At 31.8% G+C, this 120438-nt stretch overlaps 13 protein-coding genes and 1 non-coding gene across 20 annotated transcripts; 5 read left to right on the forward strand and 9 right to left on the reverse strand.

Annotated features, from left to right (window-relative positions):
- Positions 1-5077: 5077 nt before the first annotated feature.
- LOC111307448 (DNA mismatch repair protein) lies at positions 5078-6434 on the reverse strand. The gene is made up of 3 exons (XM_022905467.2): positions 6230-6434; positions 5977-6086; positions 5078-5503 (listed from the first exon to the last, which is right to left on the reverse strand). The coding sequence occupies exons 2-3, from the start codon at positions 6071-6073 to the stop codon at positions 5379-5381; spliced, it is 222 nt and encodes a 73-aa protein (XP_022761202.2). The 5' UTR covers positions 6074-6086; positions 6230-6434; the 3' UTR covers positions 5078-5378.
- A 1249-nt stretch (positions 6435-7683) lies between these two features.
- Positions 7684-12909, forward strand: LOC111306804 (uncharacterized). Its single transcript, XM_022904738.2, has 8 exons — positions 7684-7873; positions 9328-9738; positions 10296-10416; positions 10825-11137; positions 11445-11517; positions 12022-12112; positions 12187-12266; positions 12548-12909. The coding sequence occupies exons 1-8, from the start codon at positions 7811-7813 to the stop codon at positions 12680-12682; spliced, it is 1287 nt and encodes a 428-aa protein (XP_022760473.2). The 5' UTR covers positions 7684-7810; the 3' UTR covers positions 12683-12909.
- Positions 12910-13404: 495 nt separating this feature from the next.
- Positions 13405-19409, reverse strand: LOC111306803 (uncharacterized). Of its 2 annotated transcripts, XM_022904737.2 has the most exons (10): positions 19185-19312; positions 18930-19081; positions 18343-18741; positions 18163-18219; positions 15108-17605; positions 14753-15022; positions 14596-14676; positions 14175-14286; positions 14023-14089; positions 13405-13730 (listed from the first exon to the last, which is right to left on the reverse strand). In XM_022904737.2, exons 2-10 carry the CDS (start codon positions 19072-19074, stop codon positions 13640-13642), a joined length of 3720 nt encoding a protein of 1239 aa, XP_022760472.2. In that variant the 5' UTR covers positions 19075-19081; positions 19185-19312; the 3' UTR covers positions 13405-13639. The 2 variants fall into 2 exon arrangements, with proteins under 2 accessions (XP_022760472.2, XP_022760471.2); XM_022904736.2 differs by having other exon boundaries at positions 18930-19409.
- A 98-nt stretch (positions 19410-19507) lies between these two features.
- Positions 19508-19579, forward strand: TRNAP-AGG (transfer RNA proline (anticodon AGG)). Its single transcript has one exon. It is a non-coding gene; the product is annotated as a tRNA-Pro (tRNA).
- An 855-nt stretch (positions 19580-20434) lies between these two features.
- Positions 20435-24292, reverse strand: LOC111307449 (uncharacterized). The gene is made up of 2 exons (XM_022905468.2): positions 24070-24292; positions 20435-23777 (listed from the first exon to the last, which is right to left on the reverse strand). The coding sequence occupies exon 2, from the start codon at positions 23606-23608 to the stop codon at positions 20705-20707; it is 2904 nt and encodes a 967-aa protein (XP_022761203.2). The 5' UTR covers positions 23609-23777; positions 24070-24292; the 3' UTR covers positions 20435-20704.
- A 9466-nt stretch (positions 24293-33758) lies between these two features.
- LOC111306805 (uncharacterized) lies at positions 33759-38546 on the reverse strand. The gene is made up of 2 exons (XM_022904739.2): positions 38277-38546; positions 33759-37242 (listed from the first exon to the last, which is right to left on the reverse strand). Exon 2 carries the CDS (start codon positions 37075-37077, stop codon positions 34162-34164), a length of 2916 nt encoding a protein of 971 aa, XP_022760474.2. The 5' UTR covers positions 37078-37242; positions 38277-38546; the 3' UTR covers positions 33759-34161.
- A 9253-nt stretch (positions 38547-47799) lies between these two features.
- LOC111306806 (Tetratricopeptide repeat (TPR)-like superfamily protein) lies at positions 47800-49913 on the reverse strand. The gene has a single exon (XM_022904740.2). The coding sequence runs from the start codon at positions 49767-49769 to the stop codon at positions 47883-47885; it is 1887 nt and encodes a 628-aa protein (XP_022760475.1). The 5' UTR covers positions 49770-49913; the 3' UTR covers positions 47800-47882.
- Positions 49914-50503: 590 nt separating this feature from the next.
- Positions 50504-54215, reverse strand: LOC111307162 (bifunctional 3-dehydroquinate dehydratase/shikimate dehydrogenase, chloroplastic-like). Its single transcript, XM_022905177.2, has 11 exons — positions 54005-54215; positions 53669-53913; positions 53265-53370; positions 52893-53111; positions 52264-52610; positions 51948-52011; positions 51726-51834; positions 51502-51645; positions 51235-51383; positions 50859-51021; positions 50504-50766 (listed from the first exon to the last, which is right to left on the reverse strand). The coding sequence occupies exons 2-11, from the start codon at positions 53866-53868 to the stop codon at positions 50726-50728; spliced, it is 1542 nt and encodes a 513-aa protein (XP_022760912.2). The 5' UTR covers positions 53869-53913; positions 54005-54215; the 3' UTR covers positions 50504-50725.
- A 461-nt stretch (positions 54216-54676) lies between these two features.
- On the reverse strand, positions 54677-74333 carry LOC111306807 (uncharacterized). Of its 4 annotated transcripts, none has more exons than XM_089751549.1 (34): positions 74200-74333; positions 73606-73726; positions 73434-73495; positions 72332-72447; positions 71421-72212; positions 70659-70894; positions 70275-70441; positions 70076-70140; positions 69407-69994; positions 68990-69165; positions 67941-68038; positions 67603-67788; positions 67320-67500; positions 67053-67235; positions 66893-66936; positions 66690-66746; positions 66477-66573; positions 66213-66385; positions 65909-66122; positions 65597-65722; positions 65417-65506; positions 65084-65200; positions 64894-64974; positions 64468-64575; positions 63841-64010; positions 63167-63245; positions 63011-63085; positions 62439-62536; positions 62224-62331; positions 61541-61598; positions 61162-61392; positions 59766-61047; positions 59464-59661; positions 54677-59379 (listed from the first exon to the last, which is right to left on the reverse strand). In XM_089751549.1, the coding sequence occupies exons 2-34, from the start codon at positions 73711-73713 to the stop codon at positions 55052-55054; spliced, it is 10692 nt and encodes a 3563-aa protein (XP_089607675.1). In that variant the 5' UTR covers positions 73714-73726; positions 74200-74333; the 3' UTR covers positions 54677-55051. The 4 variants fall into 4 exon arrangements, with proteins under 4 accessions (XP_089607675.1, XP_022760478.2, XP_022760477.2 ...); XM_022904743.2 differs by having other exon boundaries at positions 69407-70006; XM_022904742.2 differs by having other exon boundaries at positions 54677-59661.
- Positions 74334-76915: 2582 nt separating this feature from the next.
- On the forward strand, positions 76916-84784 carry LOC111306808 (kinase family with ARM repeat domain-containing protein). Of its 2 annotated transcripts, XM_089752038.1 has the most exons (11): positions 78440-78599; positions 78699-78788; positions 79010-79062; positions 79149-79224; positions 79412-79473; positions 79581-79659; positions 79753-79812; positions 79966-81624; positions 81951-82820; positions 83387-84512; positions 84586-84784. In XM_089752038.1, the coding sequence occupies exons 1-10, from the start codon at positions 78552-78554 to the stop codon at positions 84500-84502; spliced, it is 4113 nt and encodes a 1370-aa protein (XP_089608164.1). In that variant the 5' UTR covers positions 78440-78551; the 3' UTR covers positions 84503-84512; positions 84586-84784. The 2 variants fall into 2 exon arrangements, with proteins under 2 accessions (XP_089608165.1, XP_089608164.1); XM_089752039.1 differs by lacking the exons at positions 78440-78599; positions 78699-78788 and adding an exon at positions 76916-77337.
- A 1309-nt stretch (positions 84785-86093) lies between these two features.
- Positions 86094-86842, forward strand: LOC111307450 (classical arabinogalactan protein 25-like). The gene has a single exon (XM_022905469.2). The coding sequence runs from the start codon at positions 86218-86220 to the stop codon at positions 86644-86646; it is 429 nt and encodes a 142-aa protein (XP_022761204.1). The 5' UTR covers positions 86094-86217; the 3' UTR covers positions 86647-86842.
- A 2380-nt stretch (positions 86843-89222) lies between these two features.
- On the reverse strand, positions 89223-91541 carry LOC111307451 (acyl carrier protein 1, chloroplastic-like). The gene is made up of 4 exons (XM_022905470.2): positions 91282-91541; positions 90555-90638; positions 89967-90089; positions 89223-89652 (listed from the first exon to the last, which is right to left on the reverse strand). Exons 1-4 carry the CDS (start codon positions 91345-91347, stop codon positions 89524-89526), a joined length of 402 nt encoding a protein of 133 aa, XP_022761205.2. The 5' UTR covers positions 91348-91541; the 3' UTR covers positions 89223-89523.
- Positions 91542-95416: 3875 nt separating this feature from the next.
- On the forward strand, positions 95417-98303 carry LOC111307452 (vesicle-associated protein 1-3-like). Its single transcript, XM_022905472.2, has 9 exons — positions 95417-95553; positions 95667-95719; positions 95832-95902; positions 96031-96112; positions 96591-96706; positions 96775-96957; positions 97129-97380; positions 97536-97613; positions 97981-98303. The coding sequence occupies exons 2-9, from the start codon at positions 95671-95673 to the stop codon at positions 98092-98094; spliced, it is 945 nt and encodes a 314-aa protein (XP_022761207.1). The 5' UTR covers positions 95417-95553; positions 95667-95670; the 3' UTR covers positions 98095-98303.
- A 13146-nt stretch (positions 98304-111449) lies between these two features.
- LOC111306809 (sodium/hydrogen exchanger 1-like) lies at positions 111450-116426 on the reverse strand. 2 transcript variants are annotated; one of them, XM_022904749.2, is made up of 15 exons: positions 116350-116426; positions 115562-115902; positions 115352-115470; positions 114997-115094; positions 114521-114580; positions 114384-114430; positions 114104-114298; positions 113972-114018; positions 113538-113604; positions 113332-113432; positions 113098-113199; positions 112882-113020; positions 112728-112790; positions 112183-112266; positions 111450-112030 (listed from the first exon to the last, which is right to left on the reverse strand). In XM_022904749.2, the coding sequence occupies exons 2-15, from the start codon at positions 115736-115738 to the stop codon at positions 111704-111706; spliced, it is 1626 nt and encodes a 541-aa protein (XP_022760484.2). In that variant the 5' UTR covers positions 115739-115902; positions 116350-116426; the 3' UTR covers positions 111450-111703. The 2 variants fall into 2 exon arrangements, with proteins under 2 accessions (XP_022760484.2, XP_089607505.1); XM_089751379.1 differs by having other exon boundaries at positions 114384-114580.
- Between the last annotated feature and the right edge of the window lie 4012 nt (positions 116427-120438).

Here is a 120438-nt window from a genome sequence, read left to right on the forward strand (position 1 = left end):
CAATATGAACTCAACATAAAATTATGGATGAAGGTGTTAATTTGCATTTAGCAATCAAAATTCCTCATTTTTTATAAGAAAAAAAAAATTATAAATCACAACGTTCTAAGCCGATTCATGATGCATTTACATATATTCGAGATTTATTAATCGTAAAGGTTCCGTGATGATCACTTAAAACAACAAAATTTTGGTAACTAGATAATTATATTCATTTTCTAATTTGATTATAATTTTTTCCAAAAGTTGAAAATAAAATATAAACCTCAAAAAAAATATTAAATTAATTATGAATTAATAAATGGTAGGTGTTAACCACTAAAACCAATCCTTCCAACCAAAAATTTTGATTGAGTAAACGAGTATAGACTAAAACAAAAGGAGAAGAAGGACTGACATATTAGTTGCATCCACCAAGCTTTTCTATTGTCATGACAGATAAATATATAAAATGTTAATTACAAAATCTAATCTTAATTTAAACAGAATCATACGGTGTCGTAAAAATCAATTTCATCAAGCTGTCAAAATGAAACCTTCATAAAAACTAATTCGCAAATTACCTATTATTTAAATAAAAATCTATATATTTTGCATGCAACCTAAATTATATATATGTATTAAAAATAAAAGAGAAAATACATCATAGATTAAATGTTGAATTAATTTTTTATCGAAAATTAAATATCTAACTTTATTAAGTTCGAGATTCAAATTTTACGGTTTGAAAATTATTGAATATTTGTTCTTGCAAAATTCATGTGAAAAGAAAAGATATTAACCCAACCTGGTTGTTATTGGGAAGCAATTAATCTCATTATAAATTTCAATTTCATTTAAAATATAATAAGGAAGTTGTTTGCCTAATCTTACATATTGTATTTCCTCATGCAAATACACCCATTATATAATTTACAACAATATTTAATAATTACCACAGTCAATATCATCATCATCATCATTATATATGTATGATTTTTTTAACTATATCTATAGGTCTGAACTGACAAAGATAAATTAAATTTTTAAAGTCAATACTTATAAATCAGAAACAGATAAAGACAAATTATTTGTTAAATGCTCTCTTTTTAATTTTAAATGATTCTTATTAGCTATGTTACTTAACAATGGAATACACCTTATATTACTATACTAATACTTGCAACACTAGCTGCCGCTAGGTGCAACTAACCATTATTGGTTCTTGTTTAAGGTAGAAAAATTCGCTTCGTCTACTCGAAACATTTGTTTTTTTTTTTTTTTTAATTAACGTTTTTATAAGCGAATAATAGTAGACAAAATTTACGTGAAATTTTTGAAATTTTTTTTGAAAAATGATTTAATAAAAATTTTAAATTTTTATTTAAATTTTTTCAAAATTTTTACATTTAATTTATATAACGAAATCTTTTAATTTATCGATTTTGATTTTGATTTAATTATTTTTAGTAAAAATTTTTATTAAATTCACTTAAAGAAACTTCGTTTAAATCTTTTTTTAATAATAATTTGAATAGAATTTATAATTATAATCAAATAGTTAGCATTTAATTATTATTATTATTATTATTTTTAAATTACGACAATCATAATCAAAGGGATTTACGTGCATGAGGTAGAGTAGAATTTCTCCAACCTCTATGTTGGGCTGCTTTGGCGTCCAGATTTAATCCAAACATTTGTGGATCCTATAAGCGGCCCAATAAACAAGCTTTTATCAGCCAACCCCTTTATATGTCTCGAATTGGATTACTTTCCAAAACGCCTATTTAATTAGTTAATTAATTAACTAATTATCCAAATCCAATTATTTAGTATTTCACTTTATTGGATTGAATTTTTTTTATTTATAGTTAAATTTCTTCACTCACTTTACACTTTAATTATTCATAAAATTTTAGGAAGATCATATTATTTCATAGTCATCTATTTTATTTGGTAAACATTTTCTATTAATTTTATTTGTAATTAATAAAAATATCTCTTTATTTTATTTATTGCTTTTGTCTAAAAACTTTTGATTTATTTTCATAAATTTAAGATTTTTATTTTTTTTCATTTATAAAAAATATACAAAAATACTATAAAATAACTGTTAATATTCTCTAACACTTTTGCATAAAATTTAGAAAATGCTATTTTTAATTTTTTTTTATAAAACATTTTTAAAATAGCTCTACTCAAAAAGTATTTCTTACAAAAGTTTTAGCAGTACAAACAGGTCATAAGGGGTATTTCATTTACAATTTTTTTTATTATACTATTATAATTAGTCAATCACAATAAAAAATTATATAAAAATTTATCATTTGAAAGTGTGGGTTTTACATAATTTTTTTAATGGATCTTACATAATATTAAATTATAATTGATTATTGTATCACAATAATTATAGATAATATGTTCCTTGTAAAGATAATCAACAAAACATACATTTAAAACTAATCAATGTGTAATTAATTAAGTATATATATATATTATAATTTTTGTGAACAAATTTCTCACTATTAAGACTGAAGCTTTTAATACTCAAACTATACATACACAGTCTCAAAACCCTAGATTTCTTCTGGAAAAAAAACTGTGTATTCAAAATAAAGTCCAATCTTTCCTAGGATTTTTCCCAGAAAGAAAAGTGCAGCTGATATTCTTGCTTATCTCAAAATAATTAAGAAAAAGAAATGGAAAAAAATAGGCCTGATGATGGTAGGAAAGAAGAAAAATAAAAGAGAAAAAGAAATATCGATTCATGGGTATCCAACTGCCATGCAAGTCTCCCAAAACAGCCTATCTTCCATGCCATCCATTACTTCTCTGCATAAATTGACACTGAACCTTGGGTCCTGATCTTCTGCCTCCTCATCAGCTGATATATACCCCAAAGCTTCATCTATAGACCACATGTTGCCACTGCTCCAGCCTGCTACAAGCTCATTACAATCAATGAAATCTTGGTCTTCATCAAGTTGAAGAATTACTTCATAAAAATCATCAAGTCTCTCAGTTCTGATTGTGTCACAGCTACATGACTCTGCATCATCTTCATGATCAGCAGCAGATATTTCTATGCTTTGACACTGCTTGATTGGTTCACAATCCAGCTCAGAGTCCCCGCTATCTTCGACAAGGAGGAAGCAAGAAACATCCACCATTCCATTCTTGTTGTCCATGTATGTTTCAAGCTATGTGGTACCTACTGTTCTATTAAGACTTCTTTTCTTTGGGTAAGTTCTGATGTTTCTGTCCAATGTTGATTCATATTTATATCATTTATTGTGAATATGTTCTTGTCACTACACCCATTCATTCTCGCTTGAAAAACCATTTTTATTGGTGGTTTCATGTCATCCATCCATTTCGCTTTTTCAAGTCATGGTCTTGTTCCTTTTCACACGAAACCAGCCTGTTGATTGTTGAAGACTCGAAGTATTTGGTCCGTGGAAGACAGCAACATGTCACACGACAGGGTTTCTGTTCTAGAATTTGATTCCAGGAACCAGTTCAAAAATTGGCCTAAACAGAGCCTTCTAGGTAAGTCACAAAACGCAATTATTAAAGCTAAGGATATTGGATTGACTATGTCCACAAACAAGATTAAATCACCAATCACAATCACATTGTCATGTGTCGATTTCGACCCCATGAATCGTAGGAAGGTGAAACCCTGGTTCGGTTCTAATTAATCTTCCAATTAATCTAGAAGTAGTACTGGTTTAACTTGTACTAGCAGGCGATAATATGATGGTAGGATGACTTAGGGTGGTACTGCCTTAATTCCCATCACATCGATCCTAATTTAGCGACCTGTTCAAGGCACCAAGGTTACCAACCATTAAGAGTAGTCAGTTTCTGGCTTGTGGTAAAATGTTCATTGTTCACCTATTCCAGGCAACAAGTTCTGGTTGAATAAAAAGTGCTTTTACAGTGATATTTTAACTTCTCATCCAGCAACGGCCAGAGAGCTCTGACCACCGACCACCATGTCAAAGGTCTTGACCACCGTGGAGTTTAGGCAATCATTCTTGAAAAATCCTTCGCGCAATTTGGAACTCCAAGTTGATCATCCTTTGCTTTTGCTAAGGGCAAAGGTGAGAACATGGAATTGGAACACTCTGACTTGTGTTCTCATCTATCAAATAATTTAAAACAATTGACACATATATTAGCTATTGGGTTCTACCGACGCACAGCTACAACAATGTTTTTTTTCCAGCGTGATGAGCACTAATTGTCTTTTCATTCGAAACATCAGCACTAAATTTCTCTTCTTGCAGAGACTAGGTCCATGTGTTGCATCCATGTCTAATGTCAAAATACTAGGAAAAAGAAAGGTATAAACTGGATTCATATTAGCTAGGAAAAAGCACATACAATTGATAAAACTGGGAAACAGATTGAAACAGTTTCTTTAAGATGAAGCTGCTTAGAAACATACCGAAAATGGAAGAGAGGTAAAAGATCATAGTCAAGTGGTTTAATTTATAGAATATATATATACATATATATATATATATATATGAATTTAAGTCTAAATATGGTTATTGGGGTCTGGTGAGCATGCAATTTAGGATGACAGATGATAGCTCAGGATGACCAAATGAAGCAAATTAGCAGTCATACATACATGAACATTTACTTGATCAATGTTCTGCTTACTCCTTGACAATCACATAATTGGATGGATATTTAGGGATAAGATAAAGGGTAAAGAGTCTCTGATCCTCTGTTATAGATTAGTTTTGCAGCATCAAGTAATAATACTTGCACAGCCATGCAATGTTTGCAAGCAAAGTTCAAGGATGAATTTCAATATTCTTTTCATTGGTTATTTGGAAGTGTAAAACTAACATTATCAGATATTTTTTGGGAAATAACCAATCAAATTGCCCTCTGCAAAATACTACCAATGAAGACACAAATCTGTTATACCTATCTCAAAGTAAATCGATGACAAAAAAGATTGTGATGTTCTTAACTACCGGAACGCTCTAAACATTATCAACCATGTTTCGTTCATATCAGACACCTTATCAGTCTAAACATTTGATTTAAACCAACAGATAAATAAGTTAAAGTATGAAAGGAAGAAACCAAAAGTAGTATTAGTAATCTTTAGGATAAATGGCACACCAATCAAGCTTCATAACTATAGTAGTTCCAAAATTTGGCCTACCAGTCAATAAAACTATTCTACAAGAGAGGCAATAAGCGAGTTTCTACTCAAACTATATTTCAGAATAGGCATCAAAGCTCAGAAGGATCGGTTCGTTCTTGACGCCAGCAAATGTATTTTGCTGCACATCAAACTTCATGCTGGGAAAATCTATTATTCAAAACAAATAAAACAGCATCAAGACCCATTTCTAGAGGTTGCTCCATTAGGGATTTTTTCGTTCTTGTGCATCAAGATTTCTCCAAGGATTAAGAGCTTCTCTCATTGCTTGAGCTTCATGGGAACTTTCCCAAGCTCGCTTCTCCGACTCCAGAACAGTCACCTTGTCATCTACAACATAAGAAAGGTAAAAACTCAATCAAGTGTGATGCACCAGAACATGGCAACGTGGCACAATGAACATACCCAATGGTATGTACAACCATTTGATAACCATACTCAGCCTATTATCTTTCCTAAAAATAGTTAGATACCTTATCCATCTTCCTTTATGTTTAACAGTAAGCAACTGAGATTTAAGGGTAGCAAATAACAGTTCAAGCCTGTTCTCTTTCAACCCATCTGTAAGCTTTTACCGAGACTAATGTTCAATGATGTTTGCTTTCGATACAGTGATAGCCTAATAGCAGCAAGACGTTAAATTATGAATGCAATGAAATTTTGAGTTTTTCCAGTCAAACCGAGCTCGAGCCTGACAGTGTCAATAACTACCCTTTTGTTCTTATGAAGAATTAAATCTTAACATGCTGAAATGAAATTAATGTAGATAATTGAAAGAGAAAAAAAAATCGGAGGGTTCTCACAGAAACCAGTCTTGATCATGAACAACTCCATTGAACCTCCAATCAGAGCTGATCCAACAGCAATCTTCAAATACCAATCAAGAAACTTTATACCCATTTTTTCTTTTTTTCTGCACAAAATTAATACTAAATTATTTAGTAATTTAAAAGAACAGAAGTTATAAATTGTGAAGACTAATATTTGATTGATGAATAAAAAATGTGAATTCAGTTATTGTTTTGGAAAATTTTCAAAGAGGAAAAATTAAGTAACCTAGAGCTGCTTGAGGAGAGGATGAAATAGCAGTAAGCTTGGAAGCAACCGTCACCGTTGTATAACTAACCGCCGTCGCCGCTGCAGGTGGGATCCTTTCGGCGGTGCAAAAAATAGATGGGTGGCTGGGTTCTTTAGATCTGAGACACTGGGTAAACAGAAAATTTGAGAAAATGCTAGGGTTTTTTCTTTGGGTTGTATTTTTCAATTTTTACATATTAGAAAAAATAAAATTTATTTACATAGTGTAATTTTTATTTTTTTTTAGCACTTTAAATTTATTAAATATAAAAATATTATTTTAATTTAAATAAGTCATAAATTTAATTTTAATAAAAATTATAATAATATAAATGAATTTTTTATTTTTTAAAAAATATAATTTTTTTAATAAAAAATATAAAATTAATTCTCATTGCTAGTTACTTGGTATTTTAAATTTCTAACTATTCCAACTATTTTTTATTACAAAAGTTTAAGTAAAAGGAAATTATTTTATTTTAGAGTTAGTGATTGAATTTATATTAGATTTATAAATTTTTTTTATTAACGAGAATTATTAATAACAGGGATCAAAATTAGTGTTTAAATTTATATTTAAGATTATTTTTCATAAATTTTTTTCTTTTTTATAGAAAATTTTAAAAATCAATTTTATAAAAATTAAAAATTTAATATTAAATACATTAAAATAAACATTTTATTTTAAACTCTTTAAAAATATAAATATAAATAATTTGAGACAAAGGAGTAAAAATAGAATAAATAATTTGGAAAAAAGTATAAAATTTAGCAAAAGAAAAAGGTAAAAAAAATTATTATCCCTGTCTTTTTTTTTTAAAATATTTGAAACTATAAAACCTATCTTTACTTCCTCACACTTTTCCCCTTCGCCATTTTTTTCTTCCAAACATAGTTAAAAAATAAAAATAAAAAATAAAATAAAATAATATGGACTTTCACTAGTTTAATTAAACAAAGGTTTGTTTGGATATGGGAATTTTCCCAACTATTTTAAGGGTAATGAATGAATGATGTTAACCATAGACCTACCCCATAACTCCCCAATTTATTCCATCCTCCCACTCGCTTCCTTCACATGCATAATTAAAATTAAAGCAATGACACGATGATTACGTGGCCACTACCCAAAGCGAGTAGCAATGCACTATAATCGCAAGTAAGTAGGAAAGCAAATAAAACGACATGACAAAGCGGCAAAGAAACGAAAAGTAAGGGTGGTGTGTCGTTGAGACAAGTGTTTCTCGTCATCTTCCAAGTGACTCCGACCAGACCACACAATCCCATTTCCTCAACTCGTCAAAATTATGGAAATCTTGGTCAATAGCATAATATATAATTATTAATTTTATATAAAATTATTATTATTATTTATATTATTACAAAGTAAAAATTTTATAGACTTGTTTTTTTCGTATATTACTATCTTTGCACCGTCTTTTGATCCTTCATTTCTCAATCTCAATCTTTGTGGGGTTTATTCTTTTTTTTCTTTTATTTATTTATTTTTTCTTATATTTAATTTCCTGGGATTCTTGCGGGCTTACCCAAGAATTAACAATGCAAGCAACTGAAACTGAAGCTGAAGCTGTCAGCAATGGAGTTGCTAATGGTTCTTCTGAGGTTCTTCTTGATCACTCTTTTTTTACCTTTCTATAGATAGATATATAAACAAAATTATGCTTTTTTTTATATATGTTTTGCTTTATTTTCCTGATATGGGTTTCTAAAAGTTCATTAATTTTAGTACTTAGAAAATGGTTGAAGGATTTATGTTTCTAATTCTATTATTTTGAAAGAAAGTTTCAATAAGACGAATAGAAAATGGTAAGAGTTTTATAATATTTCCTTTACTAGGGGCTTTCTATTGTGTTGAAAGTAGATTTTTCTTTGTTTAATTTGGTAGTTAAATTTTGTTTCTTTTAGAATGTTGTCTTATGATCTGAGATTGCTGATAATTTCAATGTTTTAGGGTGTCTTTACTAGCTTATTTTTGTGGTGTATAAAGTTTTTTTTTTTTTTTTCAATGGGGCTTTAGTGTGAGATAGAGAAATTGAATCCTAGACCTATGTCACCTCTTAAGAGCGGCTGTATGAACTGAGTTAAGCTGTGGCGTCAGTATATAAATCCCTTCTTATAAGATAAAATTCTATGCGTAGATTTCTTTTGATCTCTCAATGGTAATTGGTAAAGGTCTCTAAAGGAAATAACTAGGAATAGTTTTTTGTTTACCTTAAAAAAATTGTTGATAATAATTTCAAGTCGACGGTTTAATTGTTCGTCTCCTTAATGATTTTATATCTTTTTTTTTCTATCCAACTTAAGTGGTTTTAATATTTTATATCCTAATTATTAAGGTACGTAGGAGATGGCTAGCAATATTTATTTTTTGTTTTGGGTAATTCTTTTTGCATAGTTGGATGCACTATATTAGCAATAGCATTGGCCATGGGGGAATATCTTTTTTTTCTTTTTCATTTTCCTCCCTTTTTCGGGGTGGGAGTCGTTGGGTGATCCAATTTCATGAAGGCAATATCATGAAATGTATGCATATTGTTAGGATCATTGCTTTTGCTTTTCTTTTTTCCTCTTTTTTTATAGCATTTCCTGAAAGTAATCAAAGAAATAAAGGATTGTTCCTTCTGAATATTGGAAAAAATAGAAGCTGGGACAACAAAATTATGTAAATGCTTCATCAAGGAGACACAACACCCTAATTTTTTGAGCCAAAAGGCAATGGCCATCTCCCTTTTGTTTACCTTGTTCTTTTCTAGATCCAAATCGAGGCCTTTTCAAGGTAAGACCTCAAATTTAGGAGCTGTTAATTATTAATCATGACTAATGACCATGTCCACGACCACTTATATGAAATACCGATTCGGATCTAGCCTAGATGTTTGGCATCAATGGCATCTGATTTTCAGATTTTATCATAATTTATCCAGGAAGAAGATTCTGAGTTTGTAATTGGCATATCATCTGATCAGAGGTGTCATATGATTTCTTATACTGTTGAATGTTTTGCGGGGCTTATTAAAGAAATGATTGAAGTTGCATTAAACCTTCATAACTTGCAGGCAAATTTTCCAACTCTGGAACCCTCAGATAAAGAAGTTTCAAAACCTGGACCAAGTGGTAGGCGCTCAGATCTTTCACTTCAAGTACCCCCTAAACCACTAGGATTTGGTAGCTGTAGCGGAAAGGGTTTATTACACTCCCAGGGTTCTGGTAAAGGTAATTCATCACCAGGAGGCTTCTTACTTGGCTTAAGCTTCAAGAAAAAAGTTGTTGTAGCTGATGGTGAGAGAAGCTCCCTCCTCACTCCAGACGGCAAGACAGGTCCTGAAAGTTCTAATATGGCAAGTTTTCCATCCCCATTTTATTCGAAAAGATGTACATCTCTGCCTGTTACACCTGCGTCAAATTTGTTCCCGTCAGTTAACGTGCCTGCTTCAGAAAAAATGGCTGGTGAACAGAATAAATCAAATGTATGTATCGTTCAGTTCGTTCAGTTCTGACAAATTTTATGAACTTTGAATTATACTTTTGTCTATTGCGGCTATTGAAAATTTAATTCAAGCAACTGTCTGGAGCAAAATTTGGGTACTAGCATATATATTATGCCAAAAAATTACATCATCCAATTTGTCAAGACCTATTTTTGTCGTTTTCTAGGAAATCAACTGCATATTCACACATCCTCACCTCATTTAAGCTCTCTATTGAACTGGCATGATGAAAACTGAAAATATCCCCTGTTGTAACAATGGGAAAGTCCAAAAGTTTTCTTTTTAGCAGAAGATGACCATGTATTTTCACTTTCTAAGGCCTTCTTTAGAGGCTAACTTCCTGCCCCTTTTTCGCCCATATTTATATGGGAAAAAGCTCCAAGTCAATAACAACAACAACAAACTTAGCCTTATATCCCATAACTGTAGGGTTGGCTGTATGAAAGGCCAAAAAAAGGAATTATGTTAGGTCGTATTTGAGATGTGTAAAAATAATTTAAAAGCATTTTGAGATGGTTACAGTAATTTTTATGCAGAAAGGAACGTCGCGTGGTGTGGTTTCCAGGTCCCTGTCGGTGCCTGGACGAAATGTTGTTATAGTAAGATCTGCATCTTTTGATACCCGTAAAGAGCATGTCACTGCAGATAACAATGATGGTACAAACACTTGATGGCTATTTTTAGTTTTTTTTATTCCTATTATTTGAGTTTCCTTTAGTTTCATTGCTTCAACTCATAGCTCCACAAACTTGTCTGACATGAGTTTTCCTTTAGCACATGGAGTCAAATAGTTTGGTAGTTTAAAGTTGAATAAATCAAATGACTGTTGTATCTTTTTCCACAAGCAACATAAAGTTCTTCTACAAGATCAGTGACTGCAGTATTGGGCTTGGTTTTATACATAGTAATTGAATAATCCTATAATTTGAGCTGCTTAGTCTAGCACATTTGACTACGCAAATTGTCTGGACTTGCAACTTGGTATTTTCAACTTTTGACTTTATTTATGGTTGGTTTATCAATCTTGGTCTTTTAGGTTGTTTTCCTGTTCCTTTGGTAATGCAGATCAAATTAATGTTGTTCCTGTGGAAAGCAATGATGAGGAGATTCCTGAAGAGGAAGCTGTGTGCAGAATCTGTTTTGATGTATGTGAAGAGGGAAATACACTCAAAATGGAATGCAGCTGCAAAGGTGCCCTCCAACTTGTGCATGAGGCATGTGCCGTTAAATGGTTTAGTACAAAAGGAAACAAAAATTGTGATGTATGTGGGCAAGAAGTGCGGAACTTACCTGTAACTTTGCTGCGGGTGCCTACTAATGCTCGAAGGGGTAATAGACAGAACGTTAATTCACAGAACGAACGATCAGAAACTGTGAGGTAGTATCAGCTATTAATCTAGTTATCTTGCACCAAATTATGGTTGATCTTAAACCGTGACACTTTGATAATGAACTTGAATCTAATGGCATACTCTTCAAATGCTTGTTTTAATTTAGATCTTTGTTTCATTTCTCAAGCATTCTTCCCTTACTTTTAAAACTTTTTGCTTAGTATTACCAATACTAAGTTCACTGCTGGGCAAGTCAACAATATAACATCAATAACTATTCTACAGCGTAATAGTTTCTTGATAATTACCCTTTTTCTCTTTTTTCTAATTTAAAAACTTACCTCAAATATGCAGCGCATGGCAGGATTTTGTGGTGCTTGTGTTAATTAGCACAATTTGCTATTTCTTCTTCCTTGAGCAGCTACTGGTATGCCGCTTTGCCTTACTCAAAACTTAAAATGGAATTGATCTTTTTATTTTGCTGAATTGGATGTTATCCATGCCTAATAACTTAATGGCTCAACCTAGTTTGTAACCAGAGCATGGAAGAGCCAAAAATGTCATGAGCCAACATTTTATTAGCAATATTTATCACTGATTTGGGTCATCTAGATACAACAGTAGTTCGACTTATCCCAAAGTAAAATGAAGAACACAATCACAATTGTGGAGTACATAGCACAACATAAAAAGAGGAAACCTGGCTTTAGCTTAGCCTTTTAAGTTTCAAAACATGCATATGTTGAATTGATCCAATATTCCTAATTATACTTGCAAACTTATATTAATATCACTGTTTTATACTCCATGAATTATTTATAGTTCCTATCTTTTTCTTTTTGCTTGTTAATTTATACACAAATGGCATTCTATATTGATCATCATCCTCACTGGCTTGACAATGTTGATTTTACGCCTCCTAATTTTGTAGATTCAGAAAATGAAGACTCAAGCAATTGTGATCGCAGCACCATTTGCGTTTACCCTGGGCCTCTTAGCATCTATCTTTGCAGTCATCTTAGGTATGGCTGAGCATCAGAAATTAGATTTCTGTATGAATTGTGATTGTCTTAATGTTTGTTTGTTTGGCTTGCAGCAATCAAGGAGTATACATGGACATATGCAGCTCTTGAATTTGCACTCGTCGCATTAATTGTCCATATATTGTATAGCCTGGTGAGCAATAACTAAACCATTCTATAATATTCTGCTCAATCTACTATATTTGGTAACGTATAGGCCTATCTTGTTCTATCCTTTACTCTAGTATGTCTCTCTCTCGAAAACTAGCATCGTTTTGCACGCAATTCTCATTGATGGTATCAATAGAAATGTTTTGAATGCTTTAATACATCCAGAAACGGAAACTTGACATGTTGGTGGAGATAATCCAACTATGTGCATGAAATTACTTTTTTTCAACTAATTGTGATTGAGGCCATTAAATGTGTTTGCAGCTCCATCTGAAGGCTGTTGTTGCTATACTGCTTTCGGCATTGTTAAGTTTCGGGATAGCTATGACACTCAATTCGATGTATATCCACTGTTTTGCTTGGAGGGTTCAGGTTGCCCAAAATTCTAACCCAGTATGATTGGATATGGTGAAATGAGAGAGTCCTGCATTTTTATGCTATTTATTTACCTAGGCCCTAGTTTGTATGTATTTCTTGCTGAAGTATAATGAATTCAAGTATAAAAATCAAGTGTAGCTATCCTGCAGCATTAGGTTGAAGCTGTTTGCAGCAGCATTATGGAGTGTTGTATTATAAGTTTACTGAAGCAAAATTGGCCTCACAAGTATCATTTTTTTTTCTCCGAAGATCAAGCATTTTCACTCCTAAAGTTGACTGTGATGTTCACAAACTAACTCGCCGTTCATGGTTCAAGTGACGAGTTTGCTCTTCTCGTAATGGCTTAGGTTCGAATCTTTTCAACAATGTTGGTTCCAATGGCAAAAAAATTGCCCCTCTTAACTGCTTGTTTGAGTTCAGGTTCAAATCAAATAACAAATGTTTGTTCAAATGACAAAAAAGTTTGCTCTTCTTTTAATTGTAATTGCTTAGGTTCAAGTTGGAATTCGTCAAGAAAATAATTTTTCATAACTTTATTAAAAATAATTTTATAAATTCGTTAAATTTCGATGCAAATAAATATGCTTGACTGGTCCGGAGGGAATGCAGCATGCGTTGCAAGCCTATAAACAACAGCTAAAATGAAAGATAAAAATAGTAAATCATTTCTATTTAGATAACATTGCCAAATTCTAATATACACTTTGATGATTGCTTGATCAAGTATATGGATCAGAAAAGAATTTTCATTAAGAAAAAGTTACAGCAAATTTATACTAATATATGTTGGAAATATACATGATGTTAAATTTATGAACAAATTAAAGGAAAAAAAAATAAAACAAACATATATCTAGGCATTTACGACCTAAAAAGGAAGATGATACACCAAGGAAAGGGGAAAAAAGGAGCAGGAAGAAAGATCAGAGGAAGTTGAAAATAATAAAATAAAATAAAAAAGAAAGCAGAAAACATCATTTATGCTTTTGTCACAGGGAGGAATTTATTATCCTTCCTCAGCCATATGGTAGAGCGTGTTCTTCTAACATGATCTGCAAAGAGCCGATGCCTGCGAGTAGATACAAGTTGTTAGGAAAGCAACAAATGAAAACCATTGATCATCTCAGCCGACACAGAACAATGAAGCCCATCAGAGAACTCGTTATTTATCACTAGCACAATTTCGAGATCCATGAACAAGAAAATAACAAAACCGGTCCTACTCATGAAGGCTTTGACAACCATTTGGGCCTGCAACATGAATTTTTTTATCTGATGTGCATGATGGTTGACATCCATGCTCCCTTGCAACAAAAGTAAACAGAAATTAAGAGATTGATATTCATAATTATAGTACCAACCTCTCATAATCGAGCTTCTGAGTAACTATTCCATTCAGTAGCAGCTCTGAACTATAAACTGCTGCCCCTGAAAGCATAAAGACAGCAAAAAGTTCTAATAAAAACTGAATTTCACAAAACATGTAAGGAGATAATTCAAGAAAACATTTAACCTTTCTCAAGAAACGGGACACAAATTGCATAATCTTCTTCACATGATAGAACCAACAAATCATCTAGGACTTTGTCATCCTTCAGAGCAGATCTGCCAATTCTCTTTAGTGCCTGGAAAGCATCTCAAGCCAAATCAGCATAGAAAAGGAGTTAATATTTTAATAGGATTTACAAGCATCTAAAAGTATCAATTAAAAGCACCAAGGATGGACAGGTTGACTGTTTGACGGAGACATGTACAAAGTCATGTACAAAAGAAAAAAGGGGAGACACAGCAGCCAACCTAAAATATAATCTAAATGGTCATGACAAAACCATCCATGGCACAAGTCATAGTGACCAATAGATTATGAACAAAAAATTAATCAATCTTTTCTGTATGCTACTCTGAAGGAATTTCCTAGGGAACTACCCACATACCTGACCATGAAGTGCTGTCACCAAATGACAGATTGTTTCTTTACCCGGCTTCGTATTTGGGGTGATTAAAACTCTTCGACCCTGCATAACTTTCACTATAGTAAAAATCTAAATGGACCAAACAGCCAATGCAACAGGTAAACCTGGAAAATTTTACCTGTAATAAGGGTCGCTTGCGTGCATGTGCTAAAGTAACTGGCATGCAAAAGCCGAGCTCTTTCTCTTTTTTGATATCCCTCAATACATAAGCTTCTTCATCAATGTGAATATTAACCTGTCCAATGCTTTCAAGCCATAAATGTGTGACAACTGGTTTGCCAGAAGCAATTGCTTCCAACATATTCCTAGTGCGCACAAATTTATCAGTTATAAAGTGTGTCGCATCTAAAATAGATGATGCCTCAGAGATACCTAGGCGGGCCAAGACCTGGTAACAAAATTGAGGCATAAGATTTAGTTAGATGAGCTTTTATATCACTTAACAGCTAATGATACCATGAATCAACTAGTACCTTTTTCTGCTGTTTAATTATATTCTCATCTAGGTGGTTGCTGAACAAGACTCTAACATTAGCCAAATCCCTTCTCTTCCTCATATCTTTTAAGGGAGAAATAGGTTCTGGCTCTATGGGGTTTAAACTTCTGAGTTCTTTGATAAGTGAAGGTTTTGACAGGCTCTTGCATGATTGTTTAAAATATTCATCACCCATACAAACAGGTGATGCAGCATTGATAGGCGCTGGACAGTTAACTGGCGTAGTGCATACAGAACCAGCTGATCTCGATTTCTCTTTCGGCAATTTATCAGAAGCAACATTCACCAGAGTGCTTTCTGCAATTGGCAAAGAAACTGCATCAGGGTTTCCACCAGAGTGCTTGACTGCCTTTGCTGCCTCAGGCCCAATTATGTTTGTTGATATCATCCCCCCATTCTTCTCAGTAGAATTGCAAGTAGGTGCATCACCCACTGAACCTTGTTTATCTGAACTTTGATGAGACAAATTTCCTTCTGAATTCTGGTCTGCAAAATAAAGAACTGGACAAGTATTCACAGATGATCGTGTTATCCTCCTAGTGGTTGAAGGAATGCATGTGCTTCTATTGTTTCTTCTGGACCTTTTGGGGGCAGCAATTGATTGTCCATTGTCATCTTGCTGAACAGGTTTTTTGGACTGTGCTTCAAAGTTATCAGATTCACCAACATCAACAGACATTTTCTGGCCGGATCTTTGTTTGGGATTGCTCAATGCATGATTGCCATCACTCCTCACAATCAGCTCCAAATGCAATTGGTCATTATCACTTGATTTGACATTTGCATTTCCATATTCTCCTGATTGATTGGAATGCAACTTAGAAAGTTGCCCTTTAGCATTTGACACTTCAGATAACTTAACATCTGTACTCCCAGTTTTATTTTCTTCAAGGAAACCAACCTCTTTTTTATGTTTTCTACCTTTTCTACAGTCACTGGCCGGAGTCTCAGCCATTTGCATACTTGTGATTAAGGACTGCTTCTTTTGATGAGCAAAAATAGTATGAACCTCCTCATGATGCCGTTTCTTAATTGAGAGGCCCCTAGTTGATTTTCCAGTTTCATTAAGTTGACTCCTTTCCAAAGCTCCATCTGCCTTTCTTTGCTTGATACTCTTAGTGGGCATCTTGTCCATATCAATTCCACAAGCAATTTGGGGCTCATCAGTATTTGGTTTAGCTTTCTTCATTTTTGGAAGAAGCAGCTCTATATCACACTCCTTACTGACATTCTTGGGATGTTTCTCCCGCAAAACTGAAGACTCTTTACTTGACTTAGTTCTCTTGGATCGTCTTGTAACTGGAACAGCAACAGAACAAGAAACGCCCTTTCTCAATGTGCATTCTCTAGAAGAAACTCTCTTCCCAGATTTTCCTCTAAATGAGCCTTTAGAGGAACCCTTAGATATGGTTTGGACACCTTGATTAGCATTCTGGTCAGTAGCTGCCTCCCCATAGAATAAGGCTTCCATAGCTTCAGCAGCCATCTGAGTGTCAGAACCTACATTTAATTCTTTAGCAGCACCTGTCTTTGCAGCATTGGCTTCCAATTGTCCTCTTGAGGAATCTGAGTTAAATTGTTCATCAAACTCATTGATAAGATTCTTTCTAAAACTCATTTGACCTTTTCGTAGTGTCTTGTCATTATCTTTTGACTTGCACAACAAAAATTTTAAATCAGAATGCACTATCATTTTATCATGGGACTTTGGTTGGTCTTTATTACAAGATTCATCTAGTTTCCTTCCTTTAGGCTTCTGGGTGTGGCTAGAAGACTTTTGTGCATAGCGTCTATTACCATAAAATTCTTCCTTCCTTCTACAATAGATATCACCCCCTCCTTCATCCTCCAGCAAATCATCCCAGTCAAAAATCCCTTCTTCACCAGCTGTGCTTCTTTCAATAGTTTTCTTGGCCAAACTTTGTGGCCCTTTTGCACACGAAATAAGTTTTGATTTTCCCCCTACACTCTTTCCAAGATCAACTTCATCATCAAGTTCCATCAAATTATCATTTACAAATCTTTCCACAAAATTAAGGGCATTAGCTTGTGATAACTCCCCAGGTTCTTGAGAGTCAATATAACTTAAACCTGTTAATGGACCATCACAATCAGGAATCCGGAGCAAGTCTTCTCTTGCATCTACATCTTCACTGCTGCAAGGAAGTCCTTGATTTTCAGCAAAGGAATCCTCGGCAAAAAGTTTTCTTGCAGTTGAATAACCAACCCTGAAATTGATTCCATACCTTAAACCAATTGAGTTCTTATCATAATTCCCCTGATCATGTGCCTGACTAATCTTGACCACAACTTTAGGATTTAAACCATTACTATCGACTGTGCAGCGATCTGAAAACTGACTATTGGTCCAGATGGAACATCCACTGTTCATTCCCTGTAATGCTGCATTGCGAGTTGCAAGACCAGAGGCCCGCAAGGATGCTGCACGAACTGAAGTAAACCTTCGCACAGATCCTATGGAAAATAACAAATGTTAATAGAGAAATGAAAGGACTGTGTGTCATTCAAATTGACCAACATTATTGTCCACCATCTTTTAATGTTGGAAGGTGAGATGACAATGCTTCCAAATGCCAATTACTTTTACAAATTAAATCACTTTAAGAACTGCTTTCAAGAGAATGTCACAACTCAAGATCAGGAACTCATAATCACAGTTGATCTAGATTAAAACAGGAATAATGTGGAAACGTTGTTGAGATACAGAATTTAGCTCAGTACTTTCCTCAGGGTAATCCAAAAATTTTCTCTGCAACAAATGTGTATTGGTTCATGAAGGTGGCTCAATCTTGCATACATATTTTATGACAGCAAATGCAGCATGGGCACAAGGATAAACAAAAGTGCTATAAAAGGTTATCAGATTGCTTCATCAAATTGTTGAGTGATAAGTATCACCTAAGAGGACAAGGACTAGTGGATTTAAATTGTTTTACTGAGAAATTCTTAGAAAACCTTGACAATAGTCATGCACATGTAATGTAACCATGCAGATACCAAGGAAAACATACCACATTTCGATTCTGGCACAGATTTGACATCCGGTGTTGCTGTGGAAACATGGATTCCTGAAACACACAGCACATCTTAACTTCAATTAAGACACCAGTAACAACTCACAGGCATACAAAACATACAGGCATTTCAAGCAGATACTTCAATATTTTCCTAAAAGGTTCAGAAAAATGTACCCGAACTCCTCTGTTCATCAATAGAAGCATTACATTGCTCCAAAGATTCCTTCTTCTCCTCCTGGCCCAACGATTGACCACAATCTCCTCTTACTACCTCATTATTGGAGACCTCATCATCATCATCCAAAACCTCAGTTCCATCCGTTCCTTCACCGTCGCTATCCGGAGCAACTTCGTCATTGAATTCATCCAACAATTGCGTCTCCATATTCTCAAAGCAATCTAAATCATCCAACACCTGTGTTTCACTACCAAAGTTCAACACTTGAGTTTCACCACCAAGGTTCAAAACTTGGGTCTCCAATTCATAATCGGCGAGACCATTATTATCATCGAAAGGAACCGTACTTTGTAGATAGTTTAATTCAACACCATCCTCAATATCAGCTTTGTCACCTTTCAAAAAAAAAAAAAATCAAACACATATTTCACATAAATAATTAGTATTTCACATAAAATTAAAATACTTTGAAGCATAAATAACTAAAAGTAAAATATTTATGGCAAAAATCAAAAGAAAAAAACTATCTTGACAGTACCCTAAGATCCTTTAAAAATAAAATCAAAGAGTGAAAGAAACATACCAGAAAATGGAGGAAGGGAAAACTGAGAGTCGAAGTCAAAGGGTTGAGTCTCGGCATGTGAAAAATCGGTGCTTGGGGTCATTTCAGAGGGTTTAATTTCGCCATAGTTGTCTCCAAGAGAACCCATTTTTTCACTGCGATTCATTAAATCCCTAAAAAGCATAGACTTTTACATAAAGAAAGGGACAATTTACACAAAAAAAAAAATTTAGGCGAAAGCTTACAAACAAAATTGGAGTAGAAATAAGAACTTACTAAGGAGAGGTTAGGAAAGGAAGCAGAGAGAGAGTGAGAAAGGGATTAGGGTTTCAAAAGTGGAGGGAATAATAGAGGCAGATTGTTTTGGAGGGAAAATTGAAGCAAGATTTGGAGGGAACTTTATTGAGACAGTTGAATAAGACAAAAAAACTAGCTTTTGGGCTAGGGTTGCAGTATTGACTACTTAGAGTGAGAGAGACAAAGAATATTCTTGATTGTCCTGTTATGTTATGTCAGCTTTTTCCGGTGGAAAATGATGGTCGTGGAAGATCGCTATTTAAGTATGTTCACTTAAAACAAGCCACATGGAAGAGAAAACCGGGCATTTGGTCTAGTGGTATGATTCTCGCTTAGGGTGCGAGAGGTCCCGAGTTCAATTCTCTGAATGCCCCCAACATTATTTTTCTTCATGGCCTGGCTGATGTTAAATGGGCTCAGCCTGAATTGACGAAAAAGCCCAATTAGAACAAAGAAAAAAGCTCAAAATTCAAAGCAATTAGGATATTCGTTCGATCGAATTATATTTTTTATTTTCGTTAATCAAATTAAATTTGTTAATTTCAAAAATTAACAGATTAAATTTAATTCAATTTGTTCAATTAATTTTTTCGATTAATTGAATAATAAATACATTTAAATTAAATTACATTTTAAATTCTTAATTTTTTATATTTTAAATAAATTAAATAAAATTATCCAATAAAATATTCCAATAATAAAAGTATTATCTTAAAATTCTAACAATTTATGAAAAAAAATGATCAATTTCATATATTTTTCATTATATATTTATATTATATTATATTTTGATTAAAATTTCGGTTAATTTAATTTTCGAACTAAATTAACTGAAAATTAAAATTCTTTTAAAATTATTTTTATTAATTAATCAAAATTAATTCGATGACCGATCAATTAATTAAATTAAATCGAATGAATCAATTAATTCGGTTAAAACAAAATTATGAACACTCCTAAAAGTAGTTGCTAATTGCTACATTCATTTTAAGAAATTCTTGCTACCTTCATTTTAAGAAATTCTTTGCACTGTCATCTTAGTTGTTAATTTGGTTATTACTTTAAATGTGTTTTACCTCTAACGTTAACAGTTAGGATTATCAATGAAAAATTTTACTTGCATTCACATGTTCAAGGAATCAAAGGTATGAGCTGTGATGACATTGATGGATGTTACATTCACATCCTCAAAAAAGGTAAACTGGTTCAAGTTGTAACAAACAGATCTGCAATGAACAGACAGAATTGCGTTCACTCAAAAGATATTTCATGTTACAATTTAACATCAGAACATGATTCAATGAGATTAAGAACTAAAAGCATCCAGTTACACCTAATTAATTGAAACATTCTCCCACAATAATTGTGTTTTAGACATGATAATGCCTTGTGGGAAAGAAAAAAGACATCATTGACGGCATCTGACCGGAAGAGCATGTAATGTATATATATAAGGTGCAAAAAAAGACAGCATTAGACTTCTTATCTTGCTACTCAAATTAAGAAGAAAAATAATGTACTGGCAATGCTGCAGGATCAAGTTCCCAGCACCCTCTTAGGCTGCCATTTCTCTCTTCCCATAGCTGGAAAAATGGAATCTGATGAGAGAACCTAAGCTGATCCACCTCAGGGATTTCAACTGTAACATTAGACCCTCCTTTTGCTTGGGCCCTGAAAACGGAATTGAATCCATCCACACGCTCTAAAACTAATACCTTTATGCACCAATCAGTTTGTTCCAAAACCTGCACTATGTCATATTCCCAGTTCTCCAAGTCGGAACATTTAATTTTAGGAGTCCAGTTCCTATACAATGCCCAGATCTCACCCTTTCTAGGTATGATGGTATATTCATCCTTCCTACCAGTAGACTCTGCTGTCAACAAATGAGAAAAGGAATCAGTGGAGTAGGCCTGGGAACCCTTTCTAATCCTAAATCTACCACAACAAGTGGGCATGTTTTCATCATACCACTCAATTGTGGTTCTCGATGAACAAGGAAGAAGCCATCTCACATGTATTTTCAAAACTAGGTTGGACTCAATTTTCTTGATCCCACCATAGTACTTTGGCAAGCCATCCTCATCACAATACATAGCCCAGATCTGACCAACGCGAAACTTGTCCTGGGTTTTTTCGGCATCAAAATTGCAGAATTCTGATTCTGGAATGACAAAGGATTTCAGAGGCGAAGCTGGAGGAGCAGGTTTATCAGATCCAACCGTTGGCTTCACTGATTCTGAAGCACTTGTAGGTGGACTATTAAGATGTCTGCTATCACCTTCAACCTTCAAGTCCTTGGGAACAACAATTTCTTCAGGCAAAGAAGCTGGATCGAGTTCAAAGGAACCTTTTGGCACCCCTTTTCTCTCTTCACCAGTCAGTACAAAAGACGGAACCCTGTGTGAAAACCTGAATAGTTCATTGGGTGGAATTAGAAATGCATCAACTCCATCCTTACTCATTTGACAGAAGACACTCACAAAGCCTTTCACCTTAGTCAAGTAAGCAATTCGTATACCTACACCTTCAGCATTCTCTGATAAGATCTCAACGAATTCATATTCGAATTTCTGGTAAGTGCCAGTACCAGACTTCCATTGGATATTCCAGTTCTTAAAAAGGGCCCAAGTTTCTCCTTTTCTTGGAAATATCTTGTAGGTATCTCTACAGGTTCCTTTTTCCCAAGATAGCAAATGGGAAAACATGAGACGATGTTCAGTGTTTTCAGAGTCCCCATGTTTGAACTTACCACAAGAAACGGGTAAACCTTCACTGACCCATTGTATTTCATTCTCATCATCTGGATCCGGTTCTAGCCAGGTTATCCTCAGCTTGAAACCAGAAGAGAAGACTTTTCTGATCCGAGCATAGAATCTAGGCATGGCATCCAGCGTATCGTACAAAGCCCAAATCTGCCCTACTGAAAAACACCCTTCCTTCTTTTTGTCAAAGTCATTAAACTCTGGCTCAGGGTATGCAAAAACCAGGGGATCGTTTGTTTCTTTGAAACTCGAATCTGACACAGAATCATCAACAACGTGTTTTGAATTTCTCTTAATACCATCAGCATAAGCTTCCCTAGTCTTCTTAAGATCATCCCCTTTGGCTGTTTCCATTTCAAATCCTTTCCCAATTCCCTTCTTACCATTGGGCAAGCTTGCCTCAACATTTTTGGCTTCTTTGTGGTCCATTGCTTTCTTATTTTCTTTCACTTCACGAGCTAAACCAGATTGATTTTTGTGTGTAGACTCGTCTTCTTTCAGCATTTCTTCACTATCTTCAGTTGCACAGGATGATTCACTTCCCTTAGCCTTTTTTGGAGGACTAGCCATGTCCTCCTCATCGCTTAAATTTTCCTTATATGAAACATCTTGCTTAAGCCTACCAGATTTCCGTACATTCTGCTCCACTTGAGAATCAAACTTCTTTCCAGCCAGAACTTCACCATTGTTTTCAAACACCATATGCTCCTCAGACTCGATGCTGCTTTCACCGGATTCAATGGTTGGCTTCCATCCTCTTTTACCATTCACCTTTTCCCTTCCAGCCTCTGAAGCGCGAGCTGCGTTTGGAGAAAATGCTGTAAAAATATTCTCAGTAGTGAAATTCCTTTGAGATCCTTGACCAACTTTGCAAGCACCCTGATTCTGCACAACATCTTGTTGGGGAAATTTTGGCTGACTCATTTTACTTGCCTGTGGAACTGCACCTGAATCATAGGCAATGAAGGTCTTGTTGCAAGTTTGACAACGAAGAGATCTGTGAAGTACATCTGTATAGTACTGGTATGTAACTGTACAGTATGGACACTTGGTCCAGAAAGTGGGCCGGCCATTGGAGAACCCTGCTTGAGTGGGTTGTTGTCCGTGCGGTTGAGACTGCTGTTGAGCATTCACGCCAGGAAAGTTGGCACAGAAATTATGCTGAGCCGCAGCATGTGGGTACCAACTTGGCTTCTGTGGGGGACGATATGCTGCTGCTGGATTAGGTCTATTAACGGTCACTTTGCGTATCATGTCATATGCAGATCTTTTACCTTGATCCAAAAGAGTCCTTTGTGCATCCCCAATCAACTTAAAAGCAGCTTCCGCACCAGGAAACTTATTCTTATCAGGGTGAAGTCTAAGGGCAAATTTTCTATACTGCTTCTTGATTGTAGCTTCATCAGCTGTCGGCTCAACCTTAAGCATGGCATACCAATCCATCTCAGTACCACACAATCGTTTCTCAGCAGCACAATGCACCTCACACACCATTATCATCTGAGATATATTCTCCAGATCCTGAAAAAGTTGTTGGGCCTTGGCTGCAACTCTAAGAGCCCCTGAAAAATCCCCATTTTGCATCTTCTTCTCCGCAATGTCTTTGGCCCCGATGGCCTCCTCCTTATTGCACTCCATAAATGATAAAATCCAGACTAGAGCAGGTTGAATCAGTTTCAGACACAAAAAGAGCTAATGATTGCTACAATAGACTAATGCAATTAAATTATTACAGACATCTAGTAATTTTCCTCCAAGATCTCTTAACTACCAAACAAGAGACTCATCTCTCACCTCCTCATGGCTCCTGCAGTAGTTTTATCAAATTAGACTAATTAAGAACCTAAATTTGACTAAGCCAAAAAAAAAAAAAAAAAAAGGGAAGCAATTTAAAGAAATCAAAATCCTATATTTGTCACCTTTTCTTTTTGTAAAAATTCAAACACATATTTCACATAAATAATTAGTATGTCACATACTTTAGAGCATAAATAACTAAAAGTAAAATATTTATGGCAAAATTCAAAAGAAAAAAAAAATTATCTTGACACTGCCCTAAGATCCTTTAAAAATAAAATCAAAGAGTGAAAGAAACATACCAGGGCTGAGTCTCGGCATGTGAAAAATCGGTGCTTGGGTTCATTTAATTTCGCCATAGTTGTCTCCAAGAGAACCTATTTTTTCACTTTAATTCATTAAATCTCCAAAAAGCAGAGAGTTTCACATAAAGAAAAAAAAAAGACAATTTAAATGAAAAAAATTTTGGGGCTAATGCTTATAAACAAAATTGAAGTGGAAATAAGAACTTACTAAGAAAAGGTTAGCGAAGTAAGCAGAGAGAGAGAGGGGATGAGGGTTTAAAAATTGGAGGGAAGAAAAAGGGAGGGAGAGATAGAGGCAGACTGTTTTGGAGGGAAAATTGAAGCAAGGTTTGGGGAAAACTTTTTTACATGATTGAGACAGTTGGATAATAATAATAATAATAATAATAATAACTAGCTTTTGGGTTAATGTTGTAGCGTTATAGAGACAAAGAATATTCTTAATTGTCCTGTTATATTATATGGTCTGCCTTTTCCAGCATAAAACGGATAGGAAGGTAATTATCTAAAAATATTCGTTAGTATAAGTTTTTGAATAGACAAACAAAAGGGGCAGATTCTCGCTTAGGGTGCGAGAGGTCCCGAGTTCAATTCTCGGAATGCCCCTACTTACTATTTTCGGGTTCCTTCATTTTAAGAAATTCTTTGCAATGTTTTTTCAGTTGTTAACTAGAAATTGCCACCCCGCGGGGTGAGCTATTTTTCTATTACTATTATTATTATTATTATTATTATTATTATAAAATAAATAATAAAATAAATAAAATAGTAAAATTAATATATATATATAGTATTTCATTTATTGTGATAGAGTTTTTGTTGATTTTTTATGTTATATTTTGAACGTTATATTTTTATTAATTATTTTATTAAGTGTATGATTTTCAATCTATTGTAGTTTGTAAATTTTTTTTGTAAAATTATTTAAAGCAAAATAAAAATATAAATTAATTTTTTGTTATGTCTTTTTATATTTATCACATTTTATTTTTAATTTTTATTTTATCATAGTAATTTAATATATACTTTAATAAGGGTATTATACTAATTTTCATAAAGTAATACATGTTAAATTTTTACGAAACAATAGAAAGGATATTTTAATAATTTAATATATAATTAATTTTTTATTATGTTAAAATTTAATACGTAATTAAATAGAGATGATATAGTAAATTTTAAACAAAATGTCACATTTGCAAATTTATATTAAGTAATGGCAATAATATTTTAATAATTTAATATGTAATTAATTTTATATTATGTTAAAATTTAATATGTAATTTAATAAATATATTAGAGTAACTTTGACAATTATAGTAAGAAATGCATTTCTATAATTATGATAGAAAAAATATTATAATAATTTTAATCAATCATAACAAAAAAGTATTTTCGAAATTATTGTTAAAAATTATTATAATAATTTTGATCAATCATCGTAAAAAGGGTATTATAATAATTTTGGCTAAGAGAAGGACATTATAATTACTAGTGGGTTACCTTCACTTCATCAAGGGTACAATTTTTTTATATTTTTTAATTTATTATTTTATCTTTTTTATATTAACATGCAATGAGATAAAAAGTTTTAATATTATAATTTTTTTTTAATTTTTAAATGAAAATAAATTTTTAATTTATTGTCAAATGATAATGTATAAATTCAATTCTACAACTCATTCATCTAAAATTTTATGCTTCAAGTAAACTTAAATAAAAAAAATTAAAAACAATTACATCTGAAACATCATTTATGAAATAAAAATGTTTTAGTAGGTGAAGCCAAAAAAATTTTTTTTAAATTACAAATTATTAGTTATCGGCTTTGAAGCTTTTCGTTGATAGCCAAAATATCATAAATAGTTCTATAAAGCCACTTTCACACTTCAAATAAGTGATATATATTTAATTTTAATAAAAATAAATCAACAGATAAAACAATACAATAATTAATAAAATCTTACATAATTAGATATCTATTTACAAGAGAAGAAAACCAAAAACCCAACTGATATTCGAATTAGAAGCCAACTTTTGTTGATGCCAAAAGCCCTATCATTTTGTTAAAAGATGAGTACAGTTAGAGAATGGGCTAGTGAGCATCAATGTTCAATCTCTCAGGAAATAGTCAAGCTTTATAACCATTCACAGAAATAATTCTCAAGAGCTTTTAACGAAACGACAAGGAAAGAGGCATTAGTTTTGCAAAGTTAATTCTTATAGCGATTGTAGATATATGTTTAGGAGCCAGAAATGAGAAATTAGATCAGAGAATAAAGCAGTTTACCATAAGATTACCATAGCAGTTTACCTAGAAGATAGTCTGTCTATTTATAGGAGAAATCCAGATAAAAAAAGAATAATTTATAATTAATATGAAAGGAGACTCACGTGGAATGCATATTGCATTGGCCAGCCACCACGTACCCTAGATATATCTTTCTTTCATGGGAATATCCCTTCCAGCAGCAGCCAATATTTCATTGAAAACAATTTTTACATTTGTGTTCTTAAATAGAGAGGATATCTAAAGGTACTTAAGATATCCTTAAAACATCAGGTTCACTCAGCTCAGTTCTCCAGCTCAATAACAGCTAGGGTGGCCTCTTCATCTGACTTAAAGATGTGAATGTAAGATGAAGAATGTAAAACCATGTTGCAACAGTTCAGGACAAATTATGTGCAAAATGTATACTCTATCTTGTTATAAAGGAACACAACTTACTGCTATGCCTTCCACAATAGAGCTTGTTTATCCAAAAAGCAAGTTTATGTCCAAAGAATATCATCAATACCAATTCACCATCAGCACCATAAATTTCAACTGGGAAATTCTTCGTGAAACATGAAGAATTTGAAACTTCTAATTGAATCTTCTAAAGTCATCTAGCAAAAAATAAAAAAGGGAAATGTATTAAGGAGATGGGATTGTTTACCTATTTAATTTTATTAAATTACATGATTGTCAAGTAAGTGCCTCATCAATTGTTACCTAATGAAAATAAACACATCAAGTATTGAGGGTATAAACGCATATCTTTTCAATAGAAGAAAAAGTAAAGAAAGTACCTTATATGTTTCCATTTGAGCAAATGGTTCGTTAGCTGCTACTTTATCACCAGGTTATGCACTAAAAAATTCAGATACAAACGCAATCAAGCACTTACAAACATGAAAATGAATGTTTATTGAAGGAATGGAAATTACAGTATGGAGAACATACTTTTCAAGAATGTTTTCAAAGTGCCGTTAGTAATTGATTCATGTAGAAAAGGGACAACAGAATCAACCAGAGCAGGAGAAACGTAACGATTCGACTCAACTGGCATGGTGGTAGCAGCACTGCTAGAGATCAGTGCCGGGCCTAGATAGGGCTGTCATTGAAAGCCATGGAAACTTCAGACTTCATAAAAACCTGAGAAAAAAACAAACAATTCAATTAAAAAAACTGAACCCAAAAAATCTTACCTAAATACATGCAAAGACAGCCAAAAAATGAGAAGAAATTCCGTATGAAATTCCTCAATCAAAAATCTAAAATCAAATGAAATAAAACCTTAAAGAATTAAAAATAAAAAAGAAGACAAATAAAAGAAAAAAGAGAGGCTAAATGGCATAAAGCATAGAACGAAGAAGAGAAAGTAAAGAAAAATGAAGGCAGGACTACCGATGGTGTGATGATAATGGCGGATAGTAATGGCCAACAGACTATTGGAAAACAATTTTATGCTCATTATATGTTTTAAGCCCAATATTACCCTTCAAATTACTTTTTCTAGTTGTTTTATAACATTTCTAATGATGAAAAATTAACCTAACTAATCCAAGTATTTGTATATGAAAGCTAGTCAAAATAACACTTTCATGTAATAAGTATGCAAAGAAGAGAAAAATCTCAATCAGGATCATCAACTTCATCACTCCATTTCTCAAGAAGCTGTATTAGTGAATCAATGGTCATATACCACAAATAAACCCAAAGTTAAAGCCTTATGGAACTCTAATGCATATAAAGAGCCACAGCTCATTCTATTTAGTAATGGCCCTTTATGCTTAATCAAATCCAAAATTAAGCATTATTTCGAATTAACCATTCCTTGCAAGAAAGCTTCATAGCATTGCATTGCCTACAAAGTACCATAAATAATTAATCACACTCAGAATTAAGCATAATTGCTATAAAAAAAACTCAAATGACATTAACTGAAGCATAATCCCAAGTTTTAGAAAGAGAAAACGGGTGTTAAAAAGATTGAATTTTTATTAAAAATAAACAAAAACTAATTACAATGTGAGGGAAGGCTGTATTGGGGTTAATGTTGTTGTCAGCATCTTTGGGACAGCAAGCTTCACCTTCTTCAAGCTCAGAACTTTCATCCAGCTCCAAACCCACCCCCGAAAACCCTAACCCTCAAAACCTTAACCCCTTAACCCTCCAATTCCCCACCCTCCCGAAAATCCAACATCACCAAAATTTAAAAAAAAAAAAAAAAAAACACTAAAATATTAAAAAACCTACCAAAACCCACAAAGGAATCTCCCAAAACCAACTTGTATCCTATCAAATTTTAAAAAAAATGTAATGAATAACCTATTTTTAATCAGTCAATTTGATAAAATTTATCAATTATTATTTCAATTTTTTTAACTAACGATCAAAGATATTGATAATCAGACGATGGAGAACGAAGCTGATCAATAAATGCCGCCGACTCAGGATTGACTCGTTCCGCGTCACGGTGTCGAGTTCGTTTTTCGATCTTTCTTTTTTTTTTCCAAAATATTGTTCACACTTTCTTCTGAACTGAAAGATGAAGAAAGTTATCAGACACATAGTCTTCATGCATAAAGAGCATGAAACAGGTGCATATGGCCTTCATGCGTAAATAGATAGTATGAAATAGGTACACATGGCCTTCATGTGTAAATAAATAGTATAAAATTCATTGACATTGCTGACCACATAAGAGAAGACTGGTTTTACTGTAAGAATATCAACGTTTTCCCAAATATAACTATCCAATCAATTTTATTCACATTGCTAAACTGTTCATTAATAGACAATTGGGACTATAATTATATATAGTTATAGATTTTATACACATGTTAAAATTTTATATTTAACTATATTTAAATTTGTGTGATATACGAGATGATAATTTTAATTTATAATAATTTTTTAAAATAAAATAAAAGTAACAATATAAAAAGAGTTTGAGAAAAATTAAATTATATACATGTTGAGCAATAACTTTAAAATTTTAATAACTGAAAAAATAAATAATTTTAATGAAAGTTTACTAATTATCAATGCTATAAAACAACTAATTAAAAAATTAAAAAAATAAATTATTGAACTATTAAAATGTACCAACAATTCAATCATATACTAAAAAGTTAATACGAAATTCAACTTTTAAAAAATTCTATATAACAAAAAGAAAGAAAATAATATATTAATAAAAAATAATTATAGAAAAAATTTATATTGAATTTTATCATTAAATTGCCTTAGGAAAAAAATTAAATGTTATAAACCTTTTTATTCTTCAAAATTTATGTCCTTTTATCATTCAATAAAAAAAAATCCCATATATGTTAATAAATGCAAAACCTCATGCCTTATAAGAGGTACCTTTTACAGCTGTGCAATTGAAGTTAAAAATTGAAAATTTACAATCTAATATTATTTTCTTTTTTAGTTGAATTTTTTATTAAAATTTTGAAATTAAAAGTTGGTTAAAAGAAAATGCATAAAAAATAATGCACCCAAATAAAATAATCATCATAAAAAAACACATGTTGGGAAATAACTAAATTTATCAATACCACAAAAGACTTGAAATGAAATTTTTAAAAAAATAAGACAGAAATTATTAATACATTAAAAATTAGAATTGTTAATTGATTCTAAAATAAAGAAATTAATAAATTAGATCAAAATAAATATTTATGTACCATAATGAACAATAGCATTTCAACCGATTAATAGAATTTAATGAAAGAAAATTATGTATTTAAACAGAGTAAAAGAGTTCATTGTTTTGTATGGACTCACAATTCACAAGCATGCATTGTATAAATCAAATAGGAATAAAAGTAATAGATTAAGGGAAATGGCATCTAAGAAAATACCAATAGGAATTTGAAATTTGAAATTAAAATAAAAGAGTTGGTAGAGTTTTTGGGTGATAGGAATAGCAATACTTAGGTAGGAAGGGTTTATTCTTGATGTAAAGCTTTTGACTTTGATGCAAAGGTGAAGGTGAGTAACTGTAAAGCAAATATAACAGTATGTTGGCTAGTGTTTCTGTAGTAAGAGAAGGCCTTAAACATGTTATAGTCAACTATGTAAGAGATGAATACAAAATTCTAGTTGATTTTGTAAAGCAAGTTATTTCTAGTTGTCATCCTTTTACATTGATAATGTAAGGCAACTAAAGAATCTTATTTATCAAAATAAAGTAAAATATAGATTTCTTTTTTTTTTCTTTTCTTTTTTTGAAATAAAGTAAAATGTAAATATTAAATGCTAATGTTTAACTAACAATAACATTAGAATTAAGAGTAGTCACAATAAATATATTTCAATTAGCAGTAATGCTTGTTTAATAGATAAACAATCCTAAAATTATAAAAATAATGAAAATAGAATCAATGAAAATTTTTATTTAGGATTTGACATAATTAACTCCGCTTTATGGTAAATAGAAAATAGAATCAATTGAAAATTACTTTTAACAAAATTCATTTACGCTTTGACAATAATTAGCTTCACTTTAAGGTAAATAATGAAAATGATAATATTAAAGCAACAAACATATAAATGACTAAAACAAAAAATATATATATCCTATATTAAGTAAAATCATTAATACAAAAATTAAAAATATATATACTTAATACATATGATAGGATAGGTGATAGGCAATTTCTTTCTTTTAATCTACCACCTAGTTTGCTTTCTTATTTCATGGTCCAACAAGAGAAGAATAATGGAGATTAGTTATACAAATTAATACTATAACAAAAATTTACAAAAGAAAAAGTATAAAATAATAAATACAAATATATTTATAATTTAAACTGCAATAAAACTAATAGCAATAGCCAAAACATTAAAAAAAAAATCCAAATCATTAAATTTTAAAGAAATTTTGCTTATTTTTCTTGGAATCTAAACAAATTATTTTAAAGGGAATGCATTTTCAAAATGATTTTTTAAAAATAACTTATTATATGATTATAATGAAACACGAATTTGAAATAGTTTCACTTAAAAGGAAAAACAATAGAATAGTAACTAAAATAATACAAAATCAAATATAAAGTAATAGAAAACTTTAAGAAGTAATTGCTTATATTAAAAGAAAGAATATTAGTTATTTATTTATTTATTGAAAGCAACAATATTAGTTATTTATAAGTGAACAATTGTAATTAATTTTTTAAAAAATTATTTGTTAAATTAAAAATACATATTTATTAAATGCCATAAATGTGGGAATAGCTTAAGATTATCCACGTATCAAAAGAATAGACATTTCACATTAGACTTTTTCTTGTTTTACCGCATGTTAATATTATAAACCATCCACATTAAACATTTTCTTTTTTTGCCAAAAGCTTTTACTTTTATATATTTATATAAGTTTATATAAGATGTAATTTAAGAGTTGAATATTATAATTGAAAAAAAGAGAATATAAAATTATTCTATGATGATGACAATTAAAGTTTTTTTACCTTTAATATGAATTTAATTGAAAGTAATTTAAAATAAATAATAAAAAAAATAAATGCAAATTAATTTAATTTTTAAAAAATAATTCGAATAAAATAAAATACAAAACACATGAGGATATTCAAGATTATCTACATGTTAATAATAAAAGCAATCCACATTAAAAATTTTCTTTTTTTCCCAAAGGTTTTGACCGTTATATATTTATATAAGATTTAATAAATGTATTATAGTAAAATTCAAACAAAATATTACATATCGAATTTATGTGAAGTAATAACAAGAGTATTTTAATAATTTAATATGTAGTTAATTTTATATTATATTAACATTTAATACATATTTAATAGGAGCATTAGAGTAATTTTAGTCAGATATGGTAGGAAAGGCATTTTTGTAATTATGATAGAAAAGGTATTATAATAAGTTTGATCAAATATAGTAAGAGGGCATTTATATAATTATAGTTTGAGGGGCATTACAGTAATTTTGATCAATTATGATAGTAAGGGTATTTTTGTAATTATGATATGAAGATATTATAATAATTTTGATTGATTATAAGAGGAGGGCCACTATAGTCATTTTGGACATAGATCAATCTTAAGTCAAATAATTAGAAGGATATTATATATTATATATATTTATCACAATATATTTTTTAATTTTTATTTTATTATAATAATTTAATATGTAGTTAAGTGTTATACAATTAAGTTAACATATAATGTAATAGGGGTATTATAGTAATTTGAAAAAAACACATGTTAAAATTTCATGAAGAAATAACAAGAGTATTTTAATGATTTAATATATAATTAATTTAATATTATATTAAAATTTAATATGTAATTTAATAAGATTATTATAACAAATTTGACTAATTATGATAAGTGAAAATTTTCATAATTATAATATAAGAGTTATTATAATAATTTTGATCAATCATGATAGAAAGGATATTATAATAACTTTGATTAATTATAGTGTTATGAGCATTTTAGTAATTATGATAAATGAGATATTATAATAATTTTGGGCGATTATAAAAGGAAGAGCATTACAATAAATTTAAACATGTGTCAAGCAATTATCAAATAATTAGAAGGTCATTATCATCATTTCCATAATAAGTTATTTTTATATAAGGTTACATAGATTTGGTTATTACTTTAAATGTGTTTTCAAGCTCTTGATGATTTCCTTATAAAATCTCTCAATAGGACAAGTTCAATAATTTCTCTAAATTATTAATTATACGAGTAAATTTCTTTCAAAATTGACTCAAATGATAAATTTTCTCAAATCAATGTTGAAAAAAAAAAATCCTTAATAATCCCAAAGGTAAATAAAAGCAATAAAGATTCTCAAGCAACTAGGATTATGAATGAAAAAATTTTACTATAAACACTTGCATTCACATGTTCAAGGAATCAATGGTAAGACATTGATTAGGAGTGCAAACAAACAAAATTTTCGATGATTTGTTTGTAAATATGTTCGATTTTTATTTGTTTATATTTATTTATTAAACTTAACAAATGATATTAAATAATATTTTTATAATCGTTTATTAAATAAATCAAATACGAATAAATACCTATTTGATTCAATTATGTTCATAAACAAATTCGTTCGATTATTGTTCGTTTATAATAATAAATTTATATATTTATCTTTTATCATAATCTTATTCTAAGGTTAGTTAATGTTCATTTATATTCATCTAAGATTTGTAATTTATTTGTTTAAATTTATTTAATTATATTTATTGATTATTTATAAATATGTTTATTTATATATATTCATTAACATATTCGTTTAATATTCACAAATAAACTCATTTAACTCAATCAAATCAAACACGAATATCCTATTATTTAATCGAACTAATTGTAAACAAACAAAATAATTTTCTTAATCTGAACACCTCTAAAAATAAACTAACAAACCACCAAAATATATTCCTTCATGATTCGTTTACATTCACAGCCCTAATATTAACATTTTATGGATGTTACGTTCACATCCTACAAAAGACAAACTGGTTCAAGTTGTAACACACTGATCTGCAATGACCAGACAGAATTGCATTCACTCCGCAAAAGATATTTGATGTTACAATTTAACATCAAAACATGATTCAATGAGATTAACTAAAAGCATCCAGTTACACCTAATTAATTGAAACATTCTCCCACGGTACTTGTGCTTTAGACATGATAAGCCTTGTGGGAAAGAAAAAAGACATCATTAGACAGCATCTGACCGGAAGAGCATGTAATGTATACATATAAGGTGCAAAAAAGGACAGCATTTGACTTCTTATCTTGCTACTCAAATTAAGAAGAAAAATAATGTACTGGAAATGCTGCAGGATCAAGTTCCCAGCACCCTCTTAGGCTGCCATATCTCTCTTCCCTTAGATGGAAAAACGGAATCTGATGAGAGAACCTAAGCAGATCCACCTGAGGGATTTCAACTGTAACTATAGACCCTCCTTTTACTTGGGCCTTGAAAACGGAATTGAAGCCATCCACACGCTCTAAAACTAAAACCTTTATGCACCTATCAGTTTGCTCCAAAACCTGCACTATGTCATATTCCCAGTTCTCCAAGTCAGAACATTTAATTTTAGGAGTCCAGTTCCTATACAATGCCCAGATCTCACCTTTTCTAGGTATGATGGCATATTCATCCTTCCTACCAGTAGGCTCTGCTTTTAACAAATGAGAAAAGGAATCAGTGGAGGAGTAGGCCTGGGAACCCTTTCTAATCCTAAATCTCCCACAACAAGTGGGCATGTTTTTATCATACCACTCAATTGTGGTTCTCGATGGGCAAGGATAAAGCCATCTCACATGTATTTTCAAAACTGGGTTGGACTCAATTCTCTTAATCTCACCATAGTACTTTGGCAAGCCATCCTCATCACCATACAGTGCCCAGATCTGACCAACACGAAACTTTTCCTGGGTTTTGTCAGCATCAAAATTGTAGAACTCTGATTCTGGAATAACAAAGGATTTTGGAGTCGAAGCTGGAGGAGCAGATTTATCAGGTCCCACTGTTGGCTTCACTGATTCTGAAGCACTTGTAGATGAACTATTAAGATGTCTGCTATCACCTTCAACCTTCAAGTCCTTGGGAACAACAATTTCTTCAGGCAAAGAAGCTGGATCGAGTTCAAAGGAACCTTTTGGCACCCCTTTTCTCTCTTCACCAGTCAGTACAAAGGACGGAACCTTGTGTGAAAACCTGAATAGTTCATTAGGTGGAATTAGAAATGTATCAACTCCATCCTTACTCATTTGACAGAAGACACTCACAAAGCCTTTCACCTTAGTCAAGTAAGCAACCCGTATACCTACACCTTCAGCATCCTCTGATAAGATCTCAACGAATTCATATTCGAATTTCTGTTCAGTGCCAGTACCAGACTTCCATTGAATATTCCAGTTCTTAAAAAGGGCCCAAGTTTCTCCTTTTCTTGGAAATATCTTGTAGGTATCTCTACAGGTTCCTTTTTCCCAATATAGCAAATGGGAAAACATAAGTCGATCTTCAGTGTTTTCAGAGACCCCATGCTTGAACTTACCACAAGAAACAGGTAAACCTTCACTGACCCATTGTATTTCATTCTCATCATCTGGATCTGGTTCTAGCCAGGTTATCCTCAGCTTGAACCCAGAATAAAAGACTTTTCTGATCCGAGCATAGAATCTAGGCATGGCATCCAGCGTATCGTACAAAGCCCAAATCTGCCCTGCTGAAAAACACCCCTCCTTCTTCTTTTTGTCAAAGTCATTAAACTCTGATTCAGGGTATGCAAAAACCAGGGGCTCTTTTGTTTCTTTGAAGCTCGAATCTGAGACAGAATCATCAATAATGGGGTTTGAATTTTTCTTAATACCATCAGCATAAGCTTCCCTAGTTTGCTTAAGATCATCCCTTTTGGCTGGTGCTTTTTCAAATCCTTTCCCAATTCCCTTCTTACCGTTGGGCAAGCTCGCCTCAACATTTTCACCTTCTCTGTGGTCCATCACTTTCTTATCTTCTTTCACTTCACGAGCTAAACCAGATTGATTTTTGTGTGTAGACTTGTCTTCTTTTAGCGTTTCTTCACTATCTTTAGTTGCACAGGGCGATCCACTTCCCTTAGCCTTTTTTGGAGGACTAACCATGTCTTCCTCATCACTTAAATTTTCCTTGTATGAAACATGTTGCTTTCGCCTACCAGATCTCCGCACATTCTGGTCCACTTGAGAATCACACTTCTTTCCAGCCAGAACTTCACCATTGTCATCAATCACCATATCCTCTTCAGACTCAATGCTGTCACAGCTTTCACTGGATTCAATAGTTTGCTTCCTTCCTCTTTTACCATTCACCGTTTCCCTTCCAGCCTCTGAAGTGCGAGCTGCATTTGCAGAAAACGCTGTAAAAACATTCTCAGTAGTGAAATTCCTTTGAGATCCTTGACCAACTTTGCAAGTACCCTGATTCTGCACAACACCTTGTTGGGGAAATTTTGGCTGACTCATGTTACTTGCCTGTGGAACTGCACCTGAATCATATGCAATGAAGGTCTTGTTGCAAGTTTGACAACGAAGAGATCTATGAAGTACATCTGTATAATACTGGTATGTAACTGTACAGTATGGACACTTGGTCCAGAAAGTGGGTCGGCCATTGGAGAACCCTGCTTGAGGTGGTTGTTGTCGATGCGGTTGACATTGCTGTTGAGAATTCAGGCCAGGAAAGTTGGCAGAGAAATTATTCTGGGCAGCAGCATGTGCGTACCAATTTGGCTTCTGAGGGGGACGACATGCTGCTGCTGGAGATGGTCTATTAACAGTCACTTTGCGTTTCATGTCATATGCAGATCTTTTACCTTGATCCAAAAGAGTCCTTTGTGCATCCCCAATCAGCTTAAAAGCAGCTTCTGCACCAGGAAACTTGTTCTTATCAGGGTGAAGTTGGAGGGCAAATTTCCTATACTGCTTCTTGATTGTAGCTTCATCAGCTGTTGGCTCAACCTTAAGTATGGCATACCAATCCATCTCATTACCAAACAATCGTTTCTCAGCAGCACAATGCACCTCACACACCATTATCATCTGAGCTATATTCTCCAGATCCTGAAAAAGTTGTTGGGCCTTGGCTGCAACTCTAAGAGCCCCCGAAAAATCCCGATTTTGCATCTTCTTCTCTGCAATGTCCTTGGCCCTGATGGCCTCTTCCTTGTTGCATTCCATAAATGATAAAATCCAGACTGACGCAGGTTGAATCAGTTTCTGACACAAAAAGAGCTAATGATTTTTATAATAGACTAACGTAATTAAATTATGACATCTCGTAAGCTTCCTCCAGGATCTCTGATCTACCAAACAAGAAACTCATCTCCCACCTCCTCATGGGTCCTGCAGTAGTTTTATCAAATTAGATCAATTAAGAACCTAAATTTGACTAAGCCAAAAAAGAGGGAGAAATTAAAAGAAATCAAAATCCTATATTTCCCAACCAATGTCACATCTCACATAATAAGTGGATTTGCAAGCTCGGAATACATAAGTACAAAGGCTCTACAAAAGGAAGGATTAACTTTGAAGACGGAAGGAGGAAGAAATCAAGGCACTTGCAGTATTCTTTCACATGAAATTAACAAAATAATCAAATGGAACAAACAAGTCAGGATTCAACTTTTTCAAATAGAGGCTTCAGATAAATAAGAGATGATGAAAACTAAAAGGTTATTGCAAAATATGAAAAAGAGAAATGAAGCCTTCATAATTCTGCGGTGACCAAACCAACCAAACCAAATTTCATGCCAGCAACCAAATCTACACAAAAAAACGTAGGAAAAATGTTCAAAATGTCGTCACAAGGACACACAAAAGCCTAAAATGAGACCATAGTACGCACCTAAGAATAATTCAGTGAACAACAAAAAATTACAAATCCATGCATGCATATCAATATGAGTTATAAAGTTCCAACTCTCCATCTTTCACACAATCATCACACTTTCCATTAAAATTTATATCATAATATTATTACACAAACTAAAGCAACATATTAACAAAATGAATTCCCTCGTTCTAACATTAAAAAAAACCAGAAACAATGCTCTAAACTTAAGACCCTAAACCCTAATTATAAAAAAATTTCAAACGTGAAAAATAAAAAACAAATAGAATTGAAAACCCAAAACGCAAGTTCTAAACCCAAAAAGAAAAACCAAACTTTCATTAAACTAAAATAAACCAGTTAAGACCCATTAACAAACATAAATGAAGAAACATGCATATAATCATTTCGATGATGCAAAACCCAAAACAATGCTAGTCAGATTAAGTCAAATTTTGCAAAAAAAAAAAAAAAGAAAAAACCCTAAAATCGAAAGATCGAAAAAGGGAAGAAGCAGAGAAAAGAGGAACAGAGGAAGGGGACTTGCCTGTTTTCTGAATTCCAAAAGGGATGGGTGAAAAGTCCCAAAGAAGAGAGGTTCTTTGGGGGTTAGAGAAAGGGAAAGAAACTAGAGGGGAGAAGAAGACTGCGAAATTGGTGAAGAACACGAAGTATCTGCGTACGACTTAAATTTCTCTATTGCCACTGTTTTTGTGTTCCTTGCTGGATGTAATTGTGATTTTGGTGAAACTGAGGGGCAATTTGGGAGTGTTATTACAAAAATGCCCTCGTATTTTCATCAATGGATGCTTAAGGTGACTAAATCCATCACAAAATCTTCTTTATATAATCCATAAATTTTCTTCCAAAAATATTCACATAATAAAGATTAATTATAATCTTTAATAAATAAAAAAATGCATTCAATATCTTATATACCTCATACCTTATTCTTCTTTTCCATTTTCTTCATTCTTTTTTCTCTTTCATTCTTTTTTTTTATATAGTAAACCCTAAATCTTTAAAATTAAAACAAAATTTTTGAAACTTTTGTTAAATCCTAAAAACCATGTAAGAATGAATTCAAAAATAAATAAAAAAATAATAAAAGAGAATAGCTCGACGAGGTAATGAAAATTCACTTAGTCAAGTTTAAATTTTTTATATTTTCGAAAATTTGTTTTTGATAATACAATATAATTTTGAAAAATTTATTTTCGAAAATGTAAAATAATTCATGAAAATCCATTTTTGAAAATACATTATAATTTTTTGTAATTTTTATATTTATTTTAATAAAATTTGTTTAACATATTGTAATATGTAGATCAATTTGAAAACTGTACTAATAGAGTGAAATCAATCACCAAACAATTTAGATACTTGATATAATTACACAAATTCATTTACTATAAAAAAGATAAGATTATGTTTTCAAAATTTAATATTATTAGAAAACATAGAAGTATAGAATGTTACTTTGTATAGACGTAATAAGTTAAAAATATTGTGCAGGTATTTTGTAATAAAGAAGTTTTAATTTTATGAGCTAGATGTGTTGAAAAAGAATAAGGTTTCAGAATTATGATTAAAAACTCCGAGGTCAGAAGCTCGAGGAAACCTAGAATAAAGTTTGCATGTAAATGAAGTGAAAAATACATACAGTTTAGGAATAAGGCCAATGTAGAAGAAATGAAACGTAAGAGAAAGGGAATAAAAAAATGTGATTACCCGTTTGAGCTACATAGGATGAAGTTGGCAATGAATGATGAATGGGGAGTGAAAATAGTTTGTGAAATTCACAATCATCTCTCAGCACAATAATTAGAGGGACATCCATTTACCGGTCAATTAACTGAAAAAAAAAAATAGTTGTTGATATGTCAAATAGTATGGTTAGACTTAGAAATATACTGTTGACCATAAAATAACATGATAAGAAGAATGTCAACACTATAAAAACGATATACAATGAACATAAAAAACATAAATATGTTAAGAAAATTGGTATATCACAAATGTAATAACTGATGAAGAAGTTAACTGATTATAAATACCTAGAGTGGCATAAGACTGGTGAGTCAAGTGACTATATGAAAGATCTATTCTGGGCTCATCCTATTGATGTAGAGTTATTGCAAGCCTTTTCGTCAGTCCTAATTATAGATTGCACTTATAAAATGAACAGGTACCATATGCCACTGTTTAAAATTGTTAGTGTGACTTCCCTTAAGATGACATTTTTTGTTGCATTTGTGTACATAGAGGTTGAGTATTTTGATAATCACATTTGGGCACTAGATAAGTTAAAAGATTTGATGCAGCTTAGTAAATTTTCTAGTGTCATTGTTACTGATAGAGAGTTAGCATTGATAAATCTCATAGAAGTAGTGTTTCCAAGCAAGATCAATCTTCTTTCTAGATTGCATATTAATAAAAACGTGCTTGCAAATTATAAAAAAATTTTTTAGTAAAAAGAGAAATGAAAGGCATTCATGTTCGGTTGAAGTGTACTAATGTATTTATCTACCTATGATGAGTATGAAAAGCATCTGAACGTATTAGAAATTAATTACCAAACTTATCCAGGTGTATTAAAGTATGTGAAAGATTAGTAGTTGGCAAAGTATAAGGATAGATTTATTGCTGCTTGGACGAATAAAATAATTCACTTCAACAATGTTACAACAAATAGCTATGATTTATTTTACAATGTTAAGATTATTTACATATTTTAGTTTTTCATAGCAAATCATTAATATACCTTTAATATTTCATTTAGGATTGAAAATACACATTTGAAATTAAATAGGCACATTAGATCCTCTCAAGGAGATTTTGAATCATTATGAAAGAAAGTCAATGCACTTATTGAGCTCCAACATACAAAAATCAATGCCATTGTTGAACTTAATTTGAAATCTTCATTGTTCAAAGATTTGCGAGGTTTGGTATCTAATAGCTCACTGAATATGACGTTGATGCAGGTTAAACGAGCTAATCATATTGGGCTTGTTGCAAATGCATGTGGTTGCATAATCAGAAACACGCATGAATTACCTTATACTCATGAAATTACAAAGCATTTAACGGTGAGAAGTCTAATTTCTTTATCTAAAATGCATTTAGATTGAAAAAAGTTAGATTTAAAGAAGAACTCAAACAATGAAATATCTAAATAGTTAATCATTCAATTTTAAGTTGGCTGAATCATCAAATGCTTTAATGAAGGTGATAAGTTCGGTAAGTTAGCGATAAAAAAAAAACTATGAGAACTTGGTGATCTGTCCACTACTATCTTAATGCCACCATTAAAGGTGGCTAAGCCAAAAAGTTATAGAATTATAAAATCATATACTTTTACACGATGCAAATCATCACATTTGGAGATTCTGTTATCAGCTCAAGATAGTATATCACCACTAGCCACTGCAAACTCAATGAAATTGATAGAATATATTACTAAACTTCATGTTCACTGACCTTACAGTAAATAAAAAATATAATATTTGGATAGTTTGTCAGTAGAGTTACATTTGTATATACAAAGCATCGTTGATGTTGAGGCCAATGGACATTGTAGTTTTTGTTTTATTGCTGGATTGCTTGGATTTGGATTAAATGGTTGGGTATAGGTGCAATAAGATTTAATTAAAGAGTTTAATCAGTTTCGAGGCGATTGTGTGACTTTGTATAGATCTATGAGTGTGTTAAGGAATTGCTACAAATCTTATCATGTTTTGACACTTTTGTCTCATACGATAAATGGATGACCTTACCTTATATTGGTCATTTGATTGCCTCCTAATATAATGTCATGTTAGTCCATATCAATTTGAGGTAATACCTGACATATCTCCCTATTTGATTTGTATCACATGCACCATTGGAGCAAAAATTAATTACGATTGGATTTGTTAATGATTGTTATTTTATGCATGTACTATTACTTATTATTAACATTTAATGTATATTTACCGTTCTCATTTTATGTAGGTGTTAATGACATAATATAAATAATGTTCATATTTTATACAAGTGTTCATGAAGCCATTTTCACTAATACCTCCTATTACATGCAACTAGTGTAAGGTGCAATATAATTGTGCTTGAAGGTATGAGATTCCATATGTAATATGCATTGAAGATTTCAAGTTATTGTTTTTTTCAAATTCTGATATGGTCACTCGAGAAACAATAGACATTATTTGATTATTTTTTGTAATAATTGTTAACAGTTTATATTAATGTTTATAGTTTATATTTGTTTATATTATCCAATGGACAAGTATGCTTTATATGGACAAGCATGCTTTATATGTACAGGGCATTATTAACATTAAGGTGGATGGACATTTTATATAAATGAATGTTATATTTGATATTTTTTGTAACGGGATGTGTCATATTGAAGAGGTAGTAATCTAATAAATATTTGACAAATATAAACTAAATATAAAAAAATTAACTATAAAATCAGTACCTTAAACATAATTAACTAAATACAAAATTAGTATAAATACATGCTAATAATAAATAATTAGTATCAATTCTTATCCCTCGACCTTTTGCTTCAAAGATATATACATGGTACAGGACGAATAGGTTGTATTATCCGCATGAAAGTCTCTGGTAGGGTCGATACTATCTTATCTGTAGAGGAAAAACTAGGTAAGGATGATAATGTAGCCAATGCTATTGGTGGTGAGGACGACGTGACCACGAGCTGGCTTAGAGTTGTCAATGTCAATGGGATTGGAGATGGAGCATACATGAACAGGCTCAGAGGTGTTGGTGTTAATGGGACTATAGACAAATAGGCATGAGAGGCTTGAATGGTATAGATGGTCTGAATGCATGAATTGATGGTGTAAAAGTTGATGCTAGTTTTGACTAACTATTGTAGCCTGTAACAATATATCACACCCGTATAATATGGCTCATAATCGGATAATATCACCTCTCTAATAGTCAATACTTTGACCAAATCCACTAGCCAAAATATGATTAACTAAAGATAAAGCAGCCAAACTTCGCTACAAAAATATTAATAACGTTATTAGTATTGATATCACATAGTTAAAATTAACCAATTAATAAAAATCTTTAAATGATAAAATTTATCACTTATTGAATCACTTGTATGTGTAGTATCAACCGATTGATGTTGGAATCTAGATCAATGCTCTAGATTTTGAATTTAAAGGTGTAAAATAGTTACAAACTAGGCATCATAGTCGGATGAATACTCTCCTGGCCTAAACACTCAACTAACACAACATGCACATCCAATCATTCCATGTACTGCTATAAGAAGCTATATACAACATCGTATTAGTTAGATGATGGTCTTCGATCAGCACAGAATTGGGTCAACGATCTTAGTAGAATAATTTGTACAAAATTAAACTGTTGTAGAACCCTCTTCAGGTGATGCAGCTCTACAATTGCCCCATACTTGAAACATGAAGTGAAAAAAACAATCTCGTGTAATGGATGTGCCTCTCATTGATCGATGTATAGTTTTTAGCACACTTTCATTATTATCAACCCATCTAGACACTTTTGTAAAGCTTATAATGTCTCAGCATAAGTACGAGCCTTCCATCATCGAGCACATGGTAGATCATTTGAGTATGTGAATACAACAATTGGGCCTAACAATGGAAAATTCTCATAAATTCATGCTTACATGAAATACATAAGTAATATTTAATTAGATAATCACATATATGAGTAATAATAAATAAATTAAATAATTATAATATGTTTTTAACTAATTATAAATACATACTTGAACAAGTGTCAGATATTTGACGATTTGATGTAGTCTACCTTGCTCAAAATCTCAAGTTGCCTATATAAGTAAGTGAAGCCAGCTATCCCACAAACATAACTACCTGTGGCAATAAAGTCTTTCAATAGGGATAAGTATATTATCAAGACTTTTGTTGTAGTCTTGTCACAAAATAGCGTATAGCCTAACAAATATAGTAAAAAAGCCCAAGATGCACAAGCAAGCACATCATCATCTAATGCATCAGTGACATGCCTAAAGGTATCACACAACTAATATAATTGAACAATAGATCCCTTACCCTATTCGATCTTGGATCTAGCCCATTCATAAAGAACTCTAAACAACGTAAAAAATACTGTGTTGGCTTTGTGCATTGTTAAATGATTCACTAAAATCATTATCTCAGTAATCGGTATGTGTAGAGGTCAAACACATCGTTGAGTGTGATACTCATCTCATCGAATGACATATGAAATGTGTTTGTCTTTGGCCGTCGCCCCTCAACAAAAGCAGACAGTATCATGTTGTTAATGGTATAATAGGTGCAATTGATGAGTGAAAATAACCCCAAATGGACATGGGTTCGGATCTTGTTGTGTGTATCATCTAAATGTCATTGTTGTAACTTCAACCCGTAGCTAATTGATTTCAATGTATTACACTTTTGTAATAATAACAACAACAAAAACATCAAAAATTAGATCAACAACATCACAAAACTAAAAAAAACAACATACACAAAACATTAACAACGACAATCAACCAAAGCACTTTAAAGACATAAATAACACGATTCGTATTTTATGATTCGAGTGATTACTTGGCCATTCCAAATTTGAATGCAACGTGAGAAGTAAAACTCAATATAATAGAGGTATTAATTGAACCTCCTAGAAAATACTTTACATGATGCTCATCCGTGGTGGAAATCAAAGGCTCAACCTAAAGAATGTCATTGACCGTAGGTTCTCTAGCTCATCGTTCGCCCTTATTCACCTTATCCTCTTGAAGGCAGTTGGACACCTTTGACTCGAACTAGTATTAGCTCCAGTACCTTTACCTTGAGTAAGAATACCTTCTCATTGTGTATGAACCATATTTATAATAAAACATAACAACTCATTAAGCTTATAGAATTATTTAACAAACTTTCATAAATAAAAAATGAGATTAGACAAAAAGTCCAATTTCTTCATCGTTAAAAAATATGTAAACTCTCAAGTTTAGACATGATCGGTCTTTATTGCATAAAGGATCGATCCTCTTTGTATAGAAAACAAGAAAATGGGTTTTTTAACTTTTTAAAAATTCATTTTCGAGAATATTTTAGTCTTATCATAAATGGATTTTTCGAGGCTTAAATTCACCCTAAATTCTACCGTAATCTCTAACTTATATTCACATGCATTTCAACCAAATTTCAACCAAATTAATAAAAAAAAGCCAAAAAATTACCTTTAATCAGTGAAAAACTGAAAAACATAGGTGATTTGAGCTTAGGGTGATAGATTTAGGGTTTTTTTTTTATTGAAAATGAAAAGAAAAAAAAAAGAGAACGAAAGAGTGAAAGGGTAGGAAAGAAAAATAAAAAAATGAGATGTGGAGTGTATTTGGTAGAAATAATAAATTTAAGTTTGAATTTGTGGTGTATGTAGTAGTGGGGTGCATACAATAAAAAAATGAGTGTAAATAGAATTCCTCATACTTCTATTTGAGTGGTTCTAAACACACACTTAAATTTCATTTTACATCCCAACATATTTCTTTCAAAAATACTCATATATAAAATAGCAATTTTATCTTTTAGTAAATTATAATTTTACCCCTTTTACACCTCATGTTTAATGCTATCGGCTAAGTAGCACAATTTTCACTAAAAAACTTTACACCCCATTAACACTCTATTCAATGTTTAAGGCTCTCAGAAATTCATTTTTGAAAGCTTTAAAAGGCTTTCAAAAAGCCATTTCCTAGAAATCCATTTTCTAGAAGCCTTCAAAGTTTCGGAAATGAATTTTCAAGCCTTTTAAAACTCTCAAGAATCTATTTTCAAAAAACATGATTTCTACCAAATAACTTTCGTAAAAACCTCAACTTTCGCACAATTTCAACCAAATTAATAAACAAAAGCCTCGAAATCTTACCTGCAATGAATAGAATATTCAAAAAACCTTATGATATAGGGGTTGGTTGAATGATTTTAAAGATTAAACTTGATTGAGAGTGAAAGAATAATGAATAGAGTGAAAATGGTGTGAAAGGAAATATGACTTTATTGGGATATGGTGTATTTAGAAGAAATAGATAATTATATTTTAAATATGAAATGTATTTAGTAGTAAGGTATGAAGAGTATTTTTGTGGGTGTAAATAGAATTTTCCCTTTTATTTATACCATTTTTTCTCTTCACACATTTTTTTTAATTTTAAATGAAATTACTTAATTACTTTTTTATTTTTTAAATTTTAAGTGAAATTACTTAATTACTTTTTCTCAAACTAGCTTTTTCTAGTCTTAAGTTTTTGAATTTGTAAATCTGAAAACTTGCAAATCTAGAAGCTTTTACAAGTCTCTAGATTTACAGATTTGAAAACTTTTAAAAAATTTTCAGATTCACATTTTCAAAAGCTTTTAAAAGTTTTCATCCCACATCTTTAAAATAAAATAAAATAAAATCCAAAGATTTACATGCTATAATTGGATGCTTCAGAGCTTTTATCTATCAATTTATAAAAGAGGTTATAATTATTTGAAATAAATCGTCATTTTCTTTTGCAATGTTGTGAAAATTTTTAGGATATGAGATTTTTTTTCCTTAATTGAATTTTTTGATTTTGTTGGAATCTCAAAAAATTAAATAAAATTTTTTTGTTAGATCGGGATGATATTGATTAGATGAGTTTTGTTAAAAACCCTAAACTTTAAATCTTAAATATATATTTTAAATTTACTAGATACAAATTTTTTTTTTGATAAGTTATATAACTTATCAAATATGCGTATCCAACAAATTATATAATTTGTTAGATTTTGATTTTTGAAAAATTTTATAACTTACCAAATATAGATATCTAGGAAGTTATAAATTTTATCAAATATGCATATCTAAAAACTTTTAAAATTGTGATTGAACAAAAGGTAATTAAGTCATTTTATTTAAAGATAATTTTGAAAAAGAAAATTGAAGAAGTGTGGAAAGCAAAAGTTAGGGTACAAATATAAGTTCCCTTCAATTTATAGTATTAGATTGATTGCAGTGGTGTTTTTGGATCAAATTTGAATAATTAAATTCATGGACTGAACTCGGATTGAATCCAAGTCCAATTCTACTTTGCAAAATTTTGAGATACTAATATTACAATAATATAATATTTTTAAATTAATATATAATAACATTTTAAAATTTTAAAAATAAATTATAAAACAACATCTTGAGTCGTAAAGTTCAAACTTCAAATATATTTCTCAAGTCAACTTGAAATAAATTAAGTGTTATGCTTTAAAAAAAAAAAAATTTTCAATCCACCATTTGATTTTGTATTTAAATTTGATCAAATATAAAAACTTTTATATGATCTTCAACTTATGACATGTCTTTTTTAAAACAAAATCGTGAGACTCAATTGGTAGAAATGGAAACATTTTTTATATTGATATGAACCATGATATTTGATATTAGGGTCGAATTTAAGGTTTTGATAAAGTACCATTGAAGATAATAAAACCTAGTTAGAGTGAAAAAGGATATCATTGATTATGATCTCGCATCAACTATGTACTAGAATTCAATTGGATATATAAATGTTTATGTCATTTAAAACATAAAAGTCTAATATATATTTAATATCTATTAAAAAAAATGTCTAATAAGTCAAAATGAACCATGCCTTACAAATTTTCACAAATTATTTACTTCATCTGTAACTTAAAAAAATGAGAATGATTATGGGATTTTATTCTTTGAGGGAGTTCAAACTAGTCTTTATTTTGATTTCTAAATTTTGAAGAATTTGAAGAAATATAATTTATATTTATGGTTACATTATACATTATTTAGCTCCATTAACTTACTGTTACATTAGTCAATCACTGAAACATTAGTTAGGTCAAGCTTGGATTGAGCTATGAGGCAGATTTAGTTGGAATGTAGCCAGGCTTGTGGACTTGTCATTGACTCATCAACTCTACCTACTTATGCATGTAAAGGAAAAGTATTCCTTTTGACCTTTGTACTGCTATGGAGGAATAATGGTTTGAGACTAAGAGATAAGAGGTTAGAAATGCTCTTTCATTCCAATGTAATGTAAATTGGTTTCTTCCAAGTGTAGGACAGAAAAATTATATAGATTGGTTCAAACTTCAAAATTAGAAAAGCATGGATTTCTCATTTCCAATTCAAGAGAGTTTAATAACTTACATAACTCTTCTGTATGAGGATGTGAAATGTTTCCTGCAACAAAAGCTGTCACCCTATTTTTCACTTCAATCCAACTATAACCAGGCATTTTCCTTACCCCTCGATCCACCATTGCTTTCCTGACAATCTCTGCTTCCTTCCACTGCCCACTAGCACAATACAAGTTGGACAATAACACATAACCCATATCTTTCCGAGCATCCAGAATGTGTAAACCGTCCCCTACACTAACCCCCATTCTGACATCCCCATGAATGGAACATGCTCCTAGCAACGCTTCGTATGAGCTGTTCTTAGTGTCGATTGTATCTTTTTCTGAGTATTTACCAGCCAACTCTTTTGCCTCTGCTAAATACCCACCCCGGCCCAGCATATCCACCATGCATGCTACATGATCTGTCTCATAGGTAAGCCCATAAACAGAGCCCATCAAATCAAAAAATAAACGACCTTTATCAATAAGGCCTGCATGGCTACAAGTCATCAACAAGCCAATGAAGGTAACTTTATCTGGTTTGATCCCATGTGCAACCATATCATCATAGAGCTCTAAAGCTTGGCTAGACAGCCCATGCATTCCAAATCCAAACAACATTGCATTCCAAGAGACCAAATCCTTCTCAAGAATATTGTTAAATGTACAGCTTGACCCTCTGATATCCCCGCATTTAGCATACATGTTAACCAGGCCATTGCCAACATAGACGTAGGCTTGAAAGCCATATCTAATCACACAACCATGGACCATTTTGCCAAACGCCAGTACTGCCAAACTTGAACACGCATGAAGTACAGCTACAAAGGTAAAATCATCCGGGCATATACAACTTCTCACCATCTGAACAAAGAAGCTAAGAGCTTGTTCTCCTTCCCCATTTCTTGCAAACCCTGCAATCATACTAGTCCACGAAATCACATTCTTCTCAGGTACACGCTGAAACACATTAAAGGCTTCACAGGTGTTCCCCATTTTTATATAACCGTCAATCATAGCATTCCAAGACACTTGACTGAGCAACCCTATAGATTCAAACTCCTTCATAGCAACATCCATGCAACCTAGTTTAGCATAAAAGCTCAGAATAGAATTCTTGGTTTCCACAGACAAGCTCCAACCGCTTTTAATAATAAGACCATGCACTGCATTTCCACATGCATATTCCAATGATTCAGTACACACAGTCATTAGAGAACTAAAAGTCCACTGATCAGGGCAACAACACAAACTCTCTCTCATATCTTTAAACAAATTAATACACACTTCAACCTCTCCGTATCGAGCAAGACCCGAAATCATACTATTCCAAGCAACTAACACCTTTGTCGGCATTCCATAAAAGGTTTCAAATGCAATATTAAACTGGCCAGAATTCACATAAGCATATAAAAGAGAGCACCAAGTTACATCATTTCTTTGACTTTGACCCATATCTTCGAACACTTTTCTTGCACTAGCGGGATCTAAGCATTTCCCGTACATATCAATAAGAGAATTATTAACAGGTAAAAAGGATTGGTAACCCAAAGCAATGATTAATGCGTGGAGTTTTGTTCCGTTTTGAAGTGAACCGAGGCCAGAACAAGCATTTAAAGTTGATGTGAAGGTGAAGTGGTCGGGCTTTGTGTTGGTAATTCTCATGAGGTGGAAAAGAGAGAGAGCATTTTTGTGAAGACCAATTTGAGAGTAGCTTGAAAGCATTGCGTTCCAAGTGACTGAGTCTTTTTGAGGCATTTCGTCGAACAGTTGGCGAGCGCTTGTGATAAGGCCGGACTTAGATAAAGACACGATCTTGGTCGTAAGTTGGTGCAGATTTGAAGGCATGTGTCATGTTTTGAAACCAAACGAGTTCTAAAAGTTGAAGTAAGCACTTAGACTTGGTTGATGCAATTTCAAACCATTGGAACTTGGTAGCAGATGTCGATCTCCAACTAGCGCTTCTTTCGGGTCTTTCAATTTTGATTTTCGGCTTGGGTTGTCTGTCTCTTTATCCAGAACATGCAAAAGGAAAGAATTTTTTGGAGTTTCTCGTTATCATATTGGGCCCGGGTTGCCTTTGCTTTCTTACTTTTTTTTCTTCTTTAGAAGATCACAAAAACTTTAACACTTTTCTCTTAACATATTTTTAATATATATTTTTCATTGTAGTTTCCTTTAGCAATTGAGGATTATATAGCCATTGAATTTAACATAGTAGGCATTACTCTTCTCATATAATAAAGCTTTAAATTTTAGAAGTTTAAAACTCGAGCCTTAGCCTTTGATTTTAACGAATGATACTAGATCTAACTCCGATTCGAATTTTCCATCTCTAATTATAAAAAAATTGAAAAAAGTTTGGATTTCTCTCTCTTGATTAGTCCAAAGAAAAGGCAAACGATGCATTTCATGTCAATGCCACAATTTGTGTGCCTTTTCTTTTTATATATTTGATGTCGATCAAATCCTAATCATTAAAATTAAAAATACAACACTACTTGATGTTTGGATGCTTGGAAAGTGCGAGTTTGCTATTATACGTCCCAGCTATAAAATTCAAAGGCAAGCATAGCTTATGGTTGTAGAACATCCTCAAAAATATGCTTTAGGAGGTACCATGAAATAAATAAACTTAAGTTCCCAAAAAATGGGTTATTGTATAATACTACAAGTACAATTAAAATAAATTGTCATTGCAATGCCCTCTCCAAGAAATGAATAGTAAAAGAAACCAGCAAACGAGAGATACCGAAGAACAGAAAAACTTGGCTGCACGTGAATGATTAGCCAAATAAACCTTGTTAGTACTTAGACATAGTCTTCCGAAACTGTTCCTTTGGCACTGCAGAGGCAATGAAAGAAAAAGGGAAAATGATGTGCAGAATCGTTTGAAAAGATGGTAAAATTATTATGTAACAGTTAGGTTATTCTTACCTGGCAAACCAGTGAATCGCTCAAACTGTTCATAGGCCTGGCAGATGAACATCTCCAATCCAGAAACAGTCATGGCTCCAGATTCTTCAGCTTCTCGTAAGAGTCGGGTTATTTTAGGGGTGTAAATGGCATCGAAAACCAGTGAATAGTATTTCAAAGCATCCTGCAAAACACATAAATTGCTTAATTCTCTCACGGGTGCATGTCTAGAAGTTTGGTGAACAGACCACTCAAGGCCTGCTAAGAGAGGAAGGACATTGCAAAGTCTCATTTCTCTATTGAGAAAAAGAAAAAACATGTTGAAGTGACTTCTGAAATTTTCAAATGAGGATGTGGCATTCATAAGAAACGAAAATTGCACGGAAAAGTGGTGAACCTTGGGAATCGGTGTTTCATCAATATTTGGCTGCATTCCAATGGATGTTGAGTTGGCAAGAATCATGCCTTCCTCCGGATGGAAATGAGCTAATTCAGCAAGAGACAAAGCATCTCCTCCAATTATGTCTGCAAGCTCTCTGGCTCTTTCTTCAAGTTACATAGATAAAATAAATAATAAATCTCAAATTACTACCAAAGCAAACCAGGAAAAATAGAAAGGAAAAAATCTTTGCTAGTATGCTTTACCAAGAAAAAGGAACCATACCGTAGGTGCGATTGGCAATTACAACTCTCGCTCCTTTTTGCTTTGCACCATAAGCAAGCGCCTTTCCAGCACCACCAGCACCAACAACTACAAACAGTTTACCAGCTAAGGGTGATCCAGTAGGACCGCTTATGTTGTATCTAGCTGTCAAGAAAAGATGGGGATAAAGAACTTTGACCAAAATAATCAATTGAAAACTACATAGTTTGAAAAGGACAACAAACCTCGTAGTCCATCCTCAATAGCAGAAATAGCACCGACATAGTCTGTATTGTAACCAAAAAACTTCCCATCACTTTGTCTCCTTATAATGCAATTAACAGCTCCTATGGACTGTGATATTTAATCAAAGACATTCATCAATCATGCATGGGAATGACACAAAGAAAATGCTCCACACCTCATAGTTGCAGAATCACAAACTCCATAGATGCAGTTGGAATTACCTTAGCAACTGGATCTACCTCATCACAGCACTTCACTGCAGCCTCCTTGTGAGGAATTGTACAGCTGCATGTGAAATAAAGCTATTCAAACACATTATTTAAGTATATAAATGCAGTGAGCCACTAAAGCAGATTCATTTTGGAACATAGGCTAAACTACATAAAACTTATACTCGATAAATCCCCTTGCCACTCTAACATCATGCCACATATGTTTAACTATTCTAGATTGGAGCTTGTTAAAAACAGTTCAAGAGCAATTATGTGACTATAATGAAGTTTTTAAGAAATGAAAATGTCCAACAGGGGAATGAACCTGAATCCAGCAAAATCAGTGGATGAGTAAGTCTGGAGAAACTTTGCTAAGTCATCCACTAACAAGTGGACATAGACCCCATTGAAACCAGCTGATTTGAAAGCTTCATTGTACAGCATAGGAGATTTGCTGTGACCAACAGGCTTCCCAATAATTCCATACACTTTAGTATCAGGACCTAACTGCCTGAAATTATACAGATTCAACAGATCTTTAATAGTTGGTTGACCAGGAGCTGAAACAACTCCTGCCTCAAGAGTTCCAAAAGTAAGATAGCCACCAAATTTTGCACAGAGAATCCGTGAAATCAACCCCCTCTCGCCCATAACCATTCCAATTATAGGAACCTGAAAAGTTCAACAATGAATGATACCAGTGAATTTAACCATACAAAGAATCTTGGAAATGACCCATTTGGTCACTCTCATCAGTATGCAAAAGTTTTGGCAAAGATTACTGAGCACTTTACCCTTACAGGAACAGCCTTAATCTAAAACCTATTACTTGCTTCACAATTCTTTGTTAACCCGGCATATAACAATTAAACCAGTCATTTTAAACAAAATGATAAAAGTAGAGGTTATAAGATACTATTTCATATTTATATTCATGGAACATATGCTTCTTACTTGAGAATGCACAGTTATTTGAAAAATGCGAGCCACATCAGTGATCTCCAAGGCTGTTGTTGCTATCTTTACTATATCTGCCCCAGTTGATTGTATTCTTGCAACAACGTTGCCAAGCTCCTCAACAGATGGAGTATTTTGATAGTTGTGAGAAGAAACTATAACTTTTATCTTTTCAGGCTTTTTTCCATCAATGGATTGTATGAAGTCATGAGCAACCTTCAGACAGAAGCAATAAATATTTGCATCACTATAGGTGCAGTAGAGTTACACAAAATAATTAGATATAAAAGATGTCATGTTTCAACCAATAGTAAGAGACAAGCACTATACAATTCAAGTTTTCTGAAGCTACATTTTAGTGAGAAAAACCTTAAACTCAACATCAATGTAGTCAGCCCCTAGCTCCATGGCTAATCGAAGTACATCTAATCGCTGTTTCTCATCACCATCATACTGACCACCTTCCCATACTGGTCTGTAACACAAATTTAGAAAAGATTCATAAATATAATTATTGATATTTACAAGTTAAGCAACCAAATACTTCAACAAAGAGTCAAGGAACAAGCTTGCAACAATAGGCAGATAGTCTGAAAGCTCCCGACACCCATCAATATTACAATTTATGAGCGATCCCAAATTGGGTAAAGGGGAAATCCCTCAAAAGAAAGAAAAAAATGAAGAAAAAAAAAAAACATTAAAAGTTGATTCAGACTAAAGCATTTAAGTTGTAAATTAAAAAAAGAAAAAAGAAAAAAAATCAATCTTGAAACCTGTAGGTGAAGAGTGTAGGCAAAGGGCATTCTTTGATTAAAACTTTGAGGTCCTGAGAAGGATTGAAACTCTTTAAAGTATCCAATCTAATTTCCACAAGATCAGCAGTACTAGCTTTAGCTTTGGCCATGTCAATGACCATCTTATCAATGGAATCAGCCATTATTGGAGCACAAATCAGTGTGGGATTCCTCCTCATTTCACCTCCACTTTCCCTTGTCGAGCCAGCAGAATATGAAACAAGCTGTTAAATTGAAACAGAAAACAATTAACAACCTTTCTTTGTTCACAATTTATCCAAAATGAATTCTAATGGAAAACGCAGGAAAGATTACCAGGGGGTTGAGAGTGTCCGTTTGGCGAAGTGGAGTTGACTGTGAGAAATGGAAGGAAGAAAGAGTTTGATAGTTTGGTGTTGGTCGGATAACTAGGCAGTTATATTTATACTTCGGGTCCAAATTGGTTGGTGGGACTGTGAAGTGTGAGGAACGATTCCATGATTTTTTTTTTCTTGGTGAATTTTACGTTTTGGTTGGTGAGGTCATTACGGCTGGTCAAAATCGACACAAGTTTAAATTAAAAATATATATATAAATAAATTTAATAAAAATTAAAAAATATATTTTTTTTTATATGATAAATTTGACACCATAAATTTTTATCATTTATACATATAAATTGGACGTAACATGAAAATTAGCAGAAATTTTCTAACTTGATTTTACTTTTTCTGACTACCATTATTGATTGGGGAAAAGATTGGTTGCGGGTGGGGAGTCTGGGATAATTGTAATGAATGAACAACGACTTCCTACCAGGAGTCAACTTCGAATGATTGGAGTTTCTGTTTTACTTTTGCTTTCCCAATCAAATACTGGATTAAGGTCCATAAAGACCAACGATAAAATAATAAAAATATTTCATATCCATATCAGTGAAAACTTGAGAAAAAACCCACCGGTCAGAGGCCCAAATCCTTGATATTTGTTTAATCCTCGATGAAAAAATGATTGCGAACATCCTGCCTTGATAATGTGTTATTTTATAATTCAACCATTACATTAAAAATAATTTTCTACCTTTCTACCCAAAATGAGTAGGTCGAAAAAATGGAGAAAAACAGTGAATATTAGCAAATGGTTGCTTCATTATACAGCTCAGCATTTCTCTCCAAATTCATTCAACCATTGGAAAGGCAAGTTGAGTAACCAACTATTTTCTAATGCTCAGGCTTATAACTCAAATGTAGAGCTCTTTACAACTAAGATAGGATTAGATAAACATCTACAAATTGGAAAAAATGATTCGGTGCGCCAATGAGAAGGGGATCAAAGGAATGATGCCTCTGACCATAAAACAACTCCAGCTTCATCCAAGTTAATCTATGCATTAGTTTCATCCACACCTGGTGAAGGGACTTTTGTTTCTGTGGAGTCTATTTCCATATTGGAGAAATCAGTACTTTCAGCCTTAGGCTGCTGAGAAGCTTCAACATCATCATCTTCCAGTGGCGGTGAAGGAGCTTTTGTTTCCATGGGCTCTATTTCCATATTTGAGACATCTGTGCTCTCAACCTTTGGCTGATGAGAAGCTTCAGCACCGACATTCAATTGGGGTGAAGGAACTTTTGTTTCTATGGGGTCTATTTTTATTTTGGAGACATCAGCATTTTCAACCTTAGGCTGCTGAGAAGCCTCCGCATGATCTTCTGATTGGAGCTCAGTTGTAACTTGATCGTTGTGTGTAAGCCCTGGATTGGCAGATGCGTCAGAGATGACTTGTGAGGAGGATGGTCCTTCGGTGGGATTTGACTCCAGATTGCAGGCCTCAACAATATCAACCTCAGACCTATGAACAAGCTCTTTATCATCAGAATCACCACATTGCAGTGAAGATGCCTGTGCGTCTGAGGAGTTTTGTCCAACAGTAGAAGCCTCAACATGGTAAGCCTCTATCTTCCTGATTCCTGGGAGCTCTTGAAATTGATCATCTAGAACAAGCTCTCCTTTAGGGGACTCCTTGGTGGTAACCTCTGATGAAGTTGCATGTGCTTCTGAGGGGTCAACTTTTGTGTTTCTAACCGGAACACTATCACCTTCACTACCTGCAACTCCTACTTGAAGATGCATTTTACTGTGATCTCCAGGAAAAAGCTCCATGCTGGATGGCACAGCTGCAATATCTTTCTCAATGGATGCTTCCATTTCCAAAGGGTCAACATCCCTGCCCACATGACCACCCCCTAAACTCTCAATTCCCACAGAGGGCTTCACCTTACCATGATCCCCAGGTTCAAAATCTACATTAGCAGATTCAGAAGCAACATCCTTCAGAGAAGGTGCTGGTTGTTCAGAGGGGCCTACTTCCTCATTGCTAACATCAACAGAGTTATCATCTCCCCTTTCAAGAGCCGATGGCTGTTGCAACTCATCATCTTTACGCATAAGTTCTATATTAGTAGATTCAGAAGCAACCAAGTGGATGGGGTCTGACACCAAGTCCCTCGTATTTTTACTCCCACTAGATGGACCATCCACATTATCAGAAGCCTCGTGCAAAATGTTATTGTTGCCTGCTGCCATATCAGGTACTACAGGAGCAATGGAAGGATCATCGGACTTTGGGGAAACTTCTGGACCACCAAAAATGACTTCACCACGGGATTCAGAAGCTGCAGCTACTGGGTAATGATCACTAAGAGCATGAGATTTAGTTGAAATACTGAGAGCCTCGAGGCTTCCTCTCTCGGTGGCAGAGGTTTGTAAAGACTCTTCCAAAGAAGGTTCTGTTTCCTTTCCCAATTTATTCTCAGTAATAGCAGGAGGCTCCACCATGCCTGAATGAAGAGGACTTGCAGAAAAATTTGAAGTCACAGGAGGAACATCATCAACATCAGGTTTTGCAGACATTCCAGCACTTCCAAGGTTTTCAAAATCGAAGGCAGAAGCTTTTGGAGATGATTTCAGAGAATGCTCTGCTTCAAATTTAGAATTATTCTCAACCATGGCAGGTACCTCCACTGTGCCTGACTTATCTGGATAAGGCTCTGATTCACATTCAGAATTGTTCTTAACCATAGCAGGTGCATCCACTGTGCCTGATTTATCTGGGGGCTCTGATTCATATTCAGAATTGTTCTCAACCATACCTGGTGTGTCCAACGTACCTGACATATCTGGACAGGTAACATCATGCAATTTGATGGCATTCAGAGCACCTTCAGCACTTTCAACATTGATAGAAGAACATTTTAAAGACTCTCTTGTAAAAGGTTCTGTGCTGTTTTCAGATGGAATTGCAGTTGGATCAGGAAGGCTTCCAGCAATTGAATGGTCTGTACTCAAAGGAACTACTGCATTCATTCCAGAATAGTCACAAGCAACACTGGCCTTTGAAAAACTAATATCAAGCGGAGATGAATTTGAAAATTCCAAAGAAGCTTTTTTGTTGTCTTCAGAGCTGGCCACATTAGGTTCCATCAAAACAGAAGTAGGTGGGACCGCTCCAGAAGGATTACACGCATCTCTGGCATTTATAGAGTCTATGGTGGATTTAAGGTTACCAGTGTCATAACGAGTCACTTCCAGAGAGTCTTCTGAAGAGATCACTGTTTTGTTTTCACAACTATTACAATTCAACTGCTGAAGGTCTATTTGATTGCTAGAGGGCCCAACAGTAAGATCAGAGCTATCTCCATTAGGACTCTTTGATCTCTGGGAAGCAAAAGCTTCTTTATCGTTAGCACTAAGATGAACTTTACAATCAACCTCCATGATGTTCTCGGTTATTGAGATTTCACAGGAATCCTGTCTGGAATCTGACTTGTTCTCAGGGCCACTAGCAGCCTGGCACTGAGGTACTGAACAAGCACTTTCTGTGATAAGGGTCATAACCACAACAGGACTTTTCTCCTCTGACTCATTTGCACCCGCATCTGTCCTGGACTGTTCAATATTCTTGTCCTGTAAAATATCAGAAACAGGAATTGCTATTTCCAAAGGTCGCATAGCTGACTCAGATGATTGTCTTTCTGAGGATTTAACTTCTGTATCGCAAACTTCAACATAATCACCCTTAGTAGTTTCAACTCCCGCAGACAGTTGCTTACCACCATCAACTTCTGGAGCAGGATATTTACTGGCTGATTCAGCAGTAAACTCTTTCAGAGAGGGCACTTCTGTCTCAGAGGGACATAATTCCATATTGTGAAACTCAACACCATTACCCTCCCTATCTTTAACCAACAAGGATTGTTGCAAGGCCCCACCATCTCGAGGAACAAGCTCTATATCAGTAGATTCAGTTGTAATAGATAGAACAGGTTCAGGTACAGGGTGACCCTTAGAGTCACTGCCATCAGCTTGACCATCCACATCGCAATTGTCAACAGAAGCCTCATTCAAAGTAGCAGTCTCACGAGCCGGAGCTGTGTCTTCATCCATAAAACAAGCTCCAAGATTGTTTGAGTTTTCTGAAGCTTCTGGACCTTCAACAACAATGACTTCTGTAGAGCATCCCGTAACTATAGAAGCCATGTCTGACTTGTCAAAGGATAAGCCACTCAAATAAACAGCAGATTGATCTGAAACCAATGTTTCTGCAGGAATATCATTAAGACCAATGCTTCTAGTATTTCCATCAGAAGCTCTAGTCATACCAGGGCTTTCTTTTTTGGTTTCAGAATCATTAATAGAAGGCACCACCATACCTGACACAGACAAAACCATTCTGGAATTATAACCAGTATTATCAGTTTTGGGAGCTTCTTTAAAAGCAGGCTCTATGTTGGTTTTATCACTCTCAGCAGTTTGAGGCAGGTCCATTATATGGAGAGAGTCCAGTTGAACTCTAGAACCTACTTGATCACCACCAGGAGCAGGAGTTCCTTGAGACACATCTTTCTTTTCACTAGCATTTAGGGGGCATGTACCATAAACCTCCATATTAGTATCTGTAATTGAATTTTCATTTGGAATCTGTCTTGTATTTGTAATGTTGTCTGACCCAGTATGGGTCTTGCATTCTGGTTTTAAAGAATCAGCTCTCTGAACAGGGGCATTAACCACAAGAGATGCAGTGCCCTCCAGTTCTTTTGCATCAGCTTCAATCTTAAATTGCTTTTTACTTTTTTCTGTTGGAACATCACAAGTTGGAGCAGCTTTTTCATGAGATGGTATGCTCACAGCTGATTTACCACCTAAACTTTGGTTCTGGACTACCTCCTCAAAAACCTTGCTTGATAATGGAGCAGTAGGAGTATTCCTGCCCTCACTCCCAGCAGGTTCGCCAACTTTAGTTTTTGACGAGCAGGTTTCGGAGAAAATCTCCTTCATCACTCGTGCAACATCATTTACATCAGCAGTCTGAATTCGACTAAATGCATGAATTGCATTAGTCACTTTTCTCTTTGAATCATGACTGACTGAAGCACCAGGAGAATGAACTTCAGATGCATATACCTGAGTGTCATTGACCAGTTCATGAGGGCCAGAATCTTGATTGCTCTTCCCTGCAGTAGCTTTATTGACCAATAAATCCTTTGATTTATTCTGGGGCTGACAATTTACTTTCAAGTCTTGGTCAGATGAAGCATCAGGAATTGCAGGTTTCCTTCCTCTACGCCTAGGTGCTTCTGCCCTATTAGTGGTCTTACGACCTGGCCTTTTACTTTGAACAGATTCAGTAGGACAGGAAGGGACTGACTGAGGTGCTGAAGCAACAGAAGCATAAGTTGGAAAAGGCTGAGAGCTCAGAGTAATCTTTGCAACAGGACTAGGGATGGTTTTATAGGCACCTTCTAAAGGATTTGGTGTAGGCAAAGACATCGTAGCACTAGCAACTGAAGATACAGGTATAACAGGTACAGCACCACCTTGGTTACCACATACCTCGCCAGACATAGCTTTTTGAGAACAGCATTCAGGTGAAACCTCCAAAATCCCAGAAGCCTTCTCTTTCACATCAGCATTTTGAATTTGTCCCACAGCAGGCCCTGCAAAAAGTCTCTGATATTGAGTGTACAACATAATAGCCATTGAACAAATTATTAAAGGATGCATCAATTTCATCCAGATTATAAAAATGCAATGTTCTTACCAAGGGTTATGGTAGTACTATTATGCACTTCCTGTGAGTTTTCAGGTTGCTTGCTTTGAGATAAATTATTATGTTCAGTAGAATGTTTATCCTGACCAGTTACTACAGCAGGTGCATTAGTTCCTTGTGCATGCTCTTGAGTAACCTTTGTTGGATTAATAGCCTCATTTTCTTGATTGCCTCTCATTGCAATGACTTTATTTGGTGATACATCTGCAGATTTATCCTGTGCTTGTGGATTCAATTTTGAATGCTCACCAGCCGAAACATCCAGAGCAGTGCCTGATATTTGCACCTGTTTCCTTCCCCTACGCCGAGGTGTTCCTACTCCACTCTGAGCCTTTCGGCCTTGGTCTTTAACTTGGACAGGTACAGTAGCACAAGGAGCTGATTGAGCAATTGCGGCACCAAGGGAAGTAGGAATTGAATGAGAGTTTAAACTAACCACTGCATCAGCAGGGTGATTGGTTCCACTAGTACAATCCACACCAGAAGAAATAGGTAAAGGCTTGGTGCACTCAGCCATAGGAACACTGGAAACACCCGGAACAGTACCACTTATAGCAACAGCTTGATTATCTGGTGGATTAATTGATTTAGTCTGACATTGTTCACTTGGTTCAGGAGCAGGACCAGCTAAACCATCAACGGTAGGGTTGAAAGCTGGTTCTTGTTTCTTTCCCCTCCGACGAGGTGCTTGTCCTCCAGTTTGAGCCCTTTGACCTTGTCCTTTTGACTGCACTGGTGGAGAGAATCCAGGTGGGCTAGATTGAACAGGAGTAGCAGAAACAGAGGGTGTATTTGGCTGCAAGTTAGGAGAAACTCTTGTCCTATTATGAAGATCCAGAGCAGGGGATGCTGATGAGCTAGAATCTGCTCCTTTCTGTAACCTGACATTCACTTTACTGGCTCCAGAAGGTGCTGAGAGCACTGGTGTAGAGGGAGATTTATCTGCAGTTGCTCTTCTTGGCCTTCCACGGCCCCGTTTAGATGGTGGTGTTGCATCTTTGTTCTGCTGCTGTGGCTGATGTGCAGGCTCCACCAGAAGTGGTTGTGGTAGTTGGGGAGGTTGAGGTGGAGGTGGAGGTAGAGGTGAAGGTGAAGGTGAAGGTGAAGGTGAAGGTGGAGGATTAGGTTCGATGCCACTAATAGTCCCCATTGAAGCAACTTTTGGCAGGTTCCCCTCAATAGCTTCTTCCTTCAATTTGGGGGATTCAGGTGAGTCAACTTGACAAATTTTTTCAAACTCCTCCTCTGTCCATTGCTCTTCATATGAGCGCACCTAATACAACAAAAATTTAAGATTACTATAAATTAAAGTTCATACTTGATTAGAAAGGCAGCTGCAACACTGAGCACAAAAATTTTTTTAAAAAAAAAGTAGAAGATAACAAACCTCTCTCGCTCGTTTGCCCCTCCCATACTGCTGAGTATCAAGACCACCAAGAGATTCACCTTTTCGTTTTACCCCAACATTAGGCTGTGCCCCAGTCTTTGGTACGTCATACAAGTTCATTGCTTCATAAAATTCTTTCAAGTCATCATCTGTAACAAGGCGAGATGGTAAAGGAGGTAGAGGCTTGGAGCCATCCATCCCTGATCCCAATACCAACTTTTTCCACTTTGCCTGCATGGCCATTATAAAAAAATAAAGTAAAAAAAAAAAAAAAACCTGGCATCAAAATGGCAGTAAAGCAACAGGCCAGCATGTTTGTTGCTTTATGCTGCACATGATCAATGGATAAAGTGCATGTCTAAGAGACTTGTACACGTACCATCTCTTCTTCCCGCCTTTGTTTATCAACTGACTCAAATACATCAATCTCAGACTCACTGTATCAGAGAGAAATGCAAAAGAAAATATTAATATAAAAAATCATGCCAGTAACTAGAGGCTCATAAATATTATTAGAAAGTAAATTGAAAGTTAAATTACGGCATAACAATAAAATGCAGTGATTTCCAACTAGAAATTGCCTAGAGCTACGGATGGCAGCCCACCTGTACCCGACAGGTTCCGACCCAACTCGACCCGACTTCTTAGGGTCGTTTTTTTTAATCAAGTTTTGGGTCAGGTCGGGTCGGGACATGTAATAGCAAAAAAAATCAGAGTCGGGTTTTAAGCAAACCCGCCCCGCCCCAGCCCGACCCGATATATATAATTATTTGTTTATTTAGTTTTATATTTATATATTTTTATACTTATTTAATTTTATATTTATATTAAAAATAATATTTTATTAATTTTAGGTCGGGTTAGGTTCAGGTTCAGGTATAAAAAATAAATTAAAAAGGGATCGGGTCAGGTTCGGGGCAAACAAAAACCTACCCCAACCCGACCCATTGCCATCCCTACCTAGAGCACAGAAAGCTGACTGCTCAAAATCTGTTATCTATATCAGGAATCCTTCAGCAGTCAAATACAGACACATAAATAAGATCAAATATAAAAACATACCTGCGGGCCAAGAGGTCATTTAGAACATCATCATCTAACACTGGGGCAGCTTCCTCTTTCTTACACTCCCGCAGGAGGGACTCTAAGTACTCCCTACGGTCTTCAGCACTGTCAATAAAATCACAGCAATTTCCTCAAGAACATGAGCCTAAACCCTCTTGAATCTGCTTGTGCTCTATGCATTAAACTACATCTCAACAAACATCCCAATTTACCTTGTATTATTGTCAAAGAAACCAGCAGTGATACTCTGATTAGCAACTCCCAATTTGTGTTCAGCAGCAGCTCTGACTTGTTCTTCAACAGTTTGAACCTTATCACCGCAAATATAATCAAACACAATTCAAGGTACAACAACACAACCCAATGAAATAGGAAAAGATGAATCTTATAGTAGTCATAAAACTCATTAGAAAAAAGCTTATGTGGGAAAACACTTATTTACAGTTAGTTGTAATCTTGTGATCTTGTAATCTATATATTTATATTTGTATCTCTAGAATTAAGTATTTGCATCCCTAAAATTAAGGACAAAAAATTAAGATAGATAATCCCTCAATTATAGGATCAGTTTTAGGAAGATTTAGTTTCCTAATTTACCCACTAGTTAGTTGTATATAAACCTAAAGTGCTTGTATAATTCTTTATGAGCAGTTTTACTCTTACTTTTCCACACAGCTTTATTTTTTAGTTTTTCCACAGCTTGTTACTATAAAAAACTCATAATAACTTTAGAAAACAAAAAGGTACTTGATCCCAAACAATAATTAGGTGAATAGGAACATACTGTTTCGAAACGTAAAACAAGGACATCCTTCTTCTGGCCAATCCGATGAGCTCTTGCTTGGGCTTGCAGGTCAACCTAACAAGGACCAACAAAAAAATAAAAAATTAAAACCAATGTCAAAAGAAACTATCAAATAAATGTAACTTTCTATACAACCTGAGGATTCCAGTCAGTGTCAAATATGATCACAGTATCAGCAGCTTGAAGATTTACTCCAACACCACCAGCCCGAATACTGACAATAATGATAAATAATCAGAACTACAAGACTATTTAATCAGTAGTAAAACAACAGACATACACACAACCTAACAACCAGTAATTGATGAGGCAAGGAGTCCCAGTCTCATACTACACTCTTCCAGTAGATTAAATTCTTTTCAACCTCCCAAAATTGAGAAAATATTTGCCAGAAGTGAAAGGGTAATTTCCAACAGTGGGGTTTGCAGGTGTAATTTTCAAAAAAATTGTCGAAAAATTAACTTCAAGTTCAAAAGGATGCCTAGTACATATTAGCTATCCAAATTTAAATTCCTGATCCCCTTTAATGTCTCAACCCTACCATATATTATCCCCCAGGACATAACTAGTATAAAAGAAATTATAATAACATGACTGAGTTTCAATAAACTTCTAAACTAGAATTTTCCCTCCTTACTCCTCTAAACACTCTAATCCCTTGTCTCAATCCCGAAAGAAATTCTCTTTTAAAAAGCCAGTGCATAGATGAGCTTTTCTTTCTTTCTTTCTTTTTTTTTTTTTGTAGAATGGGTACACTTTATCCATGACCTTTTTATTTTTGCAGGTAAGGACTTAGGAGACAAAATTACCTGAGCAAAAATATGAAAAAGGGGGAACCTTGTTGATTAAACTTATCAATTAGCGCACCACGATCATTTCCAGATGTATGCCCATCCAACCGAAGGTAGCGATACTGTTTAAAGGTGAGATAGTCTTCCATAACATCAAGTAGCCTAGTCATCGTGGAAAAGAAAAGAACCTACAAATTTCAAATTAAAGGAGTGAATCTTCAATGAATTGATCTTCAAAACAAAACTATAAATATTTACAAACATTCATTAAAGAAGGAAGAAATGTGAAGGTTCTTGCATAGAAAATTACAGATGGTCATGTTAAACTGCTTCTTATGCATTCCACCAAGATTGAAAAGAACGAAGAGGGCTTAATCTAGAAATGCCAAATACTATCAATGGCACCGTGATCTCGAATGAAGAGGAACGAAACAAACAGAAAATGAAGCACAACCAAAAAACACCACAAGATTTCTAGAATATACCAACAATATTAATCAATAACATTTAGTACAAAGGAAAAGACACCCAATTCAGCATTAGCAATTTTTATGCAAACAAACTATTATGGTACCACAATGGATCAAAAGGCACCTGCTAGAACTTATTAGATCTTAGAATAACTGAATAAGAAGATTTGCCTACCCGATGATCAGTTGCCTTCAACTTGGGGAGTAATCGATCCAACATCTCAAGCTTTCCACAAAGCCTAATAATTGGTGGCAAATAATGCTGTGGTATTAAACTATCAACCTACAAAAATTGATCCAAAAGTTAGGTTTCTACTTGTAGAGGCAAAATTTATACCAGCCAACTATGAATACCCCTACTTTGCTACAAGTGTACCCATATTGTCTTCAACTATTGAGTGTTCCAACTTATCAACTTATCATGGAAAATGACAAAAAGAAAAATTAAAACACTAATGATTTGTTCCAAAATTAATTACATAAAGGAGATAAAAGGTCTATAGGAAGCCTCAGAAAAGAGACCATCCTATTCTTTCTTATCCTTTATCTTCCAGAATTCTTTACCAAAAGCAAAGCATCAGTAAATAAGAAAAGAGCATGCCTCCTCCGCATGAAGCTGGCTGAGATATGGATGATTGCATATATTACGAAGCTCCATAACAGAGTTGTGCACCGATCGAGCCTGCAAAATAAGAAAGATCAGAATTAACAACAGTAAATGTCTAAAATAGTGATGTGATTAGAGTTTAACTTTGCATGTCAATAAATGAGAACCAAATGTCCTATAAAACCTTTGGATTTCCAATTGCACCAAGATTTTCTTCAACCCTCTTCATCAAAAGTTTCTGATAAGCAGAAGCTTCACATCTTACAAGCCTCTCAATCTTCTCAGGAAGTTCATTTTCGACCTGCCAAAAGAAATAAGAGGATGCAAGACAATTAGCATACTAGAATTTTTTGAGCATCTTGATACCATACAAAACAATGACTACAAAACATTGTGCCCTTACCATTTCGTAAAGGCTAAGTTAAGTATTGGTTTATGATGAGACACTAAAACAAGCAAAGACAATCAGATTCAATTAAAAAATGATCCCTACCATAATATCCCAGTTAATACAAACCTTATGTTTCAGCCTTCGAAGTACAAAAGGTCGAAGAACTTGGTGGAGACGGTTTATGATCAACAAATTTTCCTCCTCAGATAGCAGGGCCTTGTCAAAAATAACCAGCATAAGCACATAATTTTGATGATAATGGAGAAAATAATTTCGGTAGCTAGATGGTAGAAGTTCACTACTTACTTCATCAGCAGAATTATCACCATTACTCTCAAATGGTTTATTGAACCACTGAGAAAAATCCTCTGATGAATTAAATATATTAGGCAACAAGAAATTGAGCAGTGCCCACAACTCCTCAAGATTGTTCTACCAAAAAAAAAAAAAAAAAGATAAGTTAAAACTTAGTCATTACATTGCATCAACCCCAAAAACTAAAAAAGCAGCAGGAAATACATCTGGTTCACCGACAAAGAAGTGACAAAATAGATCCATTACAAATGTTAAATGAAAAAATATATATTAAAAGAACATCTGAAGAAAATTATCTGTAACCTGTAGTGGTGTTCCGGTCAACAGCAATCTGTGAGAGCTTTGATAGTGCTTTAAATCCGCATTCAACTTGCAAGAAGCATTCTTTATCCGATGACCTTCATCAATTACAATATAGTGCCAGTGAATTTTGCTCAGTTTTGGTCTATCATGCTTGTTCATTAGATACTCATATGTTGTCAGGAGAATGTTGAATTTCTGATGTACAATCCTCTCCCTGCACCAGAATGGATAACCAGGCTTACATACATTCTAAAACAACAAAATGAGATAAGAAAGGTTTTTATTCATGTCTGCACATCATTACTTGAATAATCTACGCCTCTCTTCCGGAGGCCCGGCATAAACAATTTTGTGTATCTCAGGGGCCCAGAAATTGATTTCTGACTCCCATCCAGGCAGAACTGAAGATGGGACAACCACTAAAAATGGTCCTCTGTCATTTTTGGTTTCCATTAGGTAGCAAATAAGAGAAATAACCTACAAAAACATATAATATTACGAATGTAAAAGTTTGACAAGAAATTACAAAATAGACCGCAATCAAGAGAAGATTCAGAACCACCAGTACCTGAACAGTTTTCCCAAGGCCCATTTCATCAGCAAGAATGCCATTCAGATGATTATTGTAGAGTGAAACCAGCCACCTAAGGCCATTCATCTGGTACCTGGACATCAAAAATACAATTTTAAGAAATTTCAAACAAGAGAATGAACACAGCATTCCCTGTGCCAGCCCTTCCCAAAAAACATATATTGTTGGCAAAGTTTATATTTTACTCACTCTCTTAATTTTCCACCCTTAAGAAAAGTTGGTTGCTCACTGATGCTTTCTTTTATGCTGCAAAAACAGTTTTACTGGTGAAACTTTAAGCAACTACAAATAATTTAATTAAGAAAAGAATTTTGATACAAAATGACTTCAAGACATCCAAAGTTTCATTGATTAAAAAAAAGCAGGAGAAAAATAAGCAATGTCTACAATACCTATGAGCCATCATGTAGTACTTTTCATTGCTTTCCATATAATGCTGCAGAGCAGATTAATGATAAGAAAAATTCAAAATTTAAAAAATGAATGAGTAAAAGCTTGTAGAAAAGGAAAGAGAGGAAGCAACTCCAGAAAATGCAAAAGAAAAATACTTGCCTTTGCCTCGTCTTCATTCTCAATAGCAGTGTCATTCTCAACAACAATTGCAGTTCGCATCTCATCCACATCATTCTCAAAGCAGCTTGCCATAGCCTTTGCACCCTGTAACTTGGACCCAAGTTTCTGAAGATATTTCTCTGTTTCTTTCAATAGTTGTTTAACACGATCTGATTTAGCATCCTGTAAAATATCAAGGATAATATTCAATAAGAATACATAAGATGAAACACTTGGACTGCTAAAGGCTAGTAAGCTTGAGCTAACCTGAACCATTCGCAAATAACCCTCCACATCATTGATTTTGAGCAAGTTAATCTTCTCACGCTGAATTCTGTCAATCTTTTCACGATGTATACGCTCCTTTCTCTTATGGAACTCCTTCACATATTTATTGAAACCTTTCCATCGTTCTCTCCTAATTTTAAACACATCATCCAGCCTTTCTCTGGGGTTTCAATTTACCAAGCAAGTTAGGATTTAGATTTATTTACAACAACCACATAAGACAAAGGCATTTAATGGAAAGAAGAAGCAAAGTGGTAAATACTTGTGAACTTCTATCTCACTGAAAAACTCCTTCTGCCTCTCACGAATTCTCTTTTGTCGCTCTTCTTTCATTTTCTGCTCATATTTTTCAAGTTGTTTTATCCTTCTACCATGTCTATGTTTCTTGTATGATTTCAGGCGTTCCATATCATTTGTAATTGGTTTGAAAAAGTCATTCAGAAAATCACTGCCAAAATTTAAGAAGAAAATGTCAAATGAAAAATCATAAGAAAATCAGGAAACAGCCAAAACCTACTTAGCTACGACCTTGGTAACAACAAACCAAGATAAGAAATACAAAAGATAATAACTTGAGGGAAAATTTTAAAAGCCAATTACCTGCGCAGGCGACGTTGGAGCTCTAATAATTGGAGTTTCTTCAATTCTATAACACTTTTGGTTTTTGCAGATATATTTTCAGATGAGCTCACATTTTCCTGCATGTGAATGCATTAGTTGCAAAAACATGTCCACATGCAATGCTAAATCCATAATCAAACCATGGATTTCTTTGACCTCCCTAGTATGGGGAAACATGATACAAGTTCCGCGAAAAAATGAAAGAACCCCTTTGTTCTTAAAAAGATATAAGTTTCAACACATATGTTGGGCAGTAGAAAATAACAACATCACAGGTATCAGGAAATGCATAAACAATGAGCTCCTAATAACACAGTTCAATGAGGAAAAAAAATTCAGATGAATGGACAATGTCAATAAACTCAAGAGAGTGCAAAATCCTTGTTTGGCTGATTTACCTACAAGTTATTGTACCATCCAGGAGCTTCTTACTCAATTATTCCAACGCACCAAAAGACCAATTTTACTCAGGTTTGCAAGCTTAAGTACTAAAAAACCCATTTCTAGCCAATAAGATGGCTTTACCCAAATTTTAAGGATGAATTCCTTTTACTATCTTGGTCACAGACTCTGGTGCAACATTACTCTAAATCTAACGCCAACTACAAAGCCATTCAGTTTGCTTTCACAAAAAGAAAGACTTGGGAAAGAAAGAAGACCTCCAAAACTTTTTGGTTGGAGAGGAAATGAAGTACATAAACTAAAAGTGGAAAGTTCTTTTATTAGCAGAATAGAAAATATGTGGTGCTCTTTCTACTTAAAGCTAACTTTCTACTCCAATTCTCACTCATTCCAATGAAAATTTTCAGGTTAATTTTACAAACTTTCTTCCGCTTTTGTTATTCATACAAAATTTGCAGATAGAAGGAGACACTTTTTCTTTTCCTTTCTATAGCAATGCACAAATATTAGAGCGAATAATAATTATATCCTTAACAATCTTGCAGGATGGCTTTAGAGATAAATCAGAAAGAAAAATAAGGTTATAACCAGGTATTAAGAACTTGAGAAGAAAGTTCATAACAAACCTTTAATTTGGTGAAACAAGTAACCATTCTTTGCTTTGTTTTTTGCTGCTTTAGAAACCACTTCTGCTCAGCTAAAAGCTTCTGTTTCTGCAAATCATTAATCCATCTCTCCAACATAGTGTGCTTTGGAGAAGGCAATGAATCAGTTGACACAGATTTATCTTCCTCATCTTGCTCTGTGGTAAAACAGACATCATTTCTTAGCATGTCATTAATAGGAATAACTTTGTACCCAATTGGGATTAAACTAGTTTGAAATTCAGAGAATTTTTTATCCTCTGCACCATAACCGCCACATCACAAAAGTTGACATCATTAAATCTAAAATGCTTAAAGATTATCATCTGTTCCAACTATATCAATAGATAAGAAGATAAGTGGCCATTAGCGAAAAGGATATGGATTCAGTAACATTACCGGGACTTTGAAACTGAGAAGGAGCAGTATCTTTTCTCTCTAGCACCAAATCATGCTGGACTGCAGCAGCTCGCAAAGATGCCCTGGAAACCTCATTATGACAGCCAATTCCAGACCAGCCCATCATTTCAGGGTTCACCTGTGTATTTGCACCCATCACAGAAGAAGCTAGATCAGCCTTTCCAACCTGCAGATGGTCATTCTCCATGCTATCCACAGGGTTACTAACAGTAAAGCCACCCTTTGTAGAAGCAGAGTCAGGCTGTCGAAACATTATAGTTGAATATGCCTGTGGTTCCACTGTCTCTTGGTTCTGAATTTCAGCCTCTGTCTTCCTTGTAGCTAGAATATGTTTCCTTTCATCCACAATTGCTGGAAGATCAAAAGGTGGGCCATTATTCTCCTCCACTCTTAGTTTTTCTGCTTCTTTTGACAAGGAATCAGCCTCTGGGAATCTTCCAGTAGATGTGGAGCCTGAAGGTGCATTAGTCATCCTTCCAAACGGCATTGCAACTTCAGATATGCTACTTGGCTCATTGGAAGTCTGTGCTTTGCCTCTATGGTCATTCAGCTCTTTGCGAGGGCCATCTGTATTGCCAACTGATGATTACCAAGTAAATGGATATTGAAAATGAAATTTGCAAAACAAATAAATAATTAAAAGCCAACCTTCTTTAGGAAATATGTTTCCAAGCGCAATTTCAAGATGCAGCTTCTTTGGCATCAACCCATTTCTGCAAGCGGACAACCGCAAGTTATACAGAAAAAAAAAAAAAAAAAAGGATAAACAACAGACCACGACAAAGATTCTTATCACCTACAACCCCATCACAAATAGTAGCATATATTGCAAGAAATTAGTACAAACCTGAAAGCTAAAAATACAAGGCACTGGGCTCTAAGCTGTTTCAGATGTTGTTCCTTGAAGGGCATGCCAGAGATTGTGGCAGATTGGGAGACAGGAGACTTTCCCATATCTCTTGGTGCTGTGGCTCTAAGCATGGTCATTTCTGAGGTACTATTTTGCCTGCCAACCTAAAAAAGAAAACAACATAAAATGCCAGCAAATTCAGTACACAAATCAACGACACTCAAAGCAACATATTCAGAAGTAGTCCAAGTCTAATCATCACATCCCATTCCTCCCAAAAGGGCCATAATTGAGCCCCAAAAATGGCATTGTTATTCTCATTATTGAAGTCATGGTGACTTAAAGAGAAGATGCATGGAAAGTAAAAACCACAATGATTACCTGAGCTATCTTATTTGCATCTGCTAACATATTTGAACTTCCTCTATCATGTTCCAAAACTTTTCCAGCAGAAAGTGTTGCAGACAACCCATCAGGGCTTCCTGCAGAACCTTTGGATAATCCATGCTTCTGACTCTCAGAGCCACTAAATTGGCCTGAACCTGGGAACACTAGTTCTCCTGCAGGATATGTGTTAGATGTGGCAGGCAGCCCTCCTTGAACCTTCCCAAAACCACCTGAAAGTTAGACAGCATGAAAAATGTGATAATTATTCATCACAGACAAGATGATCTCCATTATACAAAATGTCCAAGCTTAGTCAAAATTGTTAGTTCCCTTCCCTCTATGGCTTGCTACCAACAAGAAAATGAGCCATTCTCAAATATCTTTACTCAATGAGAGGGGCAGGGGGAGAGGTTTACATTTGAGTGGGCCAGGTCAAAAAATACAAACATGATCCAAGATGCTTAATAATGTAGTCCGCAATCAAGACCAAAATGGGTCCTGGATATATTTAAAATTCAATAAACCTTTATCAGAACCCAAAAAAAAAAAAAAAGAAAGAGGAAAAGGGAAACTAATAAAGGATCTCATCAAGAAACAGATTCTCTAACTCAGACAATCTGATGCTAAGGTCTCTTTCTCCTTTTTGCCTAAATAAAACTGAAAAAACAAACCCAGGCTATTCAACCCATGCCAATTAAAAAATCTTACAAACAAACAGAAGTTCTTTCCATTTTACAATCTAGACTCAATACTCACCTGGTACAAGAGATGCATGCATTGACTGCTGAGATGCAATTTCTGCTGTCATGTTGCCAGAAACAACATTTGGGGAAAACCTGTGAAGTTGAGATCTGTCAAAGGGTAACCCCGCCTTGTTTTGATTCCATACACCACCTCTGGAGGAAAAACCATCATGTGCACCAGGAAGTCCCCCTTGCTGCTGTCCAGGAGCATTTTGAGTGGAAGAAACTTCCACTTCTTCAGGATACTTTGAACTAGGAGCACGTGACATCAAATTGTTAATGTTTGTTGAATCCACTAGGTTTTCTGTTATATTCTGACCATCCTGTCTACCTCTAAGCATTGATCTCATAGTACCAGGTAAGGATGGAAAATGCTCCATTTGGCCACTATTTGGGACCATATTGTAGTTAGCAGGGCCAGATGGTTCAGCCTTATTCATCTTCCCTTTCCTTGGATCAATCACAGCATTACGAGAATCAAGTTGCTGGGAATTGTCAAAATTTGTTTCCAATGGTGATGATGAATCACCCCTCTTTCGCTTAGTCGCAGCCTTTTTACAATCATTTTGACTCATTTGTTTGTCTTGTGATTGTGAGTTAGCAGAGCGCGTATCCAAACTAGATGGGCTTTCATGATCAAAAGACTGACTACCCCTATGAGTTCCAGCTCCTTGATAATACTCATGTCCAGCAATGCTTGGGCCAAACAGTGGCCTGCTGGATGAAAATGGATCAAATTTAGGCATCTCATTGTGGGCCAGTCCTGCTTTAGAATCTTTTGGAACTGCAACAGCCTGAGAAGATCCTGAACAAAAGAGTCTCATTTATAATCGGTTAGTTCAGTTTGCCACTTAAGGACGAGGACACATTTATAAAATGATTCTCCATAAGAAGCTAAATAAAGTTTGATTAACAGCAATTTACCAGCATATTGTCCCGATGCAGAATCTACTGTTTGAGACCCAGCAGTTTGAGGAAGCCGTGATGACTTCAAAGCCTCAAGATCAAGACCATGTCGATTGATAACAGTCTCCATTGCCCTAAATAAAGAAAATTACATCAGAGAAAGCAGCAGAAGCTTCCAGGGAAAGGGTGGACATCCTCAATGAAAATTTGACTTAAATAAAGATCTATATCTTTGAATAGTAAGTTCTATACTCCATTGCAACCATAGAGATATTAAGAAGAAGAAATAAAAGTTAACACAATAGTTAAATAAGCCAGAAAACAAATGCAAAAGGCAGATATATCCAAGTACATGGACAGAGATATTAAATAAAGAAAAATAAATAAAAACTGGAGCATGAGGATTTATAAAGTTGCAATCTGAATTTTAGGTGAGAGTAACTTTATTGCAGCTCAGAATACTTTAATTCAAGCTAGGAAATTTAACCAAGTAGTCTGGAGTAAAATATATAAAGTTAAACAGCAACTGTCACATGTATGAACAAAGCCAAATTTAAACTCCAATTTCTACTTTAATTCAAGCACATGTTGCTTAGTAAAATATTAAACATAGCTCTATCCAGAAGAAAAAAGCAAAAACAGCTTCGTTTGGGGCAAAAGAGGATGGACCAAAGTAAAACACCATGTTTTAACTGAGACCAATTTAACTTATGTCCAACCATATGCATGGTAGCGCAATTAATGCCCTGATAACAGAAGGGATTACACTCTTAGTCAAAGGTGTCTAACAATTGCATGACTACCTCAATTGTGATGAAAATAGTTCCACCTGTCATTTCACTATTTATAAAAGGAATATAAGGCTCTACCATCCTTTTAAAGGCAACCAAAACTAAAATTCAAGGGTCAATTGATAATCAAATCAAACAGTGCGCAGTCAACCAAATTTATTTATTAGATCCACTATTATCTGAATTAACTCAATGTGCTAATTTGCAATCTCCATGGAGATGAAAATAACTTGGGCAAATTCTCTCCCCAAGTTACAAAACCCGACAGTCTTTTAATAAGAACTCTTAATGAAAATCAAAACATGACAGATAAGTCAAAAATACTTCACCTTGATATTACTTGAAACGGCATTGAATGTTCCTTCCCACTAGATTTCATGTGTTGCAATATCTAAAACACTCATGGATAATAAAAATTAGCATCCATATAAATGGTATTAAAATTTAGAGCTAACTAGTGCACAATAAAAACAACTTAATTGTCCAAAAAACTATGCATACCACATAAAGTTTTGTTGCCAGCTTCGCTGGCTCATCTTTAGAATCTTGAATGAGTTTGTGCAAAAACTTCGCCGCCTCCAACTCAACATTATGTGAAGAAGACGCCATCTCCTCCTATGAACTGTAAAATCAACAGCCAATAAGCAAGTAAGAATTTCTCAGTCCCAGCTCCCAACTTACCAGATTTAATCTCTACTTTTTCATACCAAATTTGCCCTTAGATAACAAGAGAAATTTCCAACACTTATCTAATTGCTTAGTCTTATCAAATTTTTGATTCAATATATAATCACAATCAGGATGAAAATCGATAAATCAAAACAACCAAAATACGGATAATAAGCAGAGACTTAAAATTTCCCACTTCAGTAACCTCGTTTTCATGGAAGCAAAGCATGTCTAAAATTAAGCTGAAAATCAGTAAATTAATGTCCAAAACTATCTTATCCCACACAGCAATGCTAATTACTTAACAGTTTGTTTGTTTCTCGAGAATGAATGCTCTTTTTCGCGGAAAATTTATTTTAGCGGCGAACAAAAAAAAGAAACCCTAAGCAACTAAATAATGATGAGAGAAAAGAAGAAAAAAATTACCTGATCGGAGATCGAAGAATTAGAGGTCAGCTACATAGAGAGAGTGACTCAGATGTGAAACTTCTTTAATAAAGGAAAATAAAAGGAAAAAAAATGGAGTTTTGGTTTTGCAGGAATCAGAAGAAAGGAAGCGTAAACAGCATGCTCTCCAAACACGTACCTTTTAACTCGCATGTGCCGAGTTTCTTTGGTTGAAATTACTTTTTTGCTCCTATGTATCTTTATGCTATCTGGATCTACTCTTGGGCCTCTAGCGGCCTATGGCCATGTCTCCACCGACCTATCCAAATAAATGTATTCAGTTTTAGAGGAGTTATTATGGAAATTTGATGTGATTTAATTGTAATTATAAAATTTAAATTGAAATTTAATTATTAATAAAAATTAGATTTATTCAATTAAATTATGTTTTTTTGGTAAGAAAATTAAATTATGTTTTAAAAAAAATAATACATTCATTATTAATTTGAATTTTGTGGCTGGTCAACAAATTTTTTGAATTACGTGATTATGATCAAGCATGTTAAAATTCTATAACAACTCTCCTGCATAGGGTGCATAATATTAAAGCTTTTACAATTCAAACAATCAAATTAATTAATAAATTTTTCTTATTTTTAAAAAGATATGTATTCCGTTAAAAATAAATAAAAAGGATAATTATTCTATAAATTTAAGATAAAATTTTTATTTTTATAAACCATTCATGCAATTGTCACATTTATTTAATAATTAATTCATTTTTAAAGTATAATGAAATGAAGGTTCCGTTTGTTTTGTAAAAAATAATTTTTAAAATATAATTTTTATATTTTTAAGTATTTATTTGATAAAAAATTGATTAATCAATAAAAAATAATTTATTGATGAAAAAAATAAAATCATATTTTTTGAAATTACCTTACAAATTTGAAAAAAATATATTTTTCAAAAAATAATTATTTATGAGTAGAACTATTTATTAATACTTTTAAACATAATTTTACTTATAAATAATATTATATTAATAAATAATTAATATATACTAATAAATAATAAATGAATAAATAATATTATATTATTATATATTAATAAATAAATAATATTCTAATCTTTTAATAAATAAATAATATTATATTAATAAATATTATGATATTAATTAATAAATAATATAGTTTTAATATAATGAATTACAAAATATTACATTAATTAATAATATTATAATATACTAATAACTAATATAAAAAATAATAAATAGTTTTATTTTAAGTATTTTTATATTAACATAATAGTTTAATATTAAATATTTTATTAAAATACAATTATTTTTTAATATTAATAATTTTAATAATAAATAATTTCAATATACTTTAATAATAAATAATTTTTAATATTCTAATAGTTATATTAATATTATTTGAAATTTTTTGATTTTTCATAAAATAACTAAACAACAAAAAAAATTTTATTAACTCATCCAAATAATAACAAATCTTTTTTAATTCAAAAAATGTAAATATTTTTTTAAAAATTATTTTTTGAAAGACATTTTTCGCAAAACAAATGAAACTAAACATTTGTCAACTTTTAAATTCACTTATAAATTTTAAAAAATTATTATGGATATATTGAATAATCATTTTCAATAATAATCTTTATTGCTTGTAAAAAATGAAAATATACAAGGATTTATTCTTCATTGGTGTGTGTTGGCCAGTGTTAAAGATAATGGAAAGAAAATTGCTCGTGGAAATGAAAATGGAAACGATAAAAGGTTATAATGTAAGTCCCGTGAGCTCATTTTAAGATTGAAAAAATACAATTTAATTATAATTCAATGGATCGTAAAAAAAAATAAAATAAATTTCAAGATTTGTCATTAAATTATTCATGATTTTCAAATAAATCATTATACTTTAATTTATACCAACAAAATCATTGAAATTTTATAAAAATGTCAAATTCAATCACTCAAATGAATTTTATCTAAATTATTAAGAGAAAAATGATATAACAACCTAGTAAGAGTAAAAAAAAAAATCGAGAAATTCAAAAATCGGTTTAAAATTATAATATTTGGTTCGGATCAAATTTAGATATTAAATATATATATTAAATACAAATTAGATTTTAGATTAGAAGATGAAAAACAAAAAAAAATTAAATCCAATTGAGTTATATATTTTTCATAATTTATATATATATTTTAAAATTTTATAAAATAAAATAATAAATTTATATAAAATTTACTTAAATATATTAAAATTTTATATTAAATTAATATATAAAAATTATAAATTAATAAATAAAATTTGATTTGATTTTAATTAAATAAAAATTTAATTTTTAAAAATTTATAATATTATATAACATTTTAAAAAAATCGAATCAATTTGATCTAATAGAATCATTATCACCCTTACAACTTGATAGATATAACCACATCAACTGCCACATGGGCAGATAAAAAAAAAAATTCTATTTTCACCGCCCTGTGGCAAACCTGCCACCCAAGCATTAACAGCAACCGAGACCCAAGAAAAAAAAAAAAAGAAAAAAAACCAGCGTCCAACTGATACACGTAACCTACAAATAGAATCATTGTAGTAACGTTATTTATTGTTATAGATTCATCAAACCCATAACTATACTGTGATGCTAGAAATTTATTTTTTATTTTTTACTTGAAATGACAGTGGCTTGTTTTGTTTCATTTTAGGGTGAACTTGAATGCCGATGAAATTGAACCTTTAAACACAGATTTTGGATATGATCCCTCAACACCGCATCTTCCTCTTCGTAAACCAAATGGTAGAGACCCACAGTAGCCAAGCCATTCAAGAGGCCTTGCAGGACTACCTGAGTCACCGCCGACCTCTCCCATTTCCTTTATTTTCCTTCCTTCACTTTCACCGCCTCCGCTTGTGGAAAGCCTTTCCGTTACGCCGTCAGAAGCTTCTCTCCACTAACGCCCGCTTCACCATGGTCTTCATGCCGCTAATCCTTCTCGCCTTGATGACATGGTAGATCCTATTTAGAGTTGATTTTTTTTACCGACGTGCGTAATCCGTGGCCGATCGTCGTGGCGTTTTATGTCATCGAGGAGGACATCATTAGATCCTCCAGATTTGTCTATTGCAACCAAATGCCGCGTAACTGGTGAGTAGAGTTGCTTCTCTCACAGGGGTCGGGTCAAGTCCACTCTAGTTGGGCATGCCCGTGTTCTGTTCCTATTTTAAGCATTCAAATAACGCTTCCCCACCACATCTCATTTGCTGGTAATGCTTGGGTGGTGGTAGGCTTGTGCATGTGGTGGTTAAACAGGTTTTTCTTTTTTTTTTTTGTAAAATTTGTTGACTAATACTAAAATTTACTTAAAAAAATAACTTAATTGAATTATTTATCATATTTCAATCAAGTTTTCAATTTAATTTCTCGCATGTCACCAGAATTTTGATCATATGTAATTTTAAAGTGGCCCCACAAGATTTTATTTTAAAATGAACACAATTGAAATTCTTTTCAATTTCTTAAACATTATTTTTTGTTGCATATAAATCAATTTTGCAACAATTTTTTTGATGAAACATAAATAAAAGTATGGTTCAAAATTTTATTCTCCAAATAATAGCTATTTGAATTAATGATAGGTGAATTTATTTAGATTATTTGAATACTTTTACTAATTATTTTTGCTTTTAAAATTTTATTATAAAAGGAAGAATAAAAAGATAAAAAATAATATAATCATTACATTAAGATAAAAAAAATATTTAAAATATAAATACCGAACATAACATAATTTATTTATGTAAAAATAGAATCATGCATTTTGTTATATTTTGTGTATAATCATTTAAAAGCTTTATTTATATTTCGCATCCAAGTTCTTTTTTTTTTCTATTTTCGAAAACAAAAAATAAATTGAAAAATCGCCAACCAAATAAATCGACTTTATTTTTTCTTCCAAGAATTTATATTCATTAAAAAAGTTTTTCAAATTTAAATGTTTTAAAGTTCAAAGCTTCAAGCCCAGTCTGATCTGGCCTAGTAAACAATACGTTTGCCCAGCCCATCTTAAAATCATATCATGTTTAAGCCACGTGATTTGGATTAGATGCTGCCACGTAAGCCCGACATATATAATTTTTTATCCTTTTTTGATTTTCAATTTACATTCATTTCCCGCTCATTTCTACAGTTCCTCTCTTTCTCTCTCTTGATTTGACAAATAGCTAAAGCCAGTATCTATCTCTCTCTCACTCGAATCCCATCTATATCTTCTCCCTTCAAAAAGCTCCCAACAAATCTTCTTACCGAAACACCATCCACCGTTCTCCTAATTTTCAGATCGGAACCCTAACCTTCTGAACATGAACCATTACCACATCTACGAAGCCATTGGTCGCGGCAAATACTCGGTAAAAATTTCTTATTCTCTCAGATTCACCAAAATTTTCGTCTCGATTAACTTCGATTTTGCTATTTTTTTCACTTAAAATTTTCAATATTTTTGATAGACTGTGTATAAAGGAAGGAAGAAGAAGACGATTGAGTATTTCGCAATCAAAAGCGTTGATAAATCACAGCGGAGCAAAGTTCTCCAAGAAGTAACATCCGCTTTTTTTTTTTTTTTGAGATGATTTGAATGATTAATTACTAATATTGAAAATTAAGCCGCTATTTATACAATTTTAGCTTGTTTCTATTTTTGAAACAATTTTATAATCTTGATATTGATGTTTAATTACTAATATTAGTGCAAAACAAGCTGCTGTTTATGCGATTTTAGCATTTATTTTTACTCTTTTGCATGATTGTTTTTTTTCAGGTTAGGATACTTCACTCTTTAAATGATCCGAATATACTAAAGTTTTACTCATGGTATGCTTTTGCCCAATTTAGATATTTTTCTTGTAAAATTTTTTGCATATTTAAATTTTTCTCAATTTTGTTTCTTGTGTACCAAGGTATGAAACTTCTGCACATTTGTGGTTAGTTTTGGAATTCTGTACCGGTGGAGATCTCATGACCTTATTACGGCAGGTACTTATTGCTCGCTTCTTTTTTTTTTTTTTTTTTTGGTTTTCATTTCTTTTAAGCATGAAAGGAGCTATGGAATTTTGTTGGTCTTATTCACTAAGTCAGATTTGAGGATCTTGAATGCGGGAATGCTGCTTTGGAAACAGATTTTGAGTTGCATTATCAAATTCTTTTTATTAATGGATTGCAGGATGGTCAACTGCCGGAAGATTCAATTCATTTTTTGGCCTATGATCTTGTCAGAGCTTTGCAGTAAGGATATATGTTCTTTTTCTTTTTTTTTTTTTGTTTTGCAGTTTGCCATCGTGAATGTAATTTGTCTTCCGTGAGTTACTAATGGAAATGTTTGTTGTTATTAGATATTTACATTCAAAAGGAATCATTTACTGTGATTTGAAACCATCAAACATCCTTTTGGATGAGAATGGGCATACAAAGGTACCTATACTCTATAACTTTTTCATAACATCGAGTTGCTATCATCGTACTTGCTATGCAATTGAGTTTCACATGTGTATTTGTGTGATGCAGTTATGTGACTTTGCACTTGCAAGAAAGTTGAGTGATATATCTAAAACACCTTCTTCCATGGTAGGTTCTTGTAAGCATTGTAACATTCTATTTCTATGTGCCGTATACATGATTTAAATTGCCAATTTAATGAAGTTCTGTAAGTATTCTTTTCACTTTTCCCCCTTTCTAAGTTGTTTATTATTGTGCTTTCTGCTATATGCACTTGTTTAGCTGCCACAAGCAAAACGTGGAACACCCTGTTATATGGCCCCTGAATTATTTGAGGATGGAGGTGTCCATTCTTATGCATCTGATTTTTGGGCCCTAGGTTGTGTGCTATATGAGTGTTATGCAGGAAAGCCTCCTTTTGTTGGAAGGGAGTTCACTCAGCTTGTAAAATCCATCCTCTCAGATCCGACTCCTCCACTCCCAGGAAGTCCAAGCCCTTCTTTTGTCAACATTGTTAATTCTCTCCTGATTAAAGATCCAGCCGAGAGAATAAAGTGGTCTGAGCTTTGTGTACATGCCTTTTGGAGGACTAAAGTTTCTCTAATACCTTTACCTCCTCAGCCTGCTTTTGAAAACATGATTGAGTTATATGCTAAACCATGTCTCTCAGAGCGTAATGGTGACAGATCTTCTCAAAGCAGGACCCCTCCTAAATATAGAGAAAAAGATTCAAAAGGGTCTTCAAGAAAAGATGAGAATTCTCTGGTGGGTTTAAGAGGCCATGAGACACCAGCTAAGGGTACACCAACTGGCCGTAAAACTCAAACAAATGCTTCTGGCAGAGGAGTGGAGGAGAAGCATAAAGATCATTCTGGTGCTATTAAGCGTGTGAACCTCTTGAGGTTATCTAGAATAGCCAAAACAAACTTACAAAGGGAGAATGAGAAGGAAAACTACCGAAGGCCCTTTCCCAATAGCTCTGAGAATGAATCTGAAGTTAAAATTGAGAACACTGATATGGAACTTGATTTTGATGAGAACACTGAAGAGGAAGTGCATGATGAACCAGATGGGTCAGATGTCCCGATTTGTACAACTGAACAAAAAATTTCAAGTCAGAATCAGCAACAGCTCAAAGTGGAAGAGAGGGATAATAACATTGACAAATCAGACAGCCAATCTGTGAGTAATTTGCCTGCCTCAGATGAATCAAAAGCATATGATCAGGAATCATCTTCAGATCATGTTGAAGTGGCTGCTACCCCACCCAGTGTCAGTTCCCAACACAGAAACCAGAGAATTAAGGAAAGTCCAGGGTCTGCCTTTGAGTCTGATTGTTCAAAATCATCCAATAATATCTCCCAAGTTCTCTGGCATCCTTCTGATCTTTCTGTAAGACCTGTAATGCCAAGCAGAAAAGCTGATAAAATGTCAGAGGTAATTCCTTCGCTACCGTTTGAGGCATTGCAATCATCTGATTTTGTAAAGATGTCAAAGGAACAATTGGATGCATTCACCAATAGGATCGTATTGATATTTGGTGGAAATGCTGGTATTGGTGAGAAGCAAAATGTGATTAGATACCTTGAGATGCTTGGTAATAATGCAGATGCAGCTAATATCTTGACTAATGGCCCAATAATGCTCATGCTTGTGAAAATGCTTAGGCAGTCCAAGACTTCAGCTTTGCGTGTACAACTTGCTTCACTGATTGGCTTGCTGATCCGGCATTCTACTTTTATTGAAGATGACTTGGCAAATTCCGGAATTTTAGGTGCACTTACTGATGGTCTTAGAGACAGGCAGGAAAAAGTGAGAAGATTTTCTATGGCTGCTTTAGGTGAATTACTGTTCTATATTTCCACTCAGAATGAGCACACAAGAGATAACAACCCACTTGAATCTCCATCAAAAGACAACAAGCCTGTATCTGACTGGCAGGTCTGTTTCATATGCCATTGCTCTAAATTTGAGATTGTATACCTGATATTAATAAGTGGAATCTTGATTTTCTATGATGTTGCTTCTTATTTTTTCATGCTTCAAACAAGTCAGAAACTTCCAAAATACAATGTTAATAGAAAGTTGTGAATATTTAATCAGAGAAACTACTGAAATATATGATAATAGAAAGTTCTGAAGTATTTAATCAGATGCTTTAAGAGAACTGTTGGTTGTGCAATACCCTTATGCCTGTTATGTTTCTTTCCCAGCAGATTTTCAATTATTTTTAATTATTTGTAAGGATTTTCTTCCCTTATTGGCAGGTTCCAAATTCATTGATTTCATTAGTGTCATCAGTTTTACGTAAAGGAGAGGATGATATGACTCAGCTTTATGCACTTAGGACCATGGAAAACATTTGCAGTCAAGGTGCTCATTGGGCATCTCGTTTCACCAGTCAGGATGTGATTAGTAACCTGTGTTACATTTATAGGGCTGCAGGGAAGCAGGAGAACATGAGGCTAACGGCTGGATCTTGTTTGGTTCGCCTTGTTCGTTTCAGTCCCCATTGCATTCAACAAGTTATAGATAGGCTTTCACTCAAGGATACTGCATCTGCTCTTAACAAGGGAAGTCTGCGCGAGCAGCAAATCAGCTTAAATCTTCTAAATATGGCTATGCTTGGAAGCCATCTGTTCACAAATATAGGACGGTACCTTCTACCTTTGGTGGAGGACAAGAATCTGGTTCCTAGTCTTGTGTCTCTTATTGAGCAAGGAAGTGAAGTTTTGAGGGGCAAAGCACTTGTTTTAGTGGCTCTTCTTTGTAAGAATGGTAAGAGATGGTTACCACAATTCTTTTGCAACGCAAGGTTACTCCCCACAGTGGACAGATTGGCAAAAGAGAAGGATAGCTATCTACAGCAGTGTCTAGATTCATTTCTTCATGTCGTGGCATCTACAGTGCCTGGCTTACTGGATGGAATAACTGGAGATATTCAGCAAATGATGGGTGGAAGGCGACATGGGCAGATCTCTGCCCTTACCAGTCGTGCAGCTCCAAAGAACAATATTCATTTGTTCCCCGTTGTTCTTCATCTTCTTGGGAGCTCATCATTTAAAAACAGATTGGTGACTCATCAGGTCTTGCGGCAGTTGGCAAATCTTATCCAAGTTGTAGAGACACCATTTCAAGTAAGTAGTTGTTTCTGAGCCATCTTTCTTTGTCATCACTGATTATAAACTTTTGACCGCATATCTTCATTTTTCTTTACAAAGTCAAGATATAGTTTCTGTCAGCCACTAGAAAGTATATACTGTTGGGCTTGATCTCCAAGTTGACTATCTAAATATGTTGAAACTTTGAATGACATGTTTGTTGCCAGATGCATATGTACCTTGTCTTGAGCAACATGAGAAGAGAAAACAAGAAATGTGATAGATTGGAAAAATATCCGTTGCAAGTAGTAATCAATGCCCATACAGTCATTGCAAACTTTGTTAAATTTTTCTAAGATAGGCCTCTAAAAGAGTATGTAAATGATATATTCCAAAAGAAGTTTCTACCAAGCTGTTTCAACGGTGAAATACTTCTGCTAGTTTTCTTTGCAAATTGCTGCAAATTCTTGGCCCAATTATTGACTTTTTACCACTTTAAGATGTACAGAGTGGGTTCTTTGCTCTCTTATGCCAAAGTTATTAATAAATATGATAAATAATCATCACAAATACTGACACAGGCTATTTTTTTTGTTGAACAGGGACGGGACGACTTCCAAATAACATTATTACGAGTTCTGGAATCTATACCAGAGGAGTCTCCGGTAATCCTTGAAAGCTCTAATATTTTTATTCATGGAATTCTTCCTAGCCTTGCTGTTCTTTACAAGGGCAATAAAGATGGTAATGCCAGATTTTTGTGCCTCAAAATTATGTTTGATGTGATGGTCGTCTTCTTGAATGAACCTTCATTAATTGATCAAAGGTCAGAGGATCTGAAATTGATATCTAATTCTCATTTTCTTCCTCTCTACCCCACCTTGATTGAAGATGAAGATCCCATTCCCATGTATGCGCAGAAGCTTCTAGTGATGCTAATTGAGTTTGATTATATTAAAATCCCTGATATTTTAGAACTGAAAATGGTCTCCAAATGTTATGAATTTTTGCTTGGCGATCTGACAAATGCAAATGTAAACAATGTCAAACTTTGTCTGGCTTTGGCTTCTGCTCCAGAGATGGATTCTAAGCTGCTTTCGCAGCTAAAGGTAGTTCGGAAGATTGGAAATCTTTTGGAGTTTGTATACGCAAAGGATATGGAAGACTTTCTTGAACCAACTCTTGGCTTGTGCAGGGCTTTCCTTCTGCGCTCTGTAGGCGGTAGAAATGGTTTTGTTTATACAAAAGAACCCACACTTTTAGCTGATACTTCTTCTGAGTCAAGTGGTCCAGTTGATCAGCAGCACTGCATAAGAGATATAATGGATTTTGGCAGCAATATTGGAGTCTTGTTGGAGTTAAGTGCATCTCATGAAGCAAACATCGCAGATGTAGCATCTGAATGTGTTGTATTGTTGCTCAAGGCAGCTCCAAGGGAAGCTACAACTGGATTCCTAACTAATCTTCCAAAGGCAGGTTCAATCCTTGAGTCCTGGCGCAAGGGCATCTCTCACTTGCTATTGCTGCGGATATTGCATGCTGTGGGTTATTCCTGTAGGCAATACCTGTCCCATGCCATGATACTATCAATATCCATACCTGAAATTACACGGATCGAAGGCATTGTTTCTGAGCTGAAAACCTCAAGTTTACCTGGATTGTCTAATGTCGCTTCCCTTGTAGTCTCGGAGTTGCAGCGGCTTCCACGTTGCATTTGAAGTTCTTGAGGTCGTCTGAGTTTCTTTTTTGCTTGTTTCCTTTTATAGATTAATATATTCTTAGATTTACTTACGTGTTACAGGCATCATGGAGCAACTGATTTTTCAAAAGGACATAAAAATGTTTATGCAGTTCTGGACTAGCCGACTAAGGTGGTCAAAATGATCCATGTTTGAGAGGTGAGTTATATTTTATATCGTCCTGTTCTTGGCCTGTAACTGTCTAATCCATGTATGCTTGGTATCTTCTTTGATCTATTCAATTTATGTTTTGTTGGTTCCTCCAAGATTTTACTTGAAAGAAACCGCTGTACGTTTATGCATTTCCTTATGCAAGTTTGATACAAGAGGCATGGAACAACTTTATCGTCCAATCTTAGTGGTTGCCTAGCCTATATTTCTTGCTTCAAAGGGGCACCCAAAGTTGCTTATCCGTCCATAGACCTTGCCTCCCTTGAGCTGGGCCTTGAAAATAAATTTTCAAACTCGGATTCGGTCCAACTTGGGATTTTATTTTATTAATAAAAATTATTTATTATATAATTTTATTTTTAAAATATATTTAAAATATTAAAGTATTAATGTAAATTATTTTTAATATAATCGGATACAAAGAGGGGTTGGGATCAGAATGGTATTTAGATTACCAACTGGCAACTAGAATCGGCTTTTTTGTTGAAAAATTAATATATTTATTTAGAGTCTATTATTTCCTCCAGCTGTGTAATATACTTTGATTCCCGAAGAATTAAATGGAAAAGATAATGTGCTGAAAACTATAAGTTAAGTTCTTACCATTAAAAAACTTTAATTATTGAATAGTTTGTTATTCCCATTGAAAATTTTGCTTCTTTTTAAAGGAAAAAAGGTTCTTAATTTTGTTTCGTATTTTCTCCTCATATCAGTTTAAGTAAATTTATTTAATGAATTTAGCGAATTCACGAAACTTGTGTAATTAAAAGATTTTTCTTTCTTTTGTTGGCAATGGTGGTTAGAAATCAAAAGTGATCTTAAATCAGTTTGGTGAATGACAGTTTGCTTCAACTACCTGGAGCATCAAAATTTTAGTTTGCTCATCTCCAATATATATTAGTTACATTAAAGGTCGGAAACCAAAAATCAGATGTCCTTTCACTTCGAACTCATGTACACGAGGATTGTTTGTTCTTGTTCATGTTTTGCCCATTGTCTTCTGGTCAGTAAAGCCGTAATTTCCGGGAACTTAACTTTTTGTGTCGAAACAAAACAACTGTTCTTTTTTTCTCTGTTTTTACACCTTTGGCCCAAAATATTCTTGCTTAATCTTTCCTCAAAGTAAATAATGTAAAAATCCCCAATCCCATAAATTTGAATTGATTCACCGAAGAAAAGGGATTTGCCAAATTCACGGGCTCGTAAAGGAATCATCAGCTAACAAACATGTCACAACAAAAATTCACTAAGCTTTTGTCTCTTTTTTTTCTACATTGCCAACCTGTATTTTCACATCACTGGCCCATTGTGGATTGCCATGTGGCAGTTGGCCCCAATTAGATCCCCTTAGTCTTACCTTTTTAAAGGACTCCATGATCACTCCCAACCTAAAGGCTCACACCCTTTCTCCACTTTCCTTTTGCAAAGGATTGATCATTACTTGATATATCCTATATACATATATATATATATAACATTTTACATTCTCCAATAAGTGTGACATTGATTTCTTTATCATTAGAATGGCCTCCTTTTGGTTTCTCTTACTCTTTATCATCATGTCTTTCATGGCATCATCACCTTTGCTATCTTTAGCTTCTTCATCTTCTCAGTTAAGTTCAGATACCCCTACTATTCCAGCTTCACCAGAATCTATGTCAGATCCACCTATGTCTCCTTTCCAAGAATTGTCACCAGATATTGCTCCCCTTTTGCCATCTCCTGGTGGAGTTGTGCCCACAACTGGCTCATCCATGCCCACCATTCCTTCCAGCCCAAGTCCTCCAAACCCGGATGACTCAATGGCGGCAGGTCCCGGCTCTGCATTTCCACCATTTGGATCATTACCAGCTTCCGCCACGTCTCCTAGAATATCAGTTGGGTCTTTAAACTTAGCAGCTTTTTTGGTTGTGGTAGCATATTGCGTATTGCAGCTTGTTAAAGTACTGTAAATTAATTTGTTGGTTAGAAAACTTCAGTCTTTGCTCATCTTCATTTTTTTTCACCTGTCATAGTACATGATTACGATGTATCTAGCTAGCTAGCTACTCCTAATACAGTTGTTTGCTTTTACGGCTCCTTTAAAGAGTTGTATTAATTGAAATAAACATCGATTGTTGTCCATACATAAAGAAAAGTTGAACTACTTTTACTTAAATTGCATTTAACGTAAGAGTAAGAGTTTCGTTTTTGTTACACTGTCAGTGTAATTTATAATTAGCTTTTGACACAAAATTCAAGTGAGATAAGTTACTCAATCATTCGAGTGATTCGAATTAGGATAAAAATATTATTTGAGTCATTCGAGTTAGGATAAGATATTCAGTTCAATTTAGGACATAAATGTGAACGACACATTTGATTGAAATCATCTAGTCTTCGGTTAAAAAAAAAAACAAAAAAGAAAATTTTCTATTCTTCACAAGCTTTCATGGCTTTTTAGATCCTAAAGGACTTACGATTTCCCTGCTTCCAATTGTTGATAAACAATAAGCAGGTGGCACATGGTTTTGTGCCCGCAACTATGTTTGGCATGTGAGACACACCAAACGACCAGGTGTTCGGTACCTCTTTTATTGAAGAATCCATCACATGTTGGTTGATCTTGCTTAATAAAATACTGGTGTTTAGGTGAACCTGTTTTGTCTGTTTTGAGGCTGTCATCTTCCTTAAGATTGTCTTTTTCTTTCCTTTTGCTTTTACCCCATTTCTACTTTTGGAGTCCCATACTGCACTTAAGAGACCACCACTTTTGCTTTGCCACGATGAACTCATTTTTTCCTTCTGTTCAGGGGAATGGCAAAAGGCAAAAAGAAAAAAAAAAGAAAAAAGAGGGAAGATGTAAGAGAATTAGGCTTCACTATTTGATAATAAATAGATAATTTTAAAATTTTTATTTATTTTGTGAATATAAGGCTTAATTCAAATGGTTTATTTATTTTTCTTATAATATGGATTCTTTCATATTGAAATTTGATCCCTAGCATTTGTAAATTTCTTTTTTTATAATTTTTTAAACATTGACTTTCTTTGTATATAAAAAAAAAAGCTTAATGTTTGAATAAATTTAAAATGATTAAAATGTCTTCTTCATAATTCTTTCTTCCTAAACAAGTAAAACTGGACTAAGATTACTATTTACCATCTTGTACCTAAGATAAAAATTTGATTCATCAACAGGAAAAAAAAGAACTCCTTGGAGGAACTACCCTTTCTTTTTCTTCTGTTAAGTTTCCAAATTGTTCTTGCTTTTCATAATTACATTACCCTTGGCTAACTTTGAGAAAAACTTCTGGTTGAATCAGGAACAACTTTTAACCTTTTTCTCAAGGTAAGTAATGGGGGTGAAAAATGGAAATCATTTAGATGACAGGGTGTTCTCAGGATTCAAAAGGCACTTTTCAAAGTTCAAACAATCAAACATTACAGCTAGAGAAATTGACTGAAAAAAGTAGATAACGTACTAAAATACTATTCATATGTAAAATTTTAAGAGATGATATTTATTAAATTTTGAATTCAAATTGCTTTTGATTTATAAAAAAACAAAATTTTATAAAGAGGAAGAGAGATGACGGGATTAGAATTTACATTTACATGCTTTTTTCAACGTCTTTTAACCATTAAATCAAGAGATGAAAGGTAATTTTAAATTTAAATTTGAATACTTACAATTTTTTTTCTTATTTTTAAAGTATCCCAAATTAAAAAATCTTTTATATTATACAAAAAAAAAACAAAAAAACAAAAGTTTCAAATGATTATCATGGATGTTTATTGGAGCTTTGGAAGGATTCCCACGTGTACCAAGTTACTTCTTCATGTCTCAGGGTTAACTTTAACAACGCTCTCATTGTTTGTTTGTATTTTTCCCTTTTTTTTCCCCAATTAATTTGAAATTTAATTAGTCAGGTTGGAAGGTGAATTAGAAATTTAGAACTGAAATCCCACCCAACTTAAAAACATTAAAGGGTATAGCTTACTTACACCTTTCGGGTCAAGTCGGGTCCTGTTTATCTTGAGTTGTCTAGTCGGACGCGGGTTTTTCTCGGGTTGCCTGGATGTTTTCAAGATGTCCTAGCCAAGATGAAAAATGATGCTTAATAGATACTCAAACCTGTGGACTATCACGCACTCTCCTTTAACATCAGTCATCTTTTGAAAACCCTAAACCAACCCAACTCTATTTTTCCCTCGAAAAAAAAGTAAGCAATGCAAGAAAAAGGCATATAGTCTATAGCATTTTCAAGGTGGAAAAATGCTTTTGGCCTGGAACATAATGTGTTTATGATAACATAAAATAAAACTATTTGAACTAAACTTAAATAATTATCCAAGTCTTTATTATTTTATTACAATCTATTAAAATCTCAAACATTTATTTTTAATTTTTAGATAAAAATTGATTAAGTGTCTAGGCTTATTTTCGTTCAATTAAATAAAAATAAATATTTAAAGCTTCAATTATGTGAAAATAAATATTTAATAATTTAATCAAATAAAAAATAAATATTTGACGACTCATTAATTATAATAAAACAATAGAAACTTAAATAATTATTTAATTTTTGTTTAAGGGTTTTTTTTTTTTTTTTGAGGTACTTGTGCCTAAAACAAATGCCTAAGGACAACAGGGAAATGAGACATTTGAGTTTTACATAAACTGTAAGGACAATGATGAACAGCCAAATTTCAAGTTGGCTCATCAGAGAAGATACTCTGGTTTAAGCGTCCATTAGCAACAAAACAAACTAACAGTATGACAACAAGGGAGAGGCAAATCAGGGGTTTTTAAGGGGACTTTGTCACCCTCTGTTTGCAGCAACATCTTAAGCGTTATTCTTTTCCTTGAGCATCTCAATCAGATCAGCTGCGTCCTGAACAGTGCTAATACTCTGGGCACTGTCTTCTTCCACACTGATACCGAACTCCTCCTCAAGTCCCATCACAATCTCAACCTGAATCAAGATATATTGGCAGTATTGGATGTTAATATACACACACACACACATATATATATAGATATATTTGAATATGAACATAATAGATGCACCTCATCCAAGCACATAATGTAAAAACAGAAACAGAATAATAGCAGATCAGTCCATAGTCAAATAGCGATTTTTTTTTTTTTAATACAAGAACATCATGAGAAGATTTTGAAACAAACATCCATACTTGAAATAATACGACATAACTTCAAAAATATATTTTCAACCAAGAACCAAATACATATCGGACAACACATAAAACACAGTAGATATTTGGTTACCGTGTCAAGAGAATCAGCTCCAAGTTCGGCAAACTTTGACTCTCCGGTGAGGGAAGAACCATCAGGTAGTGCCAGTTGCTTCCTCACTATTTCACAAACTTTGTCCACAGTCTCTGGTTTGGCCTGAACATATTAACATCCCCGTTGCCGGTTAAGAACATTCATTCTGACGGAGAAATGCATTTAAAGGCTTCGTATCACCACAAAGGACAAAAGGACTATCCTCCCATCATTGTAATGTGATTGACAAATGCAGTACATGCTTGCATATTGCATATAGTCAAGATTTCAAAGGACATAATAATACTCATCCAGGGTAATACATATGTATGACGAATTGGATCTCTTCAGATTGATAAATGTACCTAGAAACAAGTCTGGCTTGGGCAATACAGCCATGGTTCATGGTCCTTGCATCTGTATGATTACATATTTATGACCATGTTTTAATATTAGATGGACCCTATGATTGGATAGTAGGCAATCTTGTTTGTCATTAAAGAAAACTGCATAGCTAAATGAATAAGTTGATGGATGCAAATGCACAAATCCGAGCAAAAAACAGAGCAGATGGAAAGAAAAGCTTACCATACAGGAAACGCGGAAGCCTGGCTGCATTCTAAGAGATGGGAAGCTAACTGATTTGACATTAGAGATCCCACGAAGAGGTAACTGCTCAAACAGAATTGAATAAATCAACAGAAAACCTCTATTAAAAGCAGAACATCTAGACAGAACATGACAACAGATGCTGTTGCATGTTTGACTAGGAATCACATAACTTTGGGTGTCTCACACAAAGCATATAGGCAATCAGCTGGATTGAGTTCGTTTGAATAGCTTTAATTCTTCAATCAGAAAGCAAAGACAACTTTCATGGAAATGATGAAACAATCATGAAAGATTAAACTTAATAAGTATTTCAAATTTCAAGAAGCCTTTAAAGTTTATGACTTTATTAGAAAATTCATGCAACAACAGATCAAAGATTGCATCTTTCCAGTTTTCAACTATTTACATGATTAAATTCTTTAAATATTTAAATTTCACCATCAGATCCAAAAACCCATAAAGGAAAAACACTTAAAAAGAATTTAAAACAACCCCAAGAAAATGAAAATCAAATCCACCAAAAACTCTGTCACTACCCAAAAACAAAAGACAGAACAGCAATATCAACATTTCTAACCAAACCCAGCTTAAAAACCAAAAGAAAAAGGCCAAAAAAGATATGACAAGAACCAAAAGACAAAAATCAGATCCTAAACCAAAGAAAAACATGAAGAGAAAAAGGAGGATCAAGATGAATTGTGACCTGGGTCTGCCTGAAAGAACTTGAAAGAGAAGTGAAGTTCAATGAAGCTCCAGTTAAAGAAGCCATTGGAATCGGTTTCGATAGATGCAAGGAAGAGAGAAACAGAAAGAAGAGGCGGAGATCACGAAGACACAAAGATAGAAGGTGTTTGAGTTTAAAAGAGTTCAAGAGTCCAACGGTTTTATAGATGCCTTGCCTAGTTGTTTGCTTCTAGTTTTTAAGTTGCGGAGAGATTCGTTGGCCATTCCCATTGCGCCCCCTTTTCATAGTTTTCATCGAAAACCACATTTTAAGACTTGCCCACGAGTTTCATTTCTCATGCCACCTTCTTTCTTTTATTGATTTCATCGTTTTTTGAAAAAAAAAAAATCTTTGCTCAACGAACATAATTTTATGACTAATTAATTCAACATACCATAATTTTACTTGTTCTGATTTTGACAAAAGAATCTGAGCATATCATTCATTGAATCTTGTAATATCTTAAGTTATAACAAAATAGTATTAGTAAAAAATTCGTATAGATGCGAATATCTTAATAAATACTTATAAAAATTATTAATATTATAGTTTCATAGGTATCAATAATGTGATTAATGGATAGAATATTAAATTATTAATTTTAGTATTTTAGTAATCAAGATTTGACTCATAATAATTTTAAGTTTAAAAAAAAGAATTATAATCCTATAATTTTAAGAGATAAATTTAATTGGAAGTCATGTCTTTTTAAATGCAACAGTTACTAAAATCATAGTTAAATTATTACTAAAATAATCCCAATACCTATTACCAAAAAAATGTAACAATTAGTACTAAACCAAGTTTGAATGGTTAAGTTTATTTTGATGTAGGACTTTATTAAATATGCAATATAATGAGAAAAGAAGATGAAAATAAAATGTATGAAGGATGGAAAATAAATGGAAAGAAATTCAGTGACTAGGCATAGATTATATTCACAAATTTAAGTTAAGGCAAATGTCTTTCTTCATGCATTTTGGCCACCAAAATGTGCCGTTGATCAAACTCATTGATGAACACGAATCAATTAAAAATAAAAAAAAAGGTAATTTAATCCACATTATTAAATTGGAGAATAAAGGCAACCAATATTGGTTAACCTAAAACATGAATTGCATGTTTCATGCTTGCATAGGTGTTTGACAATTTGGTAGCTATATGGGCAAAATCAATGTCATACCGATCGTGTTTGCTTTTCAGTTAATACGAAGACAGCAAATAATTTTGATAGATAAATTGATAAATTGGACGACCATAATCTAATAGAATATGTTCGGTTTTTTTATATTATTTTTTAATACACAAATCATCATTACTTATGTGTGTGAAATTCATACTTAATGATATATATATATGAACAATGATGATAATATTTCAAATGTTTGAGCTCATATGAATTAGGGGCAAGAAAAAAAAATTGAGAGATCTAAAAATCGATTTGAAATCATAACGTTTGATTCGATTTAGATTGATTTTTTTCTTATTCAGTTCAAATCAAATTTGAATATTAAATATATATATTAGATTTGATCAGATTTTAGGTCAAAGGGTGAAAAATAAAATCAAATCGAATTATATATATTTTTTAGTTTTTATATATTTTTAAAATTTTTATAAAATAAAAAAATAATTTTATATCAACATTTATTTAAATATATTAAAATAATAAATAAAAATTACAAAAATTAAAAATTAAAAACAAGTAAACAAAACAGAATCGAATCGAACTGATAAAATTCAGTTCAAATTAAATAAAAATTTAGTTCGAATTCATATTAGATTTTAAAATTTTATAATATTATGTAATATAAAAAAATCTAATCTAATTTAATCCGAATTAAACTATTATCACTTTTAATACGAACTTTAAAATTCTATAACTATTTATGTACTTGTCCAATTTTATTATTGAATAAAATATTCGCTTTGCAATTGCTCATTATTTACCAATCTCAAATTGTGATTGAAAAACATTCTTGACCTATAAAAAGTTAGTAATTAGGTTAACCAATAATGGGGTTGAACCATCACTTAGGCCACCTATTTCGAAATCTTAAATCTTATCACACGCTATGAAGCTTTTTCTCTTTAATGTACCAATTAGATTGCCTATCAAAATGTTTTTTTTTTTTTATTATTGTTAGATAGCCTAACTTATCTTCCTAATTAAAAAAAAATGTTATGCATAATAATTATAATTAATTAATATAAATATTTTAATAAAAAGGGATAATGACTTAAATTTAACTTCCCTTAAAGTGAAAATAATGCTTTGAAAGATTTTCTTTGTTTTATTTTCTCTTTTAAATGAACAAATTGAAAAAAAAAAAAAAAGAAGAAAAATAGTGCTTTTCAAGGTTTTTCTTTATTAGGTGCCTTTGCCCATCATCATTTTTATTCTTCCATGCATAATTCTATTTTCCTTTGCATTTTTTTTTTTTTTGGTGACAAAACCTTTCAAATAGTACTATTTATTTTTATCATTGTTCAATTCAAGGTAGAAAATGAAAAAGAAAAAAATGACAACCAAAAAATAAAGGACATAATTTTTTTTTCATTTAATTAGTATATTTTATGCTTTTGTTTAGTATTTATTTTTGAAAAATAATTTTATCCACAATTTTTTAAATTTCATAAGATTAGCATAATAACACATATCCCTTAAAATATATAAAAATATATAAAAAAAATACCAATCTCTTAACTCTGTTTATAGAATTTAAAAAATTATATTATTAATGTATAAAAATAAAATTATTTATTTATTTACTTTTATAGAGAACAAGATAGGAAAGTACTTCAAAAGAAGACACATTTTATTTGACCTTTTTCTCTTTTAACTTTCGGTGAGTATTATTTTCATTTTTTTTTTCCGTATTTTCCCCTCTTCCGAGCTTTTAGTGGGCAAAATAAAAAAGTTCAAAATTCCAATTTACGTGATGACCCATAGCTGGCTTGATTAATCAGCTTGTCGAAATGGCTTGCGTCACGGCTATGCCTTAAGGCCCAAGATTAAGATCAAAATGGGCGTAAGAGCAAATTACAAATTCACACACAAATATATTTCTTTTTTTAACTAAATCAAACCATATTTATAATATATAATTGGCCGAAAACACCAAAGTTATAATACTCATTTTCACATTTTATAACTATATTGGACATAATAAAAATAAAAAAAATACAAAATACTATAAAGAATATTTTATTATAAAAAAATTATTTTATTCACATAATGAAAACGTCAAATTAGATTAAAAATATTATTTAAAAATCACTTTAAATTACAATAAAAATAAAATTAAGGGTATTTTTTTGTTTTTCTTTTTTGAAGTTTATTTTTAAAGTTAAACTTCAAAAAAGAAAAATAAAAAAATACCTTTAATTTTATTTTTTATGTTTTTCTATTTTCTAAATGAAACAAACTCCTTTTTGACATGCATTTAAAAATGATAAACTTTCCAAACATTAATATATTTTTTATTTTTTAAAACATTATTTTTATTTTTTATTCACATAATGAATATCTAAAAATTTAATTATACTTATAAGTAGGTTTGATCAAATAAACTCGAATTCAAAAATGGATCCAAAACTCAATTTGACAAAAATAAAAAGACATGAACAAAAATATATCAAATTCAAATTTATTCAAATATGAACATGAAATAATTTAAATTTTAAATATTTATATTTAGATTTAACTTGAATTAAAAAATATGTTAAAGTGGGTACATATTTTATAAAATTAAAAAAATAATTAATCTGAATTTGACTCTTCTAAATGAATCAAAATTCAAAAAAATTTAATTTAAAATAATTTACATCATAATTAATATGAATTTGAAATGATTCAATTCAAAACGCACCGCCTTTGCTTACGGTCATGTATTAACTTTTTTCATATAAAAAATTGAAAGGAAAAGCTTTAGCAAAAAAAAAAGAGCCCAGCCGGCTAAAGGGTAAAGCTGGAGCTGTAGCTGTTAGTTGAAAAAGCAAGCAAGTGAAGCGAAAAGAAAGGAAAGGAGAGCGGGTACAACCGCTAAGAGGAAGAGCAGCAGCAAAGTGTAAGAGAGAAAGATAGACCCACCCAACCCACGTAACCAACGCCACATTCTCCAATGCAAAAACAAAACAAAGACGTAACCTTTCTTTGCTTTTACTGCAGAGCTGTGCTTCAATCAAACTTTTATAGATCAACTCCAATCTTCCTCTTTGCTTCTGCGTTCTCATCTCCATAATTATAATGTAATTTCAAGCTTTTTTTTTTTTTTTTTTTTTTGCTTTTGTTCACTTTGCTTTAGAAAGACCAAAGCTTTTAACATTTTTTTTGGCTCTTTTTTTTCTTGTCATCTTTGCAGAGCCATGACTTCAGAGCTCTTGGAAATTCACCCTCAAGAACTTAGATTTACTTGTAAAGTTCCTTTCTTTTCTGTTCTAAATTTACTTCCAAACAAGGTTAATTTAAGTTTTCTTTACATGGGATATCATATTTGATTCATTCTTTGGTTTGTCTCTTACTGAAGTTGAGTTGAAGAAGCCGAGTTCATGCTTAATCCAATTAACCAACAAAACTGACCAATATGTAGCCTTTAAGGTAGGTACTAGCTATCCTTACTTCAAAAAAAAATCCAATTTTAATTTCTGGGTCTTTTTTATTTTTCCATTTTCTGACCTGCTTTGAATTGAATTCTAAGACTTGGATTCAACTACAATGATTTTCAGGTGAAGACCACTTCTCCTAAGAAATACTGTGTCAGGCCCAACACTGGCATTGTTAAGCCCAAGTCAGCATCTGATTTTACAGGTTCATTGATTATAAAGTTTTTTACTCTGTTGATTGTTAATATGGAATCAGACCTTTCTTGACTCAGCTATTTGATTTTTAGATTCTGGTACATTTATTTTGTTAAGATTTAATTCTAGCCAATTTTAAAACCTTGTTTGTCAGTCATTGATGGGTTTTGGTTGGTTGGTTGCTTGTGGTTTTAGATTGAGTGGCTCTTTTTGAGACAAAATTAGTTTGAAATTAAAAGGTTAGTTGACATGTCTTTCTACTGAAGTATTGCCTAACATGTTTTTGAAATTAAGTTGGTTTGTGGAATTTATGGATTGTTTATGGAACGTATGTAAATGGGTTATTTCCATATGTGCTCTGCTCTCAACTAACATAGGATGCCAAGCCAAAATAATGGCAGTTATTGTTGTCTAGCTGATTGGTTATCTGCTTACAACTATAAGCCTATATCAGATGCAATGACTATGATGTTTCTTGGTTGGTGAAGTTACCATGCAAGCTCAGCGTGTTGCTCCGCCAGACTTGATGTGCAAAGACAAGTTCTTGATTCAAAGTGCAGTAGTTCCTTCCGGGACATCCGAGGAAGACATTACATCCAACATGGTATGAATTTGCCAATGCAATGATTGTTCCTTTTGTTCTTGTGATTTCTTATTGTTTTCTATTTGCAGTTTTCGAAGGAAAGTGGCAAACACATTGAGGAGAAGAAGCTAAAAGTATTCCTTACTAGCCCACCACATTCACCTGTTTTGGCTGCAATTAATGGAAAGTTGAAACAAGATTCAGGTCATGAAACTTCATCTCCGAGGGATAGAGCATGGACTGGAGTTGAAAACATACCTCCACCTCAGAGGGTAAGTGCATTTTGTCATGTTATAGCTGTCTCTATCTTAGAATTGGCTACCATAGTTTGCTTTTTATATTTGGTTTTGAAAGAAGAAAAAAAAAAAAAGGAAATTTCCTTCTAGCTAGGCATACAAGTTGTGATAAGGACCTAGTGTAATAATTATTTTGTCTTGTGCTAGGTAGCGGAGGATCTGCTGGGGTTTGAGACTGCTAAGGATGCTGTCGAGTTAAGAACAAGTAAGGATGTTCGGCAATTTGAAACTTCCAAGGAGGACACAGAAGAGCTAAGAGCAGCTGACGGAGTGCAATCAAGTCCTGCCAAGGATGTGCAGGAACTGAAACCTGCAAAAAGTATGGAGGAATTAAAGTCGGGTGACGATTTTGAGGAGTTAAAGTCAAAGATAAGTTTTATGAATTCAAAACTTAAAGAGGTTAGTAAATTTTGTTCCTTTTTCTTCTTAGATTTAAGTTTAGTGAGGCTATTATGTTTGAACGTGCTCTTATTTCTTAGTAGAAAAATGACAACCTAATTTTTAGTGTGATTTTTATACTGAGTTCCTTACCTTTACATGCAATATATCATCAGGCTGAACTTAGTATCATGAAGCTGACAGAAGAGAGGAGCATGGCTGCTCAAGAGAAGGAGAAGCTTAAGAGTGAATTAGTGAGTGACATTTTCATTGCCTTTTGAACTACATTTATCTTTATTGTTTATATTATTTTATAACATTAAACTTTAAAAGAAATGCTCTGTACTCTCACTAGCTTTCTAAAATTAACACAGCGAAAGATCAGAAACTTGTTAAGATATAAAACTATCCAATTAACCAGAATAAATAGTCATTGAATCAAAATTGTGGGAAACATTATTAGTTTGACACTTATGTTAGATCAAGGGTTGGTTCGTTTTTCAGTTAATAGCTACAACAGGAGCTACTGCAATCGGCAGTTAGTCACTTAGTTCGCAAATTACTTTTTTTTTTTTAATCAACTCTATTCAACTTTACAATATTTGCATTTCCTGTTTGTAGGAGGTGTTGAAGAGGAAGTCTGATGTCAAAACAATTCAGGTGGGTTTTCCCTTCCTCTATGTATGTATGGTGGCCCTCATCAGCCTGGCAGTTGGATACTTTAGCCATCTCTAGGAGACAGTTTCTGCGCATGAAACGGAATTTCTTTGGGAGAGAACAAGTGAATGCTTGTGATTGTTTATACAGGGTCTTATTATCTGCTGCAACACCAAAAGTATAGCCTTTTTGTATGTTGTACGCAATGTAGGAACCTCTTATTGTTTTGTACGTAAATCGAACAAATCTTCTGTAAGAGAATAAAATTAGCCATTGGCAATTGATTGTATCGAGCTCATACCTGATATGCTTGACACACTGAACAACTCAATTTACATGAGAATATTACAGTGAAAATTTTGTGAGACACATTTTATCAATCTGTGTTCATATAATCAATCTGTTAAGCTTTACCCCATTCATTTTGTAATCCTAATGCAAGTTTAATTTAATGAAAGTCTAGTGTAACACAACTCTACATTAAACATGCCCGTGACCAAATTATTACTTTTTTTTTTTTTTAATTCGAAGTTAGGCAAGAAATTGAACCTTACTCAGGATTAATAGTGCAGTATTATTATTAACAGATCATGTGATTGCTGACAAGGAGATTTAAATTTTATATTTTGTTGTAATTTTGAAATTTTTTTTTAAATGGGATATTAGTTATAGGAGTGAGTAAATAATAGATTCGGTCGGTTCGGTTTGAAAAAATTAATAACCGATTTAATTGATTTTTATTTAACAAATAATCGAATCGATCGAATATTATTAAATAACTAAACCGATCAAAATTAGTTCAATTCGATTGGTTTAGTTAAATAACCGATTTTTTTTATTATTTTTTTTCTTATTATGAATAATTATTTAACCACAAATTCAATTCAATAAAATTCAAACTCTAGTATCATTCAAACTAAATTATTAAAGAATTTAATAATTTCAACAATATTTTACAAAAAATAAAAATAAAAATATTTATCTTATTTTTTTATTTTTAATTATTAAAAAATCAGTTAATTCGGTCAGTACAGTTATTAATTTTAAAAATTGAAAACCAATCGAATTAATCAATTTAACTGATTTAAAAAATCGATTATGATTAAAATCGAATAAACAAAAACGATTCAATCGAATTCATTCGATTTAGATCGATCTAATCGATTCAAACTGACTTTTGCTCAGCATTAATTAGTTAAACCTCAAAAAGTGATAATTTTTTATAATATTATACTTTTTATATTTGCAAGAGTTAAAGTGCTTATTGATGTAATTAAATATTAGATCTTTGAATCTTTTATAAAGAAGTATTATTATTGTGTAAGTAATTGGATTTGGATATTTTTATAACTACCAATGCCTATGAATCGTTGAGACTCGTATTCTCTAGTAATCTTAATTTTTATTAAGTTTATTATAATGCATCAGCTCAATTTTTCTTAGTTTAAAATTATCATAATTAAATCTTACATATTCACTTGATCGATCTCTAAAATTTTTTTAAAAATTTATTTTTAAATAAAAAATGTCTGGTTTTGATTTAAAAAATAAACAAAAATTTAATAAAAACAAAAATATTTAGAAAAATAAAAATGAATTCTCTACCATTCCAAACAGTCTAATTAAAATCATGGGATAAAGGTGAATATTTGATTTTAAATTGGATGATGAATTATTTTAAGGTAAAGAGTACTATTCATCTCATTACAAATCTTCATGGGTAATCTGAAAACATGAAATAAGCTAGTACCTGCTGCCTTGATCAGCACTTCCCTCCCACCCACCATGCATGCTGCTTGCAATTTTTCAGCTTTTCCAATACCCTACCCCTCATCCATGACCTTATATTTTGTTCTTCCCACAAAATTTGAATCCCCAAACAGGTACTTGAATTGCTTACAACTTTGATTTTTAGACATAATTTCACCAGTTGTTTTACTTCATCTGGTGTGTCATAATATTTATGTGTCACTACTGAATCTAATGCTTACAATAAATATTTTTTCTTGCCGCATTTAAGAAATGTCAAAATTTTTATTTAAAATCTTCTTTACTTACCTACCAATCTAATCTAAAGACCAAGATTTAACCTGATTTCTCAAAGGCGAAGATTAATCCATATGTAAATGGATTATTGGTGGGTTTAAAACATACAGCCAATTTCCTATACTTTATAGATTAAATTTAAAGTGATTCTAAAATAGAATATAATCCTTACAATAAACATTTTAGACTTTAGAGAATGGTGGAGGTGTTCACGTCATTTTTTTTTTTTAATTTTCATTTAGCTTTTTTTTGCTTTTTTTTAATTTTTACTTTTTATTTCTTTACTAGATAAATTTTGTAAGAAAAAGTAAATAAAAATAAAAATGATAAAATAATTTGTATGTGATAGTTTTCGATTCATTACGATTTAATATATATGTTTTTTTTTTTAATTTTGCAATAACACCAAAGCTTTTTATTTATTTGAAAATTGTAGTTGTTCAAAGACAGATGTAAAGTGTTTTGCTTCACATTAGGTATATATAAAAATATTTATTTTATTATTTATTTACTATAATATATATTATATTAATAAAATTATTATTAAATATATTAATTTAATAAATTCACGTGATACCTCATTTGATTTTTTTTATCACTTGATTTTTATTTATTTTTTAAATTAAATAAATTTTATAAAACAAAAAGTCTATAAAAATAAATATAATAAAATAAATCATAATTGAGAGGTTCTTTAACACGTTAATATACTTTTTTAATAGGGACGATTTTTTTAATAGAAATTAATTGGGGGCAAAACCTTTTTTTTTAAATCAGAATTGGGTTAGAGACTGGTGTAGACTGCTTCGTCTCATCCCGTCTCAAAATATATTTTTTTATTATTTATTTAATTTTATATTTTTATATATATTATATTAATAAAATTATTATTTGATATTTTAATTTAATAAAATACTATATTTATATATATCAAGTTAAGGTCTAGTATAAAAAATAATAAATCAATGTCAGATTGGAGTTTGGACTAACATAAATCCGTCTTTACTCAACCTGTTTCCATCCCTAAGTGAAGATATTCACGTAGCGACCACAGTTAACTATCTTTCTTTCCTTTTTTCTAGGACATTTTCTCATTTTTTTTAGTGTTAGCTTTTTTTTTTTTTAATTTTTTTAACTATATTTGGAAAGATAATCCTTATACAAGTTATAAGAATGAAATGCATGCATTATCCACAAATTAGTTGATAAATTTTCTCTAATAATCACTTTGATTAAAAATTAATAACGAAATTATATTAATTAATTTAACATTTTTATTAAAACAAAATATTTAATTTTATTACTTTTAATTTTTTGGATTTTTAAAAAAAGTTTCTATATTTTTTTAATTTCTAGGTTTTTTTTATAGAAATTTTTATAATATTTATGTTTCTAAAAAGAGTTTATAAATTAAAAAAAAAAATTACATGCTTTTATCTTATCAAATGAAGAATAAATCAGAATCACAAGCTCTGACGATTTCGTTATTTCTTTGTTTTACCCCCGTATCTTTATGCTCATCCATTTCAAATATACCAAAATAGAACAAATTCTATAGACTTGTATCTTCTTTGTAATTTATTTATTTTTTATTTAAATATTTAAAAAATATAAAAATTTTCTAAAAATCATAACAAAAATTTTAAAATATATAAAATTTTATAAAAATTACAAAAAAGTTAAAAACAAAAAATTAAATATTTTCATTAAATAAAATATTAAATTTTGAAAAAATAAAATTTTTAAAATTTATTTTATTTAAAAATTAAAATATTGAAAAAGTAAATTTAATATTTTTAGAAAAATAAAAATTTTAAAATTTTAAAAATATTGAAAATTTCTAAATTTGTAAATATTAAAAAAATTAAAATATTAAATATAAAAAAGTAAATTTAATATTTTTAAAAACTAAAAAATTTCTAAAAATCAAAATATTTTTTATATTGGAAGAACTAAATTTCAAATTTTGTGTGAGCACAGTAGACCTACTCATGGACCAATTGGACTTGGTATGATATTTTAGCATTTTAAGAATGTTCAAGCCCAGCTCGACCCGATTTTTCGGGTCACATTTTTTGCCCAAACCCATTCTTACGTGTAATAATAAAGTTCAAATATGTTTAAAGTGTTGATATTTAAAATTAGAGGAAAAAGTTTTTATTTTTATTTTTTTGTAAATTATTAATTTAACTAATTTAATTAATTTTAATTAAATTAATGAGTTATTAAACTTGGATGAAATTTAATTTTATTAAATACAATTTAAAATTGGATTATTATTTTGTATAAAAAAATTAATTTTATCATATTATAAGTAATAAAACAAATGAACCTTATTCATTATAAAAAAAAAAAAAAAAGCAAATGAGTTTTGTTTTATTATAATAAAAAATATTTTAAAATTTTTGACTCGACCCAAGCTTTAAATGGTAAAACTCAAGCTTGATCATATATTTTTAATCAAGCTTCATTTATTTATTCAAGCTTATTTAACATGCTTAATATTTATGTCCACATTTTGCAAAATTTTGAGTAGATTATCCAACCCATAACTAGGTCTAAAGTATAGGAATTAAATTTCGAATTTCGTGTTATTACAATAATTATTTATATAATTTAACAATTAATTTTATTAATCTAAATTATCACATCAGTAAGTCAACATCTAAGCAATAAAATCAATATCTAAATCATCAAGTTAATGATCATAACAATATTTTTAATAATAAAAAATAGACGTATTAAAATTATCAATTTAAAATAATATAAAGACTAAATTTGAATGAATTATAATATAAAAATTAAATTTTAAATTTTTATAAAGTATAAACTTATGGCGTAATTTGGCAAAAAAAATAATAACCCTTTGGTTGAAGTTGTAACTAGCATAAAACCAACTTACTCGATTGGTTTTCATCTTTACGGGAAGATATTCACGTGGCATCCGCATTTGGCTCTCTTTCATTTTTTTTTTTCCTTTTCATTTGGACCTTTCTCTTTTATTTTTTTATTTTTTATTTTTTATTTTTAATTGTATATTTTAATATTTTTTAATTATATTTTGAAAAAATTAAATTTGCAAGAGAAGATTTATATTTGATTTATTACAAATTATGAATATGAAATGCATATATTATCCTTAAATTAATTGATAAAATTTTCATTAATTATTGTTTTTATTAAAAAATTAAAAATAAAATTATACTAACTGATTTATTAAATTCACGATAAAAATTATTAATTATAAATTAAAAAAATTTTAACCAACAGCAAAGCGCAGACGCAATTCCTTAAAGATTTAGTGGTTTTTTATGCCTTTTTGTGTTCAATCTTTTGGCCGGTTGTGAATGCTTGTGATTGACATGCTTTGCAACGTACGAGGAATATCTATTTTAAAGCATTTTAAAATCTATAATATTAATATTACTAATATACCGTCCACCAATTGCTCCTCTCATCGTGCCACGTGGTGTATCTCATGCAACTTTTTTTTTATTTGTTTAAAATTTTATAAATACATTTGTAAATTTTTTTTTTTTTACGGGGCTCGTTTTATCAAACTTTTTTTTCCTTTTTATAATTTTTTTCTTTCTTTAAAAATTCGTCATTGAATAATTTTCGTATAGATCTTAACTCAGGTGTCACATGGCGTTCTTTTCTTTTTTAATTTTTTAAAACTTTTTTATTTCTTTTTTTTTTTATATTTAATAATTTTTTTCATTTAAATATTTTAAAAGTTGAACCTACCTTATACCGTTCTTTATTTTTTTGCGTTTTTTCTTTTGCTTTTTTTTTATTTTTTTCTTTTTAAAAAATTAATTATTTTTTAAATTATAAAAAATATATATTTGTAAAGACTGTATTTTAAAGTGTGCGACCCTTTTTAACCAATTTTTTTTTCTTTTCTTTTCTTCTTTACCTTTTTTTAAATAAAAAAAGTAATTAAATTTTTTATTATTATTTTAGAACACACTTAAATGATGTCTGGTCTACAATCCTTTTTTTTTTTTTTTTTTGGCCATCACAGGTCGTTCTCTGAGTTTTAATTTTTTTCCCTTTTTTTTTGTTTCATTATTTTCTTTTAATTATTTAATAAATACTTTTAAAAATTATAAAATTATATATATTTTAAAGATATTTTTTTATATTTGAGACCCGCTTATATTAAAAAAAATTTACATTTTTTTAACTTTTCCCGTATTTAAATTTTTAAAAAATATTTAATAAAAAAAATTTTAGATTTAACTTTTTTTGGTAAAACTCACTTAATAGTAATTGTATGTCATGTGTTTATTTTTTTCCTTTTTTCCCTTGTCATAATTGGTTAAAATTATTATAATATCCTTCTTACCATAATCATAAAAATATTTCTCATATTATAATTGTTTAAAATTATTATAATATCTTCTAACCATAATTAAAAAAAAATTATTTTGATTACCTAATATAATCCTCTACTACCGTAATTATGAAAATACCCATCATTTTATAATTAGTCATGTTAGCTTTCTAAGTGAGATGGTGATCCAAAAAATGGGTGAATTGAATTTCTCAAAATTCTTTCAAAACAATGATTTAAATATAATTGAATTAAAAATTAAAATCAATATTAAAATATAATACAAATAACAATAAATTAATAATCTTAAAATAAATGCAAAGTAGAGATATAAGGATAGAGAAATCAAACACAAAAATTTATAGAAGTTTGGTCATTCTCCACAAGACACCTACGTCATCTCTTTTTGGCTGTCCATACCAAGGTTTCAATCAATTATTCTTAAATTGAAATTACAACTTTATCTTTTTTTAAGACTTAATTAGTAACCTAACACTCTCTACTTTCTAGGCTAAGTAGCAACCTTTCAATTTCACAAATTTAAGAGGATACCTCACCTAATGATTACAAAATCATTTAATAGAAATATAAACTTAAAACATCTCTCAAAGGCTAAGTGTTTGCCAAGTTTAAGTACAAGAAAATGATGAATGAACAACATATATGATTTGGATACAATAAATATAAAATATATGAATTTTTAAGTTTTAACAACTCTTGATTCTTTGAGAGAATAAAAATATAATTTGTTGGTTCTTGCTCTCTTGATTCATCAACCTTTTTGGTATGTTGGAGTGTCCAATTTATAGAGAAATTGAAGAACTAATCATTGGGGATGGTTTAGAAAAATAAATGCCCATTGGAAGCTTGAAAAACTAGCTGTCATACATATTTCTGGACAAACTCAATCGATCAGGTAAAGGACCTGATCGATCTCCTACCCAGGTGAACGATCCTTTATGTAAGTGGAACGATCCTTTCTGCATGTTTTAAACTCAAAAAGCTTTTTGTATAAAAAAGTATCGATGCCTTAAAGGGGGGATCGATTAGGTCACTTTGATAACCAATCAATCCCTATAGGAAGGGGATCGATCTGGTCAAGCTAGGTGATTATATTATGTTTTACACTCCACTCACTAATTTAATCATATCTTGAGTTATATAATTTCAAATAAAAAACTGTGTGAATATTTAAAAACTAGACCTAAAGGGCTTTCTATCCATATAAAATTCACCACCTAATTCATTGTATTCAAATTATAGTGAATTTTTAAAACTACCATTTGTGCAATTTTTAGATAACTACAAAATATCTAGTAAAAATTTAAAATCTTTTCTTAGAAAATTTAGATTTAGATTTTATTTTATCCATTAGAAAGTAGACTCAAAGAGCTTTCCAACCATATAAAATTTAAATATTAAAGCTTTGTAAATTGATGCAAAAAAAATAAAGCAAATTCAATTTTGAAAAACTTTATTTTTGTAAAATAACTTTTTTAAGCTAATCTATTTCTTAAAACCAATATTATCAAAAAATTGTATTGAGTCCAAAATGAATAAGTTCACTTTAAAAATAATAATTGAACTTTCATTTAAGCTCAAATAAATCATGTTTAAAGATAATTTTGATTTAAGAAATAAGAAAAACATAAAAAAAAGGTTTGTTTAAACTTTAAAAATCATATTGTTTATTTAGTATCAAAATAATCAAACTTAAAAACATGTACTAAATAAATCTTTTTTAAAATCTTGATCAATCTTATTTAGCTTAATATTTTATCATTTCAAAATAAGGATCAATTCAAGGCTAATAGGTCAAAATTACTATAATACCCTCTAAATATAATTTTAAAAATATTCTTTTGATTGCTTTATAATTACGTATTAAATTTTAACATCTATGCAATAATATGAAACTGATCCCCTTAGAAATAATCATAACATCCTTTTAATTACTTGACAACTAGATTACATGCATCCAAATTGATTGTAATACCCCTATTTTTATGATTAACTAAAATTATTATAATACTACTCTTAACATAATTACTATAATACCCCTTTACCATAATTGGTCAAAGTTACCATAATGCTCCAATAACCATAAGAAAATGCGCTCCTACCATCATTACTCAAAATTACTATAACAGTTTTTCTTCCATAATTATAAAAATACCTCTCATACGATAATTCATCAAAATTACTACATTACCCTCTTATCATAATTACAAAAATATTATTTTTATTACTTCATAATTATGTATTCAATTTTAACATTTATACAATTATATGAAAGTAATCCCTTTAGAAATGATTATAATGCTTTCTAGTTGATTGACAATTAAATGAGCGTATCCAAATTGACTATAATGTCTATCTTTCTATAATCAACTAAAAATTACTATAATACCCCTTTTAACAAAATTACTGAAATGTTTCTTTCACCATAATTGGTCAAAGTTACTATAATACTCTTGTAACTATAATTACAAAAGTGCCCTCTCACAATTATTTACCAAAATTACTATAATATCCCTCTTATCATATTTATTTTAATTTAAGAAATTGATATTTTAAATTCCATATATGGTGTCAAGGTAGAATTTATTGTGACTTTTTTTTTACATTTTCCTTTTTTTTTTACTTTTTTTATTTATTATTTTTATAAGATAAATTTTATGAAAAAAGACTAATTAAGATATTCGCATGTCATTTTTATTATTTTTTTTTAATTAGATAAATTTTTTAAAAAATATGCGACAGATAAAAATGACAAAACAAAAAAATTTTACCCTTATCAATGCACATGCATTTTTCTAGTTATTATTACAACTCATTTTAAGTGTGTGTGCATAGTATTTGATAATCATTCAAGATGTTCCAAGTGCAATCGATTTTAATCAATGAGAGATTTGCATTGGAATTGTTAAAAGGTTAGGTTGAGCTTGGCGTGCATGTGTGGAAGATAGAAGAGTGAGCTATTAAAAAGAATGACACCTTGTAGCCAATTGCAATGAGGTCAAGGCCAATTCACTTAGCCTATTGTACTGTTGCAGGTGACCCATCCTAATCCTAAAAGCAACAATAAATCCCTTCCTTCCATGAATCTGTCTTAGGATAAGATTGAGTGCTAGTGTTTTTGCATTCCTTAGAAGCAAATTCGTCCATTAAAAAAAAAGCTATTGAATATTTTTTCATGAAATTAGAGAGTTAGTCTTACTTGTGTTCATTTTCCTCCCTTTCAAATATTCTATCATCATGATTTTTTTTTTCTTGTTTAAAGGGCTAACGATCAAGCCAATCAGAAGCATTAAAGAAGTAAGTTTGTTACGTATTTTAGAAATAAATAAATAAGATAATAGAAATAATAGAAAAGAATTTTGATTTTGAAGCATGTAGAACACTCAGACTTTGAGCTTCTAAGATACAATAAAATCTCAAATTCTCCAATAAAAAATAATGAAAATAGTTATACTGAAATATTTATTTATAATGAATGAGGATAAACTTTTATTCAAATGGTTATGACCTTTTCTATAATCATTACCTTTATGAATAATAATCTATTAATATTCAAATAGTTATGACAATTTGTTATAAGATAATTACTTTTGTTCAAACATAATTATTTAAAATATGAATAAAATTAATACAAAAATTAATATTATTTATCAATAATTAAATCTTTCTATCCAATGTGGAATGCACCAAATGCTAAATTACAATAATCCCTTACTAATTTAGAATGTTGGTAGTTAATTTTTAACCTTTCATACAAATAAATATTATGAATATAAGAAGATATTTCTCGATTTAAACTTTTAATTAGCATATATATCTTAGAATTTTAAAGAAGTTGAAAGTATCTGCAAATTAAATCTCAACTCATAGTATTAAAATTAAAGATATAACACATATAACACTTATTTATTATTCTATTAAACGTTTATAGCTACTTTAGCTTTATTATGGTCATGTACTTAGCGTATTCATAAACATTTATAAGTGAGACCTTACTTTTTCTTGTTGAAGTGGCACCATTTTTATGTTTATATAAGTATAATTTCTATTACGTCTCTATTGCTTTAGACATTTAAATAATAAAATCCATTAAGAGTATAAAAACTCATCATTATCATGCAATGGATCACACTAATTTCTAAAAGTTGAACGAATTTTATTAATGCTTAATATACACATAACAATAACTTATTTTTACCCATTAAACTTTATAATTAGAGGTTACTAATTCCAAGTTAGATTCTCATTATTAGTGTCTTATAGTAAGGGTTTAAATCAATTCTATTTGTAGTACTACTAACTAAATATCTTAGAATTTAATTTTCTTTTATGGTAATTACCCCACTTGAAATTAAATCTTTAATATAATCATTTCAAACTAATATGTCCAAAATTTTCATTTTGCATATCAATTATATGCTATAGACATTGTTGCCTTATTCTTGTCTTTTAAAGAAATAGTTAGGTATTAGTTGTGGTTACAACTCTATGATCATAAATTTCAACTATTATATTTTCATACTTTTATACATCTTTAATACAATTATACTTTTAACACAATTGAATAAACTCAATGAATAAACTAAGTCATTTTAGTCCTTTTAAGATTTTTTAAGGACATTTTATGATTTTACTTTAATAAGTGTACTAAATTTATTAGCTTGTATAATTTGCTTATAAAATTATACTTAAAATCTTACAACACCATGATGGTGAGTTTTATTTCTTTTGATTCTTATCATTCTCACCATGTGTAAATATGCATTTTTTATTTAAAGAATATCCCATTCAATTATCAATATAATATATATATTTAATCAAGTTATCATTTCATTTATCTTTTCGCTATTAGGTGATTTTTTTTTTGTTTAAATTGGAGGCCTCCAAATCTATCTTTAGAGAAAAATAACTAACAAATATTTTATATCTTAATATTTTATTCTTATAGAAGTTTCAAAACTTTTATTTAAACTTAATATATATATATATATATTAATAAGTATGATACCAAATATAATCACCCTCAAAACTAGTAAACTTCATGCCTTTGATAGTCTCCTTTTGAGATTTTCATTCCAACTCTTGGATACTTAAAAATTATTTAATCATGAACACTAAAGTCATATCTAACATGTTTCGTATATTTAAAAAGGGTCAAATTTTCATATATAATCACACAATATTATAAATTTTGTGTCCAAATTATAAAAATACATGAAATTTTTTTCACCCAACAAATAGAAAACATTTTAACTAGTTAAAAAAAATTACATAACTTCTCCAATTGAATTGAAGTTATCTTAGTTAGTATATTTATACTTTGTTGAAATAACATTATATAAATCAAATAATATGAATCATGCATTATTATCTTGTCAATAAAATGTAATCATGGAATATGAACCATAAAATATGATTTTATGATAAAAATATATATATTTGTTTTTTTTTTAAAAGACTTATAAATTCACAATTTCTTTTATACCTTAAAATATTCTAAAAAATTTTATCATTTTGATTTGATAACCATGATCTTACCAAAATAAAACAAAACTATAAAAGATTCATAACCAAAACTAGCAAGTACTCCATGTCCATGCTCATAACCATTTAATGCCATGATTAAGAAAATCCACATATAACATATCATAAAATCATGAATCATAAATTAAATAATTTAATTCAGAATCAAAAGATTAAAAAAATAATTAATAAAAAAAGCAAAATTCAATGAGATCAATTTTTTTCTTTTCAATATCTAATTTTTTATATTTTAAATTTTTTTATTTTTTAATATTAAAAATTATAAAACTTTAATTTTATAAAAATCAATATAATAAATATTTTAAAATGAAAAGAGTAATGATAGATCAATTTATCGACCAAAACATACCATATAGCGAACAAAATGCCACATCACTTTTTGAGTTAATTGATTAAAATATACACGTGATAGATGGGTCACATTACTTTTTTTTTCTTGTTTTCAATTATTGTTGTTCTCTGTTAAGGGTATAAATAATATATTAATATTCGTAAATTACTCAAATTTGATTAGAATAAAATTTGAATTTCATTCAATTATTATTGAGTCGAGTTTGAGCTCGAATAACTCGATTCATTAATCGAATCGAATTCGAGTATTTTTATATTCAATTCGAGTAGTTCGTGAGTTTAATCAAACTTTTATATTTAACTATATTTTTATTATTTTAATTAATAAAATATCTCGAATTCAAGTTCGAGCTCGAGCACAAATAATCAAACTTTTATCGAGTATACGAATCGAGTTTATTTTTATATATTAATTGAGTTTAATCGAATGAATTCAAGTAGTTCAATTTCGATCATGAATCGAGCTCGAACTAAAAAAATAAAATTCGATTAAATTCAAATTAAGTATCAAACCGCGAGTTAAAAATCAAACTTGAGTTCAAACTTCTCACTATATTAATTCGATTCACCTCAATTACATCCATTCTCTCTACTCCTTTCTAGCATCAATTTTATTTCATATATATTTGCTATCTGGCCCTCTAGCATAAATTTTAATAAATAATAGCTAACTAAAACTTTAAATTTCATTCCAAGTAGTAAAGTTTCTTGATGTGATTATTAGATTAAATGTTGAGCATTTTTTTTATTTTTAATATTGAATATTTGTATGGTCACATATTTCTATGGTCGAAGAAATAAGATTTTCAGTCCTCTAGAAGATTTACTTGGTTCAAATTCTTACTCCTGCTTATAGCTTAAAAGATATGCTGCAAGTTGTTAAACTTAAAACGTATAAACTTTTTCGTCAAGGTAGAAGGGATAAAGCATGCTACGATAAAAAAAGATAAGAAAATAATTATTTTTTTATTATATTTAGTTTACATTTTAAAAAATTGATAAAATTAAAAGAAATATTAATTATTTTTTTGATATAAGATAATTAATTATTGAATAAGATTATTTTTAATTTATGATACGTTCATACTAAAAAAGAAATTACGAAGGAAGAGAGTACTGTGAAAAAAAAAAATACAATCAATAGAAACCTTTTACAAACGAACAAAAACCAAACACAATGTCAAGATTACAATCTCACAAATGGGACAACAAACAATATGGGAATACAATCAAATAATCATAAGCAGCTAATGCTGGACAAAATTGATGTTATAATCAACCTGCAAAACTCTCTTTTATATTAGCAAACTTCACACTAAAAGCCGGCTTCATGCCCTATCTACAATTTTATAAAATTAGTATAGTATTTTCTTCTGCTAGTTCCTTTCATTGCCATTGATGGCCATTTTGTTCTGCGGGTGATCCGGGAACAATGGGAACAAAACCCCTACCACCGAATACAGGTCGCATGATGGCGTCATCGAATTTTCTCCAATAATAGTGCACAGTGTGGGAAGGAGTGCTCAAGAGCATTCTTAAGCTGGTCGGACGGGGTATATCGTTGCTGTGATCACCCTCTTGTTCATGCCCATTGCCAAGAAGTGGGACAATGAATGATTTTGGAGTAGATGATTCAGAAGAAAGCATTCTCGTTAGATGTTTTGGTGAAGGAAGTAAGATTCTAACTAATGGTTTAGTCATCAATCCAAAAACCTGCATGTTTTTGAGGAACATAATTACATATATAGCTGCTATGCTGCAATTTGAAAACAGTGACGATGGGGAAAGATCGGAAAGTATGAGAGGAAAGGTAAGAGATTATTATCAAACTTCAGAGACAAAGATAGGGATGACTTGTATCTTACCACTGTGCTGAAAAGAACAACTGTGATTGTGCTGGTTATCATCATTGCATTCCCTCGCAACTGAGTATGACCTAAGCTGGTGAACTGCAGAAGATGAATAGTTAAGCTCATGATTACACATTTTATTCTCTTTTAGTCTTGGCAAATTTACAGCAAGGCATGAAGTTAGCAAAAAACTTGCAACCTATACGAGTGTACTGAATTTTCACTGTCAAAATCATCTCGACTTGGCATACTAAATTAACGGAATACGAAAACCATGATCAACCTTTAAATAGATATAAAAATATTAATTGAAAACTATCAATTTCAGCCTGTTGGCCATTTGCTAATGGACTTTGTAACCCAGACATTAGGTAAGCATGTAGGAGGAGCATTAACTGCTGGCCAGAAGGAGAACAAGTATCTCAAGCTAAAGGCTACACAACAAAGTGATGCTGCTAATTTAGCAGTTTTTTTGAGTGTCCAAACATCCTACTACTGATATCCATAAATTATCTAATGTTGTACGGTCTACAGAAGAAGAAATCAGTTGAATCTTGTACCTGATTATATGCAAGTGCCATTGATACAGCACCACGCATAAGACCGGCCCACCAAATGGTAACCTGCAAAATAGATGTCCACACAGATGTACGAATTCATCAATCCAATTCAGGACCACCAGATATACAGGCCAGAAGGGTTTGAAACTCATACTTGCTGTTTCAAGTCAACTTTCTCATATGGAGCTTTCTTAGTCAAGTTGGATATGAAAGATAAGGGGAAAACAAAGGCAGCTCTTCCAACAAGAATCAAGCCCAACAGAATTGCACTCACCCCAACTGATTTTCCAGGGCTGATAAGAAAAGATTTAAATTAACTTAACTCGACATTTGATAATAGCAAAGATCTAAAAACAGCTTAAGACCTCACCTATCACTAATAACTCTCCACTTCTCAATGTCCAAAGCATCCATACCAACATAGAGGAAGATAAAGATCTCAGCAACAAAGGACAGAGTAGCAAAAGCATGCCTGCAATAATAATAGGGAGCAATGAAATATCAATAACATGACAGGTTGGCTAGTTTTCTCCCAAGATTAAAAAAAAAAGGAGGAAAACTGATTTAACTGTTCAAAATAACCTATTTTGGATATTGAACATACTTAGTTGTCACTCTTGAACTTTCAGTAACATTATGCCACGTGTAGTGGGACATAACAATCCCACAAAAGAAGACAGTGAGAATTGCACTTAAATAGAAAAACTGCAAGACAATAGTGCCAACATTGTGGTTAGATTGCCTTTTTTACTTAAAACAAAAGAAAAATGGTCACCTAAGAGGTGCCATACAAGTTCTGGGAAACCTTACTTCAGCCAGCATATATGAGAGGTAAGCCATGAGTATCATAAGAGCAACCTCACGATCAGTTGAGTGCCTATTTTGAAAGAAGAGGAAAGATATGAGGACACTAACTTAAAAGAACCCGAACTCCCTGCCTTCATTTATTACATAAAACTGACAGAAGGTAACCATAAATTTTTTTTTGTGGCCAAGAAGGTGACATATGAGTTAAAAGGAAAACATCAAGTATTTACTAGTATATATAACTAATTATATTAACAGCATAACAAGTGCTTACTGCTTAAGCAGAGATATAATCTTATTCTGTTCAACTGAAAATTATGGTTGAGAAAGCTTAACTATTCTACATTTTTTATATCCCTTGAATTTATCAGATAATTAAATTTACCCTCAGCTAGTTAAATGAGGCAAACTTATGAACATGGAACTTATATACAAACCTTCCAAAATAGAGCTTTTTAATAATGTAAGCACTAAGCAGTCCAGCCTGTAGAAGATAAACAAAAATGATCATGAGGAATATCCAACCACAATCAAGGATGGTCAAACTGAGAAGAGAAATAAAGTCTCACCAAAACTCCCAGCAAAGTACTTAAAATAAATAAATACAAAAAGTTTCCAACAAACTGCAAAGCAATGGTAGAGTCGATATGAGAAAGGTCAAAGCTCTGGATTGCATTGAAAAGAACCACTGATGTGGCATCATTGACAACTCCCTCCCCAAAAACTAGACTGTACAACAAAGGTGTCTCATCCTGATTAAGAACCTGAAAGAACAAGCAGAGGATAAATTGGTCCGCACAACAGCCCTTTAAAAGTCGTAACAGGAATCTAGATCTCAAACATACATACTTGCAAAGTGCAAACAGAATCTGTTGCAGAAAATATTGCCCCAATTGCTGAAGTTATGAGAGTGAGGAGAATTAGCAAAAGATTAAAACATAAAATACAACAATAAATAGGAAAAGAGATAGCAGCATGAATATTACCAAGAAAATCCCCTATCTTCAGATCACCAATATTCATTTTCTTGAAAAAATGTACGGCACCTAGGTCACAACAAAAGAAGAAAAAATTAATAGATAGTAGGATAAAAATTAGCAATAAGTAGTTATTATAAGGGGAATATTCCAAGTATTCAATCATCATGATGTACAATCTTTTAACCAGATAAATAACACCTTACTCTCTGAGATATGGCCAATTCAATAATGTGTGCCTGTGTGCATGTTTTACTAGACCCATAATGATTATGGTCACGCTTTTATAGAACTTAAAAAGTTGGAGCATCTTTTCCAAATTTTCACTAATAATTTGAAAACAATGTATTTCATAAACCATCCACCTTCAACTACAATGTCATGTCGTTCATGACAACGCATGCAGTGTCCAGCCTTTGAACTTCTGCACCCAATAATAAGATGAAACGTATATACAAAGGTTATTGTCAAACCATTAAACATACCTACAGATATGATGCCAAAGGATATTAAAGTACCAATTGCTCCAAACAGCATGATAGTCATAAAGTTGCGGAAAAATTGCTTCTTCTTCACCTGGAATCTGGTACAAAGAAAAATACCAATCATTGTCAATGTCTAGCCACTTCCAGTAAAGAAGACTAGTATTAAGTATTATCCCAGCATATGATCCGAAATTAAATTGAAAGTAAAAACCCACATTTTAAAAAAACCAAAAAAGGATACCATTAATGCACTTTAACTTATAATAACCAAAAATAAATCATGTTCCTCATAAAGTAAGTGCAACTGTGCAATACAAACATAAATAAAGATTAAATGTAAACATCAATAACTCACCCCGCATTAAAAATAATAGGTGGAAGCAAATAAATAAAGAACAAATCTTCACTGAAAACCAAAAGATGTGAGCTTTTTCCACCTGTTGTGAGCAAAATTACAACTCCAGTGCATATCCCCTGCCATTAAAAAAATCAAAATCAGGAAAATTAATGGCTTTTTTTTTCTTTACCCAAAAAATATATATATATATGCAAAACTAAAACTTACAATCGCAAGGGCAGTAATGGACTCGTTCATCCATCGGTTCTCCTCAAGTAAATGACCGATCACGATACACCCGCAAAGAAGTGCCACGAATAAGTTCATTGAAACTACTGAGCTATGATCAGAGGCTGAAATCGTCCCTGATTTTGCTAAAACAGAGTTTAATATCCCGATCGCCATGGTATTAACAATCCAGAATAAAATTATTTTAAAGTACGAGCTAAGAGTTTAATTTTACAATAACTCAGAGCTCGATTTTTATAATTCAATTTTGCTTAAGTATTTGATTTTGGATCTGAAAACTCCCATTCCAGAGACTTACAGCTGCTATCCTCGTTGAAAATCTGTTGAAAAAGAAAAAAGAAAAAAAAATAAACACCGAGTTGAGACTTGGATCGGTCAATTAACGATGGCTCAGTTTCTTAAAGTTTCTTGTTTGGCCGCTGAGAAACAGGAAATGGAAGTGAGAGAAAATGAGATTCAAAATCCATAATTTTCAGCTTTGAACAAAAAGGAAAGAAAAAAAAAGGTGAAATAATTTAAACTTAAAGAAATAAACTCAAAGGAACTAAAACCTTTTAGTAGAAAGAGAAAATAACGGTTTAAAACACAAAATCAAGTTATCTAATTTTCCTTTTTTTTTCCTCGTCTTTTTCCAGCCAGCCAAACAGAGTTAACTCGACAGCTCAACTTGAGAGCTTCAAATAGAACAGAAACAGAGAGAAAGAATAGTTTGTTTAAAAAACAAAAATAAATAAGTTAAAGAAAAGCTTAGTCAGAATCCACCTCACCTCAACTCTGAGAACTGCAGAGAGAATAGATAAGAGTGTTACAGTTCATACAGTGAGAGAAAGGATAGCGAAGCGATGGGAAAGAGAGAGTCCGCCAAAGAAATGTATTTATAGACCTCTTAAAACAAAAGTTCAAAATATTAAAACAATTTTAACCGCTGATGATAATTTGTTGAAGAAAGTATGACAAATAGATGGTTGTGCTGGAGTATTAGTGTGGTATCGGGTGTACGGGATGATTCTATGGATTTTCACTGTTCGGCCGAAGGAGAGAAGAAAGGAAAAGGAATAGGAAAAGGAAAAGGAAAAGAAGGTCCACATGGTATGATTTTGTCGTCTAAGGGAATCTACACATCAATGGAAGCTGTTTTAATTATTGTCCTTTGGAATTTTCTATTTAATTGCAATAAAATTATAAGGAAATAAATCAAAATTCCCAATATATTTTTCTCACTTGGGGAATTTTTTTATTTGATTAAAATAAATTGCCTTTTAGGTTAGTGTCGGTTACGCGGAATTTCAATTTTTAATTTAATAACAAAAAATGTTTTTCAAAATACAATTTTATCACAAAAAAAAATTATAAATGTATCATTGACAGCCATCACCATACCTTGACTGCCGTTGATTGCCACGTCAGTAACAAATGTAACAAAACAGGTGATATATTCCCTAATTCCATATGCTCCCTGCACTTTTAATCTAACCTTTCTCTCATAGTTATTCTTTTTTTTTTTTGGCATATTTTGTTGACTTAACAATACGTTTAATTTAAAATATAATATAATAATCGAGATAAAAATTATATGATTTAAAATTTTAATAATAAATATATAAATTTAATAAAATAAAAAATATATATTTTATATTTTATATTAATATGAATTATAATATTTAATTTTTATATAAAATATAATATAAATACATAAATTTTAATATTTTTTATAATATAAATTATTAAATTATTAAATTTATTTAAGAGTTAAAAAATACACAAAAATATTATCTCAATCATTTTTTTCTTATGACAAATCATGTCAAGTGTCATGCAAATACGTTAAGGTCGTCAATCACTTAAAAATTAAAAAAAAATCAAAAATTAAAAATCAATATAAGTATTAGTGTTGGCATCGGGTTGGATTCGGGTTGAGTTTTGCTCACCTCGAACTCGATCTGACTTTATGCTGTATTAAATTCAAATCTGATTCTATTCAAATTTTTTTTGTTTTTTTATACCTACTCTGATCCCAACCCCGACCTGATACTATATAAATCGTACCTGATTCGATTCGAAATTAATTAAATATTATTTTTTAAAATATAAAATATTATTTTTTAAATATAAATATTTAAAAATATGATTATATAAATATATATATAAATAAAAAATTAAATAATTAATTAAAAATAATTTTTTATATAATATCGGGTCGGATCGGATTTTATGCAAACTCGAATCCAATCCGACCCCGATTGTTTCATAACATTACTTGACTCGACTCGAAATCTGAATTTCAAAAAAAAAATCGACTTCATAAAATCAGGTCGGGTCGAAACCCATCGAAAACGGATTTGATTGCCGTTACTAATTAGTACCCCGTATAAAAAAACTCCAAAAAAAAAAAAAAAAGTCCGTCGCAGTAGTAATTTGTAAATAGAAAATGCTAGTAACTCAATAATGCCAAAAAAATGCGTTATCAGTTTTTTATTTAATAATTTATGAATTGTTTTACATAAAAAATATCATTTAAAGTGAAATGAGATAATTATCATTTATCTCCATTTATCATAATCTGATCGGACATTAAACTATTCAAAGTTTAGAGTTATCGAGTTAATGATTCAATTATCGAATCAATGGATTAACTGTTAGTTTAATAAAAAAATATTATAAAAAATATAAATATTTTAAAATTTTAAATTTTAAATTTTTAACTAAAATTATAGTTTAATAATTCAACTATAAAATTATAAAATTTAAGGTATATCATAAATTATAAATTTTAAAATATAAATTTCATAAAACAGTTAATTACTAGTTATAAATGAAATTACTTAACATTTTATTAAAATCATATTTTATATTTTAATAAATATAATAAATAATAAGTAATAAATAATAATTATTTATTAGTATATAATAATTAATCTTTATGTAATAAAAAATAAATATTTATATTTATTAGCATATAATAATTAATCTTTACGTAATAGAAAAGAAATATTTATATATAAAATTAATAAAAAATAAATATTTATATTTATATGAAAATTAGTAAAAAATAAATTAAAATCATTTTTATATTTTTTATGTGAATGTGAATTTTTTTATTAATTATATATATACATTTTTTATTAATTATTTTTTATCATTATCAAATAATTAATCATTTTTATTAACATTTTATTTTTTTATTAATTTTATAATTATTTTTAATTATGGTATCAATTAATAAAAATTTTTATTAGATCATCTTTTTTTGAAATTTGCTTATTTTTATATATGTATAAGTTTTTTTACAATATTATTATCCACATATCTCAAAATATGTCAAAATATTATTAATATAAAAATGCAAGAGCTTTGATAATAGAAAATAAGAATTGAAAGGCTTATTTATATGAAGTAGTAGTATAAGAGTTTAATTATATTATTTTGAATATTTAAAGTGTTTTCTTCATATTTTATTTAAATTTATTAGTTAGTATTAAATCAGTATGATAAAAAATAAAACCATTCGATTTATTAATTTATTATGTAAACCGCAAGTTTATAACGGTTTAAAATATTTTAATTACAAAATTGATCTAATTACAAAATTAAATCAATTTCAACATGATTCACTGGTTCATCTAATTGGACCGATAGTTTAATCTAATTCTGATAACTATGCTTATCTCATGTTCAATTAAAATATATTTAATAAATTAATACAATAAATAAAAAATTATCAAAAATTAACTAATGAAACGCTTGAGCATTTGATTGATGTTTTTTTTTTACTAAAAAACAATATTTGATTAATCTCTTTTTCAAATAAAAGATTTTATTGATAATCAAATAATTATTATTTAATTATATTTTAACTAGATATATGATAATCTTTTTACTTTGTTAATAGAGTTTTATTAGTAATTGGATTAAGATCAAATTACCACATTAGTACCAATCATTATTGAATTATATCAATTATTTTAATTTGTTGAAATTTTCATTGTATTTTTTATGCAAAATAATATTTTATTAATTGATGAAAACCTATCGTTTTATTAATAAAATAATTTGTGATATATTTAAACTTTGTTATTTTTTATCTAAAAATCAATGAAATTAAAAATAAAGTGACAAAAATTTTCATTTGCTTTAACAAAATATTTTGTAAAATTTTTTAATTTTATTATTTTTTGTCTAAAATCAACAAGACTAAAATATAAAGACAAAATCCATTAAAATTAAAGTATTATGTTAAAATTCAATATTTAATTATACTATAATAAGAAATTCCGCTTTAATTTCGTAATATAAGTATATAACCTAATAGATTATCAGATAATTTTCCTTAAATCCCACTTTCTTTTACTAATTAATAACGCTACATCAATCTAAAAAAAAAAAGCGTCTTTATTTTAGACAAAGGAACCCACATTTCCTTTCTTTTCATGATTTTAAATTTGAACGGCTATGATCATAATGACCATACGTAGAAACAATGTTTACGAACACACTTTAACAAAAGAAGAAGGTACGGATGCTGGTGATTTACTTACTCTTGTGGAAATTTAAGGCAACAAGGCATGATTACCGGCTCAGATAATGCCGACAGCATTGTCCAACTTTTTAATCACAGTGGGAGAAACACATGATGAATCCCACGGTCCACATGGCTGCCACGTGGACTCTAAACTGGTAGGCTCCTCCTTTTTCTTTTAATTTTGCACTCTCCCCACCCGTGGGGTTTTTTTGTCTGCCCAGCCACTCGCATGGGCGTGGATTCCAGCAGCATGATCATGTCGATTTGGTTGACTTTTTTCCCGATGGCTTTGATTATGTTGATTAGTATTTTTTTTTTATGTCGTGACTCATGATGA

Source organism: Durio zibethinus, chromosome 22 (genome assembly GCF_047325235.1).
Source record: "Durio zibethinus cultivar Kanyao isolate XHJ-2024 chromosome 22, ASM4732523v1, whole genome shotgun sequence".
NCBI classification, from domain to species: domain Eukaryota; kingdom Viridiplantae; phylum Streptophyta; class Magnoliopsida; order Malvales; family Malvaceae; genus Durio; species Durio zibethinus.

Excerpts from the sequence above, each read along its gene's own strand:
- LOC111307162 (XM_022905177.2), bottom strand. The coding sequence starts at position 53,868 with ATGAGGAGGAATCCCACACTGATTTGTGCTCCAATAATGGCTGATTCC. Across the intron at positions 53,112-53,264 it reads ACATTGATGTTGAGTTTAAG|GTTGCTCATGACTTCATACA; the intron begins GTTTTTCTCACT and ends TTCTGTCTGAAG. Across the intron at positions 51,835-51,947 it reads AGGTAGATCCAGTTGCTAAG|TCCATAGGAGCTGTTAATTG; the intron begins GTAATTCCAACT and ends TAAATATCACAG.
- LOC111307452 (XM_022905472.2), top strand. The coding sequence starts at position 95,671 with ATGACTTCAGAGCTCTTGGAAATTCACCCTCAAGAACTTAGATTTACT. Across the intron at positions 96,958-97,128 it reads ACATACCTCCACCTCAGAGG|GTAGCGGAGGATCTGCTGGG; the intron begins GTAAGTGCATTT and ends GTCTTGTGCTAG. Across the intron at positions 97,381-97,535 it reads TGAATTCAAAACTTAAAGAG|GCTGAACTTAGTATCATGAA; the intron begins GTTAGTAAATTT and ends ATATATCATCAG.
- LOC111307451 (XM_022905470.2), bottom strand. The coding sequence starts at position 91,347 with ATGGCTTCTTTAACTGGAGCTTCATTGAACTTCACTTCTCTTTCAAGT. Across the intron at positions 90,639-91,281 it reads GTTCTTTCAGGCAGACCCAG|TTACCTCTTCGTGGGATCTC; the intron begins GTCACAATTCAT and ends CTGTTTGAGCAG. Across the intron at positions 89,653-89,966 it reads GAGCTGATTCTCTTGACACG|GTTGAGATTGTGATGGGACT; the intron begins GTAACCAAATAT and ends ATCTTGATTCAG.
- LOC111306804 (XM_022904738.2), top strand. The coding sequence starts at position 7,811 with ATGCAAGCAACTGAAACTGAAGCTGAAGCTGTCAGCAATGGAGTTGCT. Across the intron at positions 7,874-9,327 it reads TTGCTAATGGTTCTTCTGAG|GCAAATTTTCCAACTCTGGA; the intron begins GTTCTTCTTGAT and ends CATAACTTGCAG. Across the intron at positions 12,267-12,547 it reads TCCATATATTGTATAGCCTG|CTCCATCTGAAGGCTGTTGT; the intron begins GTGAGCAATAAC and ends ATGTGTTTGCAG.
- LOC111306805 (XM_022904739.2), bottom strand. The coding sequence starts at position 37,077 with ATGGAATGCAACAAGGAAGAGGCCATCAGGGCCAAGGACATTGCAGAG.
- LOC111306803 (XM_022904736.2), bottom strand. The coding sequence starts at position 19,092 with ATGCTTTTTAGGGATTTAATGAATCGCAGTGAAAAAATGGGTTCTCTT. Across the intron at positions 18,220-18,342 it reads TGATGAACAGAGGAGTTCGG|GAATCCATGTTTCCACAGCA; the intron begins GTACATTTTTCT and ends TGTGTGTTTCAG. Across the intron at positions 17,606-18,162 it reads TGTGCCAGAATCGAAATGTG|GATCTGTGCGAAGGTTTACT; the intron begins GTATGTTTTCCT and ends TATTTTCCATAG.
- LOC111307449 (XM_022905468.2), bottom strand. The coding sequence starts at position 23,608 with ATGGAGTGCAATAAGGAGGAGGCCATCGGGGCCAAAGACATTGCGGAG.
- LOC111306808 (XM_089752038.1), top strand. The coding sequence starts at position 78,552 with ATGAACCATTACCACATCTACGAAGCCATTGGTCGCGGCAAATACTCG. Across the intron at positions 78,789-79,009 it reads GGAGCAAAGTTCTCCAAGAA|GTTAGGATACTTCACTCTTT; the intron begins GTAACATCCGCT and ends GTTTTTTTTCAG. Across the intron at positions 79,474-79,580 it reads GATCTTGTCAGAGCTTTGCA|ATATTTACATTCAAAAGGAA; the intron begins GTAAGGATATAT and ends TGTTGTTATTAG.
- LOC111307450 (XM_022905469.2), top strand. The coding sequence starts at position 86,218 with ATGGCCTCCTTTTGGTTTCTCTTACTCTTTATCATCATGTCTTTCATG.
- LOC111306806 (XM_022904740.2), bottom strand. The coding sequence starts at position 49,769 with ATGCCTTCAAATCTGCACCAACTTACGACCAAGATCGTGTCTTTATCT.
- LOC111306807 (XM_022904741.2), bottom strand. The coding sequence starts at position 73,713 with ATGGCGTCTTCTTCACATAATGTTGAGTTGGAGGCGGCGAAGTTTTTG. Across the intron at positions 69,166-69,406 it reads TTCTCAGTTTCAAAGTCCCG|AGCAAGATGAGGAAGATAAA; the intron begins GTAATGTTACTG and ends GTTTTACCACAG. Across the intron at positions 66,574-66,689 it reads AAGGGTGGAAAATTAAGAGA|GTACCAGATGAATGGCCTTA; the intron begins GTGAGTAAAATA and ends TTTGATGTCCAG.
- LOC111306809 (XM_089751379.1), bottom strand. The coding sequence starts at position 115,738 with ATGGCGATCGGGATATTAAACTCTGTTTTAGCAAAATCAGGGACGATT. Across the intron at positions 114,581-114,996 it reads CTTTGGCATCATATCTGTAG|GTGCCGTACATTTTTTCAAG; the intron begins GTATGTTTAATG and ends GTTGTGACCTAG. Across the intron at positions 112,031-112,182 it reads TTGTTCTTTTCAGCACAGTG|GTTTTTGGATTGATGACTAA; the intron begins GTAAGATACAAG and ends AAAAACATGCAG.
- LOC111307448 (XM_022905467.2), bottom strand. The coding sequence starts at position 6,073 with ATGGGTATAAAGTTTCTTGATTGGTATTTGAAGATTGCTGTTGGATCA. Across the intron at positions 5,504-5,976 it reads CATGATCAAGACTGGTTTCT|ATGACAAGGTGACTGTTCTG; the intron begins GTGAGAACCCTC and ends CTTATGTTGTAG.